The sequence below is a fragment of the Xiphophorus couchianus genome, chromosome 16 (assembly GCF_001444195.1).
Source record: "Xiphophorus couchianus chromosome 16, X_couchianus-1.0, whole genome shotgun sequence".
In the NCBI taxonomy this organism is placed as follows: domain Eukaryota; kingdom Metazoa; phylum Chordata; class Actinopteri; order Cyprinodontiformes; family Poeciliidae; genus Xiphophorus; species Xiphophorus couchianus.
Genome location: NC_040243.1, coordinates 10,343,022 through 10,454,067, shown reverse-complemented (window position 1 = coordinate 10,454,067; position 111,046 = coordinate 10,343,022). Strand labels below are relative to the sequence as shown.

The window sequence follows — 111,046 nt, the reverse complement described above, 5'->3', positions numbered from 1 at the left end:
ATCTCCTTGCTCTCCAGAAGGGAAACTTGACACTTTTATTGTTTGTTGGGGTCATGGCAACAACATCCTTCCAGTGGCAGCAGTGGGAGGCTGAAACAGCTAAAAAGTAGTTAAAAGCACTCTCCTAATTAGCAAAATAATGTGCAAGATGGTAAATTAGACACAGCAGTCTGCTTTTCCCTGCAGGGTTCCAGCAATGTAAACAGGTATTAAGAGGATAGCCCATTAGCAACACAGCAAATTTAACAAAGGCCCCATTTTGAAACATCACACATAAAAACATGACAAAGTATACTGGCAAAAAAGATTTATTTTCTACTTCATAAAACCCACATGACTGTAGATTTGCATCAAGATCTCATTTGAAACTGTTTGATTTCAGTGTTTGTGTTGTAAATCAGTCCATACAGCAAAAATAGTGCCTTTCCCACATGGCTGCAGATTGTGAATAGTGAATACTGGCTGATGCCAAAAAAAGCTAACAAAGGCATGTCAATTGAGGCTGAATAAAACTCAGCCATAAAACCAAAGTTAACAGAGAAACCTCAGAAGTAGCAGGGTATATATTAAATCCTGTCAGGTGTCACTGAAGGTTGAGAAAGAGATGCTCGTTTTTTTTATGGGAACAGTGCATAATTAACACACTGCAGTAAAAAAAGCTGCGCAGAGCAATCAATCCCAGCAGTTTCAGTACTGATCAATACATGTAACTGAGCTGTATGGCTTTTCTCATAAAATAATCTTGTGTTTAGGCATTATAAAAACTGAGGAGCAATTTCATGAAAAACTGATGATAATATCCCCCATGGTGTTGTGCCTGGACTCCCTTTTGGATAAATATAATAAGATAATAAAGTTACAAAAAACTGTCATATAATTTTATATCAACTTGACTTTGGCTTACGGCTCAACCAAAAGCATCGTGCTACTGATAGACAGATGTTATAATGAGACACACAAGATCAAGGAGATGCCATCACTCAGGCCTAATTGACGTGATGAGGACCTATTACTGTATTGATCCACCTGGCAAGTTGCACAGGATCAGCTGAGGTCTATATCAACCCACCTAAGTGGGTGCACAGTCCTCTGAGGGTCAGGCTAATGTTAAGGGGATATTACCAGTTTGTTGGGGAGCTGAATCCTAATCTGATTAGGGTGAAACAAAAGGCAAAAAACGTTTAGGTTGAAAATACCTTAAAATACCTGTGCTTCTGGAAAAAAACACCCCATGGGACTTGAAAACACGAATAAACTGATCAGGCAGCTTTGTGACTTAATATCTTAACAATAAATTATTATAAAATAGACTTCTGAACTTTTTACACACAGCTAAATACTGTACATACACTGTATCACAATATGTCCTGAATGATTATTAAAAAAACACAGACAAAGAACCAGCATTAGTCTGTCGTATCTTGCTTAATCCCAGCCAAAGTTGTGACCAGTCATCTTGTAAAACTTCCTATTGAAGGGTTTATAGAAATCCCTTAAAGTCCTCACAACCTGCGGGTCAATATTCGGATGGGTCCTGCCTTTGGTTTTTCCCAGGCAGTGTGGCTTGGTGTTCAACTCTGGTCTTTTAAGGCAAGGGAATCCTTTTGTTGGGTTAAAGTGGAAATACTTCTCCGTGACCACCCTCCGAAGTCTAAGGAAGTCCTGAACACGAGCCATCTCACCCGCAGGGTCGGTAATGAGACGCTCTCCACTAACAAACAGCAACTGCTCCATGGGGAAGAATTGGAGCCACCGTTCAAGGTGTCTGGCGTACATGCCGATCTGAACAGCGCTCCATGTGGTGTCAATCAGACCTGCTGATATATTCTTAAAAGTGAGGCTCTCAAAGGAGGGGATGTCCGGCTTCTTGGAGCGGGTTTGGGTATAGTCCGAGATGGCTCGGGTGACAGGATTTCGTACAACAACGATCAGTTTGGTGTCTTTAGACATGGAGTAGAGCCGTGACGGGACTTCCCTTGTGACAAAGTAGCTGGGAGTCTTCTCCATGGTCAACTGGTCCTCTGACGACTTGGGCATCAGTTCCCTGAAAAACGAAACAAAGAATGTCAAAGACCTACTCTTTTCAACAAAACTCTCCGTGGGTTTTGTTCAACACCATCAACTAATTCAAACAAAGTGCAAAACCAGATGAAGACAAGATTAGCGTTGACACAGTCGCTTTGTGTCAGGCTTTAAAAATGCTGCCTCACCAGAGCTATCATCATCAAGATGACAATTGCTGACGTCATTAGTAGCATTAACCGAGTCTTTGAATGTACATAAAGAGACAGAAAGTGCCAAGAAGAGAAGCAGTCTTGTCAGTCATAAGTGATTCCCTACAAACACAATTTGAAGTTGAAGATGTGTTCGACCTCCACTTATCTCTTTTTATTTTTTCTATTTTAAGAGCTACATTCTGTCTTAAAAGTTGATTATGAAAGACTCCCTACATTTATTAAAACTGACATTAGCCCAACTAAGAAAAGGCAGCATGCTTTGTACATCTTTTATGACAAACTTTTGCATTCCTTTGAAGAAAATGCAGAAAATAATTAAGTCTATACTTAAAATTGCCAATCTTTGGTCAAAGACAGCTCATGTTAGTCATAGCTAAAGCCTGTTAACTGCAGCCCTGACAGGATAATGGCTAAAGTGACCAAAAGGGGATTAGGACTAAATCTCACAAGCAAGAGTATTAAAGACTATTGGAGCGCCTTCCTGGCAAACTGGGTGGCTGGTTGGTCTCTAGAGAGAAGGAGAAAAGGATGGGTGGCCACTGTGCTTAGAGTCAATGGTTTGTGAGTAATTCACAAGGGCAAGCAGAAAGAAATTAGCTGCACAGGTTGTACAAAGAATAAAACATGCTAGGTACAGGTGCATTGTACTGGAACGATAAGAGATGATCATTTAGTTTCTTCATTCCCCCAACCACAAACCTTACTTCCCGCAGGCCTTCATTACAGAATGGTGGCTCACGCTGATTCGACGGATGTCTTATGCTAAGTGGTGTGTGCAGAATATTTAATGGAAAGTTTTGACTTCACCAGTATTGGCTCCCAACATACCTCATAGGCTTCACAGCAGGCAAAAATATAAATTCTCATATATACAGTATTCCAAGATTGTGATTGTTAGTGCTTGATTTAAATGAAGCAACAGGAAAACGGAGGAGCCATGTCATTAACTTGATTACCATAATTTCCAAACATCTGTTGGTATGCACGCCCTGAGTTTCAATACTCCTCTCCAAACCCAGTAGTTTTTATCTAAAAAATGTATGAGTATGTGGTGGAAAAACAAAAAAAATTGTCTATGTGATTTTGTGGGTAAGAGAGAAAAACTGATTGATTATCTTGGTATTGCATTTTTTATTATTTCCCCCTAAACTCAAAGGGATGATGACATGAAATCCACCTATTGTTTCATATGCACACGGTAAGCTTGAGAGAATATAAATTTCCATTATAAGTTGAATGCAAATATTAAAATTGATAAATAATGGTGTGAAGGGATTTTGTGATGATGTGCACATGCAGTCATGAATGTCATATCAACCTAAAGGTTTGAAAGATGCATTACAATTGTCTTATTTTGAGTTTGTTAAGCAAACAATTTATCAACTTCAAATATTTTAACACAAATTTTGAGTGTGCAATTTTATATTCATTGTGAATTGTCTCATTTATGCACAAAGTCAAAGTTACATTATACAGGCGGTGGCTCAGATATATACATGCACCTTCTACATGTCCATTAGTAGGTTGAGAAGAAACAATATGCTTTTTGTCATGGTCAGGTCTATGTTAGTCCACTTTAAGCTGTTACAAAACTGTTTTCATGTGTGATTTGGGTCAATATCTTGTCGTAACATTTAACAAAAGTTTCACTACTGGGAGCGAGAGACTACCACCACAATGCTGAACAGTTGGTACAGTGTCCCTTAGATTCCTTAGCTTCACCAATTACTTTATAAATATGGTCAGGCATTTTATTCTGATGATGTACATAAGACTGAAATTGTGTGTGGACAGATTACCATTATATGTAGACAATAGCTATGTTCCCTTCTCCGCAGAGCCTTGGTAACCACTGTTTGTGTTGAAAACCCCACAAGCCTAATCAAGGTAACAGGTACAAGTGACACACACAACTCTATCAGAACCATCTGCAATTATCTTCTGCCTCTCTTGGAAACACATGTCGCTACAGGCCTTTTCTGAAGCCAAAGGGACGCTAAAACCTTATAGTCAATGGCACGAACAAAGAATGTGAAAAGTACAACGAGTACTAATTTTGCTGCAAAACACGACAACATCTCTGACTGGGCAAGCTGGGATAACGATGTTTTGAGATCGGCAATGAGGAAATCGGACAAAAGTTGATCATTATTGTTATATAATAAAAGAGATCAGTTTTCCCAAATAAATTCACAATTTTTGAACTTTCAAAACAGGGGAAGAGGAATTACTGTAAGCTTTGAATGTTTTTTACCAATGAAAAATCTTCTAGACTTGTCACAAATTAAGATGAAGGCACAAGAGGGTAGTGAGGGCTCTTGAAAAAGGTAGACAAAAGGACTAACAAAAACAGGAGAGAAATGAGAAACAGCATAAGTAAAGAAAAGATGTTTAGAAACAGGTTTCTCACTAACACTGAAGCTAAGCTGTCATTCCGGACAATGCCTTTACTTTTTCCTTCCTTCCTTTAGACATAACCTTCAAGTGTAGTGCACCGTTGTCTTTATTTTGGCTCCCAGACATTCAGGTGTGTCCATTTATAAAAAGCTGCTGGAGAGATAAAATGAGTGTTGTTTACATTCCTGTTTATCAGGAAGCAGGTTCAAAGGTAGGAATTTACGACGTCAGTGCATGCAGCTTTATGCTTTTGTCAGCTCGATGAAGCACTAATTACCTGAATAAGATCAAAACTAGCAGCGTTCTCCTTTATGTGCTGGATTCATCTTAACTTGCTCTAAGTGACATCTGTGTTCCATCTTTTTAGAGACAAAGGGCAACACCATAAAACGCTCCCCTATCATCTCCTGCTTTTGCACATTCTTATCCTACCCTGCTGCTCTGTGAAGGATCAGGCTACTGTTGGAATCGTCTCTCTTCTCAAAGGCAAGGCAAGAAGTGGTGGTATGCAGCCACTTGGAATAATCATACTATTTTACTGTGAGAAAATGCCCAGACAGAAAGGGATTACGTCTTGAGGAGTACCATCCTCTGGACACTGCAGCCAGTCTTATCAGGTACTGAAAGGCATCTTCATCACACCTTACTGAAATGGCCTTCTTACTGGCATTGAAGTGTTCCAGAACAGCAAAGATAGAGAAGTGTATTTTTTTTCCAGCCTCTGCTATTACTGTCGGTAGCTAAAGGCCACATGGAAACAAAGACATAAAAAGCGGAAGAAGGAGAACAATGAGTACATAGGTCATCCTGGAAAAACAAATTAGAATCCTGGAATTTATTTACTTTTAAATGTTGTTGTTGTTGTTCTCAAAGAAAATTTAGATAATTACATGTTAAGTCATCATAAAGCTTAAAGCTTCAAATGTGCGCAAAACTATTGCAAGTTTTGTAATGTAAACCAACACCTCCACTTCTGCTACTTTGGTACTGAGGTAGAGCATAAAGAGAAACATGGAAAATGTTCCCATCCTGCTTTTACTTTATTTCTGCCTTTTGATTAATTGTGCAGCATTCAGACTGAGGAAGAACAAGCATGTTAATGCACTACTTTTGAAGTCGAATATATGAAGTCACATTCTCACTGAAAAGCAATGACTCTGCTGAGTTTAATGGATTAAATTCAAAGTGCCACATCGCTAAATTAGTTTTTTGTATTCTTTCATTCCAATGAAGAATGTGTTTAATTTCTATGGCCAGTCAGAAGAGATAACAATAAACACAAAAATCTTGAAATATGAAGCATTTATTGCTTGATATGAACATTAATATTGAGATCCACGATAATAAAGAAATTGCTGTATTTCAATACATATCATATATGTCTATTTATTGATTCCATCATCATCAATTATCTATTTGAATAAAAAAAAAACACTTTGATCTTTTATCAAATATTGCTGTTTGATAAAGAATATGATTTATCACAAATGATTTATTATAAAGCCTCTATTTGCCAAAGCCTATAGTTAATTAAATACATTTAAAGTAAATGTAGCAATAATTAGGAGTAATGAATCCAGCTATAAAAATCATTGTGAAATAATTACCATTTATACATCAAGATTTGCCTCCCACATCTCAAGAAAAAAAAAATGTGTCTAAGTATATGCTCCTAATGTGTTTACAGAAAAAGGGAGGCAGGTGAAGGGTGTCATTTTGACTCTTTAAATGATTCCTCTTCACCATTTTACCAGCCAATCGCTGGTCATCCCTGACTGATTGATTGTTGCATGACTATCAGTGAGTAAACTATTTTATGCACACGGACTTTCAGAAAACATTTCTATCATATATCCACAAAAATGTATACTACATGTAGATTTTTTGGTCTAGTGCTTGCATGGCCTTTTTTCTGATGCAGTAGGCAACTGTCCTAAATCCATATCAAAAACCACCACTGGACAACACATTTCCTATGGTCTGGCAAAAATGTCAAGCTGATGTATTAAGAAAAACAACAGTCTGCAAGTCTTTGTTACTGAGCTTGGGATGACTCAAAAGACGAAAACACTAAAATACTGCTTGAAGTATCACATTGAATCATTTCAGATAGCATTGCTTGGTTCTGTAAATGCATTACGATTGACTGAAAGACTAGAACAAAAAACCTTTAGCTAAAATTGTAAAGATCTGTATTGTACGTCATAGTTTTTTCCAAAATGCCTCTTGTTGGAACTGTTACAGAGATGAATTGCAGTTTTTGCATGTGCATTTTCGACTTACGGAGTGGTTTGGAACCATTAAGTAATTCCCCGAGGATACATACAGGTCTGTGAAAGGATCAGCTCAGGGCAAAGCAAGGCTTCAAACAAGCACAACAGGGATGGCTTAAGTGAGCTGCCGCTTTCTCAAGATGCTCTGACGTTCTGTGCAGCGAGGGAGACAGACAGAAACTAGAGACCCATTTTCTCTGAAGACTCCACAAAGGCCTGACATGGAGAAGTGAAGAACTCAAGGGGACATAATGGAGAAAGCTTGCTTTGTTTCAGTTTTTTTTCCAGAGTGCAGCAATAAGTGCAGCAGTTTGACAAATCGCTTCAAGACAGAGCCCAGAGGGGTTGAAGCCACAAATTTCCAGTGAAGTCTTTGAAATCAGAGGGAGAAGTGTTACTTTACCAGAAATAACAATTGAAGATGCACCAATAAGGCTCTTACAGATTTCCTGTTTTCTTAAAGGTCCAATTTTTACCTATTTTCATTCTTATTATCAGACGAAAAAGAGAAATTATTCTGAATGATTTTGTTTTTAGTTGCTATGCATTTCGTGAATTGGGGAAAAATATTTTTTTAGTCAATCAAGGGAAAACCTGACAGTTTCAATGAGTAACATCTAACTGGTGCATCTCTACTGATGACGTAGATCACATATTTTAAGAATGCTCCTAAAATATATCTAAATTTTGTTTGAACAGTAAAAACTAGTGGATCTGAAACCTTACTGTGTGAATTGCTACTTTAAAGCATCTCATTATAATGCTGTTCCCATTATTTTCATGTCAGTGTGATGCTGATGCATTACTTTGAATCAGTTCATCTTAATCGTTTTAGCTGAAATAGTCAAGTAAGCAAAAAAAAACCTCCTGGACTACAACTAACCTGCTTTTGGGAAGTCCAGCTCTTCAAACACTGTTTTCTGAAAGTCAACTTTGAGACTAAAAAGCTTTTGAGAATTTTTTTTTTGGAGGGGCAGGTTCCAATGACTGCTTCTTTCTGATGAACTCCTACTGGGCTTCGTCAAAGGACACTTTCACCCTTCTGAACACATTTGCATACAAAGTGAAGGCAGAGAAAACATGTTTCACACTAATTGTCTGCTCCTTTATTGTCAGGGTTAATGCAGTCCTCAGGGGTCCTCCAGCATCCCCTTTTCCTTGATCACCATAGCGCAGCAGTAAGAAAAGGCTCTGTTTAAATTTACTGCCCTCTATCTGCCACTGGCCTGCACTAAGCTCCCCTGGGGCTCAGAGGAGGATTAGGCCATCTTCTTTTGACACCCTTAGTGAATTTGCAAGAAAGCTTCTCTTTGTTCTTTTTTTGGAGTCTCAAGAGGAAAAACATGATTACAGCAATTAAGTCACATCTACTGTATAAAGCCCAGAGGAGCCTGATCTAAGACTTGGTTCACTAAATGAGTAGTTAATCTGTCCAAAAAAAGATACATAGGAGGAAGTTATCCCATTGATGAGAAAAGGAGGGGGCGCCAGAGGGAGCCGTTCCCACGGCTTTTGGGAGTTGAGTCCTCCGCTCCTGTGTTAGTAAGCGTGCACAATTGCCTATCTGCTTCTGTTTTTCTTCCAAAGGGTGAAAACAGTTTAGAGTGTGAATGGCGTCCTGCTGTGTGAGGGCCCATCCTCTGTGTGGGGCTCCAAGGAGGATGGACATAGAGGGCTGCCAACAGCAGACACAACTCAATCCCACCGTCGGAGCCGACAAGCCCACCCAACAGACAGCTCCTCTCCCCAAGAGATTCCTTATCAATAGTCTGGGGGGCAACAAAGTGAAACATGTCGGGGAACAAATCACTAGACATCGTTGTGGGGTTTCCATATTACTGACCAAAGGGGACATAGAACTTCAAGATGAGGGACTCAACCTTAAAGACAGCAGTGAGTCTTTTCTATATAGTTTCTTATAAGATGGTTAATTTGTGAGATTTTAGTGATTTCATAACCTTAGGTAAAAATACCACAATGCGTCATTGTTAGTCAGTACAGCATGATTTTATTAAATGTTGTTTTAGATTAATAATATTTTCTACGGTATACAAAATAAAGTTATTTCGATTATGAAATTAATGAACTCTACACAATAAGATAGAGCAAAGCCCCAAATTTGTCTTTCTATTATGCCAGCCTCCTGGCGATAAGAACTACAACAGATGAGGCAGAGGATCCGCTGCAGCATAGACAAAACTATAAAATCGCTTGTCCTATTTGGCATCTACAAGTACACTCATACTGTTTGACTGGCGGACAACAATAGTGTAGCTATAGTTATTATTTGCAGATAAAAAGCAGATGCTAAAAGTGATTGATTCCAAAAAGGTGACAAAATGTTTGAATTTTACACATGGCATCTACAAATGCCATGAATATGAAAACAACTGTTAGAAGATAGGTGTTTATACTATGGATGTTTCCAATCTATTCTGGATGCCCAGCCAGCAGCATAGGTGAAGAAAAGGAGTCACTTTTCACACGCTGCAAATGTCCAAAACCGGAAATTCTTAAAGGAGCTTAAGCGCGAAGTTCCTTGAACAAAGCTTCACTTCCCCCATTGTAGCTGTATGGAGCCAGCTTTGAAACAGTGTCTAGATCCTTTGACACTGCCTTTTGATCCCTCAGCTCAATCACCTGAGACAACTGCGTCTTTGATTATTTCTTAATAACAATGTGGCTGCTCTGGTGTAAGGCCAGACCATTTCTGGGAACATTTTGTATACATGTTTCATCAACAATTTTCAGAAATATAATTATTTTCACTGAGCTCTTTGCAGTTAGCCAAGAGTCTGCACACTGAAATGCAGCACAAGGACACCCGTTGCCATGACAGGGAATAAATATGTTGCATTACACAGTGCAGAACATGCAAGCAACTGCAGATTCCAGAAAAATGTTCCTTGGATTAGAGATCTAGAGAAATTACTGAAGCTTCATTAATACCCTTTGACTTCTTGAATTAGATACACTCAAGAATGACATTGTACAACTTCTCTGATTCTTCTCTCAGTTAGAGTTACAGGCTAAAATTTAAGATGGATGGTAAGAAAAAGGGGAAGAAATAGAAACCTACTATTGTATCATTTGGTAATTACGAATCTGACTGAACAAATACCACATGTGGGGTTCTTCAAGACTCCTTTGGTCAACTTTAATTCACTATCTAAAACTAAGATTACTAAAATATTGTACTGCATCATTTTTTTAAACCATTTTATGCGTTTTCATGCATTTTATGGCTCAGCTTTATACTTCTATGTCATCACATGATCACAGACCATTACTGTCACTATAAGTCAATTTCTCTTTGCTTTTAATGAGTTCCTTCCTGAATGCAGAAAAACAGATGCTATTCCTTTTTTTTATGCATGCATAACTGGATGGTTTATTAGTCAGTGCTAAATTAGACTCAAAGAGGCTAAAGATTTGAGAAAATGCAAATACCTTGGTAATCAAACAAGCAGCTGCAGGACATCCAAAATGCAGCTGTCAGGTTCCTGACCAATACAAGATAGCATTTCGCACTAGTCCTTAAATCACCGCTGACTCCCTGTTTGTCTCAGGATAACGGAGAACTAGAAGCAAGGAGAGATAGACTTTTATTTCTATGTTCCTCACCACTTTAATCAACTGTCTCCAACATGGAAGTCCAAAAAACATAATCGTTTTCTAGAGCTTATTCATCAAATTCCAAGATAGTCTTTTCAGCTTATTTCACGTCTTGGTTTAATTAACCTATCTTTCTGATCACGTGATGGTTGGATTTTGCTTTCTTTTTGTGGTCTATTTATTTTAATTTTCTTTACTTCTGCTTCTGTCTCCTTGTAAAACGCTATACAAACATCTCTTTCCCTTAAAAGGTGTTCGAATATACCCGTCCAGTCACTGAAAACTTGTGTCTGGACTTTATTTAAATCTTGTGGCATAATAAGTCTAGTGCTAATAATAATAATAATATTACTACTAATATGTACCTGTACCACTCTAGTCCCTTGTCGTAGTTGCGGTCGAAGAAGTGCGGCTCTGCTCCCACCGCCCTGATGTCTGGATGCAGCCGCAGAAACTCCAGCAGCGCCCGGGTCCCTCCTTTCTTCACCCCGATGATAATAGCTTGGGGCAACTTTTTGCTCTCCGTCTCATTAAGAAAACCTGACATGGCGTTATCATCCACCGCCTTAGTCTCGCTTCTTACTTCGTTCCACTCGTCTCCCCTGCTGTCCAACTCATTCTCGTTATTCAGTAGGTCCCTGGACGCTCCCAGAGATGAGTCTCGATTGTCAGTCGCAGCGTCATTCTCGTGTCTCCTCGCCGGGCTGTACGTCAGGTTTGGGACTGTAGAGCAGTAGCCAACGCAGCAATATATCATGTAGACCCAGAGGGACAACATGATGCAGAAAACAAATAGTTTATTCCTCACGTGGGATGATGGCACAACATGTAAGATGTGTAAAAATGGACTATATTCCATAGGAACTCCGTGGAAAAGTTAAACTCCAGCTTTAAGGCATCTTGGTGTCGCAGCCCCACTCCTTTGACGCGGTTGAAATCCTGCACGATATTTTGTCCAATCACAATTTATGCTCAAAATGGAAAGAAAGAAAAATGGGGAAAACGTGTGGTAGATGGGCCTTTTTCTTTAAACATGCCCCGAGAAGATACACGTTGGGTCTTTTTCTTCCTTACTTTTTTCCCTTCCAAATATGCGAAAACAAACATTCAGGATATCACCAGTTGAGCGGCACCTTGAGCGCAAAGTAGTTTATCTCTCATCACTTGTTCTCAATGTATGAGCGCTCAACCGGAGAGGCACTAATTATCAGCTGCATCAAATGTAAGAGAATGAGACGTAAAATCGTTTCCTGTGCGACCTATCAAAGTAAAAGCACCCCAACATGAGATTTAACAATTAATTAAAAATCATTATTGGAAAAACATTGCCTTCCAACAGTTATCTGTTTCAGGGACTCGTTCAACTGTGACTTTAATGTTATAATTAAAGTAATTAATTAAATAATAATACAAAAAACTCTAATACAAATATTTAAAAGAAATTGACACCTTAATAATACTATAATAATAATGCTAGCACCTTATGCTAAATAAATTTACTCAGCTTTTAGAGTTAAAATTTATGTGCAATAGGTTCTTATTTTATTTTGAAAGATGAATGTTAATTTTTTACTTCTGCCTTACTGTCTTTGCCTGATTATATCTGCTTGATGCAAAGACAAATAGCAGCAGATGAATAGTGAGTACTGGGTTTTAACATATAATGTCACGATGTATACAGGATTACAAAGTTAGTCTAAGTAAAGTACTTGGATTTCCATTTATTGTTTTTATCTTAAACAGGACAGACTGTTGCTTCTGCTAAATCCTCTTCAACTTTTTAATGTTTGATGGGGTATACAAAGTACAGCTGAAAATATTGCTTATAGCGCGATATTGATTATATAGTATTCTTTAAAGCTAATTATAAAAATTATTTTAAACTATTATAAAATGTCACGATTTCTCTGTCTTCATGGAGAGAGTTAAGGTTCATTTTCACCTTGTATACAGTTGCTACCTATAGGAAATCATACTATTTGTCTTATTTCATTTTTTAAATTTGTGTTTAATATTAAATTACCAATATTTTGTTTCACTTCACCTTTATGATGCATTTGAAAACCATTACCACTGGCTGCTTATGAAAAATATGTAGTAAACAAGTAAATTATAAGCTATTTAAAACACTTCCAACAATGAGTATTATCTCAGTGCCTATCACTGGTTATTGCTATTTAGATTATGTTTCTACAATGACCTGAGGTTAATTGGAATTTAATGATCTGATATCTGCTGAGAGCAACGTGACACAGTAAAAAGGTGCCACGCATCAGCTGTTTGGTAACGTCACGCAGCAGAGTACGATGGCTGTTTGACTGGGTCAGAGGGAGCTGGGCGCGACATTATCGGAGATTGCTCTAGTGATTTTCCCAAATGTGGACACGCAGTTCAACAAAAACAAACGTTATCAGCTGATTACCAGGTATCTACAAAGGTTTATCATTTACCCATAGAGGCTGTGGACATGCAATTTACAGCAAAGTTGAGGATGTTCGCTTTGAATTTTCTTCAGATGACACCAGAAATGTTTGGCGGGTGCATCTATGTTAACACCTCCTTTTGGAGCAGGGTCAAAGGCCTCCGGTCCCTCTGCACCCCTGAGCTGGCAGAGGATTAGCAGGATTACCCCAGAGCTGCCATGTCACTCACAGTTCCACCAGAAACTACCCTGCCCCCTCCTTCTAAGTCTCTTATCGCATCTATGTCAGACGTTACTATACATGACATACTACTGTGTGTAGGTGTGTGTGTGTCTTTTGCAAGCCTAATAGTTGCTTTTAGGCAGTGCATGAACACAGATAACCTGCAAAGAGAAAAGCCTGCATCTACGAATTTGTAAGACCCAGAGAACTTTTTAAAGGAACCTTTCTACCCTGCACACAAGTTGTATTATATGATCAAGTCCAAAGAATTGCTTTACCCACTGAGATTTTTTCAGTCAGCACAATCTTGGTTCTTAACTCTTTATTTCAAATTAACCTCAAAATAAAAGAAAAAGACTAGAAAACACAACAAAAAGACTAATTTAAATTTGTTTTAGTGAATGGAGATGTAATTTTGTCACAATATACAAAACAGTTAGTGTTTAATGCAAACTCAGACTAAAACACTTAGCCCAGAGATCTGACAAGATTTGCCACAATCTACTGTGTTTAATAGTTTTAATAGCGACGTCATTAACAGATAATGAAAAATATTTTTATTGAAATGTGACTAAAACACGCTGGTTCAAACAATAATTATTTTGAACCAATAATTATTTTCCCATTTTTTTAATACTGCTTTATACACAAGAAAAGTATTTTGCAATTTAATTGAATAAATGCATATTTTTTATTTATTATTTGATTTATTTATTTTAGTTCTCCTGTACATAAAAATGAGCCACTGAGTTGTTTTCAAAATCTGCATAGGATATGGACTCATCTTTCTGAAGGTTTCTTTCGTATTAAGATGAAACCCATTGAGCAATTTTGCAAAGATATGTGATTAAAAAGAAAGCAGTGTTTAAATGTTGTTATACACACAAACCCAAAAATGGTAATGTCATGACACTTACCAGAATTTTATTTGTAAAAAACGATTGAAAATTATTGTGTATAGCACATTTCTTCTTTTTTTTGACCCATCACAGAAATTTCTCTGCATCATCACACAAGGGCTGAGGAGAAGCCAACACTACAGGAAGTGCTTGACTTTGACTGAGATTACACACACACTAAAATTACACACACTGAACCCTTTCAACATGCAGCACCTGAGGAGCATAAACAGATGACATAAACAGCACTTAGCTCATACATAAAAGCCAGACAGTCAAATAAAGGCCCTGGAGCTGGACACACTGATCCTGTCGTTGTAGACACTAGTGTGTGTTGTCTGCTGCACTATGTAACATAAACAAATAACCTCACCCTTTTGTGTTAGCCAATGCACAACTTGAATATTTTGATGCATGTTGCATCAAAATATTCAGGAATGTTGGTGTGAACTACTTGCACAAGGATGTTTGCTCATACATGATCTTTCTTCTCATCTTTTCTCGTCATTATGCATTCCACATTAAATTCTCAGCACTCCAGCAGTTGTGTGACTAAAAAGGAAGGCAGGTGAAAATGAAAGCCATCTGTGTTCCTGTGAGCTGCTGCGTGAGCAGTTAAGATATGCTGTAACTTCTGACTAGAACATATAGTCAAATATGCAAACAAGCATAAACAGTCCTCACGCTGCACTGCAGCAGAGGCCTCCAGATGTAGGAGATCAGAACCAGTTAAAGGGGTAAAGAGGATGGATGATCTCATCCTGTGCTCTGTCACAGAAAGACTAAACAAATGCAAACAACAGCAGGGACTGAGCCTTACACACGCAAAGCCTTGAACCTAATGACAGGGTTATTAGGTGAGCTGAGAGACAGATCAACGCTGTTCTGTCTACATTAGCCCTCCATCAAGGTCTTGAGCTCCAGCTAAAGCCATTTAAGATGCCTATAAATGCTCCAGAGTCCTGCTGCAGACCATCTTATCTTCTCTCAAGGAATGAATGCAGCCTGAGCGGATTTCCTTTCTTGATCCTTTGGAAAAAGTCTTATCCCTCTGGATATCAACAAAGCCATTTGGCAGGTTAGAAAGCTCAAAGTGGCTTATTTTCTGGCTTTGCTAAGTCTTACACAATGTTTATGCTCTCAACTCTTTTACAGGTTACTGGAAGAAGCATCCATTTGGGAATGATGATTTACATCCTGATCTGGCACAGTGTTGTTTGGCTTTAATGTACTCGTCTATCCAAATGAAAACATGTGTTGCATAAAACTCAGATTTTGCTTGCTGGCAAACATTTACTAAACGACATATTTTTCTGGGGGGTTTTTTCCCCTGGTTTCTCACCAAAGTAGCTTCATGAGTAGCTTGTGGACTCTTGATGTGTTTGCTCGAATCTTATTTTTGCAGCATCCAGATGGTTCACAGGTTCACTCTCAAGGTTGGAGTGTCTGTTATGGCGCAACTTTATCACCCCATTTTCATGTCTATTTTAGGTTAAATTGGACGCTTCTGCCTATAAAAAGTGAAAAAAACAACAATGGCCTCTCTCAACATTTTTATGAGTCTAACTGAAATGCTTTGAAGGGAGTTATTTACTCGCTGTCTATATTTTTTTTTTCCTGTTCTGTCTCAACAGTGCCTTGCAAAAGTATTCATAACTCAGGAAATTTTCCATTTTTTTCTGATGTCGCCCATGAGAGTTTTATTGCTTTGCAGTAGAACCAACAAAATTAGTGAGTAATGGTGAAGTAGAAAAACGAGGATATATGGCTTTAACACATAATTGTTCTACACATAAAATGTGGTGTAAATTCTTGTTGGATCACCTTTTACTCTGACTACAGTAACAAGTCTTAATATTATGTCTGTAGAACATTTGTGAATTTTGGAACAGCATCACGACAGCATGATGTCAAGACTGTTTAATATAAAGGATGTGTTCAAGTTGCAGCAGGTAACTTTTATAAAGAAAAAAAAATATGTCTTTTACATATTTGCTGAAACTGTCACTATGTCTTGAGCAGATCGAGCTCCTCTGTCGTCTCCCTGTGGTCCTACTATCGTCTACAGAAATAAACCACTTAGTCAGAAACAACCAATCAGAGCCAGGAAGAGGGTTTAACCTGCTGACAGCCACAAAAAAAAAAACATGCAATAATTTTATTGTTATCTTTCATTACTGGGTTTCAAAAATACAACAAAGATTAATATGCAGTAGTGTAATAATAATAATCATTTGATCTTTATCCTAAGCCAGTATTTATTTCACAGCAGAAAAACGCAGCAGATCAGCTGTATTCTGAGCTCAGGACTGAAAACAGGACTGTGGCCAAGAAAAATTTCCCACTGCAGCATGTCTGTGTGGAGGACCTTAAAAAGATGCATCTTTCGGCACATTCCCACCGTTTCTCCTTCCTGGTGCTTTTGTTTCAACATTCTTCTCGTGCTTCATCCCTCATTCCTCTTTTCCCATCTGTCCAGATTAGACAACCTTGAGAAAACTTGGTCAAACGCCGCTGTATCTAAAGTTTCTTCATGCGTAGCACCCAGTTCAAAATCTCAAGGTGCTGAGCAGCAGCCACTGTCCAACTCCATGCTGCTGATAGCCGTAAATGGGAGCCTTGGCAGCTGTCAGACTGGAACAGGGTCCCTCTCATCTGGGCTACAGTGAGGAGACTGCGTGTTCCCAGAGCCTCAGGGGTTCTGAGTCACCAAAGGAAGATTCTGACAAGGTCAATCAGGGGAAGTCCGAGGGAATGTGATCATTATATCCAGTTGTGACTTTATAACTGGGATGTGTCAAAAAAAAAAAAAGGCATGAAGCCAAAAATACGAAATATGCACAACTACAGGAGAATACAGTTAAAAGCCCATATTTACACACACTCTATAAAAAGACATATTTTTCACTGTCTGACATTGAATCAGATTAAATATTTCCAATTTTAGGTGAGTAAGCTGAAGCCAGAATATTAATAAAAGTCAGAAACATGAAACGTTCAATTTGATTTAATTTCCAAAAGTTAGAGAAAAACATGTTGTGTTTATATAAGTGTCAAATGTATCTGAATAACTGGACCAGCGTAGCCTTAGTCAACACTCTTTGCAATCTCAGAGTTGCAAAAGCAATTATCTCAAAACTCAGTATGCATGCAATCACAGACTTCAAGACATTTCTAAGTTGTCCACTTAAATAAATCAGAAATTACTCCCGGAACATGAAACAGATCCTTGAATAGCACTGATAACAAAAATACAAAGAAGAATTTACATTTAATTCCGTTTCAGTCACACAGTTGTCCTGTCTGTTGATTGTGCTTTCTGCAGAGGGCCCGCGCAGCTGGAATGAAGCAAAGCTGGTTTGTGGGCAAGTCGTCAACCCCCTGAGGAGGAAACAAGACAAACATGATAAGAGGCTGTCTGTAAAATTACAGACTTCAGGCAGCTCTTAATGGAGTTCAGCTCAGGGTTGAGAAAAATAAGGTCAGTCCATCACTTAAGCTCTTCCACAGAGGGTGATGCCTCCCGCATTCCTGCACAGGAAAAGAGGCTGATTATTGGGCTCAGTGTTTGCAAAAACAAATCCATGAAAGACCAGTTCATCTTTGCTGGAATTTATGTCCAGAAAAACATTAGTTTTCATAGTGATCCTCTGCGGCAGACTCAGCAAAGCATGGGGGAACTCTTTGACGCCAATGGAAACAACATTGGATTCACTGGATTTTTGAATAAATCACTACTTTATGAATTTTACATCAAGTTTTATCATTTAAAGTGAGCATCTAAGTTGTATAACACAACTATTACTGGTGTATGGCAACAAAAAAAAAGGAATTGCCCCAAAGACGTTAATAGTGAAGTTCTGAAAATAATCAGTTTGTGGACTTTTTAACTGTCCTTTTGGCAGAACCGTCTCTTGTTGCTCAAGGATCAGACTGTAACAAATGAAACAAGATACAGCCTTAAAGGTCTGTGCAAGAAAACACTATCTTTACTTTTTCCTTTTCTTGATAGTTTACAAGCTATCAAAAGCATGCAGGCAACATCTTGAGTGTAAATCTTTCCATTGCAAGTGGCTGCCACCGCATCACGGATCTGGCTGGTCCCTCAGGTTGCTCAGCTTGCATCATAAATCCTTGAGCATCTGAGGTCAATCTGCCTTTCACATCAATGAAATGCCAAAGCTGCCTCAAGGCCGTAGTTTCCAAATGTTGGTCTCATATCAAATGTCCGGTGTGCGTGGGTGTGCATGTGTGAGCAATCTGCAGGAAGACATTTCGGTACAAGGCTATTTTTTTTTTGGACTTACACCTGCAACAATATAAGAATGTGGAGCTAATGGATTCCGTCTTTCTTAAAGTAATGTTTATAGATCTCTAAAAAGCTACAAAACAGAAGTGTGTGTTTGTGTGTGTGTGTGTGTACCTCCAATTAACTCAAAGAGGTCCATTTGACGTATCAAAATTTCTAAAGTCATTAAATTAATGAAGCAGTTTGTGTATGTTGGCAGAGATTTACTGCTGACAGAGGAAGCACAAAGACTAAAACATCAAAAGAAATGCATGTCCTTACCTGAAACCACTGATAGTCCGACTGCTGACTTTACTAGAGCTATTTGTCATCACTGTGGTATGAACTGAGTGGTAAATTATTTTGTTTAAGTCCTCGGTTTGTTAAAGCCAAGATTTGTTGTTTTTTTACTTTTATGCAGAAACAACTGTTTCATAATAATGCTTCAAACAGAAACTGCTTTTGGTGCAATGATGAGAAATCCAAACCTATTCACTTATTTACTATCATAAAGCCCATCTGCTTCTCCTGTTCAACATAAAACAGTAAAACAAATACTAAATCAACCAATGCCCTGCATCTCAGTTTAAATTGCAAAAATATTGTTTATCGAACTGTGCGTCTCAAGGTTTTAAATCAGCACAAATAAAGGAAACATCCTGGAAATGTTTGAGGGAACTCAACATCAAAGATGACAGATTTGGGTAAGAGAGACATCAGACAAAGTTATAAATATAAAAGTTCAAAACTTCTACAAATCTCCATGCATGGATACTCAGACATAGGTGGCATTTGCTCTGAATTCAGTCTTCTCCAAGCCAAACCCTGCATTTATTCAATGTGCATGCAAGTTTATACATGCATCAACTTCCATCTTAACAGATTCAGCCTGCCACACCCCAACAAACAGTCTCCAAATTGTCTTTCAAAAGAGGGGGCAGTAGCATGCCAGAAACTTTGTATTATAATAAGTCTTGTGGCATCAAAGAGACAGCCAGAGGCAAAAACATGTCACTGCAATGAAATATGAGGCATTTTAATGACAGTACGATGGTAAAACATAATCAAGTTTCTTTGCATGATATTGAAAAGTTATAACTGTCACTTCAGTCATCAGAATGAGAGGTTTAGTTGTCAGTTTGAGCATACAACAAATCCAAATCATTACAGTGTTTTCAATTTTTAATCATGCATACACTCCAATAATCTTTACAGTTTTAACACTTTTAGTTGCTATTGGTTTGTGGGTTATATGTTTGTAGTCTGAGTTCTCATACATTATCATAAATGCCCTGCAGCCTGATTTAATTGGAAAACGTTGATAAGAAACTTTGTGAAAGATTTGGGAACATTGTTGACAATCTTTCTGTTTTTTTCCTCATATGGCTTTAAAGGTAACTCGTGCCTAGACACAGTCATTATCTATCACAGCATAGTTATATCTTGAAACATCTGAGTTCTGTCCTGTGAAAGATAACACCTCAATAGCTGATGTCAGCACCATTCTGTCAAATCGCATCATCACTTTACTGTAAAATTAGAATCCATGAATCTTAACACGAAAACCAACAAAGTCTCCTCCTTGGTCTAAAGCGGGGCTTTTCTCTGTCCTTTGGTTAATTGTCTTGTTTGTTTACTTCTACACCATCCCAGTGTTTAATACCCAGTTTCAGCCTTTAAATTTGAGCTCCGTTTGCAAGCAGACATGCATTTAGTGTGTCTGAAAGGTGTTTGTGATAACCATCATTTTGTGCCACTTGATGCACGTTAAAACAGTCCCTAGTGTACCTCTGTCCCTCAGATGTCACAATTGTTTAAATTAGGACTGAAGTTGGGCTTGCTGGGACGTATGTTGGCTCCAGATAACCCTTTAAAAAGACTCAGACTCTACATGTCTGGTTTCAGCTCTCAGACACAACTGAAAGGTTCTTGTTGTTAATGCCTCTGGTGAACTTTGTTTTACAAAGTGAGTCTGTGAGAAACAAGAATATTTTAAGAAATTACTTAAAATTTGCATAGTATCCATACCTCTTGAACTTTTGCACATTTTGTCACATTACAACATCAAACTTCAGTGTATTTTACTGGGCGGTTCTACATCTTGAGGGAGAGTAGCTATTTGGATGAATATAGACATGTGTCATACTTATTTTTACATAACCAAACATGTATTATTTTTCTTCCACTTCATGGTTGTGCACAACTTCATGTCTGAAGTGTGTGCTGGTTTCATAACAAAATGTAAAAAGGTTGCATTAATGATTTATTGAATGACGGGTTTTCAAGTTCTCCAGCTCAGGCCTCCTTGATTAATATGTCACACTTCTCTTAGATGACAGACCAAAGGCTTGTCTTAACTCCCACCTTGCCCTTAAACTGATTGATCAGGGTAATATGATGCTATGTGTTTGAAGATAAAACACAAGCAAGAGGTGACCACCCCACCAATCTTCCTTTTGTTGGAATTTGCAACTTTTAACCTGAGCTCACATTGTCCCATTAGGTCTTTCCCAGCTCCGCACCTTTGTTTGTTTTGAGCAGGACTAGCGTGCACCATCATGACCAAACAAACTACAGAGCTACATGTTGTTGTAAAGAAAAGCCAAGAAAAACATACGGGTTACGGGCTGAGGACAGTGACCGACAGCCGTATCCCATATGTCATATCAGTAGTAGCCAAGGGTCACTGGAAGAGGCTATGACCTGGGCTTCATTAGGCAAATTGGAATCCAATTAGCCCCCAGCTCCCCAGCGAAGAAACATTAGAGAACAAGGAACACAGTCATTCAAGCTAGTGTCAAAAGCAAACAGATAAAGACCCGTGATGCAATATTTTCTAGTAGTGTGGAGCAAACAGCTCATGAACATCAGAGCTTTGCTCCAACTGCTGTGTTAAAATGTAAATCAACATTGTCTTTTAGCATAACTTAAGGTTAGTGTTTGCTGTCTTCGTACCAAAAGGCAAACAATTGATGCTGCAGAGCATGGACAAGGATCACCCCTTTAATGATTTAGAAGTGTCCTTTGCGACAGTCTGGACTGGAGCTTTAAGTTTCAGAAGTTGGGATTGGTTGAATAGGAGATATTTGCAGAAATCCTCCCTACTTAAGGGGGCAGGGTGAGTATCTTGACTGGGACTGACCAGTTCATCTGAGTGGGGACTAATGAAAACAAATGATCTGACAGGGTCCAGAGGTTGAGATCAAGGCTGAAGGTTTCCCCTGCCCCTCTCAATTTCCAGCTTTAGGAGATTAATGAGGGCAGAAACAGTCATTGCTCTGTATCATTTACCCCCCGGAGGCCCTTGAAACCTTATGGCTTCAGTGTGCAGCCCACCTGTTGGTCCATGATGACCTCATGACACTGACCTAGAGGGTATTGCCTCTGAATTGGGTTTGTAAGCCCTCTGTCCTGATCACAGTTCAGACAGCAGCACATTGTGTTAAATAGGCATGACCAAAACATTTCTTGTTTCATCCCGATTCCAGCTCTTCTAATAATACAGATAGGGTAATAGTCATTAGTGTTCACTTTGAAAAGGATATATAAATAACTTGAAACTGTGATTAACATTATAGAAAGAAGCATTTTATGGCAATGGAAGTAAATTATATACACAAACTGATACGTGATGAAATCAGCTGCAGTTTTGTTATGACATTTTGAAGTGACTGATTTTTTGATCGACATTTTTATAGATAGATGTTTGCATTAATAACACAGACACAGACATACAGATCTGTTTTTCCTTGCTTGCCTTTCTAGTCGTAAGGTAAGATTATCCCAGAAGGTCAGTGTGACTTGTTATATGAATAAAATTATAGATATTAAAGATGTATTAAATAGTCAGAAAGTTCCCACCTAAAAAGCTATTCTTTGTCACTGACGTTGAAGATTTTCATTGTAGTGATGAGTTTTGTGGTTTAAAAACAAATGACGACTGCCCTCTTCTGGACAGTTTGCAGAAAAGCAGCGCACAAAAAATGCTATTAAAATAAAATAAAGAATTTTTAAAAGCTGTAAAATTAACATTGGGTCAAAATTTTTTTTCCTTAACATTTATTTTTCTTAATAAATTTCGTTGACACACAACGTCTCATTGTTAGAACGACATATCAGTCGCTCTAAAAATATTTTAAAACATACTATCTTCAGTACAATTCACCACCGATGAGCTGAAAAGAGTTTTATTCTGAGCATCTGCATTAGCAAGTAAATGCCACTAGATGGAGCTGCTATCCAGGTTCGGTCAAAATAAAACAGAGGTTTTTGTTTTGTTTTGCTTTTTGGTAATACAACCCTGATTTTATAAAGATGTGAGATAACAAAACTACTTCCCACATTGGTTGAAATGGTAAAACCACAACAAATCTATCAAACTCATTATATGTGTATGCGGTGGTTTAGCATTTGTGAACTTGTATATATTTCAAAGGTACCTAATATAATCATGCAAATGTTTTAAAAACTTAACTTTTCTATAAACCGAGCGATTAGTAGAGCAGCTCATTTGGAGGGACTCTCTACTACATTTCCCATAAGGCATTGCTGCGCAGCCGCTTCTTGTCACTGCTGTCGCCCTCAGCCTGTGTGTGTGTGTGTGTGTGCCCACCGTGAATTGCTCCAGCATCCCTGCGCAGGCAGCAGGGCAAATATTGATGTGGGGGGGGGGGGAATATATAAATATATCATCAAAAAAGATGTAACTGTGGCGTCCGATTTCGCGCTCGGCTGTTTGCAATGACGGACGGGAGATATGGAAGAGAGGATTTTGTACTGCGCCTCTTTGGAGGACGGACCGACGCGCTGAGAGAAATAATGCGGAATATTTCCTCACATAGGTGTTAACGCAGAAAATACAAGATGAAGAAGCAGTTCAATCGAATGCGACAGCTCGCCAACCAAACGGTGGGAAGGTAAGCAAAGCCTCTCAGTGCGCTTTTGTCGCCGGGCCAAGTGAAATTGAAAAGAGACCCTCCTCTTTATGGCCCCGTTAGGATTTTAATCAAATCCAGGCAAATAGGATGTAATTATTTTATGCGTGCACTTATGCAGCCTGCTTGTGGATAATTGATAACTAATTGTGAGGTGCAAAAGTAAACCCCGTGTTCAAAACAACGCCAGTGTTGCTATGCGTAATGTCCAATGGTATATGCTACTGCATAGGCAGCGTGTAGGCGCATTGCCCCAGTAGCTCCAACCTGCCCACTGAAAGACATTAAAAATAGACAGTCGCAGGAGCGCAGTCAGCCTCACCGATACATCCCCGTTCTTAAAGCAAGGTATCAACTCTGAATCGTTGCGAAAATCATATTGAGAGGATTATGCTGTGCTTAAAGATTCTGCCTGTCACCGAACCTGTCAATAGGTGAACGTGATTCCGATGGATGGGATGAGGGCTGCGACGTGAAGGAAGGGGGATGGGGGGGGGGAGAAAAGGCGCAATGTTGTCTTTACGCAGCAAAATCAGCTGTGAGGAGGGAAACACCTAAGCGTGGATCATCTGCTCTGGTAGACGCGGGCAACACCTTTTCTAATGCTCCTTTAGAATATCCATGTTCCATTTTATTAATTTAGCACATTAAGATCTAAAGACTGTCCATGAAAACATGTAGGTGTCTCTGAAACTCCCTCCTGTCTTCAGGAATGGATGTGTTGTGACCTTTTGCACAGGTCCACTGAGCTTATCGCCTCCCTCCCCTTTCCCCTGCGCGCAGGGAGAGCAGCTTGTCAAGCAACACTAGGCCAGAAGGTGTTTTCTGCTCAGCACAAGGGGATTAGGACCAGAAGGTTGGGTCATTATTACTACAAGGTTGTTTTAGTGAAAGGTTCTCGGAGGGGCACACCTTGCAAGGCTGTTTGTGCTATCTTTATTAATCAGCCTTTGGTTTGATATTGCTTGCTGCAGTCTAATGGTTTATGCACCACTCAGTGTGTGTTTGGTCCTAGATATAGGTGGGCAGGCTGGTTTTAGGATCTTCACATAACCAAAAAGGAAATTTTTTTTCTTAAAGAAAAACACAAATTCATTCTCTATATTTGTTTGAATATAGAGAATTCTATATTCTCTATATTCTCTATATAGTAAAGTTATATTCAACTCAAAAGTATTAACACTCCTTCAACATGTTTTTGCATTTTGCCATGTTACATTTTATCGGGACTTTTTACTTTATTTTTATGCCAGTTTTTGGAATGCAATATTGATATTTGTCCTTTGAAAAGATTCTCACACTTAAACTTTGGATCACTGCAGTTCCTCTAGAGCTACTATCAACCTGTTGGCTGCTTCTCTGATTGATTCCCCTCACCCAGCCTGTCACGTTAGGTACACAACCTTGTCCTGGCAGGTCTGTAGCTGTTCCAAAGGCTCAAATGTTCAAACCTTCAGATATTGTCTTCCCATCTAGCCTTGTTTAAAACTTCTCCACAACTTTACACCTACACTGTCCAGTGTGTTTCTTAGTTTCTAGGAGACTATTTTCTCTCTAATGCTCTTTGTAAAGTTTTGGGGCCTTGAAATAGCAGCTGTATTTGTACCAAGATGAAAATAAATTAATTATCCTATTTACATAAAATATGGAGGCAATGGATATGTATTTATTTGCATTGGATATTGTTCATATTTTAATATGTCAAATGAAATCTAGAAAATATGTATCCTTTTTCTCCCACTTCACATTTGTTTACCTTAACTTTGGTCTAAACCCACAAAAACTATATTTGTGACAGAATGGGGAAAAGTTCAGGGGTATAAAAGCTTTTTACAAGGCACCATTTACTGAGCAGTGGTATTGCGTTACTTTCTCCATTGTTGCAAGGCAATTTAAACCAGCAAAGTGTGATGTATCAATTTTCCCCGAATGTTAACATGTCGGCGTGAAGTAAGCATTTGATATAATTTTTTTTTTTCTTTGGCTCAAAGATAAAAGTATCAAGGTTAATCCAAGATTTGACATGAAACACTACATCAATTTAAAGTCTGAGACATGTCTATTTGAATCATGAGTGTACTTGAGAAAGCCCCCCAAGATGTAATAATAAATCTGTAAATGAACATGAAATTGACATTTTAATGTGACAGTAAAGCACAAGAACCTACTGTTCTCTTTAATATTGACGACAACAGTAATTTATGATGAAAGCTTTGACATCTAATGTATTAAAAATTAAATGCATCTAGAGGATAGTGTATTGAAGTCAATTTATTATTTCTGTGTATGTTTTCAGTATGTAAGTTTAACCATTATGTGTATTTTTTTTTTTTACCATAAAGGCTAAAAGGCCAACAGTATGTTATCCAAAAAGTTTGTGTGCATGGATGGAGTTTCCTGTTGAAGCAGCTTTAATGTTGCATATGCATGCACGGGTAATGTGCCTCTGCACCCACGTGTGGTAGGCTGTAAGTGTGAATTCAGTGGGTGGGCAAAAAGGAGCATTTGCAGATTAATCAGGCGTTTTAATGTAAGCTTTCACACCTCAAACAGCCACATGATGCTAGAGCTCTGCTGTCCTTCTGCTTATTTTCTAGAATTTTTCTTTTTTTTCTTTCTTTTTGCTCTCCAGAAATGACTGGATGCTTTATATTTTAGCTTTTCCGTCATGATTCGAAGTCCAAGAGCAAAACACGATGAACATGAATTAGCAAATCATAAGAGCAATTTAATGATTTTTATCTTCCCCTCCTCTGCTGACTCAGACTTCAGCCTTCTCCAAACTGTGTCACGATTGCTCTGCTGGTTTGAGCTTCTGACCCTCCTGAACTCCAGCAGTCTCTGTGGATGCACAGTTCTCACTGTCTTTTCATCCAACTCAGGGGGCAATTGTATGCTTTCTAGACAAGAATATTAATCTCAAAATAGCTTTAAAACATTAATATTCATGGATTTGTTAAGTATGTGTCTATATCGACTATTTGCTTCTACCTATTAGATCATAGCATGAACAGTCACCCCTGTCGTGGCACATCTTTTTGCCTTTTACTGCCTGCTATCTCAGATATCGCAGACAGAAAAGGTCTCCATCTAGTGGAGTGGGTTGGTGTTCAGGTGTGCTGTATCAGCAGCACTCTGACTCTAAACCTGCTGCTGCCGCTTCTGCTGCAGTGGGTAAGATCCATGTTATCATCAGTTGGACCAATTACTCCTGCAAAACACAACTTTACAGTGAAGAATGATCTGTTAGGCACACCACACAATTTAAATGAACATTATATTTTACTCTGAAAGAGACCAGACAGGACCAGATAGTGTCAAAGTGAAAGGAAATAGCTGTTTTCTTTTTTTTTTTTTTTTGCAGTTGCTTATAAAACTGTCTATGGAAGACATTGAATTTATTATGTCCTCATGCATACAGTCTGACAAGCATTGTATTACCCTGGTTCAGGCAGCTCTTACCCTCCATTTGTCTTGACCTATTTTGCTGCTCCCCTCTCACAGTCCTATTTAGGTCCACAACAGCATGATATGTTTCAACTTAGTCAAAACTAAATATTGACACAAAAAATATAAAGAGACAGTTTTTTTCTGGCATTAAAATAGACTTATATTTTCATGTTTTCAGTCAAGTGGGAATGTACTGAGAAGAAGTATATTTTTCTGTAAAATTCCCACCGACTGTTCTTTCCAATTCTCAATTTTAAATATTTGAAGGAAGATAATTATTGGATTGTGCCCCTGTGTTCATGGAAACAATAAAGATATACTGTATGTCTGCTCTATTTAAAAATACATGGATTATGACAAGCTATTGGAAAATGTGGTTGTTACTTAAGGTCAGACGCCTCATCAGGCAGCAAACAGGCAGTTTTTGGTAACTTTGTCGACTTTGTAGTCCGCCTAAGACTCTGTGGTTTAGACAAGTGTAGCAACACCTATCTTTATTGGAGTATTGCTCACTAACAATGACATCTAGGCAACAAATCTGCTTTTTAGATTTAGATTGATATCGGTATTGGTCCCATGGACAAAGTTAACAACCAATATTTCTATCTGGTTGCTGTTTGTATACGTGTTTCGGGAGAGAGAGTGGAGGGGGTTGGCCATTTGGTGTTATGTTTGGGAATGTGGTAGTGATAGTGAAGCAGCACAGGATTGTGGGATGTTTAAGTGAAGCAGAGAAGCAATGTCAGCTGTGTGGTCAAGTGGTACAAATGTGTGGTTCATATGGTGTCTGAGAGCTGGGGATCATATTACATGTGCTACAGTATCAGGCAGGTTGAAAAGCCTTAAAAGTTACATATGATGTAGGAGAAGTATTCACATATTTACAACATTAAATGTTTTTTTTTGTTAACACAATTTTTCTGGTTTAGATCTAATATAAGACAGATTTAAGTATGAATCAAAAACACTCCAGCATTCTCACCCTGCTTATCCTTACCCTGCACCTGTATGACATTCACCATAACACTGTGGTAATGCATTCTTTCTACTTGTGCCTTTAGGGGTAGGTCTGTATAGCTCAGCACTCCACAATCCAATTATCAGAAAATGGCAGCTCTTTGTGGGCTGTAGATGTTTTTTCTCTGCTGCGTTGTCTCGCTCTAGGTTTCCTTTTCTGGTCTGACACTTTATGGGAATGCATTACAGAACAGCTTGTACGCTGGCTCTGAAAGATGGAAGAGTGGCATGCAGAAAATCCGAAATAGAGGGTCACAGGAAGAGAAAGAATAGCTTGAACAAATGTTACCTAAAATATGTCTCAGATTTTTTTTTTTTTCATCTGTAAACAGCAGCTTGTTGGCATCTTTCTCTCCAAATTGAAATAGATTCATACTGGATACCAAAACAAATATGTTAATTTACAGGTGAGATGCAGAAGGTTTCTTGTTGAGTTCCCATGGAGCAATTGTTTTTACTTTGTGTCCGGAGTTGACTTCTCTGAATTTTCCAGCTGAAATCATGACTAAATGTTGGGCGTCTTGTTGTTTTATAAGCCTGCAACATTAACAAAAAATAATTACATGATATTCTGTCTTACTGGCAAAGTTGTTGCTGCTAATGCATTGAGTAATTAGGTGAGAACATATACAGTAAGATCCATGTTGCTAACTCTCTGTGCCTTTCAGGGACAGCATAATGGTGATGATAAAGAGCCTTTGTGAAGGGGCCAGGCATTTTGGCCAACAAAAGCAAGATGATGTAATATCAGACAGAAGCCCGGTTTCTCCATTTGAATGCTGCTATTTCTCTCTCAAAAAAAAAAACCTGGTCTCTGAAGCAACCCCTGTAACAGTGGTCAGTCTCTATCCTTTTTGGTGGGTTTTAAAAACCAATGGAAGCAAAACAGCATAACATTAAAAGAATGTCCGTGTACTGTGAAGAATATGCACTAAATACTTGACCAGGTTTCTTTTTGCAGAAATTACTGTGTCAAGAAGGCATGGTGTGATCTGCCACTGAAAATGTATTAAGAAAATCCAGGTTGTTTAATTGCAGCCTTGAGTCTGTCTGCATTGTTAATACAAGTAATGCTCATTTTCCACTTAAAAGTACTCCACAGATTCTCTATGGTGGGTTTTTATTTGGCAAGAGCAGCTGAACGTTACCATGGTCATTAAGATGTTGGTACCACACTTTTTCCTTCCACTCAATTTTGTATTTCTTATAGGTGAATACAAGAGTCTGTGAACAGCGAGCTCTTTAGCAATGACCTTTTTTGACTCATTGTCCTTGCTGAAGTTGTCAACGACTATAAAGACTACAGTATTCCCTATGGCTGCATGGGTCATAACATACCATTTCAGTGTTAAAGGTCTTTTTAAAATGGTCTTATGTAATGTTTAAATTTTCTGTAAGCTATGTTTATCAAAATTAAGAGATATAAACAACTGAAATACATCACTTTGTGTATTGAAGCTGTATGATACTGAAGTTTCAGGGTTGGAACAGTTCAAAAACTGTCTTACAACGTTCAATAAAAAAAGAAAGAAACTAAAAATAATATATGTGGACTAAAGCGACATTCTCGTTAGAAAGAAACTCCTAACCAGACGAGTGACTCCCTGTCAAGCATGCCCACTTCCTTCCATTCAGCATTGCCAGTCTCCTGAAAACAGGAAGCATTAATCCACCAATAAAGTTCCTGTTTTGTTTACCTCTTTACTTCCATGCCGGGTGTTATTGTTTGTCATTTTTTATTTTATTTATTATAAGAAAAAAATTGGATCTAAAAGATTCCCTCTCCTTTGTCAATACAGCGATTGCAGCTTATTTTTGGTCCAGTTGCCTAAAAACACTCATTTGGAGTTATGTGTTTCATCACATTTGCCTGCCAGCTCACATGTTTAAATTTCAAAGCTGTGAAGAGATTTGCAGAAATGCAACAAGAAAATCAACAGCAACTTTTCTTTATGGTGTGTATTTTGATTTTATTAACATTTTTGCTTTGTTTTGCTCGTTTCCTTCAGCCTCTCTAATGAATATTTTTACATCATTTGCATGGGAGGTGTGTGATTTTGGAAGACACATAAATACAATGCGGTCTCAGTACAGAGAACATTTTGAAATTATTTACCATGAGTAAAGATATTAGGGATAAGTCACTGATTGTGTTTCCAGTGAAACGTGACAAAAGGCTGCAGGCTCTCTTGCTCTTTCACTTTCTCTCCAGACATATGTGCATTTGCTGTATGCACTGCTTGCCTATACGCGTGTGTGTGCGTGGGGGCGTGTGTGTGTGTGTGTGTGTTGCCTTCTCCCACATTTATTCTTGCATACTTGACAGAACTGTGACCTAGTTTGCTGGACAACTACAGTAAGTGGGTTTCTCTGTTTTAGTAACCTCATATCACATTGGGCCCCCCTCTGTTTTCTTCATATGGGAGAAACCCAGGCGAGCCTCTAGATGCACAACTGTGCACTGCTGAAAACAAATAGCATTGAATGGAGAAATATTTCGAGAGCATTTCGAAGCACAGAACATGCTGTGAGTTTGCCTGTGTGAGTGCACGACTGCATGTGGATCTCATGCCAGCGCTCCAGGCTGTGGTGCCCTGCTGAGGCCCAGGGCCACCATTCTGCCGCTCTACCCTCCCCAAGCAGCACGAGGCCGCGCATCTATAGCTCCCCCATCACACTGAGCGGTTTTTTAGCTGTAGTAGCAAGCTAATGCACACCCGCTTCGCTTTTTGTTCAGAGGACACTCGGATCTCCAACAGCAGACAGTTGGCTTTCTTTTGATGCAATATGTTTGTTAGCACAGAAGTTATTTTGTTCACATTTTGTCCATGTTCCACATGGATTATGCAGACTTTCATAACCGTGGACTGTGCTGAGGGGCAGCGGATGCAGCTGTCCAACATTAACATGTCTCAAGATAGAAATATTTATTATATAAGTTATGTTTTAGGGGGATTTGTACAACTGAAATGGTCAGCTGTGTACTTGACGGACTCTTTGGCTTCAGCCTACTGGAATGTCCCAGATGCAGAGTGAACTGCATTTCTCCCCAAACAACACTACTTTAGCCCAAATTTCCTTAAACCATAAAAATATTTCTTCTTCGTAACTTTATTAATTTTTTCACCCAAGGTGCCATCTGTGATATTCAAAGTGATGCAGCTAGTTATTTTTGATGCCCATTTAATGACTCTTACTTTAATTGTAACGCAGGAAGTATATGGAGGTAAGTTAGAGCTTAGGAGAATGGCTTAAGTCTGTGAACTGAATGTGAATTTCTTTCCTCTAAAGTGCATGTCTTTATATTCAAAGTTGTCCGTGCACATCTTTGTGTTCCTGCTTGTTCTGAATCATCAGAAGCTTTAGGTAAAGGAATGCCTGCGCTGTGGCAGATGGTTGGCATAAACCTGGCAGTGTCTTCCTCTCTCTCCATGAGTACACCACCCACATGGCTGCCAACTCTCCCACGTGTTTACTTTTCCTCCCAGGGCTCAATCTGCACACTGTTTGCTGAGAGGAAAATAAGTCCTCACCTCAGCCTTCTCCCCCAGGCTCTAGCTTGATATCAGGATCTTTAGTACCAAGCAGGCATGTCCAGTTGTCCAGTGAGGGCTGGTCCTGCTTTTTATCTGTGTCTTCAAGGGCCGATAAAAAAAAAACGGTTTTGTCTTCTGAAGAGGAAATGCCATTGCATGAAACAAACATGAAATGAGACAATTTTCTCTTTGAAGATAGGCTCCTATCTTTTTTATTTCCACCTTGATGTCAGCGATATTTACTTTTTAAATGTCACTTACTTGGTTTTCAGTGTAAAATCTTCCTGACAGTTTCCTTACTCCTTCAATTTGCACAGTATTTGTGTTTTCCAAGAAAAGATTTTCGCAGACCTTAACAAATTAAGCCCCATTTACACCAGATAAAACATGGATTCTAAGACTGAACATGATTTGATCACAACAAAAAAGACTTGTCAGTGTGTAGGCAAGCAGTTCCCTACCAACCACCAAAGATTTCCCTTTTTGGCAATTGTATGAGGATAATACTTAAGTGGGGATTACATCTGAACCTTTATGTTCTTCACAGTCATAATAATTTAGCTATAAATAATGATACGTTTCTTTGACTTCTTCATTATCAGTTTCAGTCTTACGGTGGAGGGGGAAATATTGTGAGAACTGTATTTATTTCATCTTATTAGCAGCCCAAGAGGATGCAGGTGAGGGGTTTCTATACAGATGCAAAATGCTGTTGTGTGCTTTTATCTTGGCAAATGGAGTTTGAAGGATTGATTTTGAAGAAAATACAAAATGCTTCTTTACCTCTGAGCTGATCTCACTGAGCCTCTGTTTCCCACACTGATTTTGGTTATTATTATTCTTTTTGGTAATGAGTAGCTTTTCTGTTATATCTATCATAAACCACATGAATCACTCCTGATTCATGTGTAATGTATTTCCTCCTTTCTTACCTCTTTGCTAAATGGGATACCATTACTTCTCTTTGACAGCATGACAAACACAATTTGTATTTCTACTAGCAACTTCTCTTAGTGTCTATAAAATTCAAATAACTTCTCTCAACATTCCAACATCCAGTTTCTATGCAATTAGAAGGTGTGTGTGCTTCTACTCAGCTAAAAACTTTACTTGATATATAGCACAGCATACCGATTGATATGAACAAGGGGTCTATGTATTTGAAGACTGGGTTTTTAATTTTGGTTTCTTGGTGAGACTTATTCTGTTGCAGTCAGAGGAGTGGTAGAAGAGCCAAATGCACATAGCGGTGCTAAAAGTTGCACAGAAAATACGCAGAATAGAATCCCACTAGCCCAGTGTGGGCATGATGATACTTCACGATGTGTCTGATGCAACCATTAGAGGACTGCTTAGTCCTCCAATTTTCTAACTGATCTTTAACATCATGTTGCTGTCTTAGTCCATGTGAAAGGTGCCTAAGCAGTTCCTAGTAACTTGCACAGGTTGTCTTAGTCTAACAATGTGGCATGGAAGCAGAACTGTCTTCTTTTGTCATGACTGCAGTGATATCCAATCAATCTACATATTTCCTAGATGAAAGCATGAAAGCATTTCCTGTATTTTTTACTTGTAGTTCAGAGAGCAGAGTAGTCAGCTGAGAGAAGAAGGACTGGCACTTAGTGTGACCCAGTTCTCATGACTCCATGTTCACATCTTGGTCCAGAGAGTATATTAATAACTATCATCACTAAGGCGCAGTTCTGACTTGTCAGCAAGATTGTTTAAATATAAAAATATAAGTCAACAATAAACAGTAGCTTCTCGAGTGCCATGGTGTGCATTTAGCAAACTTAGATTGAACATGAAAAGAGTATTTCAGCTCCAAGTTGCTGATTTTGTGTTGATGAATATTAGACAAACAAACTAAGGTCTTGACCATTCTTTTGCTAAAGATAAATTCTCATTCATTATTTGCTGCTGAGATTTGCATGGTTTAGGCACAATTGCAGGAAGGGGCTTTGTAGACAGGAAGTTGAAGGGCAGAAAGAGTATTCCTACTGTATTCTGGGGGTACACAGGTGTGGTTCATTCAGACGTTCTGCAAGCTATAAAAATGTATTCTGGAACAGATTTCAACTTATTTTCCTCATTTCTCTGAATTAAGTAAAAGGTTTCGATTGAAAACACCTTAACTGCTGAATACTTAACAAAGGGCTGAAGTCATCAAACACAAGCTGCCTGAACAGAGCTGAGAGCATTTATTTCTGACTTCCACTGGTTTGCTTATTATTAAGCTAATGACCTCGCTCACTTCTCTGACTGAGTGGCTTTATCAGCCTCATCAACATTGCAGCTCTGCCCTCATTTACAGGCTTGAGTCGAGCCCCCGCCTGCCGGAGTCACAGTGGGACGCAATACACCTCAGTAGGAAGTGGCATATTGAATCAGTGGCTTTAATAAGCTGTTGTTAAGCGGTGTTTGAGACCATGAGTCGGAGAGGCAGCCACATAAACACACGCTTTCGTGCAGGTGTGGGAAAGTGGGTGACCCATTTTGCAGCACTCCCACATGGATGATGTTCAGAAGGTTAATGAGTTGATCCATGGTGGGACATGTGAAGTCATAATAACAAAATAGAACCAAAAATGCTGCTCTAAAAATAAATATAATGGAATGTTAAAGTCTTCGTCATGTCTGTATACATGTAACAGTTAAGCTCAAATGTGCTAAAATTAGCCTGAATCAACTAATATTCAAACTTTGTTTCAAACTTTTATCCATGCAGGGCAGAAAAAACAGAGGTGCTGAGTGAAGATCTTCTACAGGTGAGCTGCAGTAAAGATGTGTTTGTGTTAGAAAAGCGTGGCTAAAAGCATGAACTGGACAGAAATCAGAAACCTCATATTAAGGACTCACTGTTCAAGCTGTTTTCATTTAATGTGTATGAGGCATAGAACGGGTGCCAGTATCAAGATGGAACAAGCCTGTAAAAATGATGGTTTCCTAATTGGTAAAATATTCCCTCATACATTTTGAATGTTTTAAGGCCTTTTTAAGAAACTGCAGGGAAAGCGTGGATTAACTGGAGTTTGTGATATTTTCACAGAGTACCAAATAATACAGCACTTTCCCACATTTTGTGCACTGCCAGTTAGCTGGCTGAAAAAAGGGAGGTACTACACGTTAACCTTAATAACATCAAAGGTTACTGCAGCTGTAAGGAAATATATGTTGAAAATAAAGGAGCCCCACCCTTAGCACTGTTTTAGTTGAAAAGTTATGAACAGCAAGTCTACAAAAACTGCTGAATGCAGCTCCTATATTCAAGCAGATAAATTGACTGAATATCAAAGTAAAATCATCTAGTTATGTAATAATCATTTGAAAACTCCTAACTTTATTTTATTCTATATTTTTGCCTGTGGTGTGGAGAAGAGTGGTTTGCTTTTATGTGTTTGCACCTTTCTTATTTGTTGTGAGATTTATCTCAACAGAGTGAGGAAGTGAGAAATATAGAAAAAGCTCCACTCTCACTCCAGTAGAGTGAGAGTTGACAACTCCACAGTTTTGTTCTTTATAAAGCAACAGTGGGAGTAAAGCAAACCAATGTTAGCTAATTTATTAGTCTATCTGCTGAGAGTGGAGACAGTTTTCCAATTCCGCTTAAGCCTGTCATAATAAGCAATTAATCAATTAATTGCACAATAATTTCAAATGAGCTTGATAATTTACATTGTGGTGATTTATATTTTTTGAAGGGTAATTTTGTTTACAGATACTTCATAATTAGTTTTATTAATGGGTGTGTGTGTGTTTTTTATTTCTGTTTTATTCTTTGTGTGATGTCTTGTTTAATTCTGGATAATTTAAATATCTCCCAGGACTTTGTCAATAATTCTCCCTTGCTGCCCTCTAGAGTCAATGATTTTTGGAATTAGAAATATTCCTTATTACTTGTTACTAAGTAAAAAAAATAAGATTTATTTTTCAGTCAGCTGTACAGCATTATTTATAATGAAAGTGCTGCACTACTACATGTAGCAAGTGAAATTTCTGGCACACCTCATTTAAATTTTAAACTGTAGAAGTGGCATGACATAAAATTTTAGTGATTACATCTTAGAAAGTTTTAATACCCTGAGGCAGTTATCATGATGCTGATTTGAAATGTAAACTCATGATGAATTGTTAAGCTTGCAGAGAGGTGACAGATGTGTAGCTGTGAGAACAACGTTGCGTCTTCGTGCAGACATTAGCACTCAGCTGCTTCCTGCGTGTGGTTGCCTGTGTGCAGGTGGAGAAGCGTCTGGATCTGGTCAAGCAGGTGACACATGGCACTCACAAGAAACTGACCGCCTGCCTGCAGGGTCAGCAGGGCACTGACACTGAGAAGAGATCTGTCAAGTCACCTTCTGTGAGTGCCCGCTTCTGTGACTGTGATGGAAAGCTGCACGTGACTGACGATGATGTCTTCGTAATGTTATCTCTCTCTTTACTGTCAGAAAAAGCTTCCGCTCACAATCTTGGCACAGTGCATGGAGGAGGGATCAGCGGTGTTGGGTGATGACTCTCTCCTGGGGTAATGCATACAGTCATCTACCAATTAAATTTTTTTCCTTCTTTCTTGATGAACATTTTCTATGTTATTGATCGTATTCTCTTGGTTGCCATGTAACAGAAAGATGCTGAAGTTGTGTGGGGACACAGAAGACAAGCTGGCTCAGGAGCTGCTGCAGTTTGAGCTCCAAATAGAAAGAGATGTGGTGGAGCCTCTTTATGTACTTGCAGAGGTGAAAGTAATACAAATGTTCAGCCTTATGCACTTTATTTCTCAACCCTTACCTCACAACTACTGATATTTTCATCTGTAGGTGGATATTCCCAACATCCAGAAACAGAGAAAGCACTTAGCTAAACTTGTTTTGGACATGGATTCAGCACGAACAAGGTGAAAGAAATTTATGTTTAAATCCCAGGCTGCAATCCGCTCCTGTTAATTTAACACTCACGGTAAAAAATGTGCCGGAGACACGACATATCCAGAGCAGCAGTTTCGTTTTTTTTTTCCCCCGCCGCAGATATCAGCAGTCATCTAAGTCATCCAGCCATCCAAGCACAATGCAGCCCGGCGCCAAGTCCGAGTCCCTCAGAGAGGAGATGGAGGAAACAGCCAATAGGATGGAGATTTGTAGAGTGAGTCACCAGACAGAGCAAATCATTAATCATGTCCTCCTTGGTGTCTTTCCCTCTCTGATTTATAAATGTTGTGAACACATTAGACATAAATGGACCACGCTGCCGGGATCTTTGATTCTCTACTTTAATTTTTAGGATCAGCTGTCGGCAGATATGTACAATTTTGTGGCCAAAGAAATAGACTATGCAAACTACTTCCAGACAGTAAGTAAATCACATTTTTAAGCTCCTGATTTTTGTTTTCCTTTTACTCAAAATCACACACAGAAGCAAGTATGTCTTTTAATGAGACTATTAGAGAATATTTATCCACCATGATCTATTTCACAATTTATCTCATTATGGCCATAATGTAGTCTCCTGGGATTTCAGAGGGACTAAAACAAAATAGTGCATAATTATGAAGAAAAAATAAGTTACTCATTAATATGTATTAACCCTGGCAAGCTAATAATATATGTTTTTGCAGCAATTACAGCAGCAGGTCTAGTGAATTAGATCTCTATTATCTTCACACATCTATATAGACAGACATGTTTGCCCGTTCTTTTTTTGAAAAATAGCTCAAGCGGATTGGATGGAGATCATCTCAGAATAAAAAATGTTCAAGTCTTGGTATAGAGTCATGCAAAATCAGCATGCATTTAGCTTCATCCATCTCAAATTAATTCTGATCAGATTAAGAAATGTTTTCCTACAGCAAGATGCTGCCACCACCCTTTCATTATAGGGATGTCCACTGTGTTCAGTGTGTTGTGAGGTGCTAACTTCTACTGTAGATACACAAGGTGTTTTGCATGCAGAACAAAAAAGCTTAATTAAAACCTGATCTGCTTTCTTTTGGTATATCACATAAAATCCCAGAAAAATATATAAGAAGTTGTTTTACATGAGAAAATGTAAAAAAAAAAAATTAAAAAAAGTTCAAGCTTATGAATACCTTTTTCGGCATTTTATATGCATTTCTGCGTGTTGTGATTGTCTTTTCTCTTTCACCCCTCTCTAGCTAATAGAAACACAGGCAGAGTATCACAGGAAGTCATTAGAAATTCTTCACAGTGTCCTGCCCCAGATTAAAGCTCAACAAGGTGAGTCATCCACAGAGTGTGGAGGTGTCTGAGTAGAGCTCCGTTCTGTTTCTGCACCTAAAGCTACATAACGGCAGCATATAAAAGAGAGCTTAATTTCTCCGAGATGTCAAATGACTCCATAATTTAGCAATAATTATATACTGTAGTAATTAAAGCAAACTGGCTTAAACACAAGGCAAGACTGAATTAATTTGCATACATTGTTCACATTTTTAGAGTTTATCTTCTCGAAATTTTTCTTTGTGAACATGGGATATTTGCAACTTGCGTTGTCTCACATCTGTGTTTTGCTTTGTGCTGCAGAGGCGTGGGTGGAGAAGCCATCATTTGGCAAGTCTCTGGAGGAGCACCTGAATATTAGTGGGAGAGAGATTGCATTTCCCATTGAGGCCTGTGTCACCATGCTGTTAGAATGTGGCATGCAAGAGGAGGTACAGCACAAACATACCCACACTCTCATACAAAACTTGCACCTTGTGGGTGTGAATTTAGTTGTATATGTTATGTTAATGTAATTTCCCGGTGCGTCGTGTGCAGGGCCTCTTCAGAGTGGCTCCATCTGCCTCCAAGCTGAAGAAGCTGAAAGCTTCGCTGGACTGTGGAGTTCTTGACGTCCAGGAGTATTCCTCTGACCCTCACGCCATCGCAGGTGAACATCACTCACACACACATATTCAAAGTCCTTCTGGAATTTGTTGTGGATGGTTAGGAATAAAATACACATGAAAATAATATCTTCATGTGGAAAAAGATTTGTTCTTCAGTTTATTTCCTCGTGGATTTTGGACATAAGAAGCTGAGAAAGGTAATTGTTCGTAGCCAAATTTTGTTACATAACAACCACAAATCTAAAGGTACTTTTTTGAAGCTTCCTAAATTTGACAAAAAAGTGCATGTTCAACCCCCTTTACTCTGATTCCCACTAAATAAATAAAGTCAATTGCCTTTAGGAATCTTTCCATGTTCTGTGAAGGCCTCAGAAATTTATTTGGGGAACATTAGCAAGCACACCACAGTAAATACCAACAAACACACGAGGCAGATCAGGGAAGAGTTGTAGAGAACTTAAACACATCAGCCAGAACTTTGACCATCTTATAGAGCGCTACTAAACATAACAACAGCATGACGCAACTGCAGACCTACCTACTCATGGTCATTCACAAAGTTCAGTCACTTCTTCACTGCTATGCACTACTCTGTGCTGAAATAATCATTAAACCTCAATAAAATATACTGAAATGGTTGTGAAGTGAGAAAAAAGGAAATATAAAAGCAGTGTTAGAACTTTTTAATAGCACTATAACAGGGTTGAAAGAAGGTGTTTAAAGACTCGCCATAATCCTGACCAGATAACGTTGTCTTTTAAACATATGAACATGAAAGCTGTGTTGAAAGAGCTGCATCTGGCAGCTGTACTAACTACAAGGGCCTGCTGGAGGAGAGGGAATATGGAGCATGGCCTCACAAGCTCTTGAAAGAAAGAAAAAAAAAAAGAAAACATCCCTCCACCCTCTGAGAGAGCTGACCAATTTTTTCCCTCCTTTTTCCATTTTTTAACGTCCGCAGGGGCCCTGAAATCATACCTCCGTGAACTCCCTGAGCCACTAATGACCACTGAACTTTATGATGAATGGATTCAGGCCTCCAAGTGAGTTGATTTTCTCTCGTTAAAAAACATTTCTTGGATTACGCCATTGGCTATGATGACTAGAAAGTAGTCCAAAGTCTTCATAAAGAATGATGACATTTAATAAAACGTGGAACAAAAAAAAAAATGTTAGAATTAAATTTTTGTCATTAATATTTCCACAGCATTCAAGATATGGACAAGAGACTGCAAGCCTTAATGGCAGTATGTGAAAAACTCCCCATAGACAACCTAAACAATTTCAGGTGAACTGTTTGTCTTTTTTTTTAGCATATTAAATGGTTTTGTAAGCCAATCACAATGTCACACATAGATTATCCTGTTCATAATACGATTATGTTGTATTATGAACTTCCCTAAAATTCTTTCTGATTTTCTAAATTTATTCCCTCCTTAAAAGTTAAAGCAGGTTTAAAAGCAGGCAGTATAATCAGTCTGTTTCAGTATTGACCACCTGAAGGCAACGACTGTTGTATTTTTTCCTGCGTGTAATAATAAAGATTGTAATTTATCTTATCAATAACATGACTGCAAACTGCTATGACTTTTTTTACAAATGAGAAAGAAAATGCTTAAGAATTGGAAAGAATATGTCACTTTGACTTTGGACTTTTTTGTCCAATCTTGCAGATATCTTATAAAATTTTTAGCCAAACTGAGTGAATACCAGGACTCGAACAAAATGACCCCTGGTAACATGGCCATTGTCCTCGGACCTAACTTGCTGTGGACTCAAACAGAACCGTATGTATTCCTGCTGCATTATTGATTTACCAAATGCTGGGCCTGATTTGCACGTAAACAAGACGCTATCTTTCTCTTTCTAGGAACATGACGGAGATGATGACCACTGTTTCTCTGCAGATTGTTGGCATCATTGAGCCGATTATTCAGCATGCTGATTGGTTCTTCCCTGGAGGTCAGAATTACATTAATACGTACAGGAGGCACCACTATAATGAGTCTAGGAAACATAGTTTGTAGCTATGCAACTATACTGGGTTATCAAATCACCTTGGTGAAGATTCTTCCTTATTTTATTGCCCTCTTTGCTTCTGTGTATTAGATGAGAAAACTATCAGTATTTCTAGATCAGAAACAACACATCTGAAGAAACTCTTATTTAGACAATTCACAGTGCAAACCCATTTTTTCTTTATGTTTGCAACATATTACATTAATGTCAATACTGTATTTATAATACAAAAAGTCATCTATATCTTCTGCAGCTTGGATAAATAAAAGTCTGTGTATGGGTGTACTGGACTCATCTAGCACGTAGATATGAAAGAGAAATGATACATGACGTGAATCAAAAAGTTGTGTAAACATATCCTACCTTTACTGATAGCTGTAAGTACAATCAGGTACAGCCAATTGCTTTCAGAAATCAACAAATTAGTAAATAGCGCCTCCTTGCAATTTAATCTGAGTATAAATACATCTGTTATGTAAAACGTTTCTTGCAGAACACTGCTGACCAATGTTGAACATCTTGAAGACCAAGAAACAAATGGTCTTAGCATGGCTACTTACCTAAACTAACAAGCCTGGCGAAGAGAAAATGATTGAGAAACAGCCAAGAGACTGATGTGGCAGAATGTGTTATCTATTAGGACATCTATTAGTCACACAGTCTATAAATGAGGCCTGTTTGGAAGAGTGGCTTGAAAAAATCCATTGTTGACTGAAATACTGACTGAAACAACCTCCAAAAGAACAACACGCCTAAACATACTGGTACAGATGTGTTATAGTGGCTCAGTCAAAGGCCACATCAAAATCCAAAATCATGTTTTGCAGGAATAAGGTGTGTTCACATGTACAAACCTGATAGAGACATAACTCAAAAGACTTGCAGCTGTAACTGCAAAAAGTGGATTTTGAGTATCAACTCAGTTGCGCCTGAATACATCCAGCTTTTTAGATCTCTTTTGGTTAAAACAATTTGAACATCACAGATTCCTTTTCCTTCTGTTTTACAATCACGTACTAGTTAGTGTTACCCTACAACGTGAAATCTCAAGAAAATGTGTTTGGATTGAAATCCTTTTAGATGGCCCTGTGTTACAGTTTGCTGATGTGTGTGCCTGTGTGTGCCGCAGAGATCGAGTTCAATCTGACAGGCTGCTACGGGAGCCCGATTCACGCCAACCACAACTCCAACTATAGCTCCATGCCCTCACCAGACATGGACCAGTCGGAACGCAAGCAGCAGCAGCACGACCAGAGCCGACGCCCACTGAGTGTCGCCACTGACAACATGATGCTGGAGTTTTACAAGAAAGACGGGTATGACGGCAAGTGCTGCTTTTCTCCTGCCCACCTTGCTCGCTCGCTCTCTCTCTTTCTTCTTATCCTCGTCTCATGCATCTGAGATTGAATAGATGTGCTTAAGTGGAGAAACATTCAGAAAACATTAAGAAAATCTACATTTTGTGCCTCATGTGTCTGAAACCTTCACATGTGACAGAGATGAGCATCCTAGTATCTGCCCACTTATCATTCTCCTACATAGAAATACACCTCCATGTTCTCAGGATTCATCAACAACGGGGGTCTGAATTGCCTTAGTATCATTGTCTCTATAGCAACAAGCTGCTGATGGAGGGCTGCTAGTTCTTTTTTTTTTTTCAGGGAAATATTTTTCTTGACTTATCTTCATGTCCTCCCACACCAAGCTCCTCCCTCACAGTCTGGCTAGTGCGTCACCTGGCCTGACTCATTCACTCCGCCAGTGCAAAGACAAAAATGATGAGAAATAAGAAACCAAGTTAGTAAAGCAGTAATAGATACAGAATACTGAAAGACAGCTAGGATTAGTTTTAGCTCATTTCAAGTCATGAATATGTATGAAAATGAACTGGATTCTCCATACTAGTCAGTTGTTGTCGTAAACCTCCTCTCACCTCCCGAACATCCCTTCTCCCTGACCACCGCCAGAGTGTCTCATCTTCTGTCTTCTACTCTTGTGTTGTGAACCATATCTGCATCACTTATGACCTCATATCCCTTTTGCCTCTTATCTCCCCTGCTAACGCAGCATTAGGAAGATACAAAGGTACTGTATCATTCCGTTGTTCCTACTTCTTTCCCTCCCTCCCTGTCCCAGCTAAATTCATTTTAATGTTGCCACCGACGTATGTGACTCTCGTGTTTCTCACCAGTATGGGCGTCAGAGTGATGGATACCTCCTGGGTGTCTCGCAAGGGTTCTTCCACGCTGACGCGCAAGACTTCTTCCACCCCTCCTGGCATGCAAGGACCTGGCTCCCCCGCTGAAACGCTCATCCCCGAGCAACCCGGCGAGCTCGCCACCTCACCCTCCGCCACGCCGCCGCTTGGAGAAAGGGTTTGGTAAGTTGCCATAGGGAGGCTGTCCCCTTGTTGCTCACGTATTCACAGCAGGTCATTCTTACTTTCACCACCATCATCACCACCATAAGCATTCTCAGATGAGAGGAAGTGTCACCCATTTTTTCATTGATTTGCAACGTCTCCACGATGTTTCAGTCTAATTCTGTTCTGTTTCTCTCTCTGCATTAAGTGCTCTCTTCACTTCTTTGTCATGTATTCGTGACTGTGTAACTTTCTTTTTGTCCAAATTCTGTGGTGAATTTGGATCTCTGTAAATGGCGCTAAGCTTACATTTTTTTGGTCCTTGCAAGCATGCTAAAATATCCTGTCTGTCAGTAATGCTTTGGCTTTTTAGCTTGCAGTTCATTTATTTTTTTTCTGTTTTGACACACTGATTTCTACATTTCTGGGCTTTCATTATCACCTTCAAGCACATGAATAATCAACCCTCAGTCTTTTTTTTTCGGCCCATGTGGCAGACGAGATAATTTGGCTTCTGGTTTGGCTTGCTTTATCCTCATTTCCCGCGGCTCTTTCAGCCATTGAAAGGGTTTTGTGTCTGTTTCACACTGCCCTGGGCTGACTGCAGGACCTGGGATGCAAACAAGTCATATATTGCGAATTCCGGTTTCCATTTCCAGCAGTGAGGAGATCCGCTTGATAATATTGTGAGATGCGGATGAACACTTTGGCTCACAGAGAAAGATCCTCAGAGCTCTCTGCAGTGTTCAGACACAAGATGATCACAGAGGAAGTGTTACACGCTGTATTCTTTTCCTTTGCCAATAAAACATTCTTTTTTCTGCTTTTTCTTTGTGCTTGTCTTTGTATTTGCACTTTGAACTGGGCTGGCTGTGTCCGATGGCTGGTGCCATAACCTTTGCCTAAAATGCTTTTTTTTTTTTTTTTACACCGTGTTTGAGCAACAGACCAACTAACACCGAATCATGGCAGCAGCTTTATTATTCTTTATTTCTCCACTGCGATTCCCTGTTCAACCACTAGAGCTGTTTTATTTGTGCTGTCTATTCTCTTAATGTCTACAGCTCAGAGAACGTGTCGCTCAATCGGCCAGACACCTCTTTTGCCCACCCAACCCCTGGGGAGGACCGGCCACCCCCTCCTTACCCTTCCTCCTCGTGCCACTCCATCCCCCACCACTTTTATCCCAAACCCCCACCTTGCACTCGTCCTGTGGCACCAGGTCCCGAGTCCCAGCCCCCTGGCTCACCACCACCCCCAGTGCGCTGGTCTGGCTTCACTCCTCCCGCCCCGCCCCCTTCTTCCTCCTCTTCTTCCTCCTCCTCGTCACTCGACATCAATTCAAACCCCAAACCTAGCTGTCTGCACTTCCCCAAGCACAGCCCGCCAGGTGACTTGTCACAAGCCCCTCCGCTCGACACTAACGCTTCTCCACTCTATGTCAAAACCCCCTTGCTACTAACCCGCCATGACCAGAGTCACAGCAACCCCCCTAGCCTCCCTTCGTCCGCTCCCCCACCCCCGCCGTGGGCTGCCTGTCCATGTGCCCGAGAGAGAGGACCCCCCAGGCTGACTAGGTAAATACAACACTCCTGTGGCCACTGTGGGTGCATCACAGAGCTCCAGCTGTTTTTCTCTTCTAGCTCGCCGGCTCAGATTTTGCTTTTTGCTTTTTCACCCCTCCCCTTTCAGTTGACTTCTGGTTCTTTGACTCTCAGTTTGTCTGGAAAAGTGTTTGAAGTGGGGTGTCTCTCCAACCAGAACAGTTCAAATGATATTTGACTGTTTCAATTTTGAAGTCTACAGTGTCTTTTAACCACCTCATTCAAAGCATTTTTAAGTATTTAGATGCCTGAGCAAAAGCATATTTCCGCAAAGCTCATAATTTGAAGCTTAATGTTGACTTTCGCCCTTTTTCTAACTTGTTTTGTCGGTTTTACTTGCACAAAGAAAAGAGAATATGAATCAACCTGACACAACTCTGTCATCCCAATCACACCCCTGGTTGTGACACACAACGTCTCTGTAAAATTCGAATAACAAAAATCTCACCAATGTCCGAGCTCGATGGAGATTTGCTGTGGTTAGAAATTTAGCTGAAACACAAACTCAACACACAGAAAAAAGCCAAATGTAATTTATATCAGGGGGGTTCATGTTTTAGTTCTCTCACTTGGATCAAATGCTGGCTCGTTATCAGGGCTCTGCTGAACAATGACAACATGCTGAGTAAGTAGCAACTGCCACCAGGGAGAGAACTGAAACATAAAGGATGCCACCCCTTGCGGTCTGACCTTGGACAACCTTGATTTATGACTTACAAAAATATAAAAGCATAAAATGGAATTTCGTCATTGTTCTAGCATAATTTTTCCTGGGAAATTGAAAATGTCAATAATTTTTTATTTATTTATTAGTTTATTTTTACCGGTGACACTGATCTAATTTGTTTAAGAACTGCAGTTTGCCTCTACAGAGGCGACATTAAAATCAATGCTTTGCAGGCCAACTACCTAAAAACTGAAGCTATAAAGTTATTTCAAATACCTTTGTAAAGTCATTTTTTAAGCATTAAATTACTTAAACTAGTTTTGTTATATATTCTAATATGCCAATCTGAAAACTGATGTTTTAAATGCTACAATACTTCTCGAGAGCAACTGATATTTCAATGGTTTTACTAGGACTTTTTCATGAATATGTGACTCCACATATTTCCATCTTCTGTAAGAGCATGTCTTGTTCCTCCTAAAATTATTCACGTTGAAGTTTGCCATAGTGATAACATAACATATTTATTCTTTATGTTGATATGACTTGTTGATATTTTTTGCCTCATAACATAATGTTCTTCAAGTTAATTGTCTGCTTAAAAAACATTGAGAAACATCATTTTTCAGCTCTGTAAATGTAGTGGTTTGCTTTAAACATAAAATTTGATGACTATCATTTTAGCTTTTCTCTGCACGGCTCATTGTTTTTGTTTGGACATCTGTCTGAAGAGTACAGCACACAGAACAGGTGAAATCATGAGGGTGGCATAAAATAAACCTACTACAGGTATAGACTGGACCATTCTTTCATTTGTTTTGACACTAGCTGCAGATGTTACGGACTTAAAATATTTCACAACTTCCCTGGTCAACTTTATTCCGTTTGTTAGTATGTATCCTAATCTGTGTGTTCAATCTGCAACACACTGCAGAAAAAACTGAAACATTAATGAGACAAAACATTGAGATGCCATTGATTTCTAGCTTGAAATAAAACCATAATCAAGCCAAATGTAAATAAAGAAATTATTTGAATTTGATGCTGTATTGACCCTTCCGACTGCAATTTTAACAAACAATCTCAAATGAAGGCTACAAATCTGTATTTAACCTCCAGTCACTGAGGGAGTTAACAATGAGACATTTTGTCTAACCACTAATTTTTCTCATAATTTGTGCTATATGTAGGCCATTCTTGGCCCTCTGAATGTCTCTGTGTTGTAGGTTCAACACAAAAGTATATGTCTCCTATTGTCCGCTTTTGTTTTTTGCTTTTATTTATAAGTTCTTAGTCAATAGGTGTCAGGTCTAAATACCTATTAGAGACAATTTTAAACAAACACAGGAAAGACAAGAGAGTTAGATTCTTTGTTTCTCGCGAGGAGAACGGACAGAGAAGTGCTTTCAGTTACAAATCTCCTACCGCTCTGAAAAACACATCTCCCGCTCCTCTGTTTAGGACTGCAAATTTCCACTTACTTACAATTAGCACACTTTTGAAAAAAAATGGAATCTAAATGTAAAATTTTTTTAAGAAAGAGTAGTAACAATACATCTAACCAAGAAAATAAATAAAATCATTCAATCTCAAAAAGTCAAGAAAATTGTATTTATGTCATTTTTAATAAGTCACATATCAACCTGTTTGGATCTACAATGATTTACAGGTCTACAAAAATTTGACTACTCAGTTTATTTCAATAAAGTATTGTATGCCAATGTATTTAGTAAGTAAAAATGAAAAGAAAAATCTGTTTCCCCTGCTTTTTCATGTCATACATAGTGTACATATTTGGAAAATGTTGCAGCTTTGCACAATTATAACAACTATTTTTGAGGCTTTTTTGAACTTCTAAAATTATTTACTTTAAACATCTCCGTAGTCTTATGACTGTCAAGTTTTAACTGTTAGTTGTGTTTTTGTTCTTCATATATTGTGATTTTCAGAACCCATTTTTAATTCTGGTATGAGTCTAATTTATCTGTTCCAAGTGATGGTGATGATGGTGGTTATGGGTGTTTTGGTGTTGACATAAAGCAGACAGTCCAGTTTCTTTCTATTCTTTTTTACTGATTTGCTGTTTTCATTCTGGTTCAGATAATAATATCTGCCTACTTTTCAGTTCCCTAAAGAGTAAAGAGCTTTCCCCTGTGATTGGGCACAAAGGCATCCAGGTGGCAAGTCCAACAGTGCCCCCCAGCTGCAGCCCTCAGAGCAGCAGCCAGTCCCCCCACTCAACTGAGCACAGCCCTCACGCCCTGCGCAAAGGTTGGTACTTCTCTTGCTGTGAGCTCTCACTGGCTCTCAAAACCTACAAATGTTTTGTATTGATATATTCAAAGTAATGAAAATGCTCTCTGTGATTTTAGGTTCCAAGAAGTTGGCCCCTGTGCCTCCAAAGGTCCCTTACGCCCAGTCTGGAGGGATGTCTGACCAGTCCACAGGTCAGCCATCACCTGTAAGCCTGTCCCCTACACCTCCCAGCACCCCTTCCCCATACGGACTGACCTGTCCTCCAGGGCAAGTACCGCCGTCTTCCCCTGGACAGACTCCACTCGGGCCAACCCACTCGCTATCATCTCCGCCCTCCCTCTCTGGGACACTCACCAAGTCCCGGCCTGCCCCTAAATCTAGGCAGAGACCGAGCCTGCCCCCTCCTCAGCCACCCCCAGGACCCCCACCCCTGGCTCCAGTCCCTCAGCCTCTGGAGCAGGACCTCCTGGATGGACTGTCTCCTGGAGAGAGCATGTCTACAGGTAAATACCAGCCTCTGGAAACAACCTCCCCACCGCCACCACAGGTGGGGCTGCAGCGGCCCGCTCTGAGACTCGCTGTGGCTCTGTCCAATGGAGATGGTGGACGAGTGTAGGACCCTTTAGGACTGTAGACACAGAAGACCCCTTGTCCCTTTAAATGACTCCTCCCAAACAAAAATCGGAATGAAATAACAAAGTGGCCTCTTAAACGCAGACACTTGAGAATTATGCAATGTGAATATTAGTATTTTTGCGCTGTAGTGAGCAGATCTCCTAACCTATGTATTCATTGCTTGTGTTATGTGATGATGTTTCTGGGTAACCAGTGGAAACATCAAAACAGCATAGCTCGTCCTGCTTGTATGGAAGTTTGCCATTAGATTCATCATGTGCTCTCTGTTTATCTGTGTTGCCCAGACCCCCCCCATGCGGCAGAGGTAGGTCAGAGGCTTACACAGTTCGCTCAAGACAAGTGTCTCTCCCTGTGAGCAGACATGGAAACATAGCCAGAGAATCCCACATTATATTTATAGTATTATGTTCTGATTATGAGGTGCTTTGTTAATATATACCAATCTTTTTTTTTTGTTATATTTATCATTCTCTTGTCCCCCCCTTGCTACTACTGTGTACTTTGCAGCTGTGTGAGGCCAGGGATTCAGTGTGGGCTAAGTGTGAGGGGGACTTTTAGGGTAAGCCAGACCGCCCCTCGCCCCATGCACTCCATCTCACTGCCTGGCCTCGTAGTGTGGATGCCTCTGGGGTTTCCTGCAGCCTGCCTCAAACACTTACCCTCAGCTCTAAATCAGATCTTCTATTACCCTCTTAACAGCAATATTGTATCTTTGCACTTTGTTGGTCAACCAGTGGTGCATGGCTCAAGGATTTCCCAGAGTGCACCACACTGAGCTCACATTGCAGTAACCATTGCTTACAAAGGTCCATCCTAAAGCAGCCCCCTGCTCCCTTCTTGTGCCTTTTTATTTCCAAGTACCATGGCGGCAGGAATCCCCCTGCCACTTTTTTCGGGGGTCTTCAGGTAACCCCCCACCCCCTCCTGCTCTTCTACTCGGCAGGTTCATTGCTTTTTATAACCTCTGCTTCCTCTTACCACGCTCCACCTCATTCCTACACAGGAATAGTCATCAGTCTGTTTGGACGTGTGGCTTCCAGTAAACGGTGCAACACACTAGATTAGCGACAGTTTCTGCAAATACTATGAGCAGAATTAATGAGATTTCCATTGTTACTTTAAGCCACTTGGTGTCTCGGTGCCATCTTTCTCCACAGAGTTCCACACACACATCTTGTTGCCTCTGTGTTTTGGCTGTTGTTGTAGACGTGTGGTGTGTCACTGTGTTGTTGGATTTTGTTTTTGCTGACAAAAAATGTGTTGCTGTTCTTTGAAGTTTCAAAAAGCTGTGACATACTTTACCTTACAATATTATCATCCCATGAACCTTTGTCACATTTTGTCATTTTCTAGCCAAAAGCCTCTCAGATTTATTTTATTGAGATTATGTGATTGAAATTACACAAAGCAGTACATCGGTCTTGTTTAATAATTCTTTTGCAAATAAAATTCCAAAAAGTTAGAAAATAACTCAGTCTCAATCTTAGACAACAGTAGTTTTTCAACAGATTCTCAATTGAAAAGGCTATTTTTAAATAACTACAGCATACCATTGTTCTTATGTTGTAAATTTGTGCATACTGCACAGTATGTTATTCTTATTTCAATTTTTTTTTACTTTTGTGTGAACATGGTGGTCCCACCTTAATTAGCTGATGTGATAACTGAATTTTCCCACTGTGGGACGATAAAGGATATTTCTATTCTACTGTCATTTAGGTCTGGGCTTAGACTGACTAAAACGTCTCCCCGCTTTAAACTAATTGAAAACCATGCCTTACCTGTTGAATGTATTCCTATGTCTTTATGATAGAATTTGCTTATTAATATTCCCTTAAAAAACTCTGAGTCCTTGATGGAACAATTGGGTTTATACTGAGTTACATACAATTTATTAATTAGATGTCCTCTTAAGACAGTTTTATTAATGGTTTTCAGATAAAGGTGACAGAATATACACATATGCCACACTTTTCAGATTTTATGCCTTTGGTAGACATGTATCCTTTCCACTTCAAAATGATGTGCTACTTTGTGGACGTTGCAATACAATAAAGTTTGTGGTTACAATGTGACAAAATGTGAGAAAGTTTGTGGAGTGTGAATACTTTTGGCACTTTTCCTACACTAACTGTTTGCTACAGTTAACATCAAACTGGAAACATCCCTGTGTAGAATGTGAAGCACATATAATCTACTGAGTTCTTTAAGCCACTCACTATGAGTTCAGATAAGAAGCATTAATATTACTTCTGCTTTCTTCCATTTTTTTTACTTCATTATCATCATCATCATATGCCTTCCCCTTTCCTCTTTTTGTCACTCACGATTACCATTTTCACTATTTCACTCTTCACACTTACCTTTCCCCCCCATCATGCTCACCATTAGATATCTTCAATTATGAAATCCCCTCCATCAATGTCAATCTGGACAGCCTCATCGATGAGTTCAGCGGTGCCCCCTGCAGGAGGTCCCTGGCAGTGACAGACTCTCCAGAGGGGGACGCTGTGCCTGAGGAGGAGCCCCAGAGCACCATTCTATGACCTATAACCCTGACGCATCATTTACCAGCGTCCCAGTGGCTGTATATGCTTTGAACTGTCAACACCAAGGCCTGGTGGAAACACTGACTGGCCTCACCAAATGCCCACCTGAAACCAGAACATGAACCTTTCCTCACATCTGCTACAGGCTGCAAATAAACTCATCTTTCCCAGCTGCTTATTTTACGTTTATGTGACTACAAACAAAACAAACAAAAAAAAACACCAAAATGCCATAGTGGATGAACTGTTGCCTTTAAAGAGAAAAGACTGGGAAATACCGTAGATAAGTATTACATCAAAAAATATTTTTATCACTGATTTATTTTTTGCTTATTTGCTTTACTTTGTAATTTTGTTTCACGGTGCAATGCTCTACGTTTCTCGATCGTTTTGTAGTTATTTTGTTTTGCCTTATAAGAACATGCAATCAAATTGCAATATGACGTTCACAGGTTGTGCAAATAAGTTGCTTTTGGGAGACTGGCATGGTTTGGAGCAAATCCTCAGGTTGAAACATAGAGTGGGAGCAGGGCTCACAGGGTATTCAACTTTGCACACATCAGAAACACACTGGGCCCTTTAAGGCAGGCTTTGCATGCAGGATGGAACATTTAAGTCAGTTTTAATAAAGTCCCTTCATTTTTACTCCACCTGAAAAAATAGGTGTTTACACATGTACAGGTAAAGCTCACCTAAACTCACTCTACATTGTACCAGCACATAATCAGAAGAATGTTATTGTAATTTAAGCTTTTTCTACTTGCACCCGTTGTTCCGTTTGGAAGAAGCAACATGTTGTTTTTGCATGACGAACCGATGTGATTGATCTGCTTCAGATTCAGGGCCTCTGAGTGATTTAGTTTTACTTCCTAAGTGTTAATCTTAAAATTTTGTTTCCCTCTGAGAGTAAATCCTGACCCTCACGCCTGTTAGGATGCTGCAGCTTGATGATGACAGATGAAGGACTACACTGCCTTTATGTTTGTGTGATTCTCTCTCTTAACTTTGTTTCAAGTGCTTCAGGTTCAGTGACCTTTGACCCCTGAGTGTAAATACAAAGACTGTACATAGGTTTATGTATATAAAATTGAGAGGAAGATTATATGTAAAATGCATATCTGGAACATATAATGATATTAATATATGTGCTGATATTTATCGTGTAGAAAATGACATGATTAAAATTTTGATGTTATATTTTGTTCCTGCACACAATGAACAGGTGTACTGTAGATTCATGTTTTTTTTTTCTTCTTCACTTTTACACCGTTTTACTATGGTGCTGCAGCAGACATGCAGAATGTTCACTCTGCAGCAACTAATCTGAGATCTTCCGTCCTGTTCTAGCTCTTAACGATCGACTTATGATTCCTCCATCTAAAAAATCTATCTGCATTGAAAGACATTACTCTCGAAATACCCAAATTATTTTTTAATTTTAACCCAAGACAATTATGAAGTGCCTTCCAGAAGTATTACTACATCTTGAACTTTTTCACTTCAGCAAACTTCACTATGTTCTATTGAACAAAACATAGCAATGCATAACAATGAAGGGGAAGATGCAGAGACATAATTTTGGGGGTTTATATGCCTCTGTTTTTTTTGTGTGTTTTAGAATAGCTCAATCTTAGGCAGATTGGATAGAGAGTCTGTTAACCTCAGTTTCCAAGTCTTACCAGTATTTCTTCAGTCTAGATCTTACTAATACATGAATATGTTTTTATGTAAGCCATTCCGCTCTTTGTTTAGGGTTGGTATACCACTGAAAGGGGAGCGTTCACTGCAGTCATCAATCTTTTGTAGCCTCTCACAGGTTTTCTCAGTTTTTAGCACCATCCTTGTGCTCATCAACTCTACTCTGACCAGATTCTCTGCCCTGTTGATAGAAAAGCAACCCCCACAGCATGATGCTGTTTAAACCATATTTTCTAGTTGGGTCTTAATTTTCTGTCAGACATAGCATTTTACATGGGGGGATTTAATGAACTCTGACCTGAGATTCTTCTTTCATATACCCTGTGTTTCCTCGTGTCTTGTGGCACACTTCAGAAAAGAACAGTTTGACAATCGTGCCACTCTCCTATGCCAGATGTGAGGAATGCATCATTAAAAGGCTGTCCTGTGAATAAATACTTCCACTTGAGCTGTGGCTCTCTGTTGCTCCTCCAGAGCTCCCCTGGGCCTCTAACCTGCTTCTCAATGCTCTCCTTGCCTGCCTTGTCATTTTTAGCGGAGGGCTATATATTGGTAGATTTGCATTTGTTCCATGTTATATTCTAATGTCGTTCATTTAGAATAGCTGAACAATTTTATCCCTGGCATTTCTTTCTGTTCCTTGATTTTCAGGCTGCTGTTTTGTCATTAATATTCTATAACAAACCTTTGAGGCCTTCACAGAACAGATAGATTTATACTGAGATTACATCACTCACAGAAGGACTCTGTTTTTGCTAATAAAGTGACTTTGGAAGGCTGTTTGGTGCACTGGCTTTCACTGAGGTTAGAACTAGAGAAATATGAAAAAGGTTCCAAGGGTATTAATGCTACTGCAAGGCACTGGAGAATTTTGAAATTTAGCAGATGGGAGATGCAGCAGAATCACTTTTCTATGTAATACTAATCTTCATAGAGCAGTGATGGTGTTAATTAAAGCACATTTACAGAGTTTACTGGTCCACCTTAGTCCAAAATATTTGCTCAAAATTGCCTTTTTCCAAATTTACTTTAAAGAAGCCATTGCATTCATAGTAAAGCATTTTTAAGTTGAATCCAAAAACTAGGTTTAGTTTACTTACTCCCAATATGGGATCTATGGTATGCCTCAGTGTGTGTGTTCTCAATGGACTGACTATCTCTATGAAGACTTTGGTGATGTTGATTATCTTGATAGTTGTGGTAACTTTATGACAATAATTGCAAGTGCCCTCACTCTTTGTTACTTTTGAACAATAGGAATAATCAATGTGTGTTAGAAGTTTTTATTTTGTGTGCTGGATCCATACGTTCATACACAGAGGCAAAACTATCTCTGAATGTGACTGGTGCAGGTGTTTTAGTAGTAGACTGCTCTACAGCTTAAGTGAGTGTTAGGATGGGATAAAGTTAGTTCAGGACTGTTGGCATGTGTTGTTAACAGAACATGGCAGTATTACTCTAATTCTTTTAGGCATCATAACTGGAACTCACAGCCAAGCTGGAAGCATGCACTCAATTCTTTATAGGTGTGATAATTAAGCTACAAACAAAACAACAACAACAAAAAAAACTTCTGTACTTTCCCAAAAAATGTGAGTCTTTATTTTTGGTTGCTGCTGTAAATTAACTACAGCTACGTTTTTAAGTGCATATTAGTTAGAGCAACTTTTTCCACCTAATGATACACAGTTCTGTTGTTTTATTGAGCTTTTAATGGCTGTAGGTCTATTTCCACTTTATCAAGGTGTCACGGGTATGTTGACATACCTGTGTCACCTTCTGCAGGTATGTCGCGCCAAATCAAAACCAAGTTTATTTGCATATTGTGTGGATTTAAATCAGGAAGGGACAAAAAGAGTCATGCATGCACTTGGAAAATATTTTTAACAGACCACGTCGTTTTGTTAATCACTGTCGTGTCAAGGGATTGTGAGAGAATGGGAAATGCAATGGGTGCTCTTTTGTGGGATTTTGAGCAATACAGAGGAGGAGTGTAGGTTGCCTGTGGATGTACAGCCTCCTTCTGCTTTCACAACTAATGTATAAACTAAATCTGCCGCTTGTCGAGCCCACCATGCCCAACCCTTCATTCTCTGCTTAGCATAATGAGTGGAACACAGTGTGTACTGTGAAGCCTACCTGCAATCCTTATCAGAATGTCAGAAATAAATATATATTAAACTCTACATTTTTAATAACCCCACTTGGTCATTGCTGCTTTATTTCCTTCCATCAACAAACATCACCCACTGCAGTTTGTAGGTTTGTTGTGAAGGCATGTCTTTTATATCCTGCTACTAACTTAGGCGCTAGAACATTTTGTTCATTGAGCCTTCTCATTCTGTCTTTGACCTTATTTTGATACCATCTTTACACTCTCTCTCTCTCTCTCTTTCTTCTCTCATGTAGCATGTGATGCATTTTTTTGGGTCAGTGTGGAAAGGAAAGCCAAATAGGAAAAAATCTTAAACGGCAGATTATTACTAACATTACTAACATGTGAGGAACAAATCTGTGATTAAGTAGCAGAAGTCTGTTGAGGTGTGTAACTAGCGGAACTGGCTAAGCAGGGTGGGTGAAGAATTGCAACAAGGAGGTAATGGGAGTGTACACTGTTTTGAAAATTATGGTGATTCATACAGAGGAAGAGTCTAACCTCTCCTAAATCTCAACCACAAAATGCACAATGAACTGCCAATGTTTGAATTGCAAGTTTGTTGAAAATGATCTTTTTAACAAATGGTTGCAATAGTGACTGATTGTAATCTAACTTTCAATATTTTGGTCTTGATCTGATGCAGTTTATCCTGAAGGGCTCTGGTAATCTAATCAGTCAAGCAGTGTCTCTCCTTACAGTAGACAGGTACAGCTCATCTCCTTCAGGCTACCATGGGTGCATGAATTATTTCTAACAGATCCTTCAAAGATGTCTCTCTTTACACTGTCTTTATGAGTAACTGGTTAAAGGATTCTTACCAGTTCCAAATTTCAGTAACACTCAAAGGTTATTGTTGGATTCATCATTCCCTGCTTTATGATCATAGTTTGCTACAACAACAAGCTCCAGTTGATATTATTGTGACTAATCCACAGGTCAACATAAACTAGTGCCTAATTTTATGTTTTTTTAAATGATCACATGTGAACTTAATGTTCCTTTGAGTTCCCAAGAATCAGCTGCTTTGTGCCTGTCACGTGATGTCCCAGGAAAACACTCTGAAATCTGTGTTTGTAAAGTGACATAATGTGAAAGAGTACTAGGTGTGTGAAGGCGTGAGCAATGCAATGTGTCTACCTGGAAAAGTGGGAGGCTGTGGCTTTACAGGTTTGGCCACAAACACGTGTACTGCTGTTTGGAAACGCAGCAGTACCCGGGCCTCTTTAACAACATCCTCGATGTCTAAGGATTGTTTAATGACTTGGGGTTAAAAGGCTGCAAAACGGAGACTGTTATTCATGATGAGCAACAATTTAATGACTAATTCATCTTGTTGTTAAGGCAAAATTTTAATTTAGACTGTTGCTTAGCAATATACATTATGTGCCAATGAAAGTCTTTGTTTTAGTTATCATTTTAATCGAGATAAATTAATTAATTTGTCAATACAGAGCTACAGTCCAATATGACTACAACTGAATACTTGAACACAGTTCATATCGTGATACATTGCTGATTAGTGAAACTCACATGCACAACAACGTTGATTTCCAAGGAAACATTGTCCCTAAAGGTTCTTGAATCGTTTCCACTTGGATCTGTATGCTGTGCATCTTCAGCAGCACTATGCCAATAAAATCCAAGGTAAAGTCGCGGCCACCAGTGCCAGAACAGTAAAGACTGACAGCAAACAGAGCAAGCATCGCGACGTGGTGCAAACCCTGCGTCTCTCCCTGCGCTGAGGGTGAACCACTGTCATCACAACGTCGAGCGCATCCTCCTCTGCCATCGGTCGCCCCTGGGCACTTATGATGAAGATCTGACACGCATTGTGGTTGTGTCCGATTAACCTCTCCTGACGGACTCGTCGAAAGATACTCCCGCAGCAGTGGGCTATCCGGTTAACTCCGCTCAGTAAGCTGCCCCCGGAGGCGCGCCGTGCGCTCCGGAGCTGCGACGCCGTTGTCGGAAGAGGCACCTCCAGGGTCTGTTCTGGATACTTGGTCGCTGAGAGTGCCACCAGCGATTCTTTTTGCCTCTTGATGAACGTCAGATGTCGGCAGATGGGGCAGACAATTGTGTCCCTGATGACTCCATCGCTGTTAATGCTGACCAGAGTTTTGACCAAGCAGTCGTGACAGAATACATGTCCGCAGCTTAAAGTCCGCACACTGCCCGACAGGATCTCATAGCATACTGGACACTCCGGTGTGTCGTCTTGGCTGTCCTCTTTGTAAAGTGCCATGTAGAGGTAGTAAATACTGAAAACGGGTTGTCTAACAATAAGAACCCTTAGTGAAGGAACACTGAGGTGCTCCTAGTTCATTGTTCCTCATTGACTGCGCTGTGGCTTTGGGTGGAGGCCAGTGAGTCTTGTAAAACAGGGTCTGTCACCTGTGACAACAGAAACCTATCTAATTGGATCCAGTTCAAGTTCTTAAATGGTACATATTTTATGATCCTCAACGCACGCCTCTCACTGTCAGTGGTGCTTGTTTGGCTATGTGAACCATGTTTGTCCAATAATTTGATTAATTAGATTTTTCAAGTGTGTAACAAAAAACACTGAAACTTTCAGAAGTCAGTGTATCCTACTTCTGACAGGTGAGACACAGATCATTCGTTTTATTCATTTTCGTATGGAGCATTTTGTTTTCTGGCTGTTATGCACCACCTTGTGGTCACTAAAAATAACTACACCTAACTACGTTCAAGAAAAAAAAAAAAATACTTTACATAACTGTATACAGTACCTGCAAAATAAAATGGTCTCCATAATGACCAGATCTCACTCCAGCAGAGAAGCTTTGGGATGTGGTTGGAGATTCGAATCATGGATTTGCAGTTCAGACAAATGTGCAGACAAATGTTCAGCAACCACCTATGGTTGCTGAACATTTTCCATGAACAATATGGATCTTTTAAAATCGCTGAGGGATGTTCAGACACCTTGTTTGATCTATTCCATTAAGAATTGAGTCAAGAGAAAAATGGGGTGTAATTTGTTATTAGAGTCTTAATTCTATTCTATTAAATATAAAAAAAGCTTTATTTATCTCCAGGGGGGCAATTACAGGAGGCACATGGATCATACATAACAATACAAGATAAAATAAGTAAATAGAAGGAAAGAGCAATAAGCAATGAGCAATGAGAGCAATAAGTCTTATGTAATGAAATAAATGGTGAGTATATTGTGACCAGAAGTTTACATACACTGCATAAAAATACCTATTAATTTCACCTATTAATAAGCTTTTTGTGATTCAGGTCAGTCTGCATTACCAGTTTCTTTTCTCTGAATATGACCAGATGGCTAAAGAATGAGAAAACACCTTTTATGAGTGGAAAACAATTCTGCTAACTTCAACTGATTCAAGAAATCAGTCGAAACTTTGGAACATACAGTGTGGAACTTTGAATACAAATTTGTTTCATTTAACACACAATCTGCATCTTGAAAGTTCTCATCTGCACACATTTTTTTTACTCTTACAAAAATAGGAACAATTCCCCAAATTTGTCCACACCTCTGCCTGTCGATGTCCCAGCTGTCTTCCACAGTACATAAAGCATGCATGTTAGGGTGAGTCCCTCAGGGTAGGAATGTAACATTTAAACTACACTAAACTGGTTTAAATGTGAATGCACTGTTGTTCAGTGCAGTTTCCTGTCCATGTTTGTGTTTGGTGACCTAGTGACTCCGATGGATGGATGGATGGATGGATGGATGGATGGATGGATGGATGGATGGATGGATGACTATGATTGAGACGTATATCAAAAACATGTATTTTTGTTTTCCATCTGTCACTAGGGTCAGGTTAGTCCTCTTGTGGACGCCACCTTGTGGTTATTGACATAACTCCAAGGAAAAGGAAAAAAAAAAAAAAAAGAAAAAGGAGTGCCTCTTTTAGTTTCAGACGTTACGTAACGTGAAACTACGTCACGGCGTACGTCTTGCATGAGGATTTACGTTAGTTCCGGGAGACGCGTTGGCAATTTCCTAAACACATTCCAGTTCCCTCAGTCAGTGTCAGAGGCCCATACCGGGAGAAGGAGTGCGTCTCGTTGTGTGTTTTACCGGCTGAACGGAGTATTGTTGAAACAGAGGACCAGACAACCGGTTGATATGAGCAGGTAAGGATTTTGGTATGATTTATTATTGTCAATTATTGGCCTGTTCGCTCAACGTTTTCCGGCGCTGTTCTTTTGTGAACGTTACGAAGATAAAAGCTCACATTTCGACTGTACTACTTAGCTTTTACATTAAATTTAATTTAATTTAATTTCAGTCCGCTGTTTGTGGAACCTTCTGGCGTCTTCAAACACAGGACTGCTTCAGTCTAAATGTAGGGTGTCAGATAGCGACATGTTTAAATTAGCGACCTCTTCTCTGCTTGACTAAATAACTGAGATAAATAATATCCAGTCTGTAAGATTTGTTTTAGATGAATACTAGTCGTTGGTTTTACGTTTCAGAAACTGTTAATGTTTGGAGTTGTTTTTTTCTCTCTCCTTTCTAATGCTCAGTTCACAAAAGATGCTAATTTAAGGCAGCAATCTAGCAGAAGATATTAAGCCTTAACATAAGGTTTGGTGTGTAATTTCACCACCACACCCTTTAAACCTTCAAGGAGTGATGCTATCCGTGCAAATTGAGCCAATAAGACTGAATAAACATTAATGAAAAAGAGTTGATGTAATACTGATCTCATCAGCTTCCGAAGGTCTGTTAAATATAGTCATCATTCTTAAAGCATAAGCACACAGTATGGTTGGTGGAGGACTTTCTCCCCACTTCTCTGTTAGTGTTTGTTTTGTCATGGCAAAAAATGACAGTGAAATTATCATCCCTCCTAATGCAGGTTCCCTCCTGTCCTTATTCTTAACCTGTTACATGATCGAGCTTGACCTCTTCTGCTGGTGTGTTATGTTACCTGTACACTCTGTGTTGACAACAAGACATTGCAGATCTAAAAAGGCTGCATCTATAGTTCTGAATGTGCCATTGAATATCCAGTTTTCTACAAGGCTTTGGCCTGTTACCATGGCAGCTCTTGATTATCACATGTATTTGGGAGACACAGAATCCCCTAGACATTGTTGGTACTTTCCTGGACAGCCGATAAGTCTCCCCCTATCACATGATGCACCCAACCTGGACAACCAATAAGTCTCCCCCTATCACATGATGCACCCAACCTGGACAGTCAATAAGTCTCCACCTATCACATGATGCACCCAACTTGTTTTGTCAGTGGTATTTTGGGAAAACCATCCAGCTTTCCACTGTTTTGATTTGTGAAGCTGCATACTAACACATGTTGTCAGTCAGTCAGTTGCTGATGAGGCCACCTCACAGGAATGTTTCAACGGAAGAGCAGTCGCCCACCCGAATGAGTGGAGAAAATCACACATCCTTTTTAGTCTAATCTAAGACAGAGACTAAATCTATAGTCCCACAAACCCAACAACAGTAGCAAATATTCTTATATTTTCCTGAAAACAATCTATTATTCTGTTTTTTTTATCTGCATGAATTAAGGTACCTGTGTTTTATAGTGCTGCTCTTGCAAACACAACAGTGGATTAAACGCATAAAACATCTGTTTAACATTAACTACTCTTTATTTGGATATTTTCTGGAAACTGGTCGTTTAAAGTTGAAGAGCAAACTTTATAGAGGTGTAAATACAAAGTCCTCTCTAATTTAGCAAATGGCACATTATTTAGCCCATTTATACACCTAACCACACATTTTTTTTTAAAACAATGAAGCATTCCTTCATGAAGAACTAGCTGGCCTACTGCAAATTCAAATAAAAAAAATACTGAACATACTGCTCATATTGTGACATGGTCAGACTTACCTGGAATTATTTCTCATTGTAGACCTCAAAAATGTGTTGTTTCCATTCGGGTGGCAAATTTAAAAACTGGATTTCATTGGTTGCTCTGATTTGAGATAAGAAGGGAATGCATCCTACTTGTTTCGACATGCCAAAGAACACAAAAGATTAAATATTTAGTGCCAGGCGAGGGTAACCTGCCTGTGTAAAAGTGTTTTTTTTTTGTTGTGTTTTTTGCTTATTTCACCAGTCAGTATTAAGAATATGTCTCTGTTCTTCTTAGGTTGCCCTGACATGGACACAGAGATGATTCCTAAATTTTCATCAAAGGATGAGGAGGTTGATTATTGGAAAACTCAAGCCCTGAAATATAAGAAAAGGTAGGTTGTGCCCCTGTGACTTCATACTTTGTGTCATATACTTTATGTGTGTCGGTTGTAAACTGTAAGTTGATATTTTTAGCGTTCTGTTTTTATGTGTGACCTTGAGCTGCATGTTTTATTTTGTTCTCAGCGTTTTGTGTGTGTAATTATAGAATAATGTTTTTGCTCAATAAGCTCATCTTGCAGCAACATAACTGAGCTTATTTTGTAGCTGGCAGCAGTTCCCCTGTATTAGCACAAAAATAAAAGCCAACCTCAGTTGAGAAATGTTTGTGGTTTTCGGCACAGGGCTACCGGGTTGAGCCTTATGACATAACAAACCGCAAACCTGCTGACCAATTCAAGAGGAAATGACAAAAGCTTTAGCAAAAGCCACAAGCCTTTCTGGGGTCTGCAGCTGTGCTGCGTAAATCTTTTTAAACCCTGCTTGGTCCTTATGTGAAACTGAGAGCCACTCAGGCAAAGTGAAGGGTTGCATATAAAGGGTTAAAGACATGGTGATTTTCCGAGAAATTCCTGCAGTGGGTATATGTGGGAAAAACATCAAGTCACGGAAAAACTAACTTCAAGTAGGTGGCTTGTTGCACGTGTTTCAAGCATGTGTTTTCTCAGGCGGACTTTAACACAAACCTGTCAACAACTGCAGCTTGCATTGTTAATGAATTACCTTTTTGAAATGTTTAACTTGCCATATTTTGCTTTGCTACATTTGACGTTTGTATGAAATGGTAACTTCTTGTAGAAGAAGTTACCATTTCTACATTGAGAGTGTAGTTTTAAATTGACTGCCTGGCGCTGGGACGTTGGAGAACTCATCTGCTGAAGTCACAAGGCTTTCTGACATTGGCATGCGTGGAATGACCACGCACAGAAACTGATTCATGGATTGCAGCTCTCTCTGAGAGTATTATCTCAGTGCAAGGCAGCTGAACTCAGAGTGGCATTGGGTACAGTGTCATCTGATCAGGGGAAAGGTTATGTAAGAATGAGATTTTCCGTTCCAGCTTTGGTTGTTAATACAAATGCACCTTTTTTTATATTATACAAGTAGCACGCTTATGTTAATTCAGCAATGCTGAGATGGGATTGGTGTTGTATAGTTAAATCACGAGTGAAAGTTAAGCCTTTTCCAGGTCTATTTCTGTCAAAGCTCCAGGAACATGCCTGAGCTAAACTCTTCCTGCAGAACAATAGCTTGGCCGTTTTCTAGAACTAATGCTGCTGAGCTGCTCTGCAAAGCTGAATGGTTCCAGTGTTGATCTGTGATGCAGATGTGAAACAATGACAGTTGTTTTTTTTTTCTCCCTCTTCTCTGTGTTTGTATCATTCAGTTGCCAAGATGCTCAAGAGGAGCTGCAGGAGTTCCAGGAGGGGAGCCGGGAACTGGAGGCCGAACTGGAGGCTCAGCTCAGTCAGGCTGAACACCGCCTTCGAGATCTACAAGCTGAAAACGAGAGACTGAAGAACGAGGCGTCTAACCTAAAGGTAAACCGCTAGAATAGAAAATGATGAAATTATTTTAGAAATCTCACAGCTGAAGTAAAAATCTGACCATTTCTACAGGAAAAACACAAAGAAATCCCCTTTCAAATCAAAGTTCTGTAACACAGACAACCACAAGTTCTTCATTATGGAAAAATGTGTCCTTTCACATCATACAAGTTGCCGTGTTTGCTTAAAATATTTATCTGGTCAGCTGGACACAGAAGATCATCTGACGCCTCTGACCCTACAAAATAAAGATTGTTTGTTCACACTAATGTCTACGTAATGGTTATGCGTTGTTACAATAAATTAATGAATGACTTGGCAGTCAAACAATCCGACACTGGAATGCAAATCAGGGTTTTTCACCCTCAATAAACCAAGTTGAAAACAGTTGTTATTCATTTTAAATGGATCTTATGGAAAAAAATGGCAAACATTTGCTACACACTGTCTTATAATTTAGTTAAATACATATACAGAACCCAGAGAGAAACATCATTCTGCTTTTGAGAAACTCTTGTATTTTAAAACAAACATTTTATAGTCAGGACAAGATTTTTAGAGATTTATCCAGAAAAAAATAATAAATTGCATAAAAGTTTAAAGAAAAACAATCTGAATTTGCTCAAATAGGACCTGGCAGGTCAGGCCTTCACAAAATCTGTCACAGGCGCATCTCCAGTTGGGACACCAAGCAGAGTTACTTGAGTCATCTGATCTGCTTCCTAGGACAGAGTTTACAAAGCATGTTAAGTAATCCTGTGGCAACGCTTAATTGGATGTCGGGATAAAGCAGAAGGAAATAGGAAGGACGAGTCTCGTTCTAAATCAGAGCGGGCCTGAGCGCTGAGTTCTGATTGTTGCCGGCTGTATTTATGTACACACAATAAGAAATTCACCATCAGCACATTGTGGTTAAACATGTGAGCCCATGCGCCACACCTTACTCTAAAAAGGAACACTGCAAATGAACCGGAGAAGGTATGAATGATGCCTTCCTGTCTTTGTGTATCAGGGTCCACAGTAAAGGCACACAGCAATGCCTCTAATTACACGTAAGCGCAGAAAGCGGGGCCAGGGACCTCCCCTGGGAACAAAAGGGCCTTTTGACAGTGAAATAACACCAAAGAACATCTCGACTGTCTTGTGACTCTCCTCATTTCTTCTGCTGTTGTTTGTGACCATCAAGCAAATGCATAAAATAGTATTTTCAAACGTCATGCTACAGTGCGCTTTTGTGCTCCTGGTTCTCTACATCGGCTCACTCCCGGGGCGTTTTCTTCTCTTTATTCTATCTGTTATCAGGAAAAGCTAGAGCAGCAGTATGCTCAGAGTTACAAACAGACTTCCATGCTGGAGGACGACCTGAGCCAGACCCGCAGCATCAAGGAGCAGCTACACAAATACGTACGAGAACTGGAACAAGCCAATGACGACTTGGAGAGAGCCAAAAGGTCAGAATCAGAATAATGCATTAAGATGCATTTAGACTGTTAGATTTTCTGCGATGTTCACGAAACCGTGAACCAAGCCGTGTTTCTGATTTTAGGGCAACAATAGTGTCTCTGGAGGACTTTGAGAGCCGTTTGAACCAGGCCATCGAGAGAAATGCTTTCCTTGAGAGCGAGCTAGACGAGAAGGAGTCGCTCCTCGTGTCAGTGCAGCGGCTGAAAGACGAAGCCAGAGGTAAGGAAGAAACCTTTTTTTAAGATTGGGTTTGTACTATTTGTGGCATTTTGGATGAGAATTTGATTAGTCACACTTCAATCTCCTGCAGATCTGCGACAGGAGCTGGCAGTACGAGAGCGGAGCACTGACAGGATGTCGGCACCGAGCTCGCCTACATCAGATATAGACAAGACTGATTCTGCAGTCCAGGCCTCTTTATCACTCCCTGCAACACCTGTAGGGAAGAGTATAGAGCATGCGTTCATCAGCCAAAAGGGTAAGGGTTGTTCCCACTCTTATTTCTGCATATATTTAATAATATATATATTTTAATTAATTTAATCTTTCTACTGTAGGACTGACCAATGGCTGCAGCGGCTCGGCCCTCACACCTTCTGCCAGGATCTCAGCTCTTAATATAGTTGGAGACCTTCTGAGAAAAGTTGGGGTAGGTTTTATTTATTTACATTATCAATTTATAGCCAATTTATTCCTTTTGCATCTCTCTGTGAGAGTTTAGAGACGGATTCAAAAGTGCAAACTTGAAATTGCTTGGCTTTCTAATTTTGAAAGAAGCCAAAAATAGTAGCATCAACACATCTCTGTCTGGCCACAGAGCGATGACGCATTATGCACGCACTTAGAAGAAAGTGAGGACAAATAAATTAACATTATAAAAAACTTGAGCTTTATGCAAGCGCAGCTTTCATTCTTCCAGTGAGATGTTGGATATTTTTACAGATGATTTATCTGTTCAAAATAGTCATATAAATTGAGTTCAATAAGCGTAACTCCGATAAATTTACTCTGCAACAAAGATTTGCTTGTATTATGCAACATGGGTGATGTTACAAGTTTCATCTTAAACCAGTGGATTTTATCTCCAAATGAATAATTCTCCTTTCTTTCCCAACCTGCAGCATCACTTATTGATTTAGAAACATTTTGATGAAATTTGTCTTGTCAGATGAACTGAAGTTCTGCTATTTAAAATAGTAATAAATTAAAACATCTTACTGTATTTCTTTGATTATTTTTGCAACTGTACCGATGCAATAGGGGCTCCAGCATGCTGGACAGGGTGGCTGTGTTTCTGTCACAATATTTCTGCACCAAATATTTCTGTATTTGGTGCAGAAATAATGTGGGAAAGGAGGAGCAAAACGATTCCTGCAAAAAATCAAGACATAAAATTCCACGTCTCATTGTTTTAATTTGTGGTTAAGTCACAAGCTTTACCTTTAAGGCTAAATTCAGCTTTTTTTTCCCTGTTTTGTCATTAGGCTTTGGAGACCAAACTTGCAGCTTGTAGGAACATTGCCAAAGATCAGGCAGCGCGAAAAAAATACTCCACAGACGTTGGCACAATCCTCAACAGCAACCCTACAAAGTTCCCACACCCTCTGCACACGTCCTACTTTGAAACAAGGTAAACCTCTCTTGTAGTTTTGGTTCTGCTATGTCTTAATTCTACCTGCTAACAAAAGTTCATGTCCTGTTTTCATCTGCAGCACTGTTAATGGACTGGACCCGAGCTCCATGGCAACCAACAGAGCCATCCCTCCTCCAGGCATGCTGCCTTTAAGTGTGTGAGGACCCAACATGCCATTCAAACCTCTGCTCAAAGCCCATCCAACACAACATGGCTACAAATAGGACTCATGAGCTGCTGTGTGTGTGTGTGTGTGTGTGTGTGTGTGTATGTGTGTGACTGACGGAAAGAGGGTTGACTGGGTGAGGGTATGCATGACTGAATTTGATAGATGCATGACAGAAGTTAAATAAACTTGCCTCCAGGTTGCAGCTCAGAGTGCAGCTGGGTAGGTGCATAGCCATGTTCCTACCTGATCCCTGCATGTGCCTAAAGCAGAGCTCTTCAGTGCTTGTTTGCTGCCTTGATGTCACCGTTCACGCTGCAGCACTAACTCAACGGCTCTAGCAAACTTCTTCTTGACAAAAAGGCCCTCAACTGACCACAGCTTCCTTTTGATTATTTTTCTTCATGTATTTTCTCCTGAATTGCACAGTTGAACTTATTTATATTTTGAATGTTTAATATTTAAAAAAAGGGAAATACTTATTCCAGCTGGTTTATCTTGTATGCTTTGAAATGCATATTTCTTGTTTGCTGCTTTTTTTTTTGCATGTCTATTTATGGTTGCAGAAGTGTGGGTCGGCCCCGCGCTGAAAAGACAGACCGAAGTGAATGTTGATTGTCCAAAGCCATGTAGCGCAGTCGTTGCCGTGTCTTCTGTTGGGTGAAGCATTCTTCTGCCCCACTGAATTGTTTTCTTTCTTCTACTTATAATTTTAAGAAAACAGTTTTGTCTTTATTATGTTATGACATGAATTTGGCCCCAAAATTCTCCCTACCTGTAAAGGATTCTCAAAGCCAAACAAAATATTGAAAAATCTTTCTGACAGTTTTCAGTTTTACTGAAGCGTATCTAAACTCAATGGATCTTTTCAGGGTTTTGTGCAGTGCAGCACAGATTTTCACTAATATTAATTTGGTATTAACTTTTTTTTTTTTTTTGGTCTTGGCAGCTTTGTTATTGACTTTGTATCTATTTTTCTTCTTGCAGCTCACATTTTTAAACCCGTTATAGCCTGAAGTATAATTTAAAGGTTAGTTGTTTGTATTTATGAGATCTCAGTTTACAGTAGAGCCTGTTACTGAAGCGACTTTAGCGAGTTTGTACAGTAGTGTATATAGAAGGCGAAAATTTGCTTACATGTACATAGAGACATTTGGCATTAAAGTCCTATTTATTTCAGATTATTGCCACTGTATGGCATGTGTTGAGATAACGAGTTTTACTTTTGTACAGTGGTTACAGCCATTGTAATATGCTATTAAATTGTCAATTGTTAAAGTAAATAAAGATTGAGATAATAAATATGCCTATGGTTTTGGTGAAATGAAAGCATGTTGATTTTTTTTTGTTTTCATACTTAAATGAAACCTATTATGATCTAAAACTTATTACACCTTTTGATTATCTAAAAACATGTCTAAAAAGTTGCTTGTTTAAAATAATTTATTGAAAGTTATACAGTTGATGCTCATTCTAAGATGTATGGTGGGACAATTAAAAACTGGATCATTCATTTGCTATATTGTAAAGCTTTAATATTGAATAAATCAACAGGCTGCTTTAATATTCCAGCACAATTTAAAACAAGGCATAAATTATTCAGATACATAAATTAGTTTCGGTCTTTACTCATTATAAAAGCTAAAAAAAAAATCATAGACCTAATTTCTTCTCCACTTCCTTCTTTAATATGTTCTTCTTGATCTAGAGAAACAAAAAAAAGTTTAGCTTTACAACTCAAGCATGAATTATGTATTATATTACTTAAATTTGTAAATACTGGCATTAAAACTGCTCTCCTACCTTTCCAGAGACAGTTAGTGGGTAACTGTCTACAAACACCACATAGTATGGAATCTTAAAGTGAGAAATCTAAAAGGAAAAAATAACATACATGACTGTGTGCTACTTTTTGAATAATTAAAAATCATTTTAGTCTGTGTGCATGTACAGTGTATCCATCTTTTCCTACCTTTCCTGTGCAGAAGTCTCTTATCTCCTCTACAGTGGAGGTCTGGCCCTCCCTCAGTCTGACGCAGGCACACACCTGCTCACCCAGCCTCTCATCTTTCACTCCAACCACCTGGGAAGCCGAGCAGCACTGTAGTTGTCTTGTAAAAATAAAATATTTAGTGCAAACCGCTCACCCTCGGTTTTTAAATCTCACCTGTACCTCCAGAACTTTTGGATGCTTGTGGAGAAATTGTTCCACCTCAGCGGGGTAAATGTTCTCCCCTCCGCGAATGATCATGTCCTTCATACGTCCCTCGATGCAGCAGTACCCCAGACTGTTCAGGCTGGCTGTGTCACTGGATGGGAGAAGTAACTCACTCATAACTTTAAAATTATTACAAAAAATTCTCTGATTTTAAAAACTCATCTTACCCAGTCCTATACCAGCGATCCTCAGAGATGACCTCTCTGGTTTTCTGAGGATCATCCCAGTACCCGAGCATCACACAGTAACCTCTGGTCATCAGCTCCCCCGACGCCCCCAAAGGGACAATCTGGCCCGAGTTGGGGTCCACTATCTTGGCCTGGAAATACACATTTTGGCACCTTGTTAGAGTGTGAAAAAGCTCAAGGTTTGAGCTGCTGCACCGTTTCTTTGCACCAAAAAAGCATACCTCAGTGTGAGGCATGATACACCCGGCAGTGTTGATCTTCAGATCATCGTTGTCTTGCAGGAACCCCAAGAACGTAAGAGGACTGTTTTCAGTAGTTCCATATATAATCTGTAAAAAGATTATCTACTCTCAGGAGCTCTTTGACTTTCACGCATTAAAAATTAAATGCTCACCGTTATTTCTTTCATGTTCATGTTTGATATGAGTCGCCTCAGGATCTCGGGGGGGCATGGAGAGCCTCCCATGAGCCCTAAAGCAAAGACAATACTTCACTCCAAATTGAATAAAACCAACTAAGCTTGACTTTTTAAGTCTCTTACCAGCTTCAACTGATGACAGGTCATACTTGTGTAAATCCCGACTCAGCAAGTCAGTGTACATTGTGGGAGTGCCGTAGACAAAATTGCACCTAAAGAGGAGGAAGATATGATCAGCAATCATTGAGAGTTCTTGTTACTGGACGCACTATGGACTCTGAGGATCCTACTTTTCATTCTGGATGGCCTCTAAATTGGCAGAGCTGTTGTAAGCAGAAGAAGGGAACACGAGCGTGATGCCGTGAACTGCCATGCTCATCCCTCCAATCACAGAGCCGAAGCAGTGATACAGAGGCACAGGCACACACACTCGCACCTGAGGCTGATTGTGAATAATAAATACATTGATTATTCAAATCAAAATGTGTGTTTTGATATATATATATACCAGACAAGTGTGGACTCACTCTGTGATTGTAGCCCATACGGAGGCCCACATAATATGCATTATTTACAATATTGTTGTGGGAAAGAGTGGCTCCCTTTGGTTTTCCAGTAGTACCCTAGTGCCAGTGAAGCAAGAGAAACATGCATCTAGGTCAATATGTCTCGATATGATATCACTACGCTGCATGTGAAAGGTCTCGTAATGAAGGTTACTGAAGTGAACTGGATGTTGATGGCATCATCAAAGGACAGCTGGCTCTGCAGGTCCGACAGCTGCTTGTAGTGCTGACCCTCCGCTGCCTGCATCACATCGTCCACATGGAGCATCCCTGGCTGCCTGTTGTCGGTCACAATGATCATACGCAGCTCTGGCACCCTGGAAGATCCCGAAACAGATTCTCTGAGCTGCTGACAGAACTAACATGATTACACATTTTAAATAACTAGGGCAAGATGTCCAACATGTGACTCTGGGGCCGTTTAAATAATTTAGTGTGGCCTACAACAGCAATTCAGAAATGATAAGAATTTTTCTCACTAGAAAAGTGAATCGGACTCTTTGCAATATGCTGGGTTTTCTTTCAATAACTAATTGAACATACTGTTATGCTTCACACCTAGAATCTGTTGGAATGCATATATGATTGAACTGAAATTATTCTTTTTGTATTGTGCCTTAAGACAACTTTTGTTGTGAATTAGCGTTATATAAATAAACTGAATTGATTTGAATTTAATTAAAATGAATTGATGAATTACCCATATCTTTATGTTGTTGCTAGAAATAGTTGAAAACAACCTGAAAAAAAAACATAAATGCCTTTTTAATATTAAGGCAACTTTGCAAGACTCTTTTGTTTATGTTTCAAATCAATAAGAATTTTCCAACTTCTATTCAAACATTTTGCTGCTTAATTTAATTAAAATATTGCTTTTTAAGCTAGCTGTTAGGCTAAAAAAAACATCATTTTTAATTTGGGGGAAAAAAATGCAAACCAATTTGTGACTCAAAATACTTTCAACTTCACAAGTTTGTAAAACGTTTGGACATTGCAGATCCTGTTCATCCCTAAATATTAACAGTGGAAGGACCATAAAGTAAGATAACATTTGATTTTGTCAAACCTGGAGCTTTTGATCATATTCGGGGGCATTGACTCGATTCCTGGACAAATCTCCCGCAGCATCTCGCAAAAGTTCTGGCTTTTAAAGCTGGTTGGACACAATACTGCTTTACACTGGACCTACATACAGCAAATCTAGGTTGTAATATTATTTAGAAATTATTTGTTTTAAAAAAAATTCACTCTGCATGTTTATCTTTTCTTTACCTTTTGCAGTGTAAACGCCAATTCGTCTACTTGATAGGCTGGGTTCAGTGACACCTGTCGGCACAGCAACAAGGTTTGTCCGGGTGGAAAACTTATACAGCAAACAACTTCAATACATTAGAAACGAAGAATGAGGGCACAAGTATGAATCTGTTGATTTTTCCTTTTTATTCTGCATGGTCTGAATTATACAATCCAGTAATGCCTTTTGTAGATATCAGATAGCTTCTCGCATATTTTGGGCTGGATATTTAACCATGTAGAGTTCATTTAGGTTTTATTCCACTCTGTCTTTATCCTGCAAATATCACTTTAGTCAAAGATCAAAGTCATTTGACTGAGTATTTTAAAAATGGTTGACTTGGGTGATCAATTCTTGTTCTGTGAGTGTTTATCATCCACTCATCATCTTCCTCTCTCTCATACACAGCCAGCACTCAAAAGATTGCTACAACTACATTAGATACCCCGCAGTAAAAACAGAATCTGCTGGTTTTTATAAAACCCTGTGTTTACTTTTTCAGTGAGAGGTTGTGCTATAGATAGATGATAAGAACTGGCTGGGAGCAGATATCAAGGACGTTTTTTAAACCAGGGGAAAAGTACAAGATAACATTCTGTTCCGAACGTTTGCAGAAGGAAACATTAGCTATTGTGAAATGTTTGTAAGAAAAAGTTTTATAGCTTCTTTATAGACATCACTTTTGGTATGTGTTAAATAGAATTATTCAATATTAATGCAACTTGGTCCAAATAATTAAAAACAAATAAAAAAAATAAATAAACAATGCAACTAGAATTATGTTTATGGTTACCAGACCTTGTGGTTAGGTACAGATTGCTATGTGAGTTTTATTTAGTTTTTAATTTGACCAAATGTCAGTGTAGATGTACGTCCATGTTTGAGTTTGCATGTAGAATTTTGATCCTTCGTTGTTTGGAGAAAATCCACAATAAATTCAAAGTTGTGCGTAACATTTTTTTAAATTAATTGAATGTGTTCAGAGTTGTCACTTCATCCAGATGAACTAAGACTTATAATGTCTCAATCAAATTAATTAACCACTGTCAGGACTTCTAAATATCTGAATAAAATTGCATTTGATGGGAAAATGATAACGTGGTAAACTTCCAGCAGCACAACTCTCCCCCTAAGTCACTGAAAGGTTCAAACATCCATCCGACTTGTAAATACAGACAGGTTCTACACTGACCAGGATAATTCCAGCCTTAGCTGAGGCAAACTGGAAAAGGATCCATTCGTATATGTTGGGAGCCCAAATCCCCAGTCGATCACCTTTCTTCAAGCCCAGAGCAAGCAAGCCAGCAGCAGCCGTGTCCACCTTGTCAGGAAGAAATGGCAGAACGTGGGTTGATGCATGCAAGATTCTGAAAACCTAATCAAAATGGATTAAATCTGAAACCCACATATGTCTGAAACTCAGCAAAGGTTTTTCTGATGCCGTCCTGTAGAAACACCACGGCTTCGCGGTCAGGATAGCGTCGGACGGTAGCTTCCAGGCTCTGACTTACAGTCAGGGGAAGAAAGGAATAGGAAGAGGTGCCGTGGACGTAGCTGGTGGTCAGGGAGGGTTTGTGAGGTGGACTGTCTACGTGGAGAGACCTGGCAAAGACCAAATTCACAAATGTGTGCCTTGTCATTTCAGGGTTTTGACTTAATGCAGCTTTAAAGATTTTTAAGCAAATGAAACCTGGGGAAATTTGCAGGAAACTGATTTCTTAATTTGCATGACAACAAAAATGTGCTTTTAATTATCTAAGCTGAAGGGCATAAATCATAAGTCTTCTGTTTGGAAATGTAGCATTTCTGACACATTCTGGCATGACAGAACTTAAACACCAGTCAATGATCTGATATGCTGCCAAACCCAAAACACTATTTACTTTTTTTTCTTTAAGAGTAAATTACCGAAGCAAAACTGCCCCTCCTGGTTTCCACGTCCTGCAGTCTTTGAGTCCATTCAAACATCGGAAACTGTAGCAGACCCTGAGCAGCGGGGCAGACATGGCGCTCAAGCACCGCAGCCAGCTGGAGGTGAATCCAGGGTCCGTCTGAGCAGCAGAGTGTTCTCTGCAACTCCGCTGGTTCATTCTGGTTTGATTTAATTACAGCATGTGTAATAATTAACTTATATTCACAGTCGCTAGTTAAGTACACACTTGAAAAGATAACAAACTCCTTTTTTTAAAAAAAAAACCCATTGATTTCACATGCCAGCATTTTTCAACCACATATTCGTTCATCAAAATCATTTTCCAACAACAAATAAATATTATTGTACGCAGTGCTATCAGTTTAACCCTTTTGGAGAAAATTAAAAAGTTACCAAACGCTGAAAGAAAATAGTCTCGTTTGTAGAGAAAATATTGAAATATCCACATCATTTTTGAAATATGATGGTTCTTAGAACTTTTGGAGTTTGAGAAAGGAATTGGCCTAAAAATTGTGGCGAACTGATATGTTGGCCCGAACATTTTCTTTTAATAAACAGCAAATATTTACTATGAGCTAATAAGGAGCTAATACAACAGGAGTAACAGTCTAGAGTCTTTCTAATTTTGTCTGGTTTAGGAATGTGTTTATGTTTGTTTGTAAGTTGGTGCCTAGACCTCGACCAGTAGACAGCGACTTTTCAAACACGGGGTGTTCAGTTTACAATACATTTCTTGTAGGCTGTTTGTTAGAAAAATTGTGTAATTTGTTTAATTAGGTTCTGAAACATGAATCTGAAACAAGCCATGTTTCACAGCGAGCTGTCAACTCGCTGGCCTTTGCTCAGAGGATCATGTTTAACAACTTCGAGAAAAGAAGTGACGGTTTTTCTGCAATGTTTATTCCTAGAAATCCTAGAAAGTCGACATTTTAAGTGCATGCTCCTACTACTATGTGCATCTATCTGCTGGACCAACAATGTCCATCACATGACCAAGTTATTCTACTGAGGGAGGAAGCCACACGTACGTGGGGGAGATCATACAAATTGTGCACACGCGGCCCCCCGCTGGAATTTGAACCAGAGACTTTGTTGTTGCAAAACAATAGTGCTGAAAGCTGCTATATCATGCAGCATATGAAGGGCCAAATTGTTAATGTTCTACTGTATATTAAAAAAAAAAAGATCAATGTAATAATGTAACAATGTAGACATTAAAAAAACAGTTACGTTTTTGAAAGAACAAAAATGGATTACCTTTTTACCTTCAGGTAAAACATTTTTGCATTACCTGTATTTGTATTACCTGCTTTAAGGTAAGCAGGTACCTTAAAGCATTTCTAATGGTCAAGCCTGATAAAACTACACTGAAATGATGTTACCTTGTAATCTTTTGGTTTAGCTTTAACTTCCAGAGGCAGCAGGCAGAGCTCACCCATTAATGCAAAAATCTCCACCGACTGGAGCTTTTCTGAAAGATCTGATGTGAAATTTACAGCCGATGAATTTGACAACTTTTATTTTTGCAGCACTTTATGTGGCACTGAACATTTCAAAAACTGTTTCAATAATTCTTTTTAGTGGCATAGTGCTGGTTCTGAAATAAAGTATGTGCTATACATCACTTTTTATTTTAGTGCAGCCCCTTAAAACTCGGCCTAAATGCATGAGCATGATATTTGTGATAGAATGTTAAACAATAACTGAATTGATTTAGCAAGTGTAGCAGCAAAGACTTGGAATGTGAAACTGGTTTACATTTATAGCTGTTAATGTAAACCAGTCAGTACTTTGATACTTGGCACACATTTCTAGTCAGCAAACCCTCTTTGCCCGCTTTCTTTTAATCCTTCAAATCAAACCCTTCCTGAATCTGACATGTGCTGAAATATAATGAGGCACTTTGGAGGAGACTTTCAGCTTTCTGTACCAGGAGCACAGATGCAAACTTCTCCTCTTTATTTCGTTTCCTGTGTAACTATGGTTACCCTCCCTCGTACTTAAATTAATGTTTTACTCTAACACAAAGTTTACACAGAAACATTAGACAACACCAAGTCATTCATCAGTCGTTGGGCCGCTTGTCTGCAGAACAAATTATCTACTAACCCGTCATTATGCTGTGTCAGTCTTATTCAGACTTTGTTATGACTACAGCATAAATCTACATTTCACCACGAATGGAAATGTGAGCAGTCTCTCTGGGACTGGTGCAAAGGCTTTATATATAACGGCCGTTTCCTGCACACGCACTGCACTGTCATTATGGCTTAGGCTGTGGGTTAATACTGTGCATAACTCCATTCATCAGTGGAGAGTTGACCTCAAGCTGTAAGGAAACGTATCTGGAACTCACTCAGCATTGTTATTCATTCTCTGTAAGGTCACGGCAGAGATTTAAGTAAAAACCTGAGCCGGTGCTTAATGCGTCCTGCAGAGGGCGGCAGAGCAACGGGAAAGAGACAAGCTCATTGCGGTTTAGCTGCTCTTGTTTTTATCTTGCTCTGGTCGATTTAAATGGGGAAAAAATGTTTTGCAAACCTTTGCAAAACAGTAAACTGCTGTAATCTCTCTCAGATTTCACACATTTTTTCCGCGAATTTAACACTAATAAATTAGGTACACAACTTACAAAACTGTCATCATAAAAAGAACTTTGGCATGCACTTAATAAATTAAATGTGTTCACGGATCTGCAGCTATAGCCCAAACTCCTGCATGCCTCATGTGTTATTTATTTGTAGGATGAAGTAAGTAGAACATTATTTACTTAAAAATGAGGACATACAAAGTTTTGCTACATAAAGGATTTATGTCTCAACAAAAAGCAGTTCCTCTGAGTTTCCTCAAATTTTTATGTTCCAATAAAATTGGAAAATACTTCAACAGGCTTTTGGATTTAAACCAAATGGAAATGTTTGTATTTCCAAACAAACAAATGCTCATTTGTTTGTTTGGAAATACAAAGGCTTATGTCACTGATTTGTATTTACCCTACAGACTGAATCTTTTTTCTGCCATTAAAAATCTGTAATCTATGTCATCTTTTGTGTTTTGGTTACTCATTGAGATGGCTGCTCTTTCTCTCTGCTGTCACCACATGCTTACTGAGGTAATGCTGCACAGTCAGTAAACTGATGCATTTCTCTTGGCTTCTTTAGACAGATGTTTTAGCAGATGGCATTGACTGATCAACTTCATTTGACTGCAGGTACTCTTCTTTTTTCTTGAACTGAATATAATTTGATTTGAATCTGTGATTAAAAGGAATTGGAGTGGTTTTGAATTTAATTTGACCCAATAGGATTCTCAATAATTATACATGAATTAAAAAAAATTGTCTTATAACAGGCACAAAAGCCTGTAGAGACGCTGAGCTGGACTATTTCTCACACCAGTAAACAAATCCTCCCAGTGCTTTGCTTAATGCTAACACAAAGGAGAAACTGTTGCAACAAGTTTTTGAAAACCATATAATATTATTTTATTCATAAAATGTTTTAAAAATAAATGACTAATTTTAAGTTGTGCAGGTAATTCCATGAAGATTTTTTGAGTTCAGAAGACAACGCCAGGTAAAAATGATCAGAGTTATCCCTGATAACTACAGCAGTTTTTATAAATGGGAGAAATACAAGGGTAGAAATTGTCAACAGGTTGCAAAAGTAGCTTCTAACTCCCTAGAATTTATTTTCATTTTCAGAGTCCAATTAAACTGCAGTCCCAGCAGGACCTTTAATGGTCTAAATATGAATAAAGGATCTATTAAAGGTTGCTTTTAGCAGGTTTTCTATTTATTCCCATGCAATATCTAAGTACAAATTCAACAACAGAATGAGCACAAAGAATTTAAACACATCCAGACATAATAATGAGAAAAAAGTATGCATAATCTCATTAGCCACACCTTTGAAGAATTTAGTTAAAGGAATACAACTACTTTGGTATGATTGCACAGAAATATGAAATATATTATGGATATATTGCCATACACACTCAGCTAACAAACACATAAACCATAAGCCATAAGTGAAACAAATCCACCTCTTATAATTTCATGAGAACAATTCACATTTTAATCAGGGCTTCTCTACTGGTGCCAGACACAATGTTAATGGCTCAGTCTCCGTGATGAACACAAACATTTTCGTCCTATAAAGAGACGGTGTTGAAGTTTGAGAAGAGCCCTTTCCTTTCAAATGACCTCACGTTCTGATGTCATTAAATTTTTACTGTCGTCACTCTTTGGGTGGCATCTGTATGCCTTTCATGCCCTTCCCTCACTGATTCCCTATTTCAGGCAAGTTAAGCATTCCACAGCAGAGCAGTGATAATCCACCTAAAGCTTCACAATATGTCACCAGGGAACACTTGTCTCTCTTCAGTCTGTAACGGAGTAAACTTCCATGACTGTAGTTCAGCCTGTGGATACCATTCCGATGAGATCTCTCAAAGAACTATTTTTCATTAAGTTTTGTCTTCCGGTTTATTAGGATCAAAACAAAAGTCACTCGAGGTTTTAGTCGTTCACTGTTCTCAGTAATCAGGTCAACCTTTGACCCTCTGCTATACGAGTGGCTCGAGAGCAACCCGACAGGTTCCTCACCCCCTAATCGAGGGTCACTTGCTGTCACCTGTGCTTTTTAAGCTGCTATGCATGCATGCATGTGCACATGCAAGCGTGTGACCCCCTGCAACTCTACTTTCCCCTGCCTCAGCCATTCTTTCCCCCGATGAGCATTCAGCTGTTGCCAACACTTGTCCACTTGATAACTGTTGCCATAGCTCAGGAACTCGGCACACTGTTTAACAAGCAGTAATGGTTTTAATGAAAACCTCATGTGCCTGAAAGTTCTGAGTGATAGATAATGCGGAGTTCTGAATTTGGTTTTGAGCTAAAATTGCACAATTGTACTACAAAAAAAGTATTCCTACTCCTTAAACTTTTTGTTACATCCTAAGTTACAACCATAAATGTCGTATCTTATTTGGACTTTAGGCGATGAGCTATCACAAAATAATGCAGTGCATAATTGTGGCTTGCAGAAAAAAAACATCATCCATGGTCTTTAGAAATTGTTTTTTTTTTTTTTTTTTCAAAATGACTCAGTTTGACCGTTGTCTCGTAGTTAGACGGTGAATTGGTGTCATTCATTGTCCTGGCTGAAAGTGTGCCTCCAAGTCTGAAGAGTGCTGTACATTTGTTCACAAATTGATACCCTTTACTCTGATAGCCCTAAATAAATTGTATTGTTACTAATTCTCATCACAGGTCACTCAGTTCGAAAAAGACATTTGTGTGTAATTTCGTCTCTGTATAATTACAACTGTTCTTTGAACGCTTTTTACGACGTAAACAAAAACCATCGAAAGAGCTAGGTAAATATACCAGACAGTTCAGGGTGAAGACATTTTAAGCAATAAAATGTGCAAAGATCTGAAAAGGTCAAAGTAGAAAATAGAAAACTAGATGAACCCTTGGTTGCACTTTGGAAGTTATGCAGAGGATGCAGCAAACATAGAAGATGAAACCCTAACTGAGCTTGCAAAGTTTTATGTCTCGCAGAAAATTAACCCCAGAATACACTGTGAAACATGGCAGCGGGACCATTATGCTCTTGGGGATTCCTTTTTTTTTTTTTTTCGCAAGCAAAGGGAAGCTGGCAAGACAGAACAGATGGCGCTAAGTACAGGTCCAGTCCTGGCAGAAAACACAAAAAAGGAGGATAACTACATTAATATTAAATAAAGCATGTTTATGTGTTAGAATGGGCCAGTTAAAGTCCAAATCTATTTCGCTAGAAAATACAATACTTCCCAAATGTTATTCGTCGATTCTCTAACTGATCCTGTGCAATTTCATTGTGATAATTAGGGCAGAAATTCCACTGTCTAGATGTGCAAAGATGGTGGAGACACACCCTGAACTTGCTGCTGTAATTCCAGTGAAAGGTGGTTTTATAAAGTATCAAATAACAAAATTCTTATGTAATACATCAGAGGTTGCTGTTGTAACATGGCCATTGTGTCAAAATGATTGTGAAACAATTTAAGAGTTAGAAATACTTATGCAACTCACTCTATTAGGACATTTTCTTAACTGTCAAATGATCTTATGTTTCATCCAGAAATCCAGATAGTTTACAAGTGTACTTATTTTAATACAATGAAAACAGAATCCATGGTTTTTGTTCTTTTGCATCGCACTCCTTTCTCTACAAGTCCATCCATCATTCTCTGTTTAAATGCAAACAGCTCACATCCGCTTCTGCATTGAAATCTAAGGATTCACTTCCTACCTATCTGTTAAAAAAACTATTATTCCCCTCATCTGGACATCCATCAAACATCACACGTCCAATAATACGATCTATCACGGTCCGTGCTCGCCCTTGCTATTGGCTGATGGTCTGCCTCAGTTCACATTGCCCAAAGATGCGTGTTTCCTTTAGGGGCCTGAGGGCATGGCCCTGTCTATTCCAACTTCTAAGGGCTAAATTTAGACAGGAACCATTTTTTTCTCCTTTCATCCAAAGGCTGTAACCCAGTTCAGAGGTCAGAGAGGGTTGGCCCAGTTGCCAAGGAAGAGTCAAGCAGCAAGGCAAAGCCACTGGTGCTCATTGGACTGTGCAAACAGCAGATTTGCCTTTCTGAACCGTGCAACTGACAGGCCTGAGAGCAATGGGGCCTGTGCAGATTGCATTGTCTCAATGAGACAAGCAGCAAAGTGTTGATAAATGACAGATTGTATGGAGCACAAAACAAGACGCTCATTCAGTGCCAAGATTATGTCTAGATAAGGCTGAGGTTCGGGTGGTATGTTCTTCGCTAAGGCTTCGGAACATGTATGTAGTCTAGTCCTAGTCCATGCTGTTTATGAAATAAAAACTTCAAATCAGATCCCTTCAACCAATTAACATAGTGCTGTTTTGTGTTGTTTTAACACTATAACAGTTAGCAGAGCTTCGTAGTTCTGGTGACATCATGAGAAAGTTTTACGTCTGTTGACAGGACTCGCTGTTGCCATGGGGCTGCTGAAAAAAAAGCTCCCAGTAAATGAAGGGGGAAGAGGGGTGCGCAGGCAAGTAAATAAAAGTGCCATTTGCTACATGTTTGCTGGGCGTCCTCTGAGCCAAAGTCTCTCTCTGTTATTGGGATGCTGAATATGAAGCTTCTTGCACCAGGACCCCCCACTCCGGAGGACGCTGGTGTGTTTGCTGAACGAACGAGACACCCCAGAGGCGCCTCTGGGAGCCATGTGAGCGGACAGCGGCAGCACACATTCATTCATTCATTTATTCAAAAGTGAGGAGGGAGGCAGTGTTTTAGGTTCAGACTGCAGCACCAATGCACCATTCACAAACAGAAGTAATTAGATGTAATACAGACGTCAGACCAGGCATCAGAAAAATATCCCTGGATTGGGAAAACTTCTTCTTGAAGCGCATGTACACACGACTTTAATACACATTCTTAGATTTCTAAGCTCTTCTGTCTGTTAGCTAAAATATTTTTGCTAGTGGGCCTAAATTGGACATTTCTAAAAAAAAAAAAAGAGCAAGAGGAATACATAAAAAAAACTACATCTAGTCTTTTTCACGCTTCAGTTTGAATTTGAAGGATTATATTGTGTTAAGATCATGAGTTACTGTTCTGTTAATTATGCTCATGCATAATTAAATAAACTGTGGTGAGTTGAGAAATGTTTATTATTCCATAGTTCCTGTGTGTGATTTGGATTTTCTTTTTTAAAGGAAAAGCTGAATCTGTTTAACAGAAGATTCAGAAAACAGCCTGATTAGTGACCTTACTCTTAGTCTTGCAAGCCGGTTTTTCTCTTCATAGAATGAGGAGAAAAACAAGTTTTATTGAATAATCTGATTTAGCATCTGATCTTTTGAAGATATTAAAAGATATAAAGAAATTATGTGAGCTCTATTACAAGAAAACCCCCTTCCAAAACAAAGTTATCCAGTGTTTATATTTTAATCCACAACAAACATATTAAAGATTTATGAAGGAATTAGATATTATCATCACATTACTTTTAATAATGTAAGTTGTTTTTCTATACATGAACAAAACAAATGGAACACCTTAAAGGACTGCTCTTCATTTTACCCTAATAAGGCCAAAATGTGACATTTTAAACAATCTGAAGCATGTTGGAAGTGCGTTTTAAAAATGTCGCGCTTGCAGTGCATCAGATGTCGGCGATGCAGCTGCACACTGATTTGCCTCTCGGTGTGGGTGGTGGCGATCTGGCTGCCGGGGTGGTGTGTTTATGTGTGCTGGGGTTAGGGCCACGTGCACGCTGCAGGCATACACACTGACATACTCACACAGAGGAACCACAAAGACTCTATTGATTCTGGCTGATCAAGACAGCAGCATTTGGGTGGTGGCTGCACATCCCGTGTGTGTGAAGTCAACACATTCCCAACATTCCTGCATTTCCCAAAGAAGCAAGTCCAGGCCTTTTCTCTCTGCTGGGGTTTTTCTGACCCTTAAGTCAGCTGGCCCTCTCTCTCTCTCTTTCTGTCTCTGGGTCTCTAGAGATTTTATGTCTGTCCTTCTGTTTTTAAATCAACTTTATGAAAAGTCCTATATAAATAAACTTTGAGTTTAGTCTATATTATATCACAAATTTTTAATCAGATGAATATTCTGGTCACCAGAGAGCAACAGGGTTTGTGTGACTTTCAATAAAAGGTCTGCAGATATTCTTCAATATTTCATAAAGTAGATAATTGCAAAATGTCTCCTCAGTACCAAGGGAATTAGCCAGTGAGGTCAAAGGTATTGTTGACTTTTCAAAATTAGTCTCACACATACTCTTCTGAGCAAAGTAAGTAGATTTTTTAGAGTTTATTTTGAGAGTTGAAGTTTGTCGATTTAAAACTATAGTTCAGAAAACCTTACTGCTACTCTTTCTCAGACATGAAGAGTCCTTGGCTGCAAAATGTCTGTTGATGACCAGTGCATTGAGCATAAAGACAACACCTATTCCATGAGGTAAACAAGTTTCAGTGCTAAGAGTAAGAATCTGAATGACTAAAGCATATATGGTTTAGGTAAATAGCAATAATTCTGCTGGTTTTCAGGATAGTACGGCAATATACTTCCTAATCTACATTAGGAAGTATACCTAATGTCACCAGCACCATGGCTAATGCAGCTAATGAGTATATAAACAGAATTTAATTACCTCAATTATGTTATAACTGAAAAATCTGAAAAATTACCAAAAATAAACCTATTTTGTACAACTTTCAATCCACAGAATGTGTGAACAGCAGCTGTAGAGAAAGACTTTAAAAAGTGAGAAAGATGAGACAGTGAATTGCTTCTTGCATATGTTGCCAAAATCTAGGGTAGAATTCGGAGGATGTCAAGATGCCCACTGAGTCTTTTCTTCCTCCTACACCTTGTTTCACAAAGCACAAAGTCCCAAAGCCACGAAAAGGTTTCTCGAAGAAGAGGACTGTAACCATAGAAACTCTGTTTGCATTTCCCAGTGAGCAATTTGAGGACGTCTGGCCGTCAGCTGGAATTCAGACAGTCAATTCAGCGCCATGCACCGTTCTGTCTGGAGAAGCAATTGTCTGCATCGGGCAGCTCGCTGAACGAAATTCTAGGTGCATTTCCGTTTAAGTGAAAGGGCAGATAGAAAGAACTGGGGCCTCACCTTTTTAACTCTACAAAGAGCTGCTGCAGCCGCATCGCTTCCTCAAATGCGTTTTATTTGGAGCTGTAGGAAAAGCTTCAGGTTGCAGTTTACATGTCAATCAAAATTAGGAGTGCAGTTTGAGAGTCCTACTTTGTGCTGCGTGCCTGGTCACAGGGCTGCATTCAGGTCGGTCTTCAGACCTCACACTCCTAGCGGGCTGCTCTGCTCGAACAAAGAGGCCTTTCACATTGACCTTGACACACGGCCACCCCGTCACCACAGGAACAGACGAAGAGGAATCCACACCGACTCTCTTGATATCAATTTCTCTTTACCTTTTGGATAAATGGTTCCATCCAGGCTGGAGTGAGGCTAATGCACATCATATGGCTCTGGTTTTGTCCAGAACATGCGTGCCCATGAAACAAACCACTTTTGTGCATGTATTGTTTTTTTGAGGCAACAGCAAAAAAAAAAAACACATTGGGCAATAAAAAACAATTTATTCTTGTCAGCAAAACATGTCTTTCTTTTTTTTTTGGTTCATCTTTTTTCACAACTGCAGAGCCTGAAAAAAACGAGTTCAGGCATTAAATTGCAAATATTTTTTAAACAAAATAAGAGTCTTTGAATTTACACGTTCTTCTTAAGAAAACAAATACAGATCTGTACATCAAACTTTTTTTATACAAAGCACACCGTTTCAAAATGTACAATCTTATTTCACATTTTATACATAAAAACAAATAGGACTTTGCTACATTTAAAACTCTGCGGCTCCTCGTACTCGAGAAGACGCTCTGAACACTTCTCCGTCGTGTCCGGCTTCCGCGACATGCCGCTTTGCAACACTTTCTATCTCCGTACTCTAAGAGTCACAGGACAGCCAAGAGAAGTCTGGGACAGTCCCATCAGTCTCTCTTCTTTTTCCTTGGCTTGGACTTTCAGTATAGCTCTTCTCCAAAATCAAAACAACTTGCAATGCTTCCAAATGTGGGCAGCTAAATCAGTCAGTTTCCACATGGCACGGGTTGGTCCCCTGCAGCTGCGCCTCGTGATACAACCGCAGGAAGTCTTTGTAGCGAGGAGCGCAACCCATCCAGGCCTCCCCAAACCTCACTGTCCCAGTGAAAAGGAACTCGCCCTCTCCAGACTTCACCCCACACTGCAGGGGCATCTTTATGTTGCCTGTCCAGCTCCGTACCCTCACGCCCCCGGACACAAAGACGTGGGTCTTCTGTCTGTAAAGGCGGCTGATCTCCACGGAGACCGATGCGTGGTCCTCCTCCAGACCCACCGTTTTAATGGTGCCTCGTGCCACTGCAGGAAGGCAGAGGAAATATGTCAAGCAACTGGCTTTACTTGCTGATCTGTGACTGACCTGACTAAAAAACCCAAATATTTGACCATTAACAAAACTACCAGGTCACCACTCTTTAGTGTGGGTTGCATTTACTGAGGGGAAAAAGACTCAAATACCACTGAAGTGCTTAAATGTTCATTTAGAACAAAAGAGAACAAGAAACTTAGCAGATAAGCTGAACGGAGTTCAGAAAAAGTTGCTCTTCTGAGCTTTTAACTCCTGTCCAACGTCATAAAAAAGGTTGGATTTAAAAATATTGGAAAATCAGAAATAAGACAATGGTCTACATTCTGTAGACTTTATACTTAAAGTTGCATTTTAACACGTAATTATTTAATAGTTAGGTTACAAACTAACCATTAAAATGAGCAGAAGAGTTTAGAAGAACTCTACAATTGTATGTTTTTAAGAAGGCAGAAATCCTTTTTTCTTCTTTTACATACGTAGTAACACGATTCACTGATGAAGGCAGAAACGTTGGGAACAAATTCTACATGCAAGAAAAATCAGAATCTGCCAAAATCATTAAGAGTAGGTCAAAGCTTTAGAAAAACTGATTAAAAATTGCCTGCAAAGCTTAGATTGGTGCAGCCATACTTATAAATCAGACGTAGAACTTACCAAAGTCATTAGTGCAGACTGCTAGGAGCATTTCGGCATCAGAGCAGGGCTGACAGGGCGCTAAGTGGATAAAGAAACAGGGTAGGTAAGTTCATGTTCAGCAGAGCGCTCCAAAAGAAACATAGAAATAATTCCTTCAGCATTTCCTTTCAGGGTGCGAGCCAAGACAAATACATGAATGATTTAAAAAAATAAATAAATCAGCAAATTCTAACTGCGCAACTAAAGGAATCACATTCATCATCACAATATTAATATGTGCAATATCGCAGTCAATATATTTCAACTGTTTTGCAAGCAAATACCCCAGGGAAGTAATACAGGGATTTTTTACGTTCACATTTGATATATATATTTAGCAGAGATGCTAAAGCTCACAAAGTAGAAGGAGCTTGAAATGTTTTGGTTTTTTTTAAAGAAGGGTAGGTAAATCATATTTGATATCATCATGGCAATATTTAGAAAATCTGTATAACAATCTCAGATTTTCCAGATATTGTGCAGCCTTACTGCTTATGACATATACATCAAAAATCAAACAAACTGAATTATGCACTCCTGTCTGTATGTTTAATGCTCACAGGGCCTGTTCTGTTAGTGACCCCCATCCCCAACGCTGCGTGACAAACACAGACCAAACGAATCAGCAGTGCAGTAAGAAGGGGCGTGTTCTGCATCATAACTACTTAATAACTTTAAAAGTTGAAAACAGCTTAGAAACATCTGTTTTGTAAATGCCTCACATTACAAAAGGTCCACACAGAGGAAAGATCTGATTGAAACAAAACTGTCTGCAGGTGGAAAAAGTCTCCTGCTACCTCCAGGAGGTTTTATATCAGGAGAAAACGCACTAAATGGATCCAAAGCTCAGTTGTTTCAGGTGGTTTTTAGTGGCAGGGTGGTAAACTGAGTGAGGAGGAAGCTGGTGTTAGCAGACAGAATGGTGGACTGTGGTTGCAGCAGCAGTGCCCGTCAGTCCAGAAAATAAGGAGGACGACTGACTGTGTTAACTCAGGTGGATCTTCTCTGCTGGAAATCACCCGGCCTCACTGGCGGCACATAAATATTCATCAAGTTAGAAAGTATTGCTTTAGAGAAAAAAAAAAAAAAAAAACGCAGAAAAAATATTCTAAAAAGTAGGCGTGCTTTCATTGTCTCTATTTTCAATGGTTGCGTCTATTCTCAGTCTGCTTTTTGAAGTAACGACTGGAGGACTGAACGACAATAATGTCAGCTGGAGCAGAAACTCAAGGCGCCACCATGTCACCGGAGATCAAAGGTCAAACGGCCACAAGCCTTGATGGCTCGCTAACAGCTGGACAGACGGTGGACTTCAAGAGAGCAGACCTCGCCCAGCGCACGCTCACTTTGAAGTGAGTCCCGAGAACTGCCGTGGCATCAGGCGCGGCCGCGAGCCGGGGCCCAGGACCTTGGTGTGTTTGCTTTCCTGCAGAGCAGAGTCGAGCCGAGCGGAGCTCACATGTGAAACATGAAACACAACCACAGGAATGGGCCAAGAGCCGAGTCAGCGTCTCCTTCTGGCCCGTTCGCTCTGATCAGAACCACTTCATAGGAGCAGAGAGCGGAGGAGGATGGGAGGGGTGCAAAAGCACATTAGAGTCCCTGCAACATCTGGGACCAGATGCATTCCACGGTAATGGAGCAAAACTTGCTAATACCACTCAGAAGCGACAAAAACCACTTCAAATAGACAAGGAGGAGACAAGGGAGATACATGGAGGGGAATGGAATGAACAGAAAAATATTAAAATGATAAATAGACATGAAGGACGCAGAGGTAGGAAATGGTCAACGGCAAGGGAGGGACGGAAAGAAAAGACAGTAGAGGCCAAACAAGACTATATGGTCCTCGAAGTTTCCTCCCAACATCTGGTTGGAGATGCATTCCAGCATGTTGGTGAGCAACCCAATCCCAGCACAGCGGGTCAGAGGGAGGAAGACGAGAAAAGAGAGAGGGAAGAAATACAGCGAAGAGGATGAGAAGAAGCAAAGGAGCAATCAATCTGCCCACTCAGGCCTCGCATGACACGAGACCACTGTCTTTGTGAATCACCCCAGTGCTATCTCATGCCACATTATAGCCCAGATCCCGCTGCAGCGGAGAGCTAAGCGCACTAATGTGGTCAAACCCACTGCAGAGCGTCCCCTCCGCCTCTTAACCCTACACTGTGCCAAGCGGTGACGCAGGATTTGGAAACGTGAAGCCGGAGAGCCGTAAAAACACATGTGGCTCCGACGCTACTCATGTTTTGCTTTAGGTGGAAAAAACAACAGTTGCGCAGCTTGAAACTGTGCAGATCTGGCAGGTACGCAGCATGAAAATATATGGCTGTTTTTCATTGGGAGGCCTGTGTTTGGCTGTGCCCCTTTCCACACACACACACACAGGCCATCCAGAAAAAAAGAAAAAAAAAAAGAATTGCAGCTTGCAGCAGAGTATTTCAGAGTCAGATCAACGGTGCTGTTGTGAAACAATCAGAGGGTTGACGTTTGATCAAAACTCAGCCAGCTTTTTATCTTGTTCCTTCTTTTTTTCCCCAAAACTAAAAGAGAAACTGAGTTTGGCTCGAGTTCATTGCTGAGTGAATGATTAGTGTCAAACCCAATAAAGTTTTTCACCAGCAGATGGCTGCATTTAGTGCAGAGTGCGCACCATAGTGACTAAGGAAACAAGAAGACATGGGCCAGTGTGAGACTCGCAGTGCGATAACTTCCAGTAAAAATACCATAAAATGGTTGGTATTTACACAAAAATAACAACTTTCACTTAGAAACAGAATAATTATTTAACCGCTGCTGAAATAAAAAACACCACATTTTGATGCATCAATTTTCAAGTGATTATTGCACTGAAGACATTTTTGTTGCTTTGCTCTTTATAGAGCAACACAAGCTAATATTGAATGTTAATTATGTTGAAGTAGCTAACCTGCGGTCCGCTACTTGACAGACCCAGTCCTGCTAGCTTGCAGACTGTAGTTTTAAAACATTGTTGCCTTATTAAGAAACAGAAGTTTCAACACTGTCTGTGCTTTTGAGACTGGAAATATTTCTAAAAAGTAAAGTTTCTTTTTCTTGCAAAAAAAAAAAAAGTGTAGCGGTAGGTGTGGGGGGGGCAGCGTTGCAGTACACTATACATGTACACAGGGACAATTCAGCATCTCATTTTACGACTCTTACCACTACATGATGGAAAATTTCAAGGAGAAACTTGAACTTTTTAAATCTATAGTCTAACTTAATAGTGGACATTTCCAAGGTTCCAAACTTTTATTACACTAAAAGTTCACCACAACTGCTGCAGTACGGAAGCAACATCAAGATCTGCCTTACCACCAGGTGACTGTGCCTCCGCTCTCAGCCTGTCGCTGACCAGCTCGTACTGGAAGGCCGTAATCCTCCGGCTGATGTCCGTATGCGGGACGGCCTCGATGAAGAGCGCCCCCTCTCGGATGCTGAAGCAGTGCACCTTGCCCTCCGCCTGGTCTTGTTCACGCAGCAGCAGCCGCAGCTTGCCGTTGCGGTCCAGGTAGATGTTTGTCCCTGTGGAGTCCTTGGAGGGTTTGATGCAGACGGAGAGGCGGGCGGCGGCGGGCGACAAGGTGTTGGGCCGCAGGTTGACGATGATGGCTCCGGTCGGGTACAGCCACTCCAGAGAGCCCTGTGAGCAGCGCAAGTACACCTGCTCCACGTCCCTGGTGTGGCCTTCATGGGTCAGCCCGCTACAGGTGACAGAAAGGGTAAGAAGTGAGCATTGGGGAAAATCATGGTTTTATCCATCATCTAAACTGATTTTCTGACTGGGTTGAGCTCAGAAAACAAGCTCTCCCTTCATCCAGACTGTAAGGACACTACACCACATTCCTTCTAAAGCATAAAGGCTGCGCACAAGACTGGCTGCATGACCAGTCACGAGCCAAAGCAGCCGACATGACCTCAGCTCAAACACACTCCCCATACCACATTGTTCTGCCCTGAGCTCTGGCAAAACGCACCACTGGCAGGTTGCCTTTGGGAAGAGCTTGGAAGCAGAAGCGAATGAATGGAGGGGACACGGGGGCTTCTGGGGAGACAACGGCAGCAGCAACAGTAGCTGGGCCTGCTGCATGCAAGTGCAAATGCCGGTCACGCACCAAACCTCCCCTTGGTTTCAAACCACCAACAAAGAGAGTGGAAGAGACTTGTCCGGGCAGCACTTCGGACTCTGGCGCCAGCACGACCAAATCGCTCCCTCCACAACTTAATGCCTGGTCAGGGGTTTGAAAACTCCAGTGTGTCAGTCATTCCGTGGCAAAGCCAGAGGCAGGAAGCCATCGGCAGAAACATGCCAAGCTTGTGGTTTAACTCTGGGGGGAGAAACGCCCAGTATGCTGAAAAGGAGACGCTGAAATTCAAATTTGCCATAGATCTGAAGCAACCCAAGGCACATGCTGAGCAGATGCAGCTGAAGCCGATAACCAGGCTCACCTCAGCACGCCTCTAATTAAGTCCTATCTTAGTTCATCACTTCTGCAGGCAATTAAAGGAGATTAGGCAAACATCTCACTAATGAACAACAGATTATTGGTTGGAGGCTGAAAGCATGGCCTACCCCTCCTACTTGGTGGATAAAAAAAACAAAACACTCAAAAGTAAAAAAAAAAAAAGAATATCTGCAGATGTTGCAAGGGAGGTGAAATTTCCAGTGCATAGTAAAGTCAACCTTCTTTAGTGCCATGATATATCAAGTACAGACTGATTTACAAAACTGCAAAACAAATTACAAAAAAATGTCTTAGATCCAAATATCTATATACACAATCATAATAAGATGTAATATTTAAAAATCCAAGTATCATTCTGCAAACTTGTTATAAGTGAAAGCCCGTGGCACAATAAGAGCACAAATCATATTGCATTTGTAAATACAAGCTTAAATAAATTATTAGTCTAAACAAAATAGAGTTTCCTCATAAATCTGTTGAGTCCAGTTACACGTTAACCTATTATTCGTGGTTAATATGGCCAACGAGAATCGTTTCACTGCGACGTCTATTGAGTTTCGGTCAGTCCTTTCCAAACTGCCGCCAGCAACTCGCTTTCTTTCACAGCAGCCGCTTGAAATTTAGCATTTTCAGGTGCGATTTCATTCAGAATAAGCTCAGAGAGTCTCACCTGCCCTTCCAGCTGCACTGGTCGCTTGAGTACTGGCAGAGAGAAATCCGGCAGAGAAGGAGGAGAGGCAGAAATGAGGCCAGCATCAGGGAGAGCATGTTTATCTCGCCTCACTTTGCCTCTTTTCTCGACTGAAACTATCGGAAAGTCCACCGCCGTCTGTCCGGCCGCGTAGTGTTTCCATGTGCCCCGCTCCGCTTCGTCCGCTCTCAGAGGTCTCTCGTCTTTGCTTCCCGAAGTTTCAGAGACATAAAGTCTCTTTTCTTACGTGAAAGGACCGCTCCTTGTGTTCGGGTCTCCGCTAACAGTGGACTGGTTTCGGCTCAGTCTCCGGCTCAGCAGCCCTGATTGCTCTCCACGTCACACCCCGTTCGCTCAATCAGCTGCGTTCAGGCGCTCAGCTCGGGCTCGGACATACTAACTTCATAGAACAAAACGATTCTTTTTGAAAGCTGATTTATTACCAGAGGTGGGTAGAGTAACATTTTATTCAAGGGTGTCTTTACTTAAGAATATTTTTTACTCAAGCAGATTGTATTTGGTGAAAGAGGGGTTAAGTACTGTGGGACATCTGATAATGCCCGGTTTTTACAGGAATCAGATGAAAATATTAAATAATTTTTACATTCATTTTTAAAACAGTGATATAAAACTAAAAAACATTTCACAAAATGACAAACTAAGCTACAGAAATCCCAAATCCCACTAATTCACAGTAAATAAAGCTTTTAAATCAGTATGAATCATCTATGTTAACACAATGTACATTTCTTTCACTTACAAATACTGTAGATTCACTTACCTTCTTATCAGACAGAAGATAACAGTAGAAAAAGAAACTTACGTAAATAGATGTCAGTGAGATGTTTAAAGCTTGGGCTATCTTTTTATAATCTAACACTGCTTCAGACTTCTCCACATTTGTATTCATAACCTACCAGATGTGTTTCTTTATTTTCATGATGTTGTTTGTTTGCTAATGTTCTCTAACAAACTTCTAAAACTTTCAAGGAACAGCTGTATCCACAACAAGATTGAGCCAAACACAAGTACACTCAATTTACTAATTAGGTAATTATGAAAACAACTGGCTACAGCAGATGCTATTCATATTTTTATTATTATCTTATGAGTACAGAAGGTTGCATGCACCAAGACACTTCTTCTTTATATTGCTAAAAGGTGTGACACAATTCAAAGGTTATAAATGCCAGTAAATAAAAGGCCTTACCAAGTACTTACCAAGAAATTTTTTTTTTTTTTCTGAAGAAACTTAATTGTCCTTAAATATTCATTTTAAAGTGATAAACTTATTTTATTTATACAAATCAAGAGAAAGAAAAAAGAATTTCTACTGCTATGTCAATTGAGCAAGTAAACAAAGTAAAACGTTGTAGCTGGCTACAGGCCATTTGTTTTTAAAGGTTTTTCACAATGTTCTTTTAGATGTTTGCAAGATTTTGTAATTTAAGTTAACGTCCTCCTCTCTATTTTTGAGAACCTTATGAATCCATATATCTACAAAACCTAAAGAGCTTGAAAAGAAAGCGTGACATAAATTGCACATAAACATTCAAATAAATCCAGATAGTAACAGGCATGTATCTTATTCCGGGCAGCCTGCCTGACTTACTCTATTGTAGGTTACAGACAAGTTGTAGACTTTGAAATTAGTTAAACCATATTACTGGTAGCACTTGCCTGTCGTGACTTTGCCAGTAATAATAGTCATGTTTTCTTTTTGTATAGGTTCCTGACGCATATCTTACTCAACCAGACATAAACTGGTTGTGTGCTTTAAGACTTGTGGATGATGTCATCTGTCTAAAGGGTGGATTCGTCAAAACATCATTAGTTCACTGAGTAATGAAACGAAATGGTCTATATAATGATACATATAGTGATACTTTGGATAAATTTGACCTTTGAAATCTTATATGTGTCTAATCCAGTGATAAGTTTTATTGGTTCATACACAACTTTATGAACCAAATATCAAATGCCTTTGATATTTGTTTTCTTCAGCTTGGTGAGAAACATGAAGACTTTCTTTCTACTCATCAGCAAAACACGTCTTTAAGAAAATTAATTTTTTTTATCAAACTGTGAATTTGTAATGGAAATACAGCCTGGAGATACATTGCTGTTTAAAGCTAATTCAATATTAAAATGTAAAAGTACTTCAGTTGTCCCAAAGGGAAATTAAATAAATGAAAGAAGCTATCTGTAATCTATCCCTACAAGGAAATGCTCATTTTTAGGTTGAGCTGGAACTTGTTCCTCAAGTTATTCGTAAAACTATCAAGTTCTCAAAAGAATTCCTATGTCCTTCCTGGTTTAAGGTTTCTTTTTAAGGAAAATGTCTAATTGTATCTCTAGCACTGTAGATGATACTGATCACATGATTGCTTCAAGTTTAGAGTCTACATAGAGCTCCTCTGTATTTCAAAAAGTCACTTTTTGAATGAAGTCAGGTGGATTACAAATGTATAATAAATGAACAATTTGATCGATTGTATTAATCAAGGGTGAAAAGTTGTCCAAATTAACCTAAACTGGTAGCACCCTCCTCGGTAGTGACGACTGCCTTAAAACATGTGTCATTTGCATCACTGTGGAGGAATTTTATCCCTCTTCGACCTTGTAGAATTGCTTTATTTCAGCCACAATGTTTGGCCAGTATATGGCCACCCACGTGACAAGATCTCAATCAGATTTAAGTCTGTGCTTTGATTAGGCCACTCTAAAATCTTTCTTTTTTGTTTTATCTTTTGTGGACAGGCAGACTGTGGCGGACTCGCTTTGTTGCACAAACTGATGGCTGGACATTCTTCTGCATGGATTTTATGTGTTAGAGATTAATTAGTTGTTCAAACTACTCAGGTCATTAGATATAAAAGGTTGAACATGTTACCTTTGGGAGATTCCATATTCTTCTCCGACTGTTCAATATGGATTTGAGCAGAAAATGGCAGACTATTAGTGTGAGTTTGTTTCTCATTTAACCACAACCCCAGTGACAGCCGCTGTCATGTCAAAATAAATGAACCAAAGATGTATGTGTTGGTCAAGAAAACACAGAATGACAGTCGCAAAAACATGAGGGAACGACGTCTGGAGATCCTCTGGTTTACATTTTTTTTTCTGCAAACACTCATTTGCAGTTTAGTGGGATTCAGAAAACCACAGACCTCGAACACTAAAAAATCCCTGACGGCTCTATGGTCGAGCAGTAATTTTCCTGAGCTATTCTGTGAAATCCTCCAATCATCATGAGTAACTCTGAACAACTGATCTACAGCTCAATAAAATTAGTTGCAGTAGGCCCGATGAATCTGAAACAAAAACACCTTAAAGCTAAGTTTCTGAGTGAAACAAGAGCTGCAGGGACTTGCAGCGCAGCGGGGTCCGTTACTACTGGCCGCATTAGTAAACATGGATGACTCATAAATCATGTTGTGAATCCTGCGCAATGATTTCTAATGAACAACTTGTTTTTTGCGCAGATGACATGTGGCCTGGGAAAGAAACCTGTCTGACAAGAAAAACCAGAGCATTTTGTAACTGCTACTTATCTGCTCCAGTTTCCTAGAACATGAAATTAGTTGTGTTTCGATAGTGTCAACACTGCTGACCCGACATGCAGGATACGAGCCCAGGCTTGGTCCACATACCCACCAGAGAGTACCAGGGAAAAAAAAAACTCAGATGGATCTTTAGATAGGCTTTTAATTTGACTGTGAGATTATGTATGCGATAAAAATCACACAAACCCTCCACTGTTTTCTAGACACAGCAAAGCCTTATTTGTGTAATTTTGATTAGGATTTTGGCTTTAGGAGTGCTTACTGTGGATTCTTTGTTGTCTTTGCCATATTGCAAGTTGTCTGGGAAGTTTCTTGATGAAGGCAAAAAAGAACCGCAATACGTGTCCAGGCAGGTAAAACAAGGATCCATCACAATGACACCTGCAGTTTCACAGAATGTACACAAGCATCAGTCTTCTAGTTGTTTACTGTATTAACTCAAGTCAAGCATAAATTATTCTTCTTACATAACCTATATATTTCAGGTTTTGCGTACAGAGGTCATAAATAAAACACAAATATTTGTCAAATATTCTGAAGCTATTCAGCATTTTGAACTATTTTCAAATGTCACAAAAAAAACACTTTAATATTTACTAGGGATATTTAGTAATAAATCAACACAAAGTACTGCGACAGACTGTCGACCTGTCCAGGGTGACCCCGCCTCTCGCCCGGAACATCAGCTGGAGATAGGCACCAGCACCTCCCAACCCCACTAGGGACAAAGGAGTAAGAAAATGGATGGATGGATCAACACAAAGTAGCACACCATTGTTAATTAGAAGGATTAACACATTTTTAAAAAGCATTTACAAAGAAGAAAATTATATATACATAAAACGTCCATTTGTGTCTATTTTCAATTGTTTTGCTCATCACCTCAAAATGGAAAAAGTATGGCACAACTGCAAACCATCCAAGATGTGGCCATCCACCTACACTGGTAGACAGGGAAAGGAGAGAATTAGTCAGAGAAGCAACAAAAAGGCCCATGGTGACTCTGGAGGAGCTGCAGAAAGTCCCAGCTCAGGCTGGGGAATCTGTTGGCAGGATTACTATTTGTTTTGCGCTCCACTGATCTGGCCTTTATTGAAAATAAACTGAGGCCCGATCCACAGTTTTGCAATGCACCGTATTTGCATGCTGTATTTAGATGGCTACCGCTTCACAGCTTTCCAAAACATTGCAAAAGAAATATTTGTGTTTTAAGCTGTCAGCCAGACAAAACATGCTGTTTCAAAATGTCACCACAGGCCCTGGAGAATTGTGCCGAGCATTGTCTCATTTTTCAACATTTGTCTTCATTTTCAAAGACAAAGCAAATGATCAGAAACTATGAGAAATAAGTCAATGCACCATGGGAGTAACATGAGGTGCACCTTCCCGACGACCTGCTCTGTGGGAGCAAAACTTACACAACCAGGATAACTGCTCCTCTTTTTCCCAGAGGAGAAGATTGAACTCGTCTTGTTATTGCAGTTGCTGCCAGTGTTCGTTATTTTCTCATCACAGCTTAAAGGAAGCAGGTTCAGCTCTCACTCTCCACCTGTTAGGAGTCTCAGTGGGGGAGGGGTCGAGGAGGGGCTGGGGGCGGGGGGGGGGTATAAGGCTTCATTTAGAATGTTAATGAAATGATAGCCACCCTGTTGGATTGAAACTTTATGAAGGATATTTACCAGAGAGGCACAGAGGTGCATTCTAGGGCAAAGGATTAAGAGTTTTATAAGTATGCAGCAGGGCAGACAGTGGCAGAGTGAAGTGGAAGAAGTTGGGGATGGGGGAGGTGACTAAAGTTTCTAGGGGGGAAGGGGGTTGTGTTTTTTCAGTCAGCCCTGTTGTCCCAAGCTCTTGCTGAGTGTGACTTATGCCCAGAGTTTGCCCCAGGTGAAAAAGCAGTCGTAAAGTATATAGATGCTGACAAAACACAATTTTTATGTGCTTGCCTTCTCTGTCGTTTGTACCCCCAACTTTTACTTTTTTTTCTGTAATTGGCACATTGGAAGAACAAGAAAACAAGCAAAGGGGCTTGCTTTTCGTTGAAAACACAAACAGCACTCCTTATTTTACAACAGCGGCATTTCAGTGTTTTCTTTCTTAGACAGAACAGATTTTCGACAACTTTTCTGTCAGTGCTCAGGGAACCAGTTTGTTGCTCTTCTTAAAAGCCAGCTATGGCCCATTTAATTAGTCAACTGGTCGGTCCGACACTGCGCTCTAAACTCCATCCACACAAGTATGCCAGATGTGTTGTGGTATGCAAAAACAGATTGGAAGGTGCCGATACCATCAAGCAGCCGTCTGCATGTCATCAGCCCTCCCTGGCTTCTTTCCAGGGTGTCAGAATCACAGCTGAGCTAAAATCTGTCACATTCTTCTCAGTAAACAGGAACTGTTTCGTTTTGAGGCATTATTCGTACCCGAAGGCAGGCATGGAGTCTGCATCTCGTCTGAAACTTTGCACGGTAATATCTTTCCTCTTGTTTGAATGAAAATGTAGGTTGCTGTGCCTTTACCATCCACGGTGGTCAGTACTTGTCAGCAGGGAAACATGTGGGTGGAAAGTGACATACTGTATATGAAGAATGCAGCAACTGGCACATCTTACTGTGAATTCTTCGAAGTTTTTGCAAGCCAGCAGAGACAACGCTTGTCTTTTGTTTCAGCCTTGATGGTGATCTCAAGCTGTGAGAGAAAGAACAGAACATGCTGAAGTATGGAGCGAGAGAGAGAGCAGAGATGGAAAATGTTGCTCTTTGCAATATCTGCAAAAGGCCATGGATACAGTGTGATTAGATAGGGTCAAGGCCTGGGCCAAGTAAATTCCTAATCCCTCTAAGAGGTTCTCTGCGTTCTTATTATCAGCACATTTACTTGGCAATCTCTGAAGAAACTTCAACAGTAAGGCATCTTATAAGATATTAGGGTCACGGGTCATTCTGAATTGGCGATCATTCGGCTAGGGCCTTATGAAGATGAAAGCGCAATAACGGTGACTTTTACTTTGCTCTGTAAAGTAAAAGTTCTGTAAAAGTTCTGTTGAAGATCAGAACGGTGAAAGGCCTGTACGTCCCGGTCACTTTTAGGTTCATCCTTCAGCATACATTCAAGATCACAAAAGCAAGAAAAACAGAAGAACTAGGATTAAAATCTGATTACCTTCAAGGAAAGCAGTTAAAACACAGAATGTGATTTCCGCTCTCCAGATTAGACTCGGTGATCAGATTCTCAAGGCTTCCTCTGGCCCACGGCCCTCCTTCTTCTTCATGCCCTGGTGACCCAAAGGTTTCCGTGATGGGTGAGCTCCTTCTGTGATTCGTTCATGGAGTCCAGGATGCTAGGCACAAAAAGTATCAGCCATTGCTCCTGCTGATGTTAGGTGACAGCCATGATAGACTCAAGAGAGTGTGGGGGTGGGAGGGAAGAAGCGAAGGCTGCTTCCTTTGTTATGTCCAAAATTCCTTGGCTTGTGTGAGGAGATCAGCTCTTCAGCCTTCCAGATTCCTGTGCATCTTCTTGTGCAATGGGCAAAGTGGAAAGAAAAAAAAAAACAAATGACTTACTAAGGTGAATATTTATCAAATATTCTTAAACAATTACAATTTTAAAACAGCACAGAAAACCTACATCATTGCTCACAACTCTTCCTTCAGTTTGAAATTCAGCCAGAGACATCAAGCGGAAAGGAAGAAATCCCACTCAAAGTACTGAACAGAGATCATAATTGAGTCAATCTGTATACAAATGTATAGACCAGGCTAGATTAGTACAGTATATAACCACAATGCATTGAATCTACAGTAACATGTTGTAAAGATAAATGATAGTGGATTTACTGGTACATTTTTATGCATTTACCATAAATTTAAAGCAAAGCCTAACACTGTCGGAAAAGGCCAGAAACAGCAGTGACAGCCGCTAGCGCTAAACCACAGCTGGTGAACAAATCTGAACTAAACTGACACCAGATCAGTTCAAGAATTTAGACAGAATATAAACATTTTACTCCTTTTTCAGGAATCCAACCTTTTCCTGCTTATAAAAACCCTGAATCTGCCAGCCCTAATGGAAACCAAAAACTTATGCATGGTAACTTCTCATCCAAGTTTCTGAACACTTTCAGATGTCAAAGATCATGGTGGCTTAGATGATCAACTCCACAGTTAATGCAGCTTTACCCCCTCAAAAAAGAAGATTCTCTCACAAAGATTAACTATGATCAAAACCAGGGGGGCTCAAAACCAGCACACTGCAAACATAAGAAACAAAAACAAAATATTTGCACATTGTAATCTCTTAACCTTCAGGCAGAGATACATAAAACACAAACTGTGTGGTGACAATGTTGCTAAAGTTCATTAATCAATGCAAAAGCAAATACTGAATTTGTTTGTTTTAAATGAATAACATCCCCTTAATTACTGGAGATTACTTAATAAGCATAAGTAACCCCGTAGATAAGCTCTGACAGTCACGAGAACTTTTGCTAAGCTACCCAACACAAGTATACGTCTGTATTTTAAGATGGCATCAATGATGATTGACTGTCATTATTGAGAGGTTTACTCAAGTGAATAATCTTAATGTTTTCTATCCAACAGCTCAACTCTGTTCCCATTGAGAAGCTCAAGAGGAGAAAGAATGAGTGGAGGAAATGCAGCAGAGAACAGTTGGGGCATTGTGATAAAAAACATGTTGCGTTTTATATCGGCAAATGGTTTGCCTTAAGAAACAGTCATCGAACTGTTCGGAGGCCAACAATTACTCAGATTTCAGCATGAACTGTAAACGCGGCAGCCATTTAAGGAAATTCGGATACAGCGGAGTCGTTATGAAGCGGTGACACAATGAGCTCTTTAACATCCTCCGGCTCTTGATAGCTTTCTTTTTGCTTCAAATAAGAGCTGGATTCCAAACAGTTCAGCTGTAGTGACGTTCTGCGCAGACAGTGACAATACCATCATTTGGTGATTCACAAGCTGGATGCAGGTGTGGTTAAAGTGGTAGAAAATACACAACAAAGAAGTAAAAGTAGGTCAAAAGTAGTAGCCACAAATTGAACCGTTCCTCATTTTGTCACCCTAAAATGCCAAATTTCATCGCATTTTGGTTGAATTTTGGGAGAAAGAAAAACACAAAGTACCACAAAAATGTGATGTGACAATTATGTATGGTTTCAAGATTTAGTACTCTCGTCATATGTCACAAAATTGAACCTATAATCACATTAAACTGGAGTCCGTTCTAGAAAATAAGGATAAAAAATATGTAATAATTATGTTCAATTTCACAATCAGTTGCTTTTGTTGTGATCTAAAGATAAAATCTTTATAAAATATGAAAGTTTGTACGGCAAAAGTTTGGAAACATTGAACATGATTGGTGAGAACATGTAAAGTCTGCAGAAAGTCGCAGACCAGGATTCAAACCCAGGACCTTTTTGTTTTGATACTACAGTTCTATGAACAGACTAACTAGAAAATATATTCACTTATATTCTATAATATATAATTAACTTCTTCTATTATGGCTGTTGCAGATGTTCCATGCCACTCCTCCAAAATTAAAACCCTAGCAGTTTTTTTAAAAAGGAAATGCCATCTACTAAAACCGACAGAGTGAAAAGGTAATGCACACTCAGCAGACATACTGGGCGATATTTTCCCAGACTCTAGCACATATTATTTTAACTTTTCAAGAGAAGAGCAAATTGGTTGTCTCAGGCTATAAAACATATTGACTTTCAATAAATGTTATTTCTCGGTGTGATCTTAAAGGGTTGTCTTTCTGCTGATGTAGTTGACCATAAAATAATACTAAAATACTTGAGCTTGGTTGTGCAATTCTTCAGGCTATTGCTAAATACTGAAAAAGATCTGTTGGTGTCTTTAATGGAAAAACAATACAGACATGCTGCGACAAGAGGAATGACGCTCTGAAAAAAAACAACACGAATCTACACCGACTCAAAAATAACCTGTTAGGGCTGTATGTGCTTACTTATTCATCTTGAAGGTTTGTCAGTCTATCTGCCAACAGAGCCTGTGGTGAAATTAGTCTTTTTTTAAAAGCTTAGGAGGCACAATAGGGGAAATAGGTTGGATGAAAAACATTGTTTTCCATTTGCTGGCATGTCCAGAAGGAAGTTTTAGGGGGACATTCTTCTATAAGAATACAGAACAGGTTTGTTGGTACGGAAATGCTGCAGTTTTAACAGAATGCAGTGTTTAAGTTTAGCCAAATCAAGAGAATCAAGAGAATTAATCTCCCTGACTTGACCTGCATGAAGATGAAAGTCTTTGATGGACCGATAGACCCATTGCTGAGAGATCAGTGCAAGTGGGCATGGTGGTATTACTGTGAACTATGGTGGTTTTGCTCAGCTGAAGTAACTCAGCATCTGCAGCACACACAATCAACCACCTGTAGAACCGCAGGGATGAATCAGTGACTGGTTGGGCCAGTTTGTGTATCTGACGCACAAACACTCCCACCTCCTCTGCACACACAGCTGGCACACTCCGCACACGTTCCCTGAGTCACATGATCCAGTTTCTAGACACGCTTCAGCAGGTCATGTGTCACACTGGAAGATTTGGACATATTTAAAGATTCTCCAATTAAATTCAATACTAGTTTATTTTGCTGTTATTAGTTTTGTTCCAGATCTTGAACACATTAGAAAAGATTAAAATGCTGTAGTCCTGTAAAAAAATATTTACGTCTGACATATTTTCTCAATTTTTCTTTGTTGTCATTATTACATATCTCACAGATGACTCAAGTTAAACACAAAAATCTATTTTCAAATGAAAAATGTACATAAGAATATAACTTGAAGCAGGTTAAAGGCTTTCAAAATCAAGAAAATATTCCCCCAATTCAAATAAATACAAGAAAGAAAAAGTTATTGACCTCTATTAGTGTAAAGGGGATTATAAAACACTGTCTAACCACAGTGAGAGCCATAATCAACAAATAGAGAAAGCACATAATACTGCTGAAGCTTCCCAGGAGTGGCTGAACTGCCAAAATTACAACAGGAGGGCATTAAAGACTCATCCATGAGGTCACAACAGAACACAGAACAAGATCTGCAGCCCTGCAGAACTCACTGGTCTCATTTAATGTTGCTCTTGATGTTGAAGGAGAAAGAGAGTGGAAGGAGATTTCCAAGAAAAAACCTCAGCTGACCAAAATTAACTCAAAAATTTGTCTCGCATTGGCCATAAAAAATTACTTTTGGGAAATAATTTGTGGCTGCAACAGAACACACACTTAACAAAAGGTTTGTAACCTGTTGGATTTGCTGTAAAATGCTTTTCAGAAACAGAACAACACATGGTTAATCAAACATGTGTGGTGATCTGTAGCTTCTTTGCTGATTTGGGATATTGATAACTTGCTGATATGGCTGTAAATGTGAATTCTACTGAAAACTCCTGAAGGAGAAGATCCAACTATTACTCTGACCTTAAACCTAAGCACATTTGAGTTACGCAGCATGACAACAATCCAAGGCATGCCAGCAAGTCCAACTCAGAAAGTATGGTTCTTAAGTGACCCACTTAAAGTTCAAACTTCCATACAGTCAATGTTTTTCTAAGATAAAAATGTTTTTCATGACTTTTAACAAAAACAGAAGAAATCCGTAAGGGCTAAATACTTCTTCACAGTATTGTTCATGTCATTTAAATCTGCTTCCCTTTTGCATTAATCAGTTTATACAGCAACAGACACCTGCTAATATCCGCGAGATGTCATCATGATGAGACACACGTCTGTGCAGGTGAATCACAAACCAGCTACAGCAGGTGCTACAGCCGCCAGACATGAACTGTAGACACACAAAGACGGTGTTGACTGAAAAATTATGTGCAGGTGCAACATTCGTCAACTTCCACATCTGTGTAAAATCAAACGGATTGTGCATAAATAAGGAATTACTGCTGTGATTTTGTGCCTCAATGCGACAAGTACTGCCAAATTTTCGCGGCATGATCAAACTTGCTTCCAAATGTCTCACTGTGCATGTCTTGTTAAAAAAGTAAAGCTGAGAGGTTTCGAGCTCTGTCCATTCCAAGCATATGATCTGAGTCCCTGGATGTGCCTGCAAACAAAGCCAGCGATTCAGTTGTGGGCTCTCTCCACACCTCGACCCACTCCCACTCTCATCTTGCCAAGCCTCAGATCCAACTGCAGCCCAGGGAGTTATACTAAGCAACAATGAGGCCCTTGTACAAGTTGAGGTAACACCATAATTGTTACAATCTGCCCATTCAGGTGAATGCCGCACCCACTTTTGCCTCCCGGTGACATTTTGAGAGTTTTCTGACCATCAATGATGCTGCATTAATCAGATACGATTAGGAGGACCATGGCTGACATACCTCAAAAGGTTGGTCACATTAATTACATGCTCCTTTCTTACGAGGTAATTCAAAGTGTTCCTCGGGTAATACAGAACTGACATAAAGACAAGAAATACATTGGAAGAAAAATAGCATAATTGAAGCAGTTACAGAAAAAGAAAGAAACACTGAAACACAAATTTAAAATAAATACCTATGAACCAATAAGGAAATAAATGTTTCTGCACATCTTAGTGTGTTTCTAGGGTTGATTTAGGCCTGAGAACTGAGCCTTGAGGAGCCCACATGATCTTAGTTCGATCCGATTTATAATTGTCAAACAAAACAAAGTGGCTTTGTCTTCCAAGCCAGGTCTGAACGAGTCCAACACAGACCCAGCAGCTGCAGTGAGAAACCTTTTTGAGTTGTATAAAACTAAAGAACTATGAGCTGAGATGAGCAATAACATTTTGATGTGATATTTGATGAAGGACAAGTCTAGTGGAACAATTTAATAATGCCTCTCTGCCAATCACAATCCACGAGGAAGGTCATGTTTCCAGAAATGGTTTTAAAAAGTAGTCCAATCCAGCTAAGAACAAATAAACATGTTGAAAATACGCTTCTCTTTTGAGTGATATTTATTTTACTGTCCAACTCCCGTTTCTTATCACAGCACAATGAGTTTATCAGTCCCCTCATGCTCCCCATGAGCCAGATTCTTCCTCTGGAGATAAATCCCAACTGTGTGACTTTTAGCGTGTGGAGGGCTCGCTGCGGAGGGAAACAGCACCAAGGCCTGACTTGGTTAGCTTCCAAGTCTCAGTTGTGTCTAATGCAGGTCTGTGAGGAGCTTCCCCTGCCTTTCATCCGTTTAGGAAACATATGGAAACATCTGGACGTTGAATCAAAGTACGCACCCCCCGTGATTGTGTCTTCCAGGAGTATCGCCAGGAATGTTATCCTTGTGTAAAATATTAACCTTGCCTCTCCAAAAAAAATAAAAAATAAAACAAGGAAGCTCACTGGTCAATTGCCAGTGGATGTTTTAGCTTCGACATCACCGGCAGTGAGCAAATTCCTGCTGAACATCAACAAGTAGTTTACAATCAGTCTTCTCCTCGCTCGTCATAGTAGGACAGTTAAATTGTCTCACATAAAAACCCAGTCTCCTTTTAAAGACAATAAACAATCCCTATTTAATCGTCTTATATTAAAAAGGGAATAAATTTCAAAGAAATCATTTCGAGATGCAGACAGAAGATGGATAATGAGGAGAAGTCAGAAGTGCGTGCGTCTATAACCAAGTGGATGTTGTATCCAGCGGGCAGGTGAGCAGACAAAGCCTGTAGTTGTGTTGCATGTCTCTCCATGCCCAAGCTGAAAGATCAGGCCCAGACATGTTGATAGACTGAGACTGAACGGGGGGTCAGGAGTCACACCTGCTGATGAAACACCTTTTTTCTCCGCGCACAAGGGGCTGTAACCCCCAAAACAGCAGCCCTAGCCTGATGAGTGATGGCTCTCCTGTGGAAAAAAAAAATTGAAGATTACACTTGTCCAGGCTGGAAAGAATAATAACAAAAACACATGTTGGTGTTTGTTGTGTCAACATTTGTTCAAATTGATCACATCTCATTTTTCTTTGTAAAAAAAAAAAAAAGTAATACAGCTGCCTCATTTTCAACTGGGATAACATAACAAAATTTAGCAGTATGTATTCAATATCTTCCCTTAGACTATGACTGCATAAGTTGTAAAAATTCTAACAATTCATTTTTTTTCCAAGCCATGTTATTAGTTACAGACTAGGTGGGTAAGGAAGGCAGTTGCTCTGTTTGTACTGTAGAAAGGATGTTCAGGTTTGGCTGCGACAACAGCAGTGGGGGGGGATGTGATTTTTGGGAGTATCAGAGAGGATGTTTTTCCTCCTGTGTGATGACTTCTGACCTCCACCATCCTCACTCTATCTGTCTTTAACCTCTGTCCTATTGTAGCTCTTATCAAACTGTAGAATGTTGTTCACACATCCAGTCCAATGCTATGTACACATGGGAGAACAGCAGAATAATGATAATTGTACAAATGTACATCTATTATGAGGACATGGAACGATAGTGTGGGAAAAAGATCCAAGGAACTTAGGGACAATGAATCCAACAGCAAGAAGACTACACTTAATCTTAAGTTAAGATATGCAAGTAGTAAAAATGCAGTTTTTTTACAAGAGGTACTTATTATTTAATGTTGTTTAGAGAGGCAACAAAAATATATATATATAGCTTATACTTGGCTACAGAAGTTCATCTTCATATTGACGACTATACGTCAGATAGAAGTAACTGAGTGTATTCTTTAAATTTGTAACAGCAAGATACTGTGGAGCAAAACCATCTCCTTTAATTTCATAGAAGAAAAAAAGTAGAAGTACCTGAACACATCATCCCTACTGTAAAATATGTGGGTGGCAACTTCCCATTGTGGGGATGCATTGTAATTCAAAAGTCAGATTTTTATTTGTGAAAGAAAGTTTAAACCATTTTACATTCTAATTCCACTTCACTTCATATGAAAATGTTCAACAAGTTTTCCTGCGTGGCACTGTTGATGCTAAAGGCGACTCCATTTTTGAGTTTGCACAGCTTTGGTGCATCTCATCATGTCTGCCACATCGATATCTCTGTTAGTTAGTTCATTGCTTTAGAAAACACTCTCTCTGAAAAGCTCTTGCCGTCCATTCAGACTTTCTACTCTTCCACTGTTTCTCTACCCAGTGCACCTTTGTTTTCTGTCTAAGCTCCTGTATCTGGCTGTCTTGTCAGTGCTGCCTGACTACCCTGCCTCCTAACACAACACGGTGTTGTCCTGAGGGTGCACTGTGGCCCCTGCTGATCACACTCCACTGAGCTGTGCTCGTACCTCTTCTCATCTCTGCTAACACACACTGACAGGACCCTTTGATATCACGAGAAGCAGCGTGGACCTGGGGCTGGCCCAACAAAAGCAATCTGATCTGATCCGTCCAAGCACGCCTGTGGCCCCCTCCCCAACAAAGAGTGAGGGCAGCAGGACTCCGCTTTGTAGGTCTGGATGTATGCGCGGACCCGCACGTTGTCTGAGCTGAGCTCTACATGTGGAGGATCTAAAGAATTATTTGTTTTCTGACCACAGCCTGAAGACTCAAATCATATGATTAATAAAACAAATATGTTTGATTTACTGTGATTGGATCCCGCTTTGATTAAAATTTCTGTGTTAAAAAAGTTAGCAAAAGTAGTCTGAGGATTGGGTTTCATATGAATTCACAAAGAGGAAAGAGATATGAATTTGTTAAAGAAAGCAATTATGTTAAATTTGGAGTACGTTTATTTCATCATATAAACAAGACATACTAGAGTGTAATTTAAAATCTTAAATGAAACATAAGATTCAAATCCATTCTTGATTGGAGCAAAACAAACTAAGATCCAGATAGTAAAGTATGTACAGGTGAAGATATCTGTTTCAAATCCAATGGGATTACAAAAAACATTTTTAAAAAATCATGAGTAGATTGAAATCAGGACTTTGTGATGACCAAAACATTGACTTTGTTTTACTAAAGCCTCTTTGTAAACAATTCAGAACCCTTATCCATCTGGACAACCCATTTCCAACCAAGCTTTAACTTTGTGAATGATGTCATGTGATGTTCAATATTTCCATTTTATGTTCTTTGGTCATGAGGTCTTTTATTTTCAGAAGTAGAATAAGGCATGCCCACAACATGATGCTGTCCCCTCTATACTTCAGTTGGACTGATGTTTTAACCATGGTGTTTCCCACAGTGCACTGACGGTCACTATGGCCACAAAAGCAAAAGCTCCATTTATTTTCCTTATTGTTCCACAGGAACAATAGGGGCAATTTGTGTACAAATGCACAAATCCATGAGTGCATTTGTAAACTGTGTTTTATGCTACTTTTGGGAACATGGGTTCTTGCTTGCTGTGTGGTCCTTCAGCTAATTGGTACAGAGTTTTTCACTGTGGATAATGATGCTCTATTCTAAGTTTTAGTCAGCACCTTCACTAAGTCTTTTGCTTTTGTTGAAGAGTTCATGCATACATTTCTAACCAAAACATGATCTCTGGGACATTGAACCTGTCTCCTTCCTTAACAGTATGATTGATGGATGTTCTCGTCCTATTTGTGCATCATTGTTTGAACAGATGACTCTGGTACCTTCAGGTATCTGGAAATTGTAACCAAGGATGAACTAGAGTTGTGAACGTTCACAATTCTCTCCCTGATATCTTGGCTGATGTTCTTTGTTTCCATGATATCACACAATAAAGCAGTAAGTTTACATAGAAAGATTGTCCAAAGAATGTTCTAAAACAGAAAAGTTTGTCTCATTTAATGTCAGACAGTGAGAAAAAAGTTATGTCTTTCTATTGTGTATGTAAATATCTGGTTTAAACTGTGTGCAAATCAAAGAGATTTGCTGTTTCTGCAGTCTTTGCTCTGAAGGTGTGCTTTGAAAGAAAACAAATGTCCACAGAATTGGTTTGTGAAGTCTTGCAGATGTTTTCCACCCTGCTTCCCGTCTGGATGATCAATGGGTGAGATAGTATACAAATCCCTGCTGTACAGGGAACACGTGCGAACCGCAAATGTGGAAAATGTCCAGACCCGGGCCGTTCAGAAACACCAAAACAAGGTTCTCAAACATAAAACAGCTTCACAACTGTGAAATTATTTATTTATTTTTGAATAAAATGAAAATAATTGAAATTGTTAAAATATAAATCACTAAGATTGCTTCAAGTGAACATGTTTTCAATGCAAACACTGGGAACCTGTGTTATTCTTTCATGTTGTGTTCCTGTTTACCAAGGAGATAAGAGGGAAGTTATACTGATGGAAGAACATTGTGGGTGAGTCTTTGTGATTTTTAAAAAATATTTATTTAATTTGTTTTTTTTCCTTGCTCAAGCATTAGATATCAAATGCACAGGTTTTTTAATGAATGTGTCATGCTAGCAGATTGTATCTGGCATGACATCCAAATTCATCCATTTGCCATCAGCATAAGAGGAGGAGACATTTACATCTGATCAACAAAACCTTCAATGTAGTATGTTGAAATCCAACATGGATGTTGTACTTTTGAAATAATAATCATATTTTGACATATAAGACATATTATTTATAAATTTTATACTCCAGGATGTAGTGGGCAGGCGTGAGTAGCATGTTTAGGGATGGGAGGAAGACTCTCAGTGTTCCTTTGTTAACTCTTGCAAGAAAATAATAGGAAACAAATTCAAACCTACTTTTTATTTTCTTTAAATAATCCTATAATTCGACAAAAATAGAGCTCAGAGAAAGTATGACTTTCAGTATATCTTCTTACCATACTTGCTTCCTTTCCAGATGTATATTTTTTTTATTCCCTAGAATTATTAAAAGCTTCCGACCTTCCAAACACCTGCACAAAGTTCTCCTGATATTACTATTCGTCTTTAAAGTTTACACCAGCACAAGCTTGTAAATTATATACCATTCCAAACCGGATTTCAGAAATGACCTCAGTGCAGAGCAACGCAGCTTGTCCCGTCCCATCCAGTACATCTGGATCATTTTAGCTGCAGCATCAACAAGTGCTTCCACCAGCACAGAGCTGCTGTGTGCTTTTCCTCTTCTTTGTTGCACACAGAGCGCTCATGTGAAGAACATAGGACCATGGAAGCATCTATCAATGTATATTTCATGAGGCAGCATTCATGGCCTGCTCCTCTGCTGTTCTGCTCGGGAGGAAAACAATAGAGTCGCACCATGTTGACTACACAGGCTCTACAAAAGCAGCTTTCGTTCTAAGGATGAGTTCACTCATATTTGTATGAAGTGATTTGCTGTGAAAGAATTCATGTTAATATTTTTGTGGAGTACCTTCAGTGACTCAACTTTTAGAGGAAAGTGGGATGCAAAAGAGCTGGAAACAGTGGGTGTAAGTTGGCAAACCTTTTACAGCCGTGGAAAGGAATCAATTTTCCTTCACGCTCCACAGTGGGCAGGATTATAATCTCTTGCTATTAAAAGCAGGTCTGAAGCTCACCACAAACTGACTCTTTTCTGCTCACAGAAAAGAAGCACATTCGCCTAACCACCTTAACGTTGACCTAACCTCATCGATATAAACCTGCTTCCGCCGTGGTCTCTGTGTCCTGAACAACGCTGCCTTTGTTCCCTGTGTGAAGAGTGGAACATGAAGGAGGTCCCAGTCTGTAAATCATTCGAAACAGATGAAGTCACAGGTTTTAGGTGTAGTTCATAGGAGTCGAGTTTACTGCACTCTAACAACCTGCTTCAGAAAGGCTACTGTTATCTGCTGAATGGCGGTATAGCTTAAAAGGAAGTACATCCTCAGCACTGCCACATCCACGTACTTGTTTGTGGAGTATTCAAGGCTGATCATGAAGCAACCAATGCTGCATTGTAGACTGAGTATGGGGTTCACCATGTGTTTTTAAAAACTTGAATATTTGGCTCAGCCACAGTCAAAATCTATAAGGTACCATCGTTACTACAATGCAAACAAACAGACAACATCTCTCTCCTCACAGTATCTTCAAGATGTCTTGACTGGGACCCTGTTCCAGCACTTGTGACAAAATACAGTCATCACTACTTTAAAGTATTGGAAGTCAACGTTTTATAATGTAAAAGCCAGAGAAATGTATTCAGATGATGAGGTAAATATAATATAACATTGACACTGCCAAGAGAATCATCAAGAGGAAGGAGATGGGGTCAGAAGAGGAGATGAGATGAACAAATCCAGTTTCACCATATGTGATGAAATCCCCACAGCAACTCTATGGTTGTTGTGAACAGTGTGTGAGCTTTGGCACCTCTTCTTTATATCCCAAGGGCCATCATTGAAACGGTCAAAACAAAGGATGAGGCAGGGAGATAAAATGAGCAAAGAGGAGGAGAACAGAGGGGCATTTTAGGAGAGCAGGAGTAAAAGTGAGTTGGGGGGATAAGAAGGTGAGGATGTGAGCAGAGACTTTAGAGGGGAGTTGGTGAACATTCCTGAGCCAGCTGTGGGTTGGAGGGGGAATTCTCACTGAACGCCTGACAAATAAAATAAGACACAGGCTATTTCAGTCCTCCAAAACCCCACCGACACATGACTGCACAGCGAGGGGGCAGAAAGATTTTGGAAGGAAAAATAGGGAGTCTTAATGAGCGAACCAGTAGGCTGAGCAGTCCAGTAATGGAGGCCCAAAACCACAGCAGTCCAGTGGTTAATCTTTTGTCGTCTCTCTCTCTATATGCCACCATATGTCTCCTTCCATACTGAGAGTGGGCTGGCAGCAGCAGCAGTGGTTTAAGTCCTGAAAGCACACACATTCCTCCTGCACAAACAGGTGGTGAGGTTGTTTAATAAATACAGGATTTGGTGGGTCAGTGAAGGAGGGATGGGGTCAAAGGCCATCGCAGATTGTAAACAACAGAGCTGCTATAATGCAGAGGCGGATTTTTGGAAGGGAAAAAACCGGGGTTTCACTTCTAAGTCCTTGTTAAACACTCGTACAGCTGAGATTCTGCGGCCTATCTTAACACTTTTGTTCTGGTGGAGTGGTTCACTGTATTGAGTGGTGCTTAACTCTGCAGTCTGAAGTTCAAGACTGAGTAGATGAAAGAGTAAAGTTCAAAGATTTATGTGGTGCACTTTAAAGTTTTTATTTTTATTTTTTCACTCTATCCTTAAATGCTCATTTCACCTCTTTATCAATTGGTCAAATGTTATCCACTTCATTTAGAGTTAAATATTAAAAGTTCTTTGGTAACTGTTTCAAGCATTTTTCAAACATGTAATTTTCTATCAAACAAAATCCAATAATCAATTTTAAGTACATCAACTTTGTCATTCAAATGTATCTAACTTGTTTGTTTTTTTTTGTTTTTTTGTGGAGTAAATTGGCAAAAAAAATTGAAGACTACTGGAAAAAGAGAAAGTCTCTTTTCCAGTCTCTTAAATTTGGTTGGAGTTTTTGTTCTCAACACAAAGACAGATAAAAAAAAATTACTTAAAGTGAAACCTTGTTAGTGAAGTCTAAGGAGAGTAAAACTCAGGAAATCTGGTGGCATTTTATGTGCATTCATCCATCTAATGTCACTCTTCTAGTCCCAAAACAGAAAGTAAACCACCTTGAAACTAAATACTCATAAATACAAGTAACTTTTACATCTAAACTCCACACTCCATACAAAACACAGGGTTTGCAAATAAACTCAAATACATTTGTAATTACTATTTAGATTTTTTTTTTCCAAGTGCTTGTGTGATGTTTAGTAAGTTTTTCGAAATGAAAAAGATATAGTATTATATCAGTGAAGTTTCAAAGACTGGATTTTTTTTCTCCAGGTGCCTGTCGGTGTCCACGAGGTATAAGACTAAAAACCATAAAAGAAGTATTAACTTTATGTTGATAAAGATGATAGTGATATGAAAATTTGCCCTCACATTTAACATTAATAATAACACTTCACCTACATTCAAACTCATTCTTTATAAGAATCAGTTGGTGTTGTTTCCCATAGCAGCAAGAAATACTTCACACTTTTGCTGCCCCCACATTCTTTAGCTAACAGAGCGCTGCGTTCAGGATGTCAGCTGGAGAGTTTTGATGTGAAATGTCTTCAAGGAAAATACAGGTGGAGGAAGTACGAGAAATGAAAGGCACATAGATTGTGCTCCTCTTCTCCTAGACGGGTTTAGGAGAGGAGGCTGAGAATGTGATAGATCTCGTCAAACTGTCTGCTGCTTTATGTCATGTTCCTGGTAAGACCAGGCAAGGTGAGGAGAGGACATATATGGTCATCCTCGCAGCGTTTTCCGTGTCTTGTTGCAAACAGATGAGGATTTCCGGTGAACATTACTCCACTGCTTGCCCCTCAGGGACACAGTTGTGTCCACGTGTCTTACTGGGGTCACCACATCACAGCTGGCCTTACTCAAAAAATCTTTGTGATCCTCCAAACAGCATGCAAGCTTGTCTGTGGTGCTTTTTCCTTCCTCCTCTCTCCCCTCACCGCACAGATAAAAAGTCGGGCAGGAAGACAGATGATTATTTCAAGGGGGAATCCCACATCCTGCATTTTCATCTCTTTATCTCTGCTAGAAGCCCTGGAAAACTTTACCTCAATTGAAAGGGTTGGGTTGGGGGAAAATGGAATGAAGACATAAGCAGCACCATAAGGCACAAAGAGTGAAGGATCGAATCAAGAAATCTGCTAACCATCCTAGAGCAACAAACACTTCCTTTACTCGAGACTGGAAGTCAAAAGCCACTTCCCTCGAGTTGAGTCACTCTTTTAGGATGACAGCTACTGGTAGACCACTGCAACCACATCAACTGTCCTCCATCTACCCCATGCTTTCATCCTGAATCCTCTGTTCTTCAGCGTTCCAGTTATTCAGTGCACGCTGCACTGCTTTCGCTGGGTCAAAGCAGGAATGACGCACATCACTGACAGTCTCAAAGGCTTTTGTACTAACTGCTTTTGAGGACACTGATGTGGATCGCAAATGTGCCTTATGGAAAAAGCCCTGAAGCAGCAGGGGGAAAGCTTTCCTGCTACTTTTTAGCTCACATCACTGATGGAAATGATTAAGCATATTGGGGTGTAATTCCACCCCCTCGGTCTGGCTCTTAAAATAGAGAAATAGAGAAGAAAGTGGCTGGTCCTGGTGCATATTTGAAGTCCTCTGATTGGAGGTTGTTATTAGGCAGATTTCAGCTTGTGACTACGGCAGCAGGTCTGGCCATGTGATACCGTAGACTCAGAGGCCCTCTCCTCCCCAATTTTGCACTGCTAACCTGCGGCTTTTCAGTTCATTGTGAGTATTGATTTCAAACAGTTATTTTAATCAAAATAAAAACACAACAATGTGCTTCCAAACCTGATCCCAAACACCAAGTTGCAACAGAAGAGGCCTTGTGTTTAGAATACACAATCTAATTGGTTCGTTTTTTTTCTCTCTTTTTTTTTTTTTTTACATCAAGCAGGAAGAGCCTGTTTTATATGAACCATCTGTTTAACTCCCCCACTCCAAGCTGCGAGCGAGTGGCAGCTCTGTAGCTGGTGCAGTGTTTATCATGTTAATAAACTACACACGTCTGGCACAGGGTAACAGCTCTGGTCACTGTGCTCACTGAAGGATGGAGGGAAATGAGGCAAAAACAGCTGGAACCTTTCAAAAGAAGGGGTGCTCGAGTGTGTGGGGGTGTGTGTGAGTGGGTGCACGCCCACCATGTGCACACACACATAGAAAGTCCAGAGTGAGCTTTAAACACCTACAAAAAGGAGAATTTCAAGAGAAACAGCTTAAAAACAGAAATAACTTGATAAAGTGAGCTAGTGAATAAGTAATTGCTTTGAGTAAATAATGTTAAAACTTATTTAAGCACCGTCAAATTTAGGTCTATAGTAATTGTTTTTATTTTACCAACATGATTCTTATACATCAGGCTGGATGTAATAATAGCATTTTGGAGTGGTTCAAACAAATTCCTGACTTGATGGATATAACTGTGGGA

General features: G+C 39.5%; 6 protein-coding genes across 9 annotated transcripts; 2 read left to right on the top strand and 4 right to left on the bottom strand.

The window, feature by feature from the left end:
- Positions 1 to 292: 292 nt before the first annotated feature.
- On the bottom strand, positions 293 to 11,699 carry hs3st3b1a (heparan sulfate (glucosamine) 3-O-sulfotransferase 3B1a). The gene is made up of 2 exons (XM_028043071.1): positions 10,888 to 11,699; positions 293 to 2,044 (listed from the first exon to the last, which is right to left on the bottom strand). Exons 1-2 carry the CDS (start codon positions 11,379 to 11,381, stop codon positions 1,426 to 1,428), a joined length of 1,113 nt encoding a protein of 370 aa, XP_027898872.1. The 5' UTR covers positions 11,382 to 11,699; the 3' UTR covers positions 293 to 1,425.
- Positions 11,700 to 22,937: 11,238 nt separating this feature from the next.
- Positions 22,938 to 54,119, top strand: arhgap44a (Rho GTPase activating protein 44a). 4 transcript variants are annotated; one of them, XM_028041605.1, is made up of 23 exons: positions 22,938 to 23,270; positions 34,020 to 34,059; positions 35,529 to 35,648; positions 35,737 to 35,813; positions 35,913 to 36,024; positions 36,106 to 36,182; positions 36,313 to 36,427; positions 36,566 to 36,634; positions 37,437 to 37,518; positions 37,825 to 37,952; positions 38,059 to 38,170; positions 39,091 to 39,172; positions 39,337 to 39,417; positions 39,803 to 39,916; positions 40,000 to 40,091; positions 41,278 to 41,464; positions 42,216 to 42,233; positions 42,340 to 42,528; positions 43,575 to 44,087; positions 46,907 to 47,052; positions 47,154 to 47,540; positions 48,181 to 48,232; positions 50,065 to 50,198. In XM_028041605.1, the coding sequence occupies exons 1-22, from the start codon at positions 23,218 to 23,220 to the stop codon at positions 48,186 to 48,188; spliced, it is 2,802 nt and encodes a 933-aa protein (XP_027897406.1). In that variant the 5' UTR covers positions 22,938 to 23,217; the 3' UTR covers positions 48,189 to 48,232; positions 50,065 to 50,198. The 4 variants fall into 4 exon arrangements, with proteins under 4 accessions (XP_027897406.1, XP_027897404.1, XP_027897405.1 ...); XM_028041603.1 differs by lacking the exon at positions 48,181 to 48,232 and having other exon boundaries at positions 50,065 to 54,119; XM_028041604.1 differs by lacking the exons at positions 42,216 to 42,233; positions 48,181 to 48,232 and having other exon boundaries at positions 50,065 to 54,119.
- Positions 54,120 to 54,262: 143 nt separating this feature from the next.
- LOC114159613 (RING finger protein 222) lies at positions 54,263 to 56,501 on the bottom strand. The gene has a single exon (XM_028041610.1). It carries the CDS (start codon positions 56,321 to 56,323, stop codon positions 55,703 to 55,705), a length of 621 nt encoding a protein of 206 aa, XP_027897411.1. The 5' UTR covers positions 56,324 to 56,501; the 3' UTR covers positions 54,263 to 55,702.
- A 1,554-nt stretch (positions 56,502 to 58,055) lies between these two features.
- Positions 58,056 to 66,371, top strand: ndel1b (nudE neurodevelopment protein 1-like 1b). The gene is made up of 9 exons (XM_028041609.1): positions 58,056 to 58,218; positions 60,214 to 60,310; positions 61,645 to 61,798; positions 63,107 to 63,255; positions 63,351 to 63,487; positions 63,579 to 63,746; positions 63,826 to 63,917; positions 64,753 to 64,898; positions 64,981 to 66,371. Exons 2-9 carry the CDS (start codon positions 60,225 to 60,227, stop codon positions 65,060 to 65,062), a joined length of 1,014 nt encoding a protein of 337 aa, XP_027897410.1. The 5' UTR covers positions 58,056 to 58,218; positions 60,214 to 60,224; the 3' UTR covers positions 65,063 to 66,371.
- LOC114159611 (acyl-CoA synthetase family member 2, mitochondrial-like) lies at positions 65,970 to 71,942 on the bottom strand. Its single transcript, XM_028041608.1, has 16 exons — positions 71,660 to 71,942; positions 71,158 to 71,353; positions 70,944 to 71,072; positions 69,730 to 69,783; positions 69,524 to 69,642; positions 68,612 to 68,774; positions 68,419 to 68,514; positions 68,182 to 68,333; positions 68,015 to 68,103; positions 67,868 to 67,944; positions 67,695 to 67,802; positions 67,453 to 67,604; positions 67,235 to 67,376; positions 67,040 to 67,150; positions 66,871 to 66,939; positions 65,970 to 66,771 (listed from the first exon to the last, which is right to left on the bottom strand). Exons 1-16 carry the CDS (start codon positions 71,839 to 71,841, stop codon positions 66,721 to 66,723), a joined length of 1,890 nt encoding a protein of 629 aa, XP_027897409.1. The 5' UTR covers positions 71,842 to 71,942; the 3' UTR covers positions 65,970 to 66,720.
- Positions 71,943 to 81,837: 9,895 nt separating this feature from the next.
- Positions 81,838 to 88,882, bottom strand: metrnla (meteorin like, glial cell differentiation regulator a). The gene is made up of 4 exons (XM_028042530.1): positions 88,514 to 88,882; positions 86,693 to 87,081; positions 83,339 to 83,398; positions 81,838 to 82,674 (listed from the first exon to the last, which is right to left on the bottom strand). The coding sequence occupies exons 1-4, from the start codon at positions 88,609 to 88,611 to the stop codon at positions 82,361 to 82,363; spliced, it is 861 nt and encodes a 286-aa protein (XP_027898331.1). The 5' UTR covers positions 88,612 to 88,882; the 3' UTR covers positions 81,838 to 82,360.
- Between the last annotated feature and the right edge of the window lie 22,164 nt (positions 88,883 to 111,046).

Excerpts from the sequence above, each read along its gene's own strand:
- hs3st3b1a (XM_028043071.1), bottom strand. The coding sequence starts at position 11,381 with ATGGAATATAGTCCATTTTTACACATCTTACATGTTGTGCCATCATCC. Across the intron at positions 2,045-10,887 it reads AAGGGACTAGAGTGGTACAG|GGAACTGATGCCCAAGTCGT; the intron begins GTACATATTAGT and ends TTCGTTTTTCAG.
- arhgap44a (XM_028041603.1), top strand. The coding sequence starts at position 23,218 with ATGAAGAAGCAGTTCAATCGAATGCGACAGCTCGCCAACCAAACGGTG. Across the intron at positions 36,428-36,565 it reads ATAGGATGGAGATTTGTAGA|GATCAGCTGTCGGCAGATAT; the intron begins GTGAGTCACCAG and ends TTTAATTTTTAG. Across the intron at positions 36,635-37,436 it reads ATGCAAACTACTTCCAGACA|CTAATAGAAACACAGGCAGA; the intron begins GTAAGTAAATCA and ends ACCCCTCTCTAG.
- LOC114159613 (XM_028041610.1), bottom strand. The coding sequence starts at position 56,323 with ATGGCACTTTACAAAGAGGACAGCCAAGACGACACACCGGAGTGTCCA.
- ndel1b (XM_028041609.1), top strand. The coding sequence starts at position 60,225 with ATGGACACAGAGATGATTCCTAAATTTTCATCAAAGGATGAGGAGGTT. Across the intron at positions 63,488-63,578 it reads GCTGAAAGACGAAGCCAGAG|ATCTGCGACAGGAGCTGGCA; the intron begins GTAAGGAAGAAA and ends AATCTCCTGCAG. Across the intron at positions 63,747-63,825 it reads TGCGTTCATCAGCCAAAAGG|GACTGACCAATGGCTGCAGC; the intron begins GTAAGGGTTGTT and ends TTTCTACTGTAG.
- LOC114159611 (XM_028041608.1), bottom strand. The coding sequence starts at position 71,841 with ATGAACCAGCGGAGTTGCAGAGAACACTCTGCTGCTCAGACGGACCCT. Across the intron at positions 71,354-71,659 it reads GGAGGGGCAGTTTTGCTTCG|GTCTCTCCACGTAGACAGTC; the intron begins GTAATTTACTCT and ends GGTCTTTGCCAG. Across the intron at positions 68,104-68,181 it reads GAGGCCATCCAGAATGAAAA|GTGCAATTTTGTCTACGGCA; the intron begins GTAGGATCCTCA and ends CCTCCTCTTTAG.
- metrnla (XM_028042530.1), bottom strand. The coding sequence starts at position 88,611 with ATGCTCTCCCTGATGCTGGCCTCATTTCTGCCTCTCCTCCTTCTCTGC. Across the intron at positions 87,082-88,513 it reads CAGTGCAGCTGGAAGGGCAG|CGGGCTGACCCATGAAGGCC; the intron begins GTGAGACTCTCT and ends TGTCACCTGTAG. Across the intron at positions 82,675-83,338 it reads AGTCTGCACTAATGACTTTG|TGGCACGAGGCACCATTAAA; the intron begins GTAAGTTCTACG and ends GCCTTCCTGCAG.